Source organism: Centroberyx gerrardi, chromosome 11 (assembly GCF_048128805.1).
Source record: "Centroberyx gerrardi isolate f3 chromosome 11, fCenGer3.hap1.cur.20231027, whole genome shotgun sequence".
NCBI lineage: Eukaryota > Metazoa > Chordata > Actinopteri > Beryciformes > Berycidae > Centroberyx > Centroberyx gerrardi.
In genome coordinates this window covers 10,028,384-10,172,562 of record NC_136007.1, presented here as the reverse complement: position 1 = coordinate 10,172,562, position 144,179 = coordinate 10,028,384, and the positions used below count along the sequence as shown (strand labels likewise).

Below are 144,179 nucleotides of genomic sequence, written 5' to 3'. Positions count from 1 at the left end.
GATTTCTAAAGTGTGATACAGATGGTACAAGCTGCCTTGCTAACACCTACTGTGCATCAAACACCAACACATTTCACAGCCAAAGTCTCACACCTCTTCTGTTGCAAAAAAAAGAAAATTGTGTAATGCTATTAAAGCTTAGCAAAATGCAAATTTTTAATACTTTCAGCCCACATTTCCAGGCATAGAATGAGAGTAGACTTCTATTTCGTTTAACAGCCTACACTGTGACATGTAATTATGCAAGCCCTGAAGAGGACTGCAAAGCAATCAAGCCACCGGATCCCCAAGCCAAAAACACACATGGATACACAGGAGAAAAACACATAATAGTCCCTAACATAACGTCCCCAATATCTTTCAGATTCATGGCCAAAAATCCCATCAGAAATCCCTAGAAATTCCCGTGTTTATAGTAAGGCATAAGAGCATGCTAATTCACAACCAATAACGCAGCAGCAGCAGCAGCAGCAGGGACACCAAAGTTCGAGAGACCGTCCATCAGCCGAAAGTTCAAGCCCCTGTGTCGTTTAGTATCTGAACTGCTTGTGTCCTTAATCAAGACACTGAATCCCTACCAGCTTCGAGGGCGCTGGTCTGTAACCGACCCTGACCTCTGACATCACTGCAGGGGGCCAAATGAAAAGATTTCCCTACATTGATCAATAAAGTATCACATTAATGATACATTTATACTTTCACAGCACAATAGTAGACATACTGATAAAGATTAGATCCAACAAGTTCCTGTACCGCAGGTATGGGCAACCATGTGCCATGGAGGGCCACTGAGGCTGCAGGTTTTCATGCCAGCCAAACAATACACCAGCTGAAAGCAGAATAAGAAAGGAGCGCTTCTTGGATCTGAGGTAGTAGAAGACAGCAAAAAACAGGTGCTCTGTGGTTGGCGGGTACAACAAAGCCTAAAAATATACTAGGGATATTCCTTGCCAGTCACGTAAGGTACGTATGAGGGTTAGTGAAGTAAAGGCATGAATTCCCCAAAGAAAAACCAACGCATATCGACCAAGAACTGGTCTTCGAGTCAGAGTGCTATGAAATAAGTTCTTGGTCGATATGCATTGGTCGCGGTTTTTATTATGTAGCCACTATTATAAATGCTTTTTACATTTTTGTACCTGCAGACAGAGTGCCGTGGTTTTTCATTGGGGGATTCATGCCTTTACTTCACTAAGCCTCATACATACCTTACGTGACTGGCAAGGAATATCCCTAGTATATTTTTAAGTACACCAGCTGATTTTACTAATTAGCACACCTTCAAACAGAGGCTCTTTATCAATATGCATTCTTATGCGTTCTTTTGTCCTCCATGACGTGCTTTTACGTAACCGCCAAAGCAAGATTCCAAAACAATAGAACGAAAGGACAGTGGACGGATAAAAATCCTGGAAGTTTACTTGCTAGTCGAGGATGCATCGGGTGGTGACTTGACCATCGAGAACGAACTGAAAGCCCCAATATTCGTTGCGAGAAGGATGTAGTCTACAGTACAGAGCCGGTTGTAACAGGTGGGAAAATGAACAGCTGTGTGTCTTAATTAATCTACCATGCGATGTGAAGCACACAGCCCATCTCAAACTGTAAGGAAGAATCTCTGTGCTTACTTTCATGAGAAGATCGTTCTCCCCAAGACAACTTGGGAAGAACTTTCTCCACAAGGTCACAAGTATCAACTTGGCATTCTTGGATTTGATAATCAGCTAGAGAGAGAAGAGGGAACTAATCAGTGAAATCAGCTGGTGTAGTGTGTGGTTGGAAGGAAAACCTGAGGTGATTATGAAGTCAAAGCGTGCCAAGCAGGTACCTGTGGAGAACGTTCCTCACAAGCTGTCTTGGAGAGAGTGAATTTCTCAAGAAGCACAAGCACAGAGAAGCATCTTCACAGTTTGAAATGGGCTGTGTGCTTGAGGTCGCGCCATTAATTAAGACACACAGCTGCTCATTTTCCCACCTGTTTCTACCGGCTCTGTACCATAGACCAATGGTTCTCAACCTGGGGGTCGGGTTTCCCCAGGGGGTCATAGGATAATGTCGGGGGGTCGCGAGATGATTTATGGGATAGGAAAAAAACATATCTCTATTATAAAAATGTATTCTCATGTCTATTTTTTCAGATTTTTCTCTCAGTTTTGCTTTTTTCTTGTGAAATACTGAATAGTTTTCAGCCTCTAGGCCTCATCTTATGATTAATCAAATGATACGGAAAAAGAGAAAATCATTCTTTGGTTGAACTGTTCACCACTCTGCGTATGCAGCCTGTGTGAGTGGGCATTGCTTGGTTTTAAGGGGTCACGAGCCAAAATGGTTGTGAACCACTGCCAAAGACTATAGCGTTCGTTGGTCGTGATGCGTCATTCTCGCAATGAATCTTGGGGCTTCCTATTCATTGTCGCCGGCCAAGTCACAATCTGATTCATCCTAGATATTTTGTGGTTGGCAAGTAAACTCAGCATCTTCATCTGTCCCCCGTCCTTGGCATTGTTTTTGTTCTGAAATAGCATTTTGGCCGTAGGATGTTTTCCCAAACGCATCATGGAGGACACATCGAACCGGAATGCATATTGAGAAAGATCTCTGCATACTTTTACACCATACTTTTTTTTTAACAATGTTCAGTCTGTAATAAAGAAGGACCAGAAGCTTCAGTCCATTTCCCCTTTCAGCAATAAAATCATGTACACTTTATAAATTAAGCATCTGCACTCATGGTTCCCCTTTTGGGAATACATCCAATAGTCTCTAAATAAATCAATAGTTCCCTTTCAGAGCTATGGACAACAGTCTGTAGAGTCTATGTAGAGAGCCTTTGCAGGCCCACACAGGTCCAGCATCTCTGGCACCGCTTTAGTCCACAAGATTCCTCCCACAGCGTCTCAAGAAGCTCAGATACAAAGGGAGAGGTTAATAAGGAGTAGGTGCTCCTCACTGACTGGCTGGACCGCTCCTGGCTCTCTCCACTTCCCAACCAATGCTCAATCACCGCCTCGCTTACCACTAACTTCTGTCACAAAACAGATACATGTTCAGATAATTTCTGGAGTGGACCAGAGACAGATAGCGGCATCATGCCCCTACACCTGTGCTTTCTCTCCTTTTGTCTCTTTTTCTCCTTTCTTTGCTCTTCTTTCCACCTCTCCTCTCAATTACTTTGTTATCCTCTTGTCTGAAATGTTTCCCACAGTGCAAGGAGGATAAGAAGGATTCAAGCAAGTGCCACTGCCAGACCAGATAAATATTTCAGTGAACCCATTTGCCACCATAACATAGCACTTGGCTAACGGAGCTGAGCTCTCAAAGTTTCTGTTTTTGAGAATTGGAGACAGAGAATTGTTTTCACTGTAGTTACAAGTTCTATCATTGATCCTCTTTAAAGATTGCATTGTGCTAGTAGAGTGAGAAGCTATATTTTATCTAGGTCACATTTCTCTATAGAAAGTCATCAGATATCAGTATCCAATAACTTTTTTGTAAAGTATCCTTCCTACGCCCTTGTGTGTGTTTGTGTGCACGTTTTAGTGAATGTGTGTGTTTAGCTTATTTACAAGAACACTTGCTAGTTCTGTTGCCATGGTGCTCTGGCTTGTGTGATTACTGTACTTGTCATTTTGCTATTTTCAATGAATCGTTGATTATACCTTAATTGTATTATTATTATAATTAAGAAAATAATATGTTGAGTTTGAGGATATTACTATTGAGTTCTTGTTGAATGGGGAATCCTCTGGAGTAAGCCATGCCAGTTCTCAGAATGGAGCACAACTTCTGTGCAAATCTTGGCAAAACTCAGACTTTTTCACCCATGAAAACAACTTGGCAGAGGCAGTCAAGTGTTCACTTGCAGATAAACAGTCCTTTCTTTTCAGCTTAGAGCTGTGTCCAATGACCAAAGCGCTTTATGACCAGAGCAATAACTGAACTATTGTGCCATTTTCGCTTGCTGATGAACTCTTTATCGTTCATCTTCTATTTCACACTCTTAATATGTCATAGAGCCAGCTGCCATTTTCAAGAAACACAAAATTAATCTGTTTTTAATCAATCTTGTGTAGTGTGTGTTGTTGAAGAGTCAATGCTGTACGCTGATGCAAGAAAGGTGTAAGAGTGTAAGTGTAAGGTCAGGGTTAGGGTTAGGAGCCAACAGAGAGTCCTCCCCTAACAGTCACAGTTGTCAAAATCACCACACTAGGATTTGTGATGAAATTTTGATGTAGTAAATCCTGAAGCCCACATAGGAAAACACAAATACCCAATCGCAAGCACTGACGCTCCTATATTCGCCCAAGGAGCTACTAAATTAGATAGATGTTGTTTTGTGTTGTTGCCTTCCTGGTGTGGAAGGGTGCTTTGGTGTCTTAGTTTCTACAGTTGTTGTTACAGTTTATATTGTTTCATTGGAGCTTTGATTTATATTATTTGGATGCATGCACTGATGCCTAAATAATTTAATAGGGATATTGTTTTATTTTGGTTTGGAGCATGACATAGGATACAGAACCATGGTGAATAAACACTGAATCAAAAGCCCATGAATGCAATTAGATTGGCAGTTACAAAAAAATTGAATTTGATGTTTCCATTTTATATGGCTACATTTACTCACAGTTTGCCTTGATTTTAGCTGTCATGTCAAGGTAGATTCAATATAACAGATTCTTTGTGCATGAATAAAATAAAATGTTATGCATTTAGCTGGCACTATTTATCCAGAACAACTTGACAATGAGTGAATAGGAAGCAGTTCAGTGTTTTGCTGAAGGACACTGACAGGACACGTGGCTGTTGATTCACTCATTGGGTGCTGTTGGGATCGAACCTGTGCCCTTTCTTCTATGGGATAGACTCTCTAACCTGCTAATTGAAGTATTCTGATGTAAAAAAAAAAAATGGATTGGTGGCAGAAGTGGACTAAAAGTTATTCCAGGTTGAAAAAAAGGAAAACAAACTCACTGCATAATGCATCCGTCTGACACTGTCCTCAAGCTGGCAGGTGCGCCTATCAAACAAGGCCAATTTAAACCCTCCGCCGCTGCGACCCTCATCAGGTTGGGTCCGCAGGGAGGATATCTCCCTCCTAGCAGCGCCTAATGCAGAGTGATATCTGAATGACCATTACCAAGACATTAATCTCCATTCAATTGCCTTCTGGGGAGTATACGATGGCAATAAGTTAGGGAAATGACTGGTTTTGCGAGCTGATGGTAATTCACTATGTATGCAGGCTGTCAGATAGATTGGCTGAGGCCCTTGATCAAAGGAGATGAAGGGTTTGGTAGGCAGGGGCTGGTAAGAAGGGGAGGGAGGAGAAGGGTAAGAGAGGTGGAGAGATGCAAGGGCCCCGGGAGTAAACGTGTAGGGGAGGAACGGGAAGAGGAGGGAGAAAAGGGAGAGGGGAGATGTAAAAAAGATGACAGAAGTAAGGAGATGGGAGTGGACAAGGGAGGGAGGGCAGGGAGAGAAAGTGCTGAGTGTTGTTCAAAATGTTTTCACTAATATCACTTCCTTTAAAGCCACAAAATAAGGTTTGTTTTATTCATTGTATTCTGTTTTATCGTTCTGTCCTAGGCAGATATTTGGTATGCAGTGTGTAGTGTCTAGACAAATACACACACATGTGCATGCACACGTCCGTGCACACACACGTTCACACAAATTCAGAAGCACATGCACACACACACACTTGTATAGACAAATGCAGAAAAACACACACACACACACACACACACACACACAAAACAGACACACACTCTTACTAGAAGTGAGCTTCACTTTGTAGATTTTCCTTGGCCTTTGCTGTTTTTCCTATAGCATTTTCATCGTAAGCACAGAGTCCAATTAAAGGTCTGTGGCCTGAATTGCATTACTAGACTGTAATGTTACAGTACTTACTCCTTGAGGAGATGAACTGGACATTCTCCATGCACGCTCACACACATATGCACATGCCACCAACACACACAGAGATACACATACACGAACACGCACACACACTGCTGATCTTGCTGTACACTCTTTTCTCAGACTCAGCTCCGTAACTCCCAAATCATCTCTACAAAGTGAAGTCAAGACAAAATTGCTGGAACTGCCATTTGTCTCTCTACAAAGTGAGTCCTTTAATCCTGTGTGCAAAGGGAAAGGGAAAAAAAGTTACAAAAAAGAAAAAAATACAATCCATAATTTCAAACACACCAAAATGATATAAGCTAGTGGTACCCAAAGTCCAGGAATCCACTGAAAAAAGGGGTTTATTTTGACTAATATAAGCAGTTTTTTAGCAGTAATTTAAGCAGTTCTAAGAAGAAAAATACAACATCAACACATTTAGTATTGATCAGAAGTGTTATTCAACTGGGATATGAATTTCCCAAAAGTGTAGGTGAAGGAGTCATCATGAGGTTAAAGGTGAACCCAGTGGATGAAACATGACCTTCATGGCTCAATGCTTTCGGGAAACCTCTTCCCTAAGAAACAATTTATCGTCATTTTTGTTTTGTCACATACTGTAATTGGCCTTTTGGAGAAATAATGTTTCACCCTTTGGCCTTTGCTCATTATGTCATATTCCCTGTAGTATGTTGGCATCTTAGAAAAAAGCAGAACATCATAGTGGAAGCAGTAGCGCATATCCACACCGCTTTCTGTACTTCTTCAGAAACATTGGGATCGTTGCAGTGTGCCACACGTATGTTTGAAGTCGAAATTGGTCTAACCTCAGCACACAACACGCTGTGCCCCGGCTTGATTTTCTATGGTAGCCTAGTAACAAGGTAGACTGTTTCCTGGCAGCTGCTCCGGCATGGTGGGCCTCACGCTTTCAAAGCCTAAAGTCTGACCACCACCTGAGTATGTGGGCTGTTTTGACCACAGGTTATTTTCTAGACTATACTTTTCTACCTTCTGTAGCAGGGCCAGGTGACAGCTGACATCGCAGAACCACAAACACGTCACCATTTGAAATCTATTTTCCTATACCTTCCTCAGAAAAATTGGCCTCTTCCCGCTCTGGAACGACAATAATATTGGCTTCTGACTTGACAAGGGGTTACAGTAAAAGCGGCTGGCTTTCTCAACCCCCCTGTGTTTTGTATCACAGCGGGGAAAAATCTATAAATATTACCGCCTCTCAGGCAATAAAGCGCAATTAACCGGGGCCGCGGTTTCCTGTGATCTCACTGCGGAGACAACGATGAGGGAGTTGTCAGATGACGGCCACTCCCTTGCCCCCCCCCTCTCTCTCTCTCTCTCTCTCTCTCTCTCTCTCTCTCTCTCTCTCTCTCTCTCTCTCTCTCTCTCTCTCTCTCTCTCTCTCTCTCTCTCTCTCTCTCTCTCTCTCTCTCTCACACACACACACTATTGTTCTCTCAGGTCTTACCATGTTGACATTTGAATGCTCCAGCGGTCAAGGTAATGGGCAAAAGAGCTGCAACACAAACACGTCTTCGGTCAAGAGGTCAGATAAACAGCTTCACACATCTCCAAATAGCAATGAAGAGCTACAACAGGGGAAATATAACACACTCAGGCACTGGGCACAAGCTCACACACACACACACACACACACACACACACATTCAAAGACATAAACACACACACAAATGCCCATTCAGGCCCATAATCTGCACACAATCGCACAATAACAATGGCATGCATGCATTAACACCAAAAGTAAACTTTTCCTTTGAGACTTTGCTTCTCTCTTTTGCATTTTCATTACTACGAGAACCAATTAAGGCAGTGCGGCCTCAATCTATTGCATTATCTAGACGTAATATCACAGTGCACAGGCCCGGAGGAGAATGAATCGGACACTATTAGATATTGTATTTGTTCTGCTAGTTCAGGTAATCTTGGGATAAAACGTAATAACGAGTAATTCGCTTTCCATTTATTCTCTCTGTGAAATTCCATTGCGCAATAGCAGTAGATGAACACATTGTCGTGACAGTATGATAAGAAAATTAAAGGGTATGTAAGTCCTGGAGTTATTATAATACCTTTTCTTTATCAGGGGCCCACTGATTCCAAAAAGGAGTCATCTTGGATAAAAATAATTCATGAACTTTCCCAATCTCCAAGATGACTAGGAATGGCAAATGAGCAATCATTTCAGCGTGCCTCAGATTGCACATGCACACACACATGCGCGCGCGCACGCACGCACACACATACACACCTTGAAAGAGAATCAGTGTATGAGATGAGAGGGACCTTTGAGAGAGGAGGTAGAGATAGAGAGAGGAAGAGAGAGAGAGAGAAAGGGAGAGAGAGAGCAATAACACAACCATGGCTACAGTTACAGTATATGTGTGTACTGTATATGCTTAGCAGAGATGAATCCAATTAGACTTAAATGCAACATAAACAAACTTAATGTTCTGTGCTGCTTTACAAAGTGGACACTTATAAGATTATGAGGACAACAGCGGCGTCATCATGTGGAACAATCAATTTATTCAGATACTGTCATGTCGTTCTGCTGCTCTTCAGGCAATTATGTAAATGGTTGATTAAACTAATAGCATTTGAAATGTTGAATAGATTACGTGTCTGTGGAAAACGGCATGGATTTCCTTTTTTAGGAATCGATTTGATATCTGCAAATGTTTATATTATATATGACACACTCTATTCTCAATTATTCGATTTCTGATGACATTTAATAGGGCATGAGTTTCAACATATGCCATTTTGTTAGTTTTAGAGCTCCACCCTTTGAGTTGCAATATACAGCTTCACTCTGGGATTTTTCTTTTGAACATGCAACTCTGGTTCATTTCTAATGGAAGATTACAAATATGCATTTTCTCAGCCCGTTTCAAGCCGTCTTGTGCTCATCTTCCAGTCTAAGCTTTGAGTATAAATGTTTTAACTTTGAGATTTGGGATTTATCTCAGATTAATCTGCAGAAATGTTTTCAGTGTTAGTACTTAGTTTCAAACTGTGCTTTCTGACTGACTGATGAACTGCTTGGCTTGGCCGGTGCAGATTGTAGGCTACAGTAAAATGCAACTCACACCTGGCAACAAGGCTGATGTTCTGCATCTTGAATATGTTCTCAATGTATGCACCTTTGGCCTTGGCAGAAATACAGATAGACCAAGAAGCAGGCACACACACACACACACACACACACACACACACCTGAACCAAAAACTGGGAAAAGTGAATATATAATGCTCGCTCTCCCTCAAGAACGTCTGTCATGGTGCCCTTGAGGAGGATACTAATGAGGGAAATAAGTAAAGGTTTTTACTGCCCCATAGTACAAAATGACCATGATATGACTTGATCAATACCAATGATTCAACGATTATTTAGCGAGGTGCTGAGATTTCTGCCTTTCACAAATCACTTCTTTTTTTTTACTTACTACATTACTTTAAAAAGCCTCTTTCTCAAGCCAAAAATGTTGGTGTTTTACAGTATTTTGCAATGTGATATATTACCTCTTCACTAGATATTGCTGTTGGATTTCCCCTCTAATTAGCTACATTACGCATATCTGTTGTGAAAATGTGACTTGTTCAGTTCAAGTTCAAGTTCAAGTTTTTATTTAACACTCATATGGCAGTTTTACATCCAGAAAACTGAAATGCATGAGCATTTATAATGCACACGTCAAAATAAAAGCATGGTAATTGAAACTTATTTTATAGTTTTTCATTTAAGAGTCTTATTTAAAAAGGGATGGGTGACTTCCTGTATCTTTCAGTGCGCGTCAATCAGTAATTGTGTGCTTTGTCTGGTCTGTCGGTTGGATATTTGGGCTCTGGTGGGGGGGGAGCCAGTTCCTGAAGGAGGAGTCCACAAGGATCTGTGCAAAGTCCCTACACAGTGTAGTTCTTCTGTCTTGGAGAGTGGGTAGTGAAAGGGAGTGCGTCCTGATAACTGGAATATGCCCTGCCAATAATGATCCGGCAGGCGCGTTTTTGGACGTGTTCTATCTGTTTAGACATAGCCTCTGTTAGATTTCCATGCCACACTGGAGAGGCATACTCCAGTGTAGGGCGGACATATCCAGCATATATTGTTGCTAAGTCTGAGGTGGTAACACCAGACCTCCTTAACCTCCTCAGGAAATGCAGCTTGGAATTGGCTTTCTTGACCATGGCAGCAGTATGATGGTTCCACTGTAAGTCCGACTGTATCAGGACTCCAAGCACTTTCACATTATCACAGGATGGTAGTTGTTGGCCGGACAGGAAGAGAGGAATGGGGGGTGGTGCTTTCTTCATGAAGGTCACAGTCATGGTTTTGCACTTGGATGGATTTAGTGCCATTTGACTGTTGTGAACCCAGCACGCCAGATTGTCCTGCCTGGGGAGATGTTATCTTTTCAGCATGGCAGACATGGACTAGACTTAGATCGTCCACATATTTCCAGCGTTTGTGCTAATTGTTTGTGCTAATTACAGGCCACCACAGATCAAGGGGATGGGAGGCTAGTAATCTATCTGATTTTATCTGTATTTGATCTGTTTTTAGTTGTATCTCTGTTCTCTAGTTGTATCTGTGTATCTCTTGTATTAGCTTTTATTTCTATTATTTATTCATTTATTTATTTATTCTTTTTTAACTTTATTTTATTTAACTGTGGTACTTTTACATTACCGTCTCTTTGTGTTTTATTGTATGTAAAGCACTTTGTAAACATTGTTTTTAGAAAAGTGCCATACAAATAAAGTTATTGTAAGTTCTGCTGATGGTGCTGTAATTCTAACTCTAACCCAACTCAATGCATAAAAGTTTTTTTTTTTTTTTTTACTTTTTAAACACAAACACACACTCAAAAATTCAAATTAAACATGTTCACACAGCACCCATCATGCTCTGTGATGGCAGAATGTTGCCTTTGTTCTGCGCAAGGAAACAAAAACCTGGACATTTTTAGTATTCTGCTCAGCTGTGCCTCTCTCCCAGGGGGGCGAGCTTTGACTCCGCTAGATCGCTGTATCGTTTTCCACCTCTGTCTCTTTTTCGGAGAGATAAAATACGGATTTATTTGAAGAGAAGCAGCTAAACAGTAAATGCAAATTTTGCTCAAAAGAGGACATGGTGTTACTTTGGACACAACAGAGACAAATCATGTAGAACTCAAAACCCCCTCCAGCCAGATGTCATGGGAACCGAATGATTGTGAGAGGTACGCTGGTGCTTTGAACTGATATTGTGGCGTATGGCAGGGTGACGGAGAGAGGGAGGGCAGGAGAGAGAAAGTGTAAGAGAGAGAGAGAGGGAGTCTGGCTAAAAGAATCCCAATAATCTAATATTTCAGATGGGTAGCTTTATTAAAAATCAGACTGATCCAAATGTGATCCTAAGGGGGGGAAAGTTTTCGAAAGAAAGTGATGCCAGAAGAAAGGACGAGGAAACAGATTTGATCAGCCTCTCCACAAAAGACAGGATGCTTATTCATGCTGCGATGGCCACCGAGCACTTTATTAGGAACACCTGTACTCCTGCTTATTCATGCAATTATCCAATCAGACAATCATGTGGCAGCAGTGCAATGCATAAGATCATGCAGATACAGGTCAGCAGCTTCAGGTAATGTTCACATCAAGCATCAGAATGGGGAAAAATGTGATCTCAGTGACTTTGACCGTGGCATGGCTGTTGGTGCCAGACGGGCTGGTTTGAGTAGTTCTGAAACTGCTGATCTCCTGGGATTTTCACCCACAACAGTCTCTAGAGTTTACACAGAATGGTGCGAAAAACAAAAAACATCCAGTGAGCGGCGGTTCTGCGGACGGAAACGCCTTGTTGATGAGAGAGGTCAGAGGAGAATGGCCAAACAAACCGGCTACCAAAGTGACATCCGCCTCCAGGTTGGACGTGTTGTGCATTCTGAGATGCTTTTCTGCTCACCACAGTTGTAAAGAGAGATAACCTCTTTACAACTGTGGTGAGCAGAAAAGCATCTCAGAAAAAAAGAGAGATAACCTCTTTACAACTGTGGTGAGCAGAAAAGCGTCTCAGAATGCACAACACGTCCAACCTGGAGGCGGATGTCACTTTGGTAGCCGGTTGACACTGAGCTGAAAGCTGATACCTACCCAGTATTCGTAAGGTGTTCCTAATAAAGTGCTCGGTGAGTGTATATCTCTTCAACAATCCAGTATGACTTTGCAGTATCTTTGCAGACAGCACCGCAAGTTTCTCAGGCCAAACCGAAGGACGTTTGCATTACAGTGCAGGTCACAACGCCATTCCCCTTTCACTCCATTTTGTGATGTTTCCAGACAAAGTGTCTTCTTGCTCTGAGTCGTGGCTAACCTGACTAATCAAAGCCGACATGAAAGTGTTTGCCCCTTTTGAACCGGAGTCATTAGCAGCGGCAGCCTCAAGGAGTTAATGCCGTCACTAACACTGCGCTTCCTAATCACCGGGCTGACAGCTAGATCCGATCGAAAAATCACCACAAGACTGATAGTTGTGTGAAGTTTTACATTCAAGTTGCCTCGCTGACACTGCCAGCTGGAAGTCTGCCTATCACCTCACACTCAATTTCAACAAGACCGAGCTGCTCTTTTACTGGAAAATCCTGCCCTCTACCCCTCCATCAATATTGACAAGACCGTGGCGACTCCTGCTTAGACTGCCAAAAATCTTAGCATGACTCTAGACAGCCAACTGTCATGCAAGGCCCACACCGCTGCCACAAGCCCCGATCCTGCTGGTTTACACTCTCCAGCATTCATCAGACACTTCCTCACCCGGGAGTCATGCTGCATTCAAGTGCTGTCGGATTTAGGGTCTGAACAAGTTTCCGACGAGGAAGTGCCTTATCGTGTCGGATGATCAAGTCGGGAGAAATCGAGATTGAAGATGCAGCACAAATTGACAAAGTTGTGATGTAATTGTTCTTTCCAACATGGCTGAACAGAGCACAGAGTCATACGTGAACAAGAAATTTCATACAATAAAGCCGAAAGTGAACCACAAGTAAAAAATGTAAATACATTAGATATAGATTTCCTGTGGTATTTACATTCATAATCCCCTTAAATAGCCGAAGATTGCTTGGTAGCTAGGCTATTGCTAGCTTGATTGCTAACGTTAGCCTAGGCTGGCAATGTGTGTAAACTTTCTCCAATTTTCTGACCATAAAACATGTGAAAATAATCCCCCATGTCCCTCCTCCTCTACAACAATAAACATCTACCAGTCAAATATCATATTTCCAGTGTGACTAATGAAGGTTTAAATACAGTTGTTCCACATCAACAAATGTTCATCCACCATAAAACAATAGACAGAGGTTTGTTTCACTATCACTTCTACCCAATTAGTTATGAGGGGTTTGTATAATTTGTTATTATTCCTCTTGCCTTCCCCAGTTATTGGTCATTCAGATGAGAATAATTTCCTGACAATGTGATGACACACCATTTTCACTGGGTCAGTCGAGTTCCTGTAATTATGTAAATCACCGTGGTTTCGCGGGTCAAGGGCTCAGGTTGGGCAGGAGGTTGGAGAGAGGGATCATGGGTACTGCTGCGGGTTCAAGGTACTGTCAATGCCAGCTGTTTGAGTATGCATGTCGGCGTGCATGTGTGTGTGTGTGGGTGTGGGTGGGTGTGTGTGTGTGTTTGTCTGATTTAGTAGAAAATCATATGCCCCATTACCCTCCTGTCAGTGATTCAGTGCAACAAAATACTGTGCAAAACAGAAGTTGGTTCAGAAAAAGACTGGATGCAAGGCCACTCGTTGCATCTTTTGACAGCTAAATAGTTATATATGTATTTTTTTTATTCATATATACATGTTATGCATCTGTCTGACACTCTTATCCACTTGTACAAAAAGTGAGCAGGTATATCTATATATCAATATCTTCAAGGACATTTTGACAGGACAGTGTTGTTGAACCTGTTACTTTTTGGTTATGAGACATTGCTGATATATATTGCTGAAGCGCAAGAGGTAACAGTCAAGTCCAGGATCTTCTCCCAGCTGAAAATGGAGCAAAATAATAATAAAAAAATGAAATAAAAATCAAGAAACTCCCCTTGGAGATCGGGCAATAGTGCAGCTGTAGTGCAGTAAGCGTAGAGTAAAAACTGCTATTTCCTTTATGCACATGAAAATATAATAGCAAGCTAAGAGACACTTGATGGAGGTTATTTCAAATGTGATGGGAGAAAATAATCAGGCAGACCTCTTGGGAAGCATCATAACACTCAGGCTTTGTGATGAACGTCTTGTGAGACAATAAGAGACTATAAATATGTATGAGACCTCATCACGTCTCATGATATCATCCCTATCGCTCTCTTTCTCTCTCTCTTCTCTTTCTCTGTCAGCCCAGCCCGGCATATTAAATTACAGCAACAGTTCTGCGGCGGAGTTTACGAAGGCTATGATCGTTGTGTAACCGTCGTCAGTGACCTTGTCATCTCTGGTCTGGCCCTCCCGCTGTAGCCGATAGGACTACTGAAACCTCCCTCCATCTGTTTTCCGTCTCTGAATATAGGCTGCTTACTTCAGCCAGCTGACATTTGGTCTTGCTCTCTCTCTCTCTCTCTCTCTCTCTCTTTCTGCCTTTCTCTCACACACTCCCTCTCGCTGTCTGTTTTCTCACTCCCACTGTTCAAACATCCCACACCATCTACAGGGCTGATGAAGATGCCCGTAAGGACACACAAGCAATCAGTTTCCCCGTCCCCTCGTCCTAACCTTGGTCATTAGAGTAAAGAGATTGCAAAACCCACTCCAGACCAGCATCTATGGGCTCATACTCACATAAGTTCTGATGTGAGTAAAATAACGGATTTAAGCGTAGCAGCCCAGGTTGAGGTCAACAGCAGCCTTGTTAAAAGAAAGCGACACTAACTTTGCAGCGGTTTGGGACTCGTGCTCCTTTGGCTCCAACTTTAATAGTGTTGAAAGGTTCTGTGGGTAAAAGTCACTACCCAAATGTCATACAATATATAGGAGTCTATATTTAACTTGTGCTGGAATTTGCACAGTATTGGTTGTTAAAGAAGTCGAGTCCACATCTCAACTCCCCATTCAGGAGAGGGTGATGACTACATTATCCATGTTTGGAAAATTGCCTTTCTGTATTTGAATTAACATTAGATTAGATTAGATTAGATTAGATTAGAATACACTTGAATGATCAGCATGTAGTAATAGAAGAATAGGCTATAAATAAGAATAGAGCAAACTGGGGTTATATAAACATACTCAGTTGACAATGAATGTACAAATAAGAGAAAATGACATACAAATAGTTGATGGTAAACAGCTACAAAGGCTCATATCTTTGTGTAACTGAAATTTTAACTGCTAAGGAACAAGTTTAATCAAGGTAAAGAGTCTACGTAGTTGCAAAGTATGGGGATTATTTGTCTAGGTGACATTGGTGCAGAGCCATTTTCAATTTGACATGAGTCTGGGGAAACATACTGTATGGTACCAAGACAACAAAAACCTCAGATACAGTGCAAAGTGACGATTCAAGTCATAGTGTGGGCAGCAGACTTTACATATGACTTTCTGTATATATTTACATACATTCACCATTCTACAGCTGTACAGCGATCAAAAAGGTAGAATTGTAGCACTAAGCCACCTGAAAAATATTTCTTTAGTGCAGTGTGTTTATTGTATTTTTTCCCCGTTATTATAGGTTACGGATCAATGACCGCCCAGCCTCGTTCAGAACGACCGAAGATTAGAGGTTTCTCCTCCTTTCACCACAGCGATGAGCCCGGCATTGTGTGCTTTTCATCTGAATCCTGGAGAGATGAAATGACAACCAGTCTTTTTCCTTCTGCCTGCCTGTCCCACAAACGATTTTCTGCATATTTCACTTGTCAGGGCATTTTTTCTGCATCATTTTCTGCATCATCATGCAAGGCCGGGGAAATCATAATAATCGTTTTGCACGCACACACACACAGACATGCACGCCTGCACACACAAACACACACACACACACACACGGCCATTTTGCTATTTCACAGACTAATAGGTAGGTTAGTCGGTGCAGCAGTGTGCCGGTTGATGTCGGACTTTCCCTTCTACCCACCCACTATCACAGAAGGAAAGACGGGTGAAATCACACAGACCCTTTGTTGCCCTGTTTATTTCAAGCACACTGGTGTAAACATATCTCTTCTGTAGCTTATACACACACTATCCCCCTCATACACACAGAAAGACAGGTCAGAGGTCGTGGGTCAATTCCATTAACTTTACACCAGATTTCCGATTATTGAGGTAGCAGTACTTTCATGTAGAAGGAGGTATAGGGAGGGGGAAGAAGAAAGGAAAAGATGGGGGGGGGGGGGGGGGGGACAAAGAAAACAAGGCAAGGAAATAGAGAGGGAATGACAGAGATGGAAGGAATAAATGAGGAAGAGAAAGATAGAGAGGAGGAGGAAGAGGTGGAGAAAGAAGATAGAGAGGCAAATCAGAGGGGGAATGGCAGAAATGGAAAGAGCGCAGGAGAGGAAAAGGCAGGAAGGGAAGGAAAGAGGGAAATAAAGAGAGAGGACCAGTATAAGACAGGGAAAGAGAGGAGGAGATAAGGGAGGGAAGGAGAGAGAACGATAGAAAGATGGAGTGATGGATAGGAAGAACGAGGGATAGAAAGAGAGGGGGATGGCTGATGGCAGGAGAGAGACAGAGAGGGAGGGGTGTCCCTAATTGAATGTATGGATTTCCCTGGACGAACAGAATACCTTGTCATGTCCTGCCTGTCCCGTGGCCAAAATCAATCAGATCGATAATCCATCATTAGCTGTAGAAATGCCAATCAATACTACTGCAGCTGGTGACCGTGGCTTAAATACACCTAAACTGGAGGAACATCAAGTGATTTTGAGTGAATAGGTTGTACTGAATCCGCAGATAGATTAAAAAAACACACACACAGAGCTTGAGCATTATCCAATGATCCTGAACAAACTGGACCACGTCTCCGTTTTGCTCGACATGGTGGAATACGTACAATGGATTTCACCTAGTTGGCACTAAATGATGTTAAAATGCAATGCTGCTTTTCCGCTGTCCAATATCGCGGAGTGAGTCATCGCATCAAGCTCAGTCAGTAGGAGTGATTATTCACATATTGCTGTAAATAAAGCAAAACAGCGCTCCTGTGCTGTGTCTTCATGGTTTGCTTGTGCTGTGTAAACGACATTGTTGTTCTTTGCTTGATCTTCTGGTGCGATTTCTGAATCTGAAAAAAAAGGCCAAAAATCTCCAAGTTGGGTCATATTGAGAATTTTTTTATTCTACCTACCAATCAGCTTCCTTCATATCTTTATAATTATATGTCAATATATTTCTGTATCGGTGCTCTGACATCAATGGAGCAAGTGTTAATTCAGTGCTTACTAATAGAATGTAATGTTAAGTAACTACACTACCAGTCAAAACTTTAGACACATGCGTTTGTCTTTATTTTTACTATTTTTCACATTTTAGAATAATAGTTAAGAATCCAAACTATGAAATAACACAAATGAAACAATGCAGTGACCAAAAAAAGTGTTAAATAAATCAAAACTATCTTATATTTTAGATTCTTTAAAGCAGCCACCCCTTTGCCTTGATGGAAAGGCAAAGGCTTTGGAAAGAAATTCACACATAGGCATCAACTTCACTATTTATATTTGTTTAAGAAACCAATTTCAAGCATTTAAGCATAAGCCTTTAGATCAAAATGGCTTTAAGATGATGGAAAACATAGTACATTCATTCAGGTGTGTCCAAACTTTTGACTGGTAGACCGCTGTGTAAAATAAAATATCATAAAGAACATCCCCTTGGCTGTTAATTATCCTTATTGAGTTATCTTGCATTTACATTCTATTTGGGAAATGTAATGAAATGTAATCGCGTTCATTAATATTCTGTTTTGTCAGTGCATGTCATTAGATTTAAAACCCGTTGAGATTTCTCATTCTGAACACGGCCAAGACTGCACTGTGAGCCGAGGTGTGAGAGGCGGAGGCGTCTGTGTGCGGAGCGCTGTAACTAGCCTAGCCGGCTTCTAAAAGCAGCTAATTGGAGCTAAGATGAATGCCCAGTGGGGAGCGAGCCAAGGTTAGGCCCCAGCTGGCCCTCTCTCGCCCAGATAACAACTGCAATAGACTTAACTAAAGATAGCCATGACCTACACATACGTCTCCACGGTCAAGTCAATGCAGCGCGTTGTCTTTTTTCATCACAAACAACAATATTCCTTTACTTGGCGGTGGTGGTGTGTACTTTATATATGCAAATACTGTGCATTGGGCTTTGTTACAAGGTCAGTAAGGTTAGGGTTGTTCTTGTTGAGGGTAATTGGATCGCTCTGGTTGCTGTGCTCAAAGGAATGTACATATGTTAAATGTCAGTTTGAACAATGTGTTTGTTCATCTGAAATAATGGTGGAGTGGTACGTTTGCTATTTTGTCTTCATGCTTAATATGGAAACTCATTACCTAGAATGGGACCGTAATGACTTGGAGTAGCCGGACCACGTGCGCAGACGTAATTGTATAATTCTAGACTGAGTGCTTTTACACAGTATGTTTGTGCTACATTCAAATGTCCCATTACTTTCTCATAAAAAGCCTCAGCTTTGAGCTTTGCAAAGATTTGAAAGAGGTCCTCTTTTATCTGAAAATTACAGTGATGCTCTATAAATGCCTGTCAAGCCGGGAGGAGTAAAACGAGACAGGCTGGCCATTTGACTGGCAGCTGGAATAAAGGAGGACATCAAATCACCGAGACAGCGTCCAAGTGACCGTGACAAATTCACAATCTGTAAAACAAGAACAGCGGAGGTTTTTATGGTGGGTGTTCGTACAGGGAGGGTGAAAACACGTCTGTGTTTCTGCCAACAGAGACTTCAGTTCTCACAGAGCCAGATGGCTGGTGCTGGTGCTGCCTTGATATGCCTATCTGGGGCAGCTAAAATAGATAATTGCACACCTTGGTGCCAAAAACTGGATGCCACACATCAGCTTTAGTGAGTGCTACTCTTACACATAGGCAGCAGGCTAAATGAGATATCCAGCTGAAATACAAAGTGCTTTGAGCACTTGGCAACTGATGTGCACAGTAGGCATTCCATCTACCTGTCTACCACAACTATCCATTACTGAAACTGGATTTTGAATAGTAATATTAAAAATAAATAGAGCAGTATCGATCTGTCAATCAATCATTTACATTTTACATTTTATTAATTCATTCAGTTTATTGTATAGCCCACTGTTACGATCTCAAACACCCACCTTTTAACGTGTAGGCATTTGACACAGTGTAGCAGTGAAATAAGTATAAATTCCCAAAATTAAAAAGGTCAAAACCACAGAAGCCACCGTGGCCACCGTAGAGCCAGTTTTTGTTTTCATGTTACAAGGTAGGAGCTGGTATCTACTGTTCGCCCGCATAAATTGGTATTTTAAAATATGTCAAATGCCCATCATTGTTAGCTTTTATATCAAATGGCTGTTACAAATGGTTTTATACAACAGAGCTGATTACTGTTTGAAAATGGAAGTTGGAAAGCTGAATTTGACACTTTGTTGTATTGTACGGTTGAGCTAGCTAAACACAGTATTGGTTAACATGATAAAATGTTAGCAGACTAATTAGGCTATTACTTTGTATGCTATTGATATTTTTTCCATATTAACTGAGCATTTCTTTGAGTGTTTTGTTTATTTTTGTGGTCTCAGAAACTTAGCAGTTCTGTTTTCATGTTACAAGATGACCAGCTGCCTGTATGCTGCGTGTGGTGCTGCAAGAGAGAAAACAAGCTATTAAATGCAGAAAACCCACTCTGCCTCAACCGCCATCAGGACTCCTGTCGCCCTTCTGTAACGCTGTCTCCTCCCACTGTCCACCCCGGAGTCAATATACTTTAAAATTAACACAACGCAGAGACTGTTCAAGGGGTGTAAGTGCTGACAGACAGAAGAACAGGGTTACAGACACATTTGCAATAGCAATCACGTTTCACATCAGATGAGATATGGAAAAAGTCTATTCTAGAAAACGCATGATCTCTCTTATTATTTCTCAATATACAGTGCAGGAGTGGTCCTACCTTGGATATAAAAAAGGGGAAACATTTACAATGTATTGCCCGAGGCAGAAGAAAAAGAGGATTGCGCCACTAAACCCCATGATGCACCACTGCAGGAATAGTCTTCAAATAGAAAACGTGTCTATGTGAGGAAATAACTGTGGTCCCACCTGTTTTTTTTCCTACTACAAAGGGCTCGAGGCATTTTTCTTATTAAACATTGTTCAGCGCAGTGGCAGCAGTTGAGCTATTTTCAGCTCCGCTACTATTCCCCAATCTTTATGCACAGGCTCTGGGAGCTTTAAAGGCAAAAAACTGGGCTGCGGGTCAGAAAGGTGTTTCTCTAATTCTCCCTGTGTGGGAGACAATAGAGCCTAATAAATGACTCGCTGGCTGTGCGCAGCATCTCCGTTACGACTGAACGCATCTCTGACTCTTATTAGGAACGGGGCATGGTGAGCCCATAGAGCCAAAATGAGCTGCGGGTCAGGAGGTGTTTTGCTTACTTTCCCAGTGGGAGACAATACAGAGCCTAATAAATGACTAGTTAACCAGAGGAGGAATCTCATGAACAGCCACAGAGCGAGACAAAGCCCCGGGGTTCGCCACAGTGATGCTACAGAGATCAGGAGGTCTTTGGTTAACTCTCCCAGTGTGGACGCCTAATAAATGAGCTGCTGCTGAGTAAAGGAGGAGGGATAGGCCAGAGGTTAGGCTATTATTTGGGCATTTTGGCAATTGCAGATTACAATAACGGCGTAACAACTTGGCTGTAAGCTAGCAGACACTGTGCACTGGGTTAGGGAAATGAAACACAGCAAATACACTGTGCAGCGAATGCAAAAAGTCCTCTATTCACCAGAATCCAAGGAGTGGGTTTAACAAAGAATGAGCCAAGAGTCGCTTGCACAACTCTCCCCAAGTGGCAGAAAATACATTTCCAAACAAACGACCAGCCAGCTGGATACTCCATCTTTGTTATGACCAATTCTTTTGAACAATAGCACAGGGAGCAGTAGACCAGGGCAAGCCAAAAGGCGACATCAGACTGCAGCCCAGCAACACTACAGGTTAGAGTTTTGTTTCCCTAACACTCGCCCGGTGATACAGCGTCTAACAAATCACCGGTCGACCCCCGGTGCTCCATCTCGGTTATGAGTGTGTCTCGGAGGTGAAGTCATCAGAAGAGGACAAAAGGCTTTCCGGATCGTCCTCGCCGAGACATCTGTCTTGCCAGGTGTGGCTCGTAATGGCTCTTCACAAGGTGCCTCCGAGGAAACATCACAGCTAATTGATAAGGCCTCCGAGTTCAAATGCTTCTCACATTTCAATGGGCTTTGGTATGAGCCCAAGTGCATTTTTAACCCATTAGAGATGTTGGAAAAGCACTGCGGGCAATTATAAATTAAATGCCATGTTAGAAGGTAAGGATATAGTATTTTATTTTGATGTATATGCTTGGCCACAGGCTGTTGAGATGATTACCGACTGTGATGTTAATGTAATTTGATTAAAAAGCGCCATGGACAGGAAATTATAATTATAGCTGTACCTTACATAGAGTTAACATGGATTTCATTTTACCACCGTCCTATCACGATGGTGCCATGGTTCGATGGTGCCATGGTCTTACAGCAGCTAAACAAATGATAGCATGTAGATGGAAACCACCCATATATTGTCCAAGCGGGAATGGCTGCCTTCATTCTTGGATTCTTGTCTCTTGAAGGTTCCATTGCAAGAATGAATGGTGCCAAAATATCCAATATTCATTTCTGGGATGCTGCGTTGACGAAGATCAAATCGTATGTATTGTCATCAACTTGGGTGTGTGTGTGTGTGTGGGTGGGTGGGGGGTGGGGGGGTGGTCAGATAGAAACACTCCCTTTTGCTTGACATTAGCTTTTCTCATGTGTTTGTCTTTTTCTTTAGTCTTGCCTCGCTAATATTTTTTCTGTTTTGTTTAATGTCTGCATATCATGAATGTTGCATACTATTATCTTGAATAATGCTTGAGGCAAGTAATATATGGTGTATATGGGGAAGGTGTAATGTCTCTATAAGGTATACCAAGTAGAAGTGTTCTGTTGATCCTTGTTTTATTCGATGTCATAAATCAATAAAAAACAATTGCTCACAAAAAAAGGGCAAATTCAGGGCGTCCTGGGTTCAAAACGGGCCCACAACCTTTGTTGCATGTCATCTCCCCTCTTCCTCCCAATCCTTCCTGTCTCTCTTCACTTTCAAATGTCTAATAAATACAAAAAAGCCCCAAAAAAGAAGTAAATTCAGGTCAATCAGTTTAAGAGTGAGACCCGTCACTCCTCCATACCATTGTGCTACCAAACTTTGTTACGTGATGTGAGAAAATTTTTTTTTTTTACAAACCATGTCTGTCCTTTATTGAGCAGTATCTAATTAACATCAGGAAGTAAAAGTTTTACTATTGTGAAAATGCAACTTTAACTATGAATTTTCACACCTTAGCTGCAAATTTTCACCCAACTCCCACAGCCCTCTTCTCATATTCAGGCACGACTATACCTCATCGCCAAAAATGCGATGTGGGACTGTACAGAATATGCGCTTGTTTCCTGCAGAGGCAATTCATGAATGTTCCATTATTGTTGCGTCAGTTCTTTCCTGAGCTCTTTATAGATGGTTACCCAGTCGTTCCCATTACAGCTGACAGGTACTGAAGTCCACAGTTTGCTATCATTTGACGCTATCTCCCTCAAGGTAGAATTTGTTTTGTGCGGGAATGAATCGAGAACCGCGCTGTAGACCTGTTCCCCTCTTTCCAAACTTATTGGTGACATTTCTAATTCATGTACCTCGCTGCAGTCTCCCTGAGGACATCTCGCTTTCTCTCTTTTATTGATATTTATGGTGTGATGCTGTCTGGGTGCGGGCACTGTGACAGCTCACTCTCCAAAGCAGCGCTTGGATTGTTTGCTGCTGTGCGCAAAGCAATAATGTATTTGTCATCCACTGCCAAACGCCATACACTCCACCGTTCATCTTTTTGTGTTCCATTTTCTGGACAACAAAGCTAAAATATGTCCTAGTTTTCCATGGCAGGTATTGGAATACATGGGCATCCGATATCGAAAATCTTTGGTAAAACAGCGAGCCATTATTATAGAAACAAATTGCTCAGTATTTTCAGCCATGAAAACTGGGGTTGTGCATTCAGAATGGTGTAAGATGATATTGTAAGAAATAAAAATGACACAAAAGAAAGGTCATATCTGAGATAAAAAGCCTATTAAAGTTTCAAAAATGTAGGAGATATAGTAAAAAAAAAATGTGACAAAATCTACACATGTCCTTCCCGCCCTCTAGATAAATACTCAATATGGAAAGAAACTGCTGTTGTTTATGAAACATCTAGACTTCAACTGCAGCATTCAGTGAAAAGCCAAAGGAAAAGGCTTTTTAACAATGTGGAAACACAGCATGTGGTATCGAGTCATTTCAGCAATCAATATTTAATTGCTACATATCGGCATATTTCTCTCGCTCCTCCAACCGCGAAGGAGGTTTGGCCTAAACGTGACTTCTGTACACTGCATATACAGTACATTCACTTTGTATGTGTCCGTGAGTGTGTGTGTGTGTGTGTGTGTGTGTGTGTGTGTGTCCAAGGGAATGTATGGTGTGCTTTCACGCATGCATGCCATGTGTGGAGTGCCTTTCGCTGCCTCCGACAGAATTCAATTGGTTGGAAGCAGATCTATCTGAAAGAAATCTATGAATTCTTGGATAGATTAAGCAGGGGGCTATTTATAGAGAGCTACTTAAGAAGGGGCTATTCTCCGCGTGGCAGGGTGCATTAGGCTCTAACAATAGCTGAAAGGAGTAGATTTGCTGGAGCAGAAAGATAGGGACTTTTTGCAGGGAGGGCTTGAAATGGAGTGGGAGCCGCGGCGATGATGTCACGGCAGCGAGCCAGCCGTTCAGATAGAGATCATGGGGTTGGGCCTTGTTAGAATATTTCTCTTGTAAAAATGAAGCCCTGTCAACAGAAATGCCCGTCCCATCCACTGCTGCCTCTTTAGGGTGTGGGTCTAATCACTGAATACATTAAATGTGATGTGTTGAATTTTGTGCAGATGCATCTCTCCCCTCTGTAATGACTGAGCCAATTAAAATGGATGGATGAAAGCGAGAGGTCTGCCACAGTATCCCAATAGTCAAAGCTATTATGTCAGATTTGTCACCCAGTGGCAGCAAGAAAGCTTATCACATGTTGGAGGCATCAGGGGGTTGGTTTGTTAGAATAAAATGCTTCCCTTTTTCCGCTAGTCCCTTCGGTGTAATCACCGAATGGAATACACTTAATTGGTGAAACCGAGGGTTGAGTTGTGTAACATTGCAGCAATATAGTCATGTCATATCTGTTTTCCAATGGAAACATGAAGCCATTTTTAATGTCAAAAGCATTAAAATCCTGGCCTGAAGTTGTAGAATGATGGAAGAAAAGGAAATGTGTCTGTTTTATTTCTTTCCTCTATTTCCTTTTCTGTCAAGCAGTGTAAAACTTTAACAAGTCAAACAATTTCAATTTTCATTTCAAAGTTCAAACAACAAAGAGCATTTTCGCTCAAAGCACTTCTTTCCAACCAAATCAAACCTCTTTCATTTTCAATTCCAAGTGTTCTGTGCTTGGGTGACCCTGTGATTTTATGGAGCATTTTACACTTAGAATATTGCATGAAAATGCCCTTTTTCTATTCGGCTATTTCTTTGTTGCCTGGTAATACCTCCCCGCCGCTGAAAGGATTTGACTGCCATCTCAAAGTAATCCTGCCACAGCAATCTGTCCTCTCTCTGCTGTCCGTGTCAGAAGACACACCAGGGTCAAACAGCATTAGCAAACATTTCTTAGTGTTTGTTTTAATCTGGTTGGAGAATTAAATGGGTGAGATTTAAAGAATCAGGACAATGCAGATAGTGGCGGTTGAGCGCATTATACTACATTGACTTTTAAATACTTTTTGATGACTCTTAACCTCTCTGGTGCTAATTTTTCCAATGTGACAAATGCCATCCATCTGGCTAAAGCAAACAGTATGAATTATTTGCAAATGCTATTCTACCCACGTCTGCCAGGATAAACTAATAGGACAGAATACTAAAGCATCTGCTTTGTCATTCAGGTTGAATAAAGCCATCATAGTTACCCCAGATACACCTTAGCTCATTTATGAAGGCCTGGACCGCTGCCTGTGTCAAGGTATTCTGTTCCATTCACTTGATTAAGGTCAAACGTGTAGTGAAATAGAAATCAGCATGCTGAATCAAAAGCCGTCCCCGTCCGTATTCTGTTATTGCTGCTGTGGAGTAGCCACAGATCCACAGAGAGCACAAATGACCTTGTTTCCCTGACATGACAAGCCGATGCTAAAAGATTGGCTAGCTGACTGTGTAGCCCCTTTCACACATGCAGCCTGTTCCATAAATTTAACAGCACAGGGCTCATGTGTGAAAAGGAGCCGGTGTAAAAATGCTGGTTCTGTCAATTTCACTGCTCAAGACGTTGCAACATTACTTCTGTATCAACCGTATGTGTTTGTTTGTTTGTTTATTTATTTATAAGGACAACACACATTAATCAACATTTCTGTAAATGTGCCAGTGGTAGCCAGCTGGCTAATTTTCAACTGCAGTCCTTTGGCGAGATGTTTTAAAACCTATAAAGTGACATGTTGAAACATTAACGGCACGAGCAGCACGTCAGGACGCTCTGTTGTCGAACTGTAGGAGGGAAATAAAAAACACTATACAACAGACTGTAGCTTTACTTTTTTTGACAAAAATGTCGAGTTGGACAGACGTGGAAACAGAAGAGATCCTCAGAGAGGATTAACCCGCCGCGTTTTGCAGTTACAACAGAGGAATTTAACGGTATTGCTAGTATTGTGTGAATGGTAGCATTGCATTTAAAAAGCGGAAAGGCATGTCTTGTGCGATCAAATCAAAACAGCAATTTTACAGGTTTCATGTGTGAGAGGGGCTAATGACTGGTTTCAATGATGGATGGATGGATGGATGGATGGATGGATGGATGGAGCATAAATGCATTGCTGACTGCCTCACTGCAGGATTCACCAGATATCTGTGTTAAATGGTTGACTGGCTGGGGAACAAATTACTGCAATAAATCGCCGGTCAGCTACATGATTGACTGGCTGCATGTACTGTGAGGCAACATGCTGGCATTTCTATCTCAGATTTTTAATTTGACACTAAACACGGGAGCCTGATAATCAGAGGAAATCTACAGTAGGATAAGGCAAATATATTATTAACGGTGTGCTGGAGGGCAGGAGGTATTAGAGATAATATCCTAACAAGGCAAAACCTTTGAAAAACCTCATGCTTGGATTTGAATAAGATTTTAGAAGAATGTGTACTTATGCTTCGAATACCATTTGTAGGAATTTGCGGCGACACGTTGAGGTGGATTTCATAGCGCTGTGTTACAGGTTGGGGGAAGTGCCTGACTAATGAGCTCCACACACGGAAAAGTAACTCATTTGTCTCCTAGCACCTGTCTGCCCTGAGCCGCTGACCCCGGCCTGATGCTTGGGGAGCTGATGGTCTCTTAATCTCAGCAGCGCTCACCTTGCCAACCGAACACAGAACCCCCAACGCTCTACGCAGAGCCACACACTGAGCTCTCAGGCTTCACACACAATAATCACTGGACTGCCATGTCGGCTGGCTCCGCTGTTAAAACCACTAGTGGCCTCCTTGGCAGCAGTTAACAGGTATCAACATAAAGAACAGGCTGTTTCCAGATCTCTGTAGTCAGACTTTCTCTCTCCTCGGTGTCTTTGTTGCCATAACACGTTGGCTTTCAGGCTTCACACTTTGTAATCTCTGGCTAGACTTGAATTCACTGTCGCTGTCACTCTGCCCAGGTGGGGAGATAAGTCGTCTATTTTAGAGTTTTTAGACACGTTGTGCCGTTTCTGGGAGTGGGAGCTGTACAATGTTAGAGTGCAAGCATTACTTATAATGAATGATGAATAGTTTAGTAACGAATATCTTGTTGGTACGTCACAATAGGAAACAAAGCAACAGTAAACCTGTCGTCCCCTAACCCATGATGCAGCCATTGTTTAGACTAATCATGTAAAATGATGTAACCCAATGCTTGTATAGTATAGAGCAATGGTTCTCAACCTTGTATAGCAGAAAAAATGTTTTCCTATTCCATAAATCACCTCATCATCCCTCAAAATTATCTTCCGACTCCCTAAGATGTCCCAACTCACAGTTTGAGAACCACTGGTATAGAGTATGATCTTTGTGCATTAATTTGTGTGCTGTCAGACGTATCTGAGACACCACTGATTGAATTTTGACTAACCTTATGGGAATGATGCATCTCGCTGCTGTGTTTGCCCCTATTAAGCCAATCAGCCAATTTGTAATTATAGCAGGATCAAGTTTCATGTCAGTTGGATTTAAGGTGTAGGAGTTAGGGCCTTTCAAAGTTTGAAAATTTGACCTTTAATTATAGCGCCTCCATCGGCCAATCAGTATTTTTTAAACAACAGAACACAATTCCAAAACACTTGACTTGTTTTCGTCAAACTCTTCACAATCACCAGTGGCATCTAAGATATCATGTTTGAGCTAAAAAATGTGACCTTTACATATAAAGGCAATCAGTGTAATTTATGAATCAGTGTGATTTAAACACTGGAACACAATGGGAAGCTGCCAGCCAACCACATACCACCCCCACCCCCCTCCATTTCATGACATGAGAGAAAATCAAAGATGGATGCTTTGGTGCCCTTTGCCCCCACTTTATGCATGAAGGTAACGCTCACTTCCCTGTTTAGAACAAAGCATAAAAATACATTTTGTAATGCAGACACAACTTAAAAAAAACGTGAAAAATGTCTGCAGTGGGACACTTGCCCTAAAAATAAACAGACAAACCCTACTGAAGTCTCCACTGCATGCTGTGAATAACACCTACTGTTCTGCAATTGAAAGCACCTGCAAATGTTTTGCCTCATCTGTACAAAAACCTGGCTCACACTTGACTACAGATGCAATGTTTTTACCTTTACGCTGCTATTTCTCCTGTCACTGAGTGAATAAAATGTCCTTCTCTTTTCTTCTTCATCTGATCTCTCTTTTTCCCCCCCCTCCATCCTCCTTTTTTCTCTCCTCTGAAAGTGCTCATCGTGTGTGTCAGCAGCTTGTACACTACACTGGAGCATAAACAAGATTCAAGTGCATCTGGGTCACTCTTTGTATATTCAGTCTCTATGTACAGTATATAATCTTGTTTTTTTTGTCTGACATTTTGAGCCCCCCATAGAGACAGATTTTCAATGTTTCTTCGCCAACAAAGTACATCACAGTAGAAACTTTGTTGTCAGATTGTTTTGTGAAGTGGAACAATGATGGTATTTTGAAGGGAGGAATCTCAGTGAGACACACATTAAAGGGGAGAAACTACAAAAACAACGCTTGCTATCACTACAATATGGAGCTAACATGACTGGAAGACAAGACAAGAAGACCATACCGGTGTGTGTGTGTGTGTGTGACTGTGAGATTCTTCATTAGTTTGCCAGCCACTCCATGCATATCACAATTAATTGCTGCGCTCGTATTAATGAGCATCCTCTATTAATCCGACAGGGTGTTATATAAATAGTCACAGCCTACTGGCTCAGCTAAGAGGGCCTGATCACCATGTGTAAAACTAACACCAAATTTATCATACATTAACACATACACAGGCATGGTTACAAGCACACACACACACACACAAACAAAACTCTTGTATTATGCATAGACCTTACCGACTTAAAGATTTAAAGTCGATGACGCATGTGAGATTATATTCCCACAGGGCATTTTAATTAACACTTTAAATATTACAACATGGTGCACTATTAATGTCTCACACATAATGTGAGACCCCCCCCCCCCCCCCCCCCCTCTCTCTCTCAGCATGTGTGTGTGCATGCATGTATGCACTGTATGTGTTTGTGTGTGCGTGTGTATAATATTCACCTCTTTAGGGGATTCCGCTCTTTTTCTTTTTCCCTCATTTGAACTAAAGAGGAGCTGGAAACATATCAATTGCAATTATAGGCAACTGCCAAATAGCGCTTGGGAAAATGGCGGCTGCGTTTTTTATTTCGCTTTGGCACCTTTGAAATTTGGTATCGCGTTTTGGGATGGAACAATGGAAGCTTCTGGAACAGATTCTGTAGAATGGCAATGCGGTTCAATACCCAAAGCCTTCAACCAGCGCTATAATGATATAATGTTTTGCTGACTGAGCTGACATGAGCTGATTGTCTTAGTTGATCAGCGGTACAGATACAGTCTGTTGACAGCAGAGGCAGCCAAATATGTACGAGTCAACATAACTAAAAATACGACAGGTCAACAGTGAGGTAAAAATAGACAGTTTGGACTCTACAAGCGAGGAAACGACTGTGTATTTTCCCACTGGTGTATTTTTCCATCTTAGTCCTGCCTCTCAGGTATATAAGTATTAAACTAAACTTTTAAGATCTCATTTCTTTCATGAGTTCCTACTCAACTTTCAGGAGAATACATTCAACACAATATGTAGAAACCCTGAGTGCCAATATTACACAGCTGGAAAAAAAAACCATTATTAAAGAAAATCAGATCTCTTCTCCTTCCCACAGCAATAGAAACTCAGAGTATCATATGCAGTGCTCGTATGTATGCAAACAGCTTTTCATCAGCTTCTGTGCTTTAGGATTTGCTCTAAATATTGTCTCTCCTAATGTTTTCACTGCACTGAACAAAGCAACTACGTTCTTCTGCGGAAACATCAGAGGAAGCGCACATGCACACGCACACATACACACATGCATGCACGCGTACATGCCCATACAGACATTCAAGAAAGTTGCTGCTTGATTTCTAAGTTATCTATTGATTTCGTCTAAGTTCACAAACTACGAAAAACAACAACAATCCCCCTTATGATGTATTGATAGATAGCCAGATAGAGGAAAGAGAGAGAAAGCTCAAAAGTGAGACAGAATATGCGTCCGTGAGTGAGAGAGGAGGGAACGAGATAAAGAAAGACAGACGCAGAGAGAGAGAAAGAGAGAGAGAGAGAGAGAAAGGGGGCCATAGCATAAGGAGAAGAAAGTGAATGAGATGGGATATTTTTAAAAAGCAGAACAGAATGGTGCAGCTTAACACGTCCCTTACCAGCCAGCTCTGCGGTTTGTATACATGCGTACTCATTATTACTGCTGTGTGTGTGTGTGTGTGTGTGTGTGTGTGCGCCCTCGCCTGTGTGTGTATGTCAGTGGGTATTAGTTTTCTCTTCTTCCCTACAAGGCAGATGGTGGAGACAGACAGAAAGCACAATCTTCAATCCTCCCCACACCAGCATCACATACACCAGAATAACACCTAGTGTAGACCAAGGCTTCATTTATCATGGATCCATGTCACCCTGGTGTTGAAAGGTGCTATATAAATATAGATTTACTTTACTTACTTACTTTACACTCACAAGTAGGAGTGCTGGAGTAGGAACCGCATAACACTCATTTACCAATACACAGGATCTGTATAAGTACAAGTGTGGTAGCGCTTTCTAGTTGCTCAGGTGGGCGGGTATGCATGATTGGACTTTAAAAACTCCACCAGTTAACACCAAAGTGCTATGTTGGCACAGTGTTTTTGTAACTAAGACAATGACTGAGCAATTAAAATATTTAGTTCATGCTTTGACTTAGACACTTTTGTATTCTATGTACCTAGATTTGTGCTTTGTTTTGTTTGTGTGGAGTGTCTTAAGTGTCTTGCTGCTGTAACAATTTGAATTTCCCTCTGGGATTAATAAAGTTCTTATCTATCTATCTATCTATCTATCTATCTATCTATGCTTGTTTGACTTCTGCCATAGTGCATGGTGTACGAGCGCACACTGTATTCCCCTCATGCATCCCCTCATCTCTGCCCGCTCTCATCCAAACCTGCTCGTAAAACCCCCCACTAGTCCATGGCTCACCGGTGTCATCAGAGAGCAACGGGCGGGGCTCAGAGCAGCTGAGAGAAAGTGACGCAAATCCAGAGATCCCACTGACCTCAGTGACTATCAGACTCTCCTATCTGCATTCTCCTCCCATCTAAAAAGTGCCAAGACCACTTATTATCAGGAGAAAATCAGCAGCGCCAAAGACGCTCGGAAATTATTTTCAGCTTTTAACTTGTCAACCCTCCACCACCTCCACCCTCAACTTTGCTCACTGCTGACCTCTTCACATCCTTCTTTACTGATAAGGTTTCTACCATCAGTAATCAGTTCTCTGAGCCTGACCAACTCAGTATTGCACTCTATGCACTGCCTCTATGCATTCTATGCACTCTATGCACTGCCTCGTAGCACCTATGTCCTGTTGGACCAGAACTTAGCTTTATGGCACTTACTCTCGTTGTTCTCTCCTGACTAGAACCTTGCTTGTATTGTATAAAAATCTCATGTGTATGTCGCTTTGGATAAAAGCGTCTGCCAAATGGGAAATTGGAATTGTAAAATTGTAAATGCAGGGCTCTTAATGGTCTGCGCTGTCTGTACAGTGCATACCGTAATTCCTCGAAGCATTGTGCGTTGCTAAAAGCGTTACACACCAACACACAAAGCCTGGCTGTTATAGAGGTGCTCCTCCCTTGCTCTATTAGCCTAGAGTGAGAGCCTGAGCTGCTAGAGGAGAGGTGGGAGGTTATGTTATTGGAGCTATCAAGTTGGCACTTCCCTCATAGATATTTCATTGCATTAAGACCCATTATGCCTGCAGAAGATTTTCTGTTTTCAACAGAAAATTACAGCATCAGAACCACCCATTTATCTTCCCACACTCAGCACCCTTCAGACCTAAACTCATCTTCTCTCTATTTACACTACACCAACACCCACATTTAGCGTACGGTTGGACATCTCACCTCGTAATTTCCACACTCGGTATCCGTCTGAACAACAACAGGCTAATGGACTCGGGTTCTCGCCCTTCCGGCTTGAAATGGCCTCCTCACCATTTGAGATAGTGCATTGTACAAACAGACACTGACTGACTGACCCTGCTGGCTTGAAACGCTGTAATGTGTCAAAATATTTGCAGCAGTATAGGCAGGCAGTTCAAATCAATTTTGTATTTGTATACTTTATTATCCCCGGATGGGTCTGCATTTGACCCATCCTATACACACACTAGGAGCAGTGGGCAGCCGCAGTACATCGCTTCTTTTGCCAGTGCCTTGGTCAGGGGCACTGACAGGAGTTAACCCTAACATACATGTCTTTTGATGGTGGGAGGAAACCGGAGCACCCGGTGGAAACCCACACAAACACGGGGAGAACATGCAAACTCCACACAGAAAGGACCTGGGACGGACCGGGGTTCAAACCCAGGACCTTCTTGCTGTGAGGCAACAGTACTAACCACTGAGCCACCGTGCCGTCCGGTGTGAATGTTCTGCTACCATTGAAAGTATGAAACCTCTCGTCTACAGCTATGAGTGTACACAAAACTCTGGCAGTCTTTAGATAATTGCATTTAAAAACATCACTCATATGAAAATGTAACTTTATCAGACATCTCACATCTGCCACAATGCCCTCAATGCCATCTCAAGCTGATGGTTTAGAATTTTTTCCCCAGATTTATATCTCTTTTTAGAAATTTGAAGAAAACGAATGCTGATTTCTCCCTTGTTATTTGGTGTCAGAGTAATCGTCCGGCCTGCATCACACCACATATTATAGTACAATAATAACGTTCAACATTTATACTAACGAATACAGGGATACTGGAAGCAATTAAATGGTTTTGCTATCTTTTATACAGGTAATAAATCGATATCCCACAATATAAAAGACGCACATGTCACATAAAAGTCAGGGTCAAAACAGTTTCTTAACGATAATGACTGAGATGATCAGTGATTCTAGATGATACACTGAAAAGATGGAGAACTTCTCTGAGTTACTGCAAATCTCCTGCCTCTTTTGCTATTATTGCCATTGTCAACCCTCACCGCGGACCTGTCCATTCAGTTTTTTTAGTACATGTCTGCTATATAATAACAAGCTTGCCATTGCTATTGTGCGACTTTCTTAGCACAGCGAGGGCTGAGGCATTGTTTGGCTCTGTTCGGATCACTGAGGAAAGAGATAACACATTAAATGTCCTTTTACTAATCTTGTTAAGGCGATAGAGGCTACAGAACACAATTGAAGCTGGATCAGCCTATTGTATACAAAGGCTTGTAGTATTTTTTTCGCTGCACAATGCCTGGCTGTGTGCATCATTCAGCTGTGTTGCAGGGAAAATCATCCCGGCTACTGGCAACAATGGAGATACACACGGCTGATCTGATTGCAGTGCAGAAACGCTCGCTTTCATCCGTAATGCTGGAAAACAGATCATGTAGCTGGAGCTCTTATCTTGGAGATGAATGCTGACAGCCAACACAGTCCCCATGTGCCTGTGTTTCTTTTTTTTTTCCCACCCCCCTTTCCCTTTCCGTGCCCCCCCCTTCATACCTCCCATTCCTATTCTCACGGTTCTTTCACTCCTTTCTTTCCTACCTCATTCCTCCACCTGTGTCTTTCTTTCTCATTATTTTGCTCCCGTGCTCCCCCCATCCCTCCCTCCCTGCAAAGTTCCTTTTTGTCTCCATTATTACTGTGACCTCTCTTCCATTACCCCCTTCCCTCCTTCTTTCCTTTCTTCCTGCCATCCCTCCTTCCTTCCCTCCATCTGCCCTGCCTATACCTCCCATGCATCTTTCCCATCCTCCATCCTCCCACCCTCCTCCTGTTTCCTATGCCTCCTTTTTCCCCACCTTCCTTCATCCTTTCCCTCCCTCTACGCTCTTCATTACCCTCTTTACATCCCTACTCCCTATCTTTCCCACCTTGTCCATCCATTTCCTGTTTTATCAGTCTCTTCATCGCCGGCCCAGGCCGGCTCTGAGAGCCACATGCAGTACAGTATCCCAACTGGCTGATCTTGAGGAGATAGCTGATCCCACTGATGCTATTTTCAGCCGTTCACGCGTACTCTCCCTCCTCCTCCTCCTCCTCCTCCTCCCTTCCACAGAGAACTGGCATCCACAAAGAGGGACATGAAACAACATTCTTCCCTCACACTCAGACTTTCTCTACCTGATTTTGACTTTGAAATCAGCACAATTATCTACATTGTCAGGGGACAAGCCTCGCTGACAGAAATAGCACATTCCTGTCAATATGCCATTGCTAAAGATAGATTTTTTTTTCTCCATGATTTAATTGTCCTGAAGTTTTGGGGGGGGGGGGGGTTGGAGCAGTTTGCATAGGTGGAGGACAATGATTTTATGGTTTGTGTGTATGTGTATTCATTGAGAAAAAAAAAAAAAAGACTAATACATGCAAATTCTATACAGTGTCTGGTATTTATCAAGAAGTGATTATACTGGAGGAAGAATGCCTGTGCATCTCCATACCTTCCCCTACTAGCAACCTGAGGTCGGCCCAATGTTTGTTTGGTTGGCAAAGCCATGACAACACTGACCCAACGAAGGGCCAACGTTGTCCAACGGGGACATTTCTAAACAAATGCAAAAGGATAATATATATAATAAATCACAATGGCACTGCCCTCAATCTACCCAGTTGTCGTTATTATTACAAACTTAATAAATACAATATAGATAGATACAGTTACAAACTGTAATACATTATTAAGGTAAGCAAAATTACTATCAGAAGTCTCTTGCAAGAGCAACTACTGTTGCTAGGTTACCAAAACATTCTAAAAAGCAACTGCTATTTTCTGAGCTTAATGTGCTAGCAAAATAACAGAGGAGACACATAAAACTAACTTTGTATTTTGGTTATGAATTCTTTATTAGGCTAGCAAAATAACGTACTGACACAGGAGACAAATAACTAACTTTATATTTTGCCTGTGAATCTATCTAAACCAGTGGATTTAAATCCTGGTCCTCAGGACCCAGAACCCTGCTCATTTTAATTCTAGCCATCTAATCTGGGGCTATCACCTGGGATGCCAGGTGAATGCAATTAACTAAGCTGGTATGATAGAAAACAGTACTCCATGTCCCGAGGACCAGGATCGACACCCACTGATCTAACCAAAACCTAAACCTTCAAAAGTTTAAATTCCACACACTGATTTTGCTAGCTATCTGAAGGATAGCCTATGGACTTGAAATTGTTAAACCTACTCATGATAATCTAGGCTAAATAGATTTTCTGTGAGCAGCATTCAATTTTTTCATTGAAAACATTACCTTGTCTGTTTGCTTAACTTTGTGGCCTGCAAGTTTACCTCACAGTTGTAAAACATTGAGGCTAACATTAGATAATGTTAGTTATATTAAAGGTCCCATATTCTACACTTTCCAGTTGTTTATTTTATGTCTTGAGGTCCATTAAAAGCTGTGTGTGTGGTGTCATTTACCAAAAAAACTCTCAAACCATTTTCCAGCAGCTCTCTGAGCCTTACCAAGAAAAGGCTGTTTCTGTTGCTGTGCCTTTAAGGCTCATTAATATTAACGACCCCTCTGTTCTGATTGGCTAACCGTTTCAAGAGTGACACGTGAGACTCCACAGAGCCGGCAGCTGCAGACAGCAAGAGGCAGGGAAAACTCTCCAGTAATAAACAATGACAACCGCTTTGAAAAAAACACTTTGTTCAACTATTATTTCTAACAAAAATGATAATGAGCGTATCTTTGTGACGCCACAAAGTTACGGAAGTCCAAACGGCTCGTTTAGAGGCTCGGTTTTCTAATATGGATTGTGTGGATTTCGTTTTTTTTGTTTTGATACTTTCACGATGTTTAGATAACACATCCAACTCCTTTATAATCAAAGAAGCAAGGGAAATCCTGTTTTACACGATATGGGACCTTTAACAGAACCTAGCTATAGAAATCTGGTTGTTAGTCAACAACAGTGACAAGCAACACTAGCCTAGCTAGCAATCCATGGTAATACTGTGCATGGGAGCGCAGTGATCATCAGACCTCTTTCAATTAGACAAGCAAGTGGAGCAGACCAGCATCAGCTGTGTTAATGCTTGGGGATTCAACACATTAACACTGTTGGTCAGAAAATGTCTCTAGATTTATCGCTAGGGCAACAGACCAGAACAAACTCTCACCTGACATTATTGTTGTTACCCACCTCTAATACAAGGCATATAATTAATGGTGACATTTATGACTCAATGTTATTTGGTATCCATGATGATGAATTATACTGTATTGACTAAAAGATTTAGGAAAAGCTGAGGTGTTAATGAGTGCTGTTAATGAACTTCACTCTGAAAAGTTTTTTTCTGTAATGATACTGCTGACAGTGACAGTGTACAGAGCTACTGAACAATTCAGATGTTAAATTATAAGCCTGAAAATAGATTTGCTGTCCACCTTAGGTCAATATTTTCTCTTTTCTCTCTCAGCAGGTGCAGTGAGATTTATCAGAAGCTGAGAAGAAAAACTCCAATTCCAACAGTGTTACCTGTCATATCTCTTGTGGTATAGTGTAATATTGTACACAGACCTTGCATATTTGTTACAAAGAAAAAGTTAATATTGATTGTGTAAATGGAACAGCTTGGTCCAACGTGGGCAAAAGCAGATGATCATCTACTTTGAGACTGGGACACGTTTTTGAAGCAACCGATTTAGCAACAATTTGAGATCGGGCAGAGTCGATGGTAGTCGCATTGTTTAGTCGCACCAGTAGTCGTTATGTGTGTGGAAGTGAAAGACTCAAATCGCTCTCCTATGATCCCCAATCGGCAACGTCACGATTAGATCAAACATGTTTGATTTTATCGGGGGTTAATTTTGCATGATCATGTGGTTTGCGATCAAACCACACAATCAAACATATTATTTCTCCGCCTCCACTAGCCACACACACACACACACACACACACACACACACACACACACACACACACACCCTCCTCTCACTAGTAGCAGTCAGCTGGGTTGTTGCCTCAGTCAGCAAACAATGCTACAGAGTGGTGCCGACAAAGGGGGGTAACACGTCAAACTTGGCGAAGCACCTTAAGGACCGACACGTCAGTCTATATAAAGAATTTCGAGAGGTTAGCGAAAGCTCCCGTTTCAACATCACTAAAGCATTAAACATTTATCATAAACGTTAACGTACCCTGCACATCATCCGTTTTAGTTTAGCAAGCAAACCAAACGTTAGCTGCAGAGCTAGCTAACGTTATCAAGTAGGTTTGCCAGATACCCGGTTTTCAACCGGACTGTCCGGTTTTCAGATGCATTGTCCGGGCCCGGTCAGAAGGCTCGACCGGACGTTGAAATGTCCGATTCAAATCATTCTGTCAATAATAATCCACTAACTCTAGCCCTGCTGATTTTTCCCTATCATTGGTGGGTATCTGTTGCTTCAACAAGCTAAAAGTGTTCTGATAGGCTGATGACTAGAGCTGGGGTAATCTGCTGTGTAAGTGCAAAGTTTTGAATGAGTTTTATCGGGCCTACGTTATGGAGAAGCGTGCGTCTGTCTGTGTGTCCGGCCATCTGTCTCGTTTGCACCGGGATTTCCCCCTGCGTTGTCTGATATTAAGGGACTAGTTTGGGTCTGTGTCTGTGTTTTTTGCTTAGTTGCTTACAGTCTATGCTGCAGAGGCCAGGAGGCAATATGATGTTTCACATGCTTGTGCAGTATAAGCTCACTCCCCTCAATAAAAAAGAGCAAATCATGACGGCGATCGACACCTGTCAATCAAAAATGTGTTGTTTGATCTCAGACAACTTTAAAATATTGTTTTCATGTTAAAATTATATTTTAACATGAAAACAATATTTTAAAAAAAAGATTGAAAATTCATTTTTTTCCCCCTGTGGTATCGAAAATGGTATCGCATATCGATATTTTCCTGGGTATTGTATCAAAGTTAGAAATTCTAGTATCGTGACAACCCTAGTCTGTACATCTCCAAACTACAGACATGACGTGATGTGACATCAGGCACATTAGAGATCGATTTAGACCCATTTCTTTACACTGAGCAACTTTTAATTTTGTGCCTCTGTATGGGAAACACTGCATCTCACGGTCAAAAACGCCCTCTAGAGGCCATCTGACGAAGCGCATCATCTCACTAAGCGTTACCTGACTGACTGACTGACCGACCGCTGGACTACCTGACCTGAATTTGCCTCGTGATGCCCTCGGCTGCGCCATTGGAAAAAATAATATTCTCGCAAGAGAACTGCGGCTGTCTCAGTCTTCTCTGTTTTGATTTGTGCTCCTCATACAGCCGTTGTGTGTGTGCATCACAAGAGACTTGAAATCTGCAAATTTCAGTTGTTAAATGTGCGCTACTCAATCTTTTCATTGTCGTTTATGATTGGAAAAATCTTTTAATGTGTCCCAGGCTTTAGACCAGGTACTTACTACACGACTTTTAGCCTGTGTAGCAGCACTCCTTCAGTGTTTCAAAATGTGCAACTACTGGGTAAAGTCCATGCAATAAGCAATGAGTCTGACGCGAATAAATCTCGAGAGACCATAACTCCATTTAGAACGTTTAGTGGAAAAACAAAACAGTTACAGACTAACAAGATTCGTCAATTGGCAATCATTTTCTCTCGGTCAAAAAACTGTGTTGCTCCGTGGACTTTCTCACTCCAATTGAGTCTAATGACGGTGACATCAATGTAAAGGAGCATTTCAACTACTTAGAATCTATTAGGCTATAGGCCTACATAGGAAAACTATAGGAAATCTAATGTTCTATAATAATCAACAAATATGACTATAGTACAAATTAACTATTCAATATCACTAGTATTTCAATTAACATTATTAGCTATCAACATCATCTCAAATATACAAATTACAAATATATCAAAATATCTTTTCCCCTAGAATGGCTCTTACAGCCTGATTGTAGACCTGATTTTGTTGACCTGACTACATTTCAAGATACAGGAAAATTGACACTGATGGTTGGCATAGACAATCTTGTAGTGTGAGCAGGCTTAAGGACTCAGACTCTTTAATTCTAGTCAAGTTACAGACAAGTCAGAGCCGACAGACCTGATTGATTTCCAAGACTGAAACCAAATCTGGGCTAATATGAATGAACTTCTGTAGTGTGAGATGGATAATGATACTTGACAAAGACTGGCATTAGCCAATGAGAACTGAGCTTGAGATGGGGGGGAAAAAACAAAGCAGGCCCTGGGTTGCTGTCTGCCCAAGTTTGGAGTTGGACTATCTTGGCCGCTAGGAGCCCCGTCCACAGCTCCATCTGCCAGGAGGGCGTGAGTAATGATGCACAAATGATGTGTAGAGTATAATGGTCAAAAGTGGGATCCCTATCTGACATGCTTTCCATTTTCAAAGTCTGTTAAGATTTGAAAAGTCATACAATCTGCAAATTGCATTACATCGACTATATATTCCTCATGCTTGCCTGATCTCTCATCATCATTGCCAATACAAATATAGCACTCAAGTAACAACACAGTCTCAATCATCAAATTTTGTGAAATGAGCATGAACTCTGTCTCTAACCCTAACACAAATTACTTGTTGTGGACACAAATTATATGAAAATAAGTTCCTCTACCACGAAAGTTGCGAACACGTATTTCTCTCACTTTTTGAGCACAGAGCAGGTATTTGCATTTTAAGACATCGTGCTCATTTCATGACATTTCGGAAGAGAGTGAGGTGCAATGGAGGTAAATATGATCAGTCGTGGAGTATTCATCCCAGATTCAAGACTTAACAGACTTCCGAATAAGTTGGGAATAAACACAACTCGCAGGTCATTGTACAGAATGTCTTGTTTATTGGTTGTACGCATACATTTTCAAAATTACTATATGCTTGGTATCTAAAGACTCTCAGATGAAGTGGTACTGTCTCTAAAGGCAGACTTAGTAACAGGACGTCACACCTGGAACACAGGGCAACTCTCACCACAGACGTTTTTTAAGAAACCAAGGAAGTGACATCCAGGGCTCAATCAATTCTGGAAGTAAATTTCAATACAATTTAAAGATTAGACAACTTTGATACACAGTTATCCCCATTACAATATTCAATTAATTTCCATTTAGTTATTCAATTCATGTTTTTTGAATGATTGATAATGAAACAATGCATGTAAACGACTATGAGCAGCTTCAAAAATTGAATGTCTTTTTTTGGAGGGGATTTTTTTTTTTTGCAAAATATCCCTGGTGAGTATCGCTCTGCTTTGCAGGAGCTCGGTCACATTGCTGAGTCGACTTTTAATTTCATAACGCTATACACCTGTGGAGGAACAGCAGACACTATCAACACGTTTGTGCTTATCTTTTTTTTTTTTTGCGAGTTTTGTTTTTTTGGTAAATATTATCAGTTTTTGACATTACCTTTTTTTTTTTTTCACAAGAAACAGACTAGGTTAAATCTGTAATAATTTTTGTATACCAACATGCTCACAATGTTTCTGAACCTTTTTTTTTTTTTGCATCAAAACAACATACACCAAAACAGACACCCTCTTTGTTTCGAACAGTATGTGCTGGGTCTACCGTGTTCGTATCAGTCTAGCGTGATTTTCTTTGTGGTTCACAGATTCATAAAAGGCAATGTAATAAGAGGAAAATGAGAGGGCCTGCATTCATGTACAAGGGCTTCAGTCGCTGGGCACAATAACTACTTCAGAAAAGAAAATCACAGACTCTAATCAGGCACTCCAAATGACATGTAAAATGGCAAATGTTCATCTGTTTACATAGTCTCTCTTTCTTGCCTTAGCACACATTTGATTTTAAAACACATTTGCAGTCATACTCTACTATCTAATTCATTCAGTTTAACGTCAACTTTGATTCTCTTCAGCTCAAAGAACCGAATATTAGAATATCTCATTTGCTCCGAAGACAAAAACGGGTCAGCTCACTTATCTACAATACAAATAAAAAATCTTTCTCTCTGATGACATACAGCAGGATCTATTATCTGTGGCTGTGTTGTGCACGTGAGGTGGTGATTATTAACATATTCATCTTTTATTCAAATACTTTCTCGTTTGTGTTTCTTTGTTAACTTTGTACATTGTGCAAAAACAGCTGCGGTCTACTCTAGAAGGCCACCGTGTGTCTTGGTATTCAACTTCGCTCTTTTTCTCTTCAGCAGGCTTTCTCACCACATTACATGACAAAATTGTATTTGAAAAATCCTCCCAGATAGTTTTCCGTGACTGATTGACCTTGGTTGTTTGGTACCATAGGGAAAACAGAATCATGTCAAAGTAAGCAAACCCAACACATTTTGAAACGGCAGGCAGAGTGTAGCAGACAAACAAGTATCTGAGAGGATTCCTAATATGATTTTGCTAAGGTCTGTTTCTCACTAAGACTGACTGACTGTTCTAATTGGATGAGGTGATTATGAACGAGCGTTAAGACTAACTGGATGATTCTGTCTTGACAATCGCTGACTTGTAAGTTTGGGCGCATTCACATCAAGCATGTTTGGAACGATTTATTCAATTCAAACTCTGGATTGTTTACTCCTTTAGTGCAGATTTCAAGCGAAAAGTGGATTTCCAGTCCTCTTCCAAGCGAACTGCGGTGCGGTTCATTGGAAGTGAGAACGAAATCCAAACCAACTACAGGAAACGAACCCAAAACGTGCTCAACGTGTAACGTGTTTTACAGGTATAAGGAGACAGATGTTGACATCTGATTGCCAGCCGATTCTCATGCTTGGAAAGCCTGGCATAACAAAACGAACTGAGGGAAAACCATACTCTGGTCTGATGCTCAAATTCAGCTATTTCTTCATGCGTTCTTAACTGGTATGAACACCAGAGAAGGTAAATTACGGCAAAGAGTGCAGACAAGTCCATCATGCTTAGCTAAAATTACAGGGGCTGGAATTGGATTTGTTTTGACTCCTTCCTGCCACCAAAATCTCAAACCTCACAAAATCACAGTTTACCAAAAGCTACTTGTTAGTCCATGTGACATCTGTTCACAAGCCCTGGTTCGCTTGTAATTGGGCAGTGTGTGAACCTAAACAAACCAAATGCAAAAATACAACGAAGTAAACTTTTCAACTTTGGTTCGGACCAAAGAACACCAACTGTAGGTGTGATCGCACCCTAAAATGTAGAGCATCAACATATAAGATAATAATAGCTCCATAGTTACAGTTGAACAGGCTGTACTTTTGCTTTTGAGTTTTCAACAAACCCTTCCATCAGTCACTGTATGTGATGGAAAACTTTGGGGCTGTTTTTGAGACCTTTTAATCTATTGCACAATTGCTGTAGTACTGACTGCAACAACTACAACGACTGTTTCTGTGGCACCGTCAGACAAATGTGCCGACAAACCATTTGTGACACTGTTGTCTCGAAGAACAACCGCCTTATCATTTGTTATAGTTGTGTATATGTTATATGTGCTGTAGGTGTATATTACTTTTTCCCTTAGCCCTATTGACCCAACACTCTCGATGATAAAAACATGAATAGCTGTATTACATTAGCGTCAGTCTACTGCATCACTAAGAAACAGAGTAGCAGCCACGCCTGTGTGGATTTGCATGTTCTGTTATATACATATAGTAGAGTATAATACATTATTCGGGTTATGTACTGTATGATTTATGGCGTTTATTTACACATGATATGTAGTCTGGCTTAACATATTTCAACTTCAACTGATAAGATAAATGACTTTAAAATGAAAATGTAATATTCCAGCAATGTAGAAAAATAAATCATATTCACTGTATTGACAAGAGGGAAATGGTTCATTTGTATCTAGCACCTATTGCAACTGTATTACCGTATACTATAATGAACAATAGCAGACATATGGGCACCATTAAATATGTTCAGAAATAAGTTACTACCCATGCTCAATATGTCATTTGCATGAATCGATCCCCTGGCAGGAAATAGATTTTATGGGTAACATAAAGGCATTAGATAATCTCTATTAATTCAAAGGCCTTTAGATAGAAAAATAACTATAATAAAACATTTTTTGTAAACCAACCATTTCTATTAACATATCAGGGATGGTTTTCTAATAAACTGATCTGTGAGTAATCTGATAAATATTTTAATATGCATATTCTATATTTATATGTGTGCTTTTAATTTAACTGTATTATTTGTGCTTTGCAGAAAGCTATGATTGTTTATAAAGCCCGCTCCCCTGCACTTCCATAATCTGCAATAACAAATCTATGAGCAGTTCAGTCAACAGTTTCTCCTTGAAAGTGCTATCCATTTCATCTTCCATTTTACTGTCCATCTACCAAAGACGACATTCTGAACTTTCACATATACCAATCAATTCATCAATATTTATAACCTTATTTACTGTAACTATTCAGCACTTTTACGTATGTCACAGCCCACTGCAAGCGCTCAATAGCTTTCCATCACACTCTTCACGAAATACCTTGAGTTTTAACTGAAGCCATGATTATCAAACACATATCTATCTGTAAACAGTGGATCACCAATGTAAGTTTTAGCAGCTACTTCAGCCCTATATACTGTAACTTAAAAGAAAAATCTCAAGCAGTGATCAAATTTGTCTCAGCAAGCCATATGTACATTGACTATGAGGAAGAGGGTGTGTGGAAGTCTCCTTGTATTGTATTTTTTTTTTTTTTGACAGGATGTGATTTATTTCACAATTCTCATGTTGGTCTTCATCAAAATCTTACCATCATGTCCCTGAAAATAATTATATTTAAGTATATGTGCTTTTGTCGTTTAGTGTGATCATCAATTTCTTTTGCACTGAATGTTCCGTTGCAATTTATTTACTATCAACTGTTTTTTGTTTGTTTTTTTTTAACTCCAAAGAATTTCAAAATCTTTAAGGCAGGGGTGTCAAAGCATGTGCCACGCAGGGCCGAGAGTGCGCAGGTGACACAGAATTTGAATGGATAGAAGGGTCTTTCCCATTCAAATCAATGCTCCTGGATGGTCAGAGCGGCGGCCAATTTTATGTGTACCGTTCGATAATATAAAGCCTCCTCGGTACCGTTGGGCTAGCTTCCGTATAAACCGACTTATGGCAAGTCGCAGAGGTGAGAGGTTTTGCAGCAAGAACCAAGCAGCAGAAAACTGCCGTCTTGCGCTATCTCCGTCGCTTTTTGGACCGATTGGGTTTAATTGCTCTACATTACTGTTGGTAAGTCGTCACATTTTATTCATTCTCTTGTAGTCTTGTAACATTACAAAGCTAACCCACTCATGCTGTGTGGCAGCCAGTGTGACACACTTAATGTCACACTGGCTGCCTTAATGGCCAAACTTCTGTTGTCACCATAGCAACTAAACGTAGACAACATTCTATGGTGTACTAGCCAAAGTACCATAGAAAACAGTGGAAAGACCGTTCTATCCATTCAAATTCTGTGGCAGGTGATTTCACTGATTAGCTCCTCCTCCTCTCTGGTTGAAATTGTGTTAATCAGTGAAATCACCTGGTGTAGTGTTTCGTTGGAAGGAAAAAACCTGCAGACTCTCGGCCCTCCGCGGCACACAGTTTGACACCCACGCTTTAAGGCACTATCATTAGATCCAACTAGCGCCTTGAATAACAATGAAACATCAAATTTCAATCAGTTTCCCATCAGGGAAGAACACGCGGTGTTCTTGAATTTAACTCGCATTCAATAGAGCTGCCTGCCATGTCTGTTTCATTAACCGTGTCGCAATACATCCTACTGACTCTGACAGTCAGTGTCAGCAGTACATAAATGAATACATGAAAGATGGCTGATATTTATTGAATACACGAACAGCACGTCTTTGTCAATAACCCAGGGGCTTCATTAATAATAACTGTAAACACTGGACAAGCACCACATCTATCAGCTCTATCACCGGACCTGATCGTCAATAACTATTGATTACCGCGTCAAGAGGGAGGGCAGAAAGCATCAGTCTGTGACCAGAGGCCGAGCAAACGGAGCTATCCTATCCCATTCTATCTGTATCTATTGTATGTTTCATATCGAGCATGGTTAAAATTAACGTGTGATTGATTACTGTATGTGTGTGTGTGTGCTTGTGGGTGTGCATGTGTCCCTCTTTTTGACTTCTTATAATGTCGGTGATATATCAATTTAATGCTATTCTGTTGATGCACTTATTGCTAAATGCCTAAAACGTGTGCTAAGTGTGTGTGTGTGTGTGCATGTGTGTGTGTGTGTGTGTCAGAGAGAGCACATTTTAATCTATTGAACCTGTTATGCTGTACTCTATTTCCCCATGGTCCCACCATCAAATCAAATCCTCCCGTCCTTCAGTTATCCCTCACAAAGTAACCTGGGCCATTGCTCTACACCCAGCCAACATGGCGAGAATCAATTTAATTCACTGCAGTTTGATCCGCTTGGGGTAAGTTTGCAATAACAGTGATATCAGAGGGAGTAACTTAATTGTGGTGGTGATGAAATCCTAGCTCCTTCCGCCTCAGAAGAGTCCCCCAATGTTGCCAAAAGTGTTGGAATCGACCCAGCTGTTTACACTGCCCTGAGAGAGCTCTGTGTGTATTTATAGCGAGAGCACTGTCGGGACAGCATGAATTATTAATGATGGGTCCTGATACAGATTTATCTGTGACCTCTAGGCCACCTGGGTGCGGACACATACACACACACACACAAACACGCATACTTAATCTGTGTTATCTTTGTGGACTAGAATTGAGGCTTTTTCCATGGTTTTCAGTGTTTGAAATGATGGCAGATGACACTGTGTGCAGTCCAGTAACCATCAGTATGCCCATTAGAAAGCCTTCGGTTGGTTGGTTCATAGAGATATGGTTGATGTCTTTCCCCCACTCTGATTGGTCCTCAGGGATAAATTATTCAGAGTCCAAAGCATTCAGCAAAGTACAGCACATACTTACATACAGTAGGCTACATACACACACATACATACTGTACATACATCAATAAGAGAACAGTCTGCATCTTGCTAGCTTCTGTGTAGACTTTCAACCTACTGGCATCGAGGTGAAGGTTCCCCTAGACACTGGATTCAAATGAGTTTAGTGTTATCTCCCTTTAGTTGCAAAAGTCTGGGTCAAAAAGCATGTAAACTGATCCTTGTCCTCATACTGGGGCGTGATTTCAGTTCCCGTTTACTACTTTCTACCTCCCGTGTCCTGCCTCCTGGCTCAGAGGCGGTACTTTCTGAGCAGGTCGGCCTGCCACATGTACTTCCTCTCGGGGAACCGCTCGGGGATCTTGATCTTGCGGAAGTCTTGAATGCACTTTTCCAGCTCCTCCTCGACGGTCAGCTTCTCTTTCGCCGGCCTCTTCTTGCAGGTGCTGGTGTCGCGCGAGCTCGTCGTTAGCGTGCGCAGCAAGTCGCTCTTCCTCCGCTGTTCGGACTGCTGGAGCATCGCCACGGGGCCTTTCTTCAGCGGCCGGTCCAGCGTCTGGACGTGGGAGTGGGGGTGCGGCTGGCGGCTGACCGGGCCGCAGATGACCGTTCCCTGGGGAGAGCTGGCCTCCGACTGGCTCTCGGAGCTGGAGGTGGAGAGCTCGTTGAAGGAGGTGCCGCTCTCGCCCTCGCCGTCGCCCTTGTGGTTCTTGCAGCAGCAGTCGCACGGAGGGGAGGACCAACGCGACGGACCGCCTGGAGGCAGAGGGAGGGGTGGGGAGAAGCAGAGAGAGAACCAACATCAGACACAAGGCTATTTTTTCCACCATTTTTTTCTCTGTAGCTCATCCAGAACATACTGAGAGAGAGAGAGAGAGAGAAAGAGAGAGAGAGAGAGAGACAAAGAGAGAGAGAGGCAGAAATTACTCAGACAAGAGAAGAAAGCGACGGTAAGAAAGACTAAGGACAGACAAAGAGGAGAAGTCAGCTAATGCCAAATGGCTATCACCTAGAACAAAGTGACATGGCATCAGGGACAACTGGCTTGTGTCCAGTCTAATAATGGAGGTGAGCTGGCTGACTGGCTGACAGCCTGTATTGTTCGGAGAACGATGCTCATGAATCCAGGCTCTCACCATGCAAAGACTGAACCCTTGACTGTACATAACAAATTTGGAAGAGCTAAAAGCAATGATTCATGATTTACAAACACACAGTGGGATGAGGATTTACATATACTTCTTTATTTACAGAAAAAATGGAATACAGTCATAGTTTGACTGGATGAAATAATAGCCATAACAGTGCATAATTTCTGTTATTGCACATGGAGAAGTGATAGCAATATTAGTACAGAACAGTTAGACAGAAATAATGCGGTAAATTAAAGTCACACAGCCACACAGTAAAAATAAGTGCAGCTTGGACTCTTTGCTCTCTGCTGTATCTGAAGCAGACATCTCTCTCACCAGCCAACTGTATAACATACCCAACTACAAACTCAGTCTGACAACACCAACTTTTCCACTGCAGTGCTAAGTGGGAACTACTAAGGCTCAGAAGAACAAAAGTGTTATTACTTCAGTGGAAGTTATTGCTGGAAAATTATCTCAATTGGGAGAAATATCCAAAAATCGTAGATATTATGATTTGTGGGAAACTGAATGAAAACCTGAACGAGTAGGGCTCAGGCTAGCATCGTACTGAAAAACAGATTTTGTACTTGCAACTTTTTCTGTCTCCAAACCTTTTCAAGTGTTCTTCCTCACCCTCGAAAATGTATTCAATCTTATGTAATCATGATGAAATTTTTCTACAAAGGCTGTGCAGTGCCTGGGTTTGGTGTGGTTTGGATTGGATGAGGGTTTCTATGGAGCTGCTGCTTTCCTCTCAAACATTCACCCATTCAGTTCTGGCCCCATTTAAACAATACAACTGATTTCACCTGGCCCTGATGTTACACAGGCCAGATAGCTGCTGCAAAGCAAGTGTGTGTCAAAACAGTTGCAGAGTATTGTGATGTTGATGAGAACGAGGAGGCTGTCAGATAGTTGCGGTCTTGACAGTATCAGAACAAAAGCAGTGATCTGCAATCATTGCTGAAAAAAATCAACCCAACCCTTTTGTCAACTTACAGCACTGTAGGCCCAAAGACTAATGATGGGTCGAATCAATCGTTCACTTGAACGATACTTTAAAGTGAACGAGTCAAATTAAACTGAATCCAGATTTCAAATCAGTGTCTGTGGTTGGACTGCGCTCCGTACACTTCTAAGGGAACTGACACGCTTGTGAACACAAGTGAACACAAGTGTAAAAATCTATTCTAATGCTCAAAGAGATCTCAAAGTTGAGATGTCTATATGTGTATAGGTGTGTACTAAGAATGAGTGTTTAAGGTGAATTATTGATATTTTTTTATTTTTTGGAGCTTGTCTTATTTGTGTGTACCTTCTAGTGGTTGTCCTGTGTATTCTGTAATGTTACATGTTTTGTTCGTTGTATTGCCACAGTGTATTGGTGTATGTTCAATGTATGTGTATGTTTAATGTATATAATAGTGTATGTTCAATGTATGGTTTAGTGGTCATCCTGTCTTCTCTATAATATTATATTCTATTTGGTTGTACGGTCACAATGTATTGTCACAATGTAAAGTGGACCCCAGGAAGAATAGCTGCTGAGATGCAGCAGCTAATGGGGATCCAAATAAACAAAGTGTAGACTCACAAGTGTAGATACAAAGTGAACACAAACTGTACAATTCATTCAGTTCATCAGCAGCTCAGTTCCTAGTGTATGGGTTAGTAGTTTGTGTATCAGACTGAATGAAAGAAACAATACAGACGTGAGTCATTAGTTGGTTCAGCAGTTCAGTTGTTAGTGTTTGGGTTAGTGGCTCACTTGCTGTATCGGACTGAACGAGCCGTTCAGCCGCGCAGGCAGCTCCACCTTTTGGTCAAAAGACACCAAAGGCACCAATGTGAGTGATTTGTTCCTTCACTGGGTTTGCGGTTCACTTAATGAATGAATTCTGTATATCGGTCAGTAAGCGGTTAAACCTTTTCCAGTTTGAGACAATTGAATGGACAAGATAGCAAGTTAGCAATGGTGGCTGAATCTGACAGACCCTGTTTGTCCAAGGTGTCGGGTTTGTACAGCTGTAAATTAGTCCAAATTCATGGCGGTAGAGGCAGAGTCTACCAAATTTATCACTTTTTGAGACTTGCCTAACATTACTTGAAACAGCCTAGGTTCAGTTAACCTCTAATTAGACTATTGGTTATTTGACTTGCGCTTATCTTCAATTGAACTGTTTAAACTGTTTTTTTTTTCGTTTTTTTTGTGATGGCGTAGCTTCTCATGTTGTTTGTGTGGGGTTCAAAATGAACTGTTCCTGAATCGATTCACTACATCCCAAAAGAACTGAGTTAGTTAAAAAAAAATTCAGCTACAAACGACACAGAGGAGCCAGAGGAGCGCCGCACCTCCAACTGCAGGAAGCGGCCATTTATTTTTCATGCTAACCTCTTGAATAATTGAAGGGATATCTATTGCTGATGGATTCCTCTCTGTTTAGTGAGGAGGAAGATCAAAACCGTTGAAGTACACAGGCACAAGCAACTCCCCTCCCAACACCACACACACACACACATACCACACACACACACAAGCACAAACACTGGCGATGGCTCTCCACGCATCTTCTTTTCATCAAGTTCAATAGTACCACTGTTTCTTTTCATGTGCAGCCGAGCATTTCACTTCAAACAGATAATATGCGACTATAAATAACACAGCTTAAAATAAATACCCCTGCTTTTAATTCCGCTTATCCTCAACAGCATATTTAGCTTGTTTATTTCGAGAAAGCGGAACAGAAATCAATTCATCCACCCAATATTTGTTTCTCTGAGTCCCACTCCCGTAAACAGCTGCCACACCACCGCACAATATATTAATATATACAGTAAAATGAATAAATAAATATTTCACGGACAGCTTCGACACTGACTTTTTCCACTGTCGGAGCTGAGTATAAACGGCAGGAGGTATAAAATACAGTACAGAACTACCTTGGAGCACACACACACACACACACACACACACACACACACAGTGCTGCCTGTGTGAAATCACCGTCACCCATCAAAGGCAGTGACAGAAATGGAACACAACGCCCTGTGTCGCCCCTACTAGCTCTGGATCTCTTTAATTACCGGTGGCGTCTACACCTTCCATCAAACACACACACACACACACACACACACTGACAAGGACAGGCAATAGGCAGTACAGCAGCATAGTATATTAGTATCATGCAGGTACACACACACCTCTGCAGACACACACCTGCATGCAGAAATATATGAGAAGAGGCAATAGGTGTACTGTAGCTAAACGGTGAAGGCAACTCCATGACAGGTGCAGTGGTGTCTCTCCCCTGCTTTGTTTAGGAAGGCAGGAATTAATTTGTGTCACTCGGAGTGAACAGGGGACCCTCTGATCGATGAGATGCAGACTCATAATTGGTGTTTTGAAAAATGGCCCGGGCCTCTGCTGAATTGTTAAATCTGCCAGTAGCCAATCTGCCTGTCCAAATAAAATTAACAGGATGGGACGCAGTAAAGCTGCAGTGACAAATGTTGTGTCTTAGAGAGGCTGTGTGTGTGTGTGTGTGTGTGTGTGTGTGTGTGTGTGTGTGTGTGTGTGTGTGTGTGTGTGTGTGAGAGAGAGAGAGGGAGTATTTACAAGGACATCTATACTCATGATATATTAGATTCTGTTGAAACTCCTGTGTTTAGTAATTGTATCCACCTCTGTTTAGCTCTTCACATGTCTTGACAGGGACGTGCTTCTATAATTTACACATATTGTGAATGGCTATTAGCTTCGCTGACAGTCAAGACTACCGAAGAGGGATTTAATCTGCCATTTTCGCCCGGTTGGATTTCCCGTCAAAGCTTAAGCTTTGTGACTAAATGGATGGTAAATAATTCCAACACTATACTTACTACTTAAAATAAGTCATTCTAATTGAGCAGCGTCTCGTTTCTCACCTCCACAGTGATAAGTGCGCTCTCTGTTTAGTGTTCCCAGCGGGACGTATCAGTATGCAGTGTTGACACATCGTAGCACATCAAGCCGTAAAGCCATTATCTCCCGCTAATTGTGGTGAAAAACATAAAATGTGTAGACCTGCGTTTTCTCCTTGGCATTTCTACTGTAAGGTGCTATGGTGTAAATTAAACCATTGTTTAACAGTTATTTCTATTCATTAATTTTTTTTCTCACTTCCTACTAGCCAAGTCACTTCAGGTAAGATAAGAAACAGCTAAGCAACCTGTCCAACAAGTCAGAGAACTGTGTGCCATTTCCATTATTTCAGTTGTGTATTTATGGCGAAATTTGGAGGGATGATGCATGTTGGCACTATGGTCTCGTCTTTAAAAAATTACAGATTTTGATTACTGATTTTGATTGCAAATTACTGATTTTTGATTAAAGTTGGAGGGATGATGCATCTCATTATTGATTGGACCAAGGAATGCTTGCATGGGATGACGTAATTTTGCGTGATTTTCCTCTACTTGAATGATCTCTCTCTCTCTCCTCTCTCTCCCTCCCTCTCTCCCTCTCTCTCTCTCTCTCTCTCTCTCTCTCTCCCACGCCAGCCAAATATCGTTTAAAGTTGTGATGCATTTCCCTGCATCATGCCTCAGCATCCCACCTAATCGGTTAAATATCCAGTCCAGAGTATCTGTGTTGTGCATGATAAAAGGCAACATTCATGTACACATCCTTTGAAAACATTCCTATTGGTTTAGCTCTGTGTAATTTTATCCACAGCTGTCTAATTTGAGCTCAAACAATATCTTTTTCTCTCTCAAAAAACTCTAATTAAAGTCATTGTCACTGTGGCTCTAACACTCCAAATGCCTCTCCTACTACATGCATATTTAAAGGTGTCATGTAATAATGTCAATGTTAATTATTAATAATCAGTTTGAATGTGATAAAATTGTTCTTCATGACAGGTGGACAGATATTCAATAATTATGAGAGAGTTGTACTTCCCTTGACTTGCCCTCTCATAAAATTACCTGAGGCTCACAGTTCATACTAATCAGCAGAATTCCTGGGGAGAGGCCGTCCCCCCTGCCTGTCAATCACGCCTACCTGCCCCCCGCTTCATGTCAGCACATTTTGAAGGATGTAGGACGGGTCACAGGAAGCAGGTGAAGAGAGGGACAGTTAGCAAGGGTGTGCTTTTGAATTTTAACTGAATTCTAATGTCATTTTTTGTAACTTATGGCAGCTTTAACATTTAAAACCTGGGATCCTCCTGTCACCTACTCCATTCATGTCCCAGTCCACAAATGGCTAGGATTTAGATCACTGCATTTCGTAATTGCACACAGAGGAATTAAGAGTTTGTTACTTGAAGAGTTTCGTTCCAAATTGAGATATCCATCATTTTAATAAAGTGACACCCGCTCTTACAAAAGGATTCATAACATGAAATTAAAATAAATTAGGGTACTTTGTAAAGAGGAGTAGGTAACTTAAGTCCACTGGTTGAGAAAATTCAAGCACTTTAAAAGACCAGATGATGAACTTCAGGAAATGATTTTTCTCCCCAAAATTCATACATGTAAATTGGCATGCAAGTCCTCTTATGTCACCCTTAGTCGCATATAATCTCACTGGAGAGGGCAGGGGCAACCAGAGGAGTGTATCCAAGTTCAACTTCAAGATTTTATGGCAGCATGGCTTGCAGCAAGGCATGACACACAGTAAATAGCCTACTCACAAGCCAAATATTCAGAAACATGCACCACACATTAAGATTAGTAGATTGAATGAGAGGGGAACTGGGGGAACAAAGTGGAGAATGAATCAGTGTCTTGTGAGGACACTTCAACAGGAATCCTGGATGTTGCAAACTGTCATGTTGGCCCGAACCAATGACCTGTGATCTTCAGGTCATATATTGATTAGGCTCTGTGCATGAGTGTACGTGCACATCCATGGCTTTGTGTGTGTGTGTGCATGCCTGTATTACCAACTGGGCATGCAGGGCACATGCCCCGGGGCCCCAGACCACCAGGGGCCCCAAAATATTCTGAGTCCCGTGTCCGTGTTCAATGCATTTTGCAACATTTCACTAATTTCAATTGAAATGTGTAGCCAAGTGGGACCCTGACACACTCTTACCTGCCACAGGCCCGTAAGCCACAGTTTAAAATGATTATTGGGGCCAAAGTCACAGCCTCTATTGACATTGGGGGCCCTAAACACGATTTCTTTTGATACAGAGGCCCCAACCACAATTATTAAACTGCCACCTATTGATTGTATGTTTATGGGCAGTACATTTAATGAATATCATCCAACTAGGATACAGAGCACTAATTATATACACAGGTGGAGCAAGGGGGTCTAGGTAAAGACATAGTCAAACCTTTTCAGTAAATTTCAACATTTAACTTTTTTTTGGTGCTTCATTCCCGCCACCTGTCACCTCGTATCCTTAAAGCCACAACCTGCAATCCAAATGTAAACAAAGGGAAACCCCACCACCTACAACTAAAGCTAGCCTTGGGGTTGGACAAATCTTATCACTCTCAACTTGAATGAGCGAGTTCTAGATAGAAGGAATGGCAGTTTGTAATAACTAAACCTGAGTTTCAGTTAACTTTGAATCTGTAAAAGGTTTACCTTTGTATTGTTTGTGAACAGGCTCGTATCTTGAGTTGCGATGTGTGGGTGCGGGGGCGCCCAATAGGACCTGTGTGCCCAGGGGCCCTGTGGTTGGTTAATCCGGCCCTGACTGGCGCTCTCTGTGTGACGCTTCCTATGTGGTATACCTGCGCCTTGTCCTATCTGCTACGCGGCGCGACGCCGCGCTTCTCATCCTGTGTGCAACCCCCTTAGAGTGGATGTTAACTCTCATGTCCATGTTATTTTCTGATATATTAATGTTGACACAATTCTTAGGCAGAACTGAGGCAGCAGAACCACAAGCCACAAGGACAGAGGACCCAGACAGCAATAGTGAGCCGGACAAAAAAGTGCCAGTATTGGTCAAGATAAGTGACATCACCATTCTTCTGTTAACAGTTCTAAAGCCACTGCAGTCTTGAAGGTCCTCATTTTATGCTCATGTCCACACAAGAGGAGAGACCCACATTCACCTTTGTATTTATTACATTTTATTTTGATATTCATGTGCTATATCTTATAATAGGTAACAAACATACAGTGCTTTAAACACAAATTTTTTACTCAGTCTTTATTGCTTGATGGCGAGTAGGATTCGTCTCAAAATGGGGCCTCCACAGAAAATTTTGCCTAGGGCCTCCAGCAGTTTAGAGCCGGCCCTGTCCATGTTTTTGACTCACATAGACACAAAGCTAGATATGACAAATAAAAAATAATAGTTAATATTCAACTAATACTAAATTAATAACCTTACCTGGGTGGACTCTTTCACACTGAAGGTCGACCTATATTTCCCAGGTCACTAATCTGGTGTGAAAGGCTTCACTTTATTAAACAGTCTCATTCTTAAATCGTGGTAATGTGGGCAATACAAAACAAAACGGATCTCATTTTCAATCTCATTCTGTTTGTTTGTGATACGGGACATTAACTATCGAAACCACATATCACATATCATCAGTCACCAAGCATGCCAATCATATCCCAACCTCATCCCAAACTGGACTCTGCCTTGTGTTTGATACCTCTAGCATTTTGACTAGTCATAATGTAATGAGAGATATCTTAAATTAGCATTTTGACTAGTGATAATGTAATGAGAGATACCTTAAATTAGCATTTTGACTAGTCATAATGTAATGAGAGATATCTTAAATTAGCATTTTGACTAGTGATAATGTAATGAGAGATACCTTAAATTAGCATTTTGACTAGTGATAATGTAATGAGAGATATCTTAAATTAGCATTTTGACTAGTCATAATGTAATGAGAGATATCTTAAATTAGCAGTTCGGTTGGTCATAATGTAATGAGAGATATCTTAAATGCTAATTTACAATATCTCTCATTATATTATGACTAGCTAAAATGCTACTGTAACCTGTAATGAGAACTACTGGAACTACCACTGCTAGGCCTATACTGCTGCAGCAGCTGTAGTAGTAGCAGCAGCAGCAGCAGTGTTGTTGCTTGCCACTACTGACTACTACCACCTGGCTTAAAAATACTGCTGCAGCAGCAGCGGCACCCGCCGCATTCCCTGGAGCCCCTGGTAAAGCTCTTACTGTGGACTTTGACAAGGGCCTACAACCCTATAGATAAGATAAGCTAGCCGCCACGCCACCCGGTCCAAACTATCAAAATTAACTAGAATTTTTTTTTTTCTAGTTAATTTTGATAGTTTGGACTGGGTGGCGGGTTTGCATCTCTTTGTACCAACCATCAGCTCTTCTAACCCTAACCTCCCCTCAATCACGACCGCCAGACCTTTTGTAGGCTCCTGGCTGGCAGGCTATCTTCAGCGGGAGGCGAACCGCGTCTGTTCGTACCAACCACCACCTCTTCAACGAACTGCCATCGCTACCTGCCAGACCGCACCTTTGGAGCGGCTGGCAGGTTGGCTTCAGCGGGACGCGAACGGTGCCTCTTTGTACCAACCACCGGCTCTTCAACGAACCGTGTTCGCTAGCCGCCACGCCACCCGGTCCAAACTATCAAAATTAACTAGATTTTTTTTTTTTTCTAGTTAATTTTGATAGTTTGGACTGGGTGGCGGGTTTGCGTCTCTTTGTACCAACCACCAGCTCTTCTAACCCTAACCTCCCCTCATTCGCGACCGCCAGACCACCTTTAGTAGGCTCCTGGCTGGCAGGCTAGCTTCAGCGGGAGGCGAACCGCGTCTGTGTCCAAGCATTAGCTTTACTAGCGCCCAGGGGATACCTTACCGTGGTAAGGTATGAAGCTCAAGACCTCGAGCGGGGCCTTTTATGCTCTTGGCTGCTGTGACCAAACACGTCAGAATTCTGATTGTGATGATTGTGATGTCATCAGTGCAGCTGAGACAGGCTCTGATTGGTAGAGCACAGTCCAGCTCCATCCAATGATGTCATAATCGGTTATAATGGCGAAGCGAAGCCATGTTCTGATTGGTTCCGATTGAATGCCCAAAATGAGTTTGGATTATTTTAAATGATATTTAGCCTATTACGTAGAACTTTATTTCTATTTGGAGTAGGCTTGTAGATGCATGCATTTACAAGTCAAACTTTTCAAGACGAATGGATGTAAAATAAGTAAAAATATATGTGCAATTGGATGTCACATGCTTCTTAGGTAGGTGTGTGTGTGTGTGTGTGTGTGTGTGTGTGTGTGTGTGATATAGGCCTAAATGTTGTCTAACAGCCTTGAAGCATAAACACGCCACCAAGCTTCCAGCCGGTCCAGCTGCACCGGGAGGAAAGCGGCGAACAACTCAAAATTGTGTGGCTGAGTTCAAAAAATCAATAAAAAAATAATACATGTATATGAATAGAGTTAAGCTGTCCAAGTAGTCCCTTTTGTCCAACAATGTCTGTTAGACAATAATTGCAATATTTGTGTGAAGAATTCCCTGTAAGTCTCCTTTTTCTTTATGAGCAGTGCATTTAGTTTGTATCATCCAGCTAAGATGCAGAGCACTAATTATATACTGGTGGGGCAGGGGGGTCTAGGTACAGACAGTCAGACCTTTTCAATAAATTTCAACATTTAACTGTTTTTTTGGTCCTTCATTCTCGCCACCTATCACCTTGCCTCCTTAAAGCCACAACCTGCAATCCAAATGTAAACACCACCTAAAACTAGGAACTAAAGCTTGCCTTGGGGTTGGACAAATGTTATCACTCTCAAATTGAATGAGCGAGCTTTAGATAGAAGGAATGGCAGTTTGTAATAGCTAAATCTGAGTTTCAGATTACTTTGAACCTGTAAAAGGTTTACGTTTGTATTGTTTGTGCTTACCGAGAGGTGGGGGGCCCAATGGGACATGTGTGCCCAGGGGCCCTGTGGTTGGTTAATCCGGCCCTGTGTGTGTGCGTGTGTGTTACATACACTAAAGTATACAGTAGATGTACAGCCAGAGTTGAATATTAAGAGTGGGACCAATTTACAATCCTATGGTCTACGCAAGTGTATGTGTGCCATCCCTACATCTACACTCGTGTGTGTGAGTAAAGACCGTAGGGACATTCTTCCCTTCAGGGTTGAGTGTGTGTGTGTGTGTGTGTGTGTGTGCATGCATCTGTGCACGTATGTAGGTCAATTTGTGTGTGTGTGTGTGTGCGTGCATGCGTGAATTTGTGTGTGTGAATTTCTCAATATATGTGTATATGTGTGGAATATGTGAGTGTGAGTTTATGTGTGTATGTGCAGCCTCCTGGCCACTGCAAACATGTCCGTGTGTGTGTGTGTGTGGTATACACCCACAGTGTGTGTGTGTGTATGCCTGTGGTCATCCCTCAGTGTGTAAGTGACATTGGCCTTGGAAGTATTATCGGTATGCCGCTGGGCAGAGAAAGGGAGGCTGGTGTCAGGTGGGGTTCCCCTCCGTGTCATCAGAGGTGTCAGACTGTCGGCCCTGCCCCTGGCTAGCATCACTCAACACACACACTCCCGCTCTGTGTGTGTGTGTGTGTGTGTGTGTGTGTGTGTGTGTGTGTGTTTGTATGTGCAGGGGTTGATCCATGTGATCTCATGTCGTTCCTCTTCCAGGGAGGTGGGGAGGAGGTCTGACTGAAGTCTAATGACTGTCACATGCTATTACACACACACATACACATGCACTCTCTCTCTCTCTCTCTCTTTCTCTCTCTCTCTCTCTCTCTCTCTCTCTCTCTCTCTCTCACTCACACACACACACACACACACACAGCTCCTTGACAGGTGCTCCAGGCTCTGATGTATTGATCTCAGCAGGGACCTCCACAGCTTCAGTTAGCCCCGGCCAGCAAAGAGACCTGGCTGCCACACACTGCACTCACGCAAACACACACGCACACACAAACACGGACACAAACACACACACACAGACACAAACACACAAACCTCATTATTTATCCGTCTTTCTCATCCCTCCATCATTCCCTCACATTGGCCATAATTTAATTCTGTCATCGTCTGCTCACCCTCATGTCAGTGGAAACACCATTGACAAGACCAAAAGGGCATAAAATGACCATCAAATTTCTCTACTCATGCAGCATGATCCAAGTGTTTTATAGACAATCAATTACATAGTGAGTCCAAAAGAGCTGTATTTAACTAGAGTTATTCTAAATAGAGGAAATGGTAATTTCTTTGTGTAGTGTGGGCAAAACAAGGAAATGGGCTATTCCTGTGTGCAACTCAGAATTTGGGGTGAAATATTCCTTTAACCTTTCTCCTCTCCTCTCCTCTCCTCTCCTCTCCTCTCCTCTCCTCTCCTCTCCTCTCCTCTCAGATTTGATGCAAATTCAGCTCTTGTGACATTTACATCAGTGTATGTCTCTATAACAGAAATGGCAACACAATGTTACATCTTACTTTACCACAAAAAAAGCTATTTATGGAAATGACTACCATCTGCCAAAGTCTCCAATATTCACCTTGCAAATCTAGACACGCCCCCTGGAATTTATAGGGGGAACCCAAGGGGAATGAGCCCCTTAACGCCCATGTAAAATCATCACATTTTAGATGCATGACAGGCCCTTTTAAAACTGCAGCTGACAGTTCTTCAGAACCATTTTAATACATTGTCTGTACTCTCGTCCCACTGCTCACGATCTGCTCATGTTTAAAAATGGCTCAAACCGAACTCACGCCACCCAACGGCGCTGGTACTAGCAATCATTACCACAAACTGTACTGCTAGCATAAGACCTGGGATGGTAATAACAATAGTGCCAAAATGATTAAAAGATATATTTTTATTTAAGTAAATGAGCAAAACAAGCAAAATGTGATAGATTAAAGTCATTTTTAACCATGTACGTCGCTAGTTTTGTTCATCAAACCCTTTAACCTTCTCGTCAGACCCTCCCCCTCTTCTCTTCCCGTCCTGTCCTTTCCCCTCTACTCCTTTCATTTCATCTCTTTTCTTTTCCTCCAGCTGCTACCTCTCCTCTTTTGTCCCCTCGACTCTGCCAGCCATCACCTATCTCCGCCTCTCCCCGGCCGTCCATCCATCTCTCCCTCTCCATCCCTCTCCTATAATGCCTGTATCGATGCGTCGGTGCATCAGTGGCGGTGTATGGACGATTGCCCTCTGATTGATTTCTGTCATACAGCCTCTCAGCACTGGGAGGCCGTTCAACGGAGATAAATGATGTTGGCACAATAAAAGCAAATAAACCTCTACTATCACTCCCTCTCTGTCTGTTTTTTTTTTTCTATCTTTAGCTCAACTCCCCCTTCTCTGTTTCTCTTGCTCCCTCCCCCCTCTCTCTCTCCCTTGCTATGGCCTCTCGTTTGCTCTTCCTCTCTCTTCCTTAGTCTCTCTCATCTCTCTTTCATCTTCAGTCTGTTTTTCTTTCTCTCTCCACCACTCTCCTCTTTCCGTTTCTCTTTTAACCTTTTAACCTCTCTCAGACCGTCTTATCTTTTCTCGAGTCATTCTATCTCCCCCTTTCTCTCCCTCTTTTTTGTCATTTATTTCATTTTGGCATGTCAACAGCCCTGATAAGTGCAAAAGTGGCCCACATCCATAAAACTCGATGGCAGGGTTAACGATGCAGTAGTGGGTAAGACCGTGGCAGTGCATTTTCTCTATTCATGAATGGAGTTTACCGCCTCAGTTTTACCACTTACTGCTATTTTGACACCTCTTTCTGATCATTTGCATGTCCTGTAAGCGATTCATAAAAGCAAACTGCTAAATATGCAACGTTTCTTTTACATATTGATTTTCATTGGCTGTCACCTGGGCCACCTCTGCAGTGGTAGCCACTGCCACAGTAAATTTATGAATCACCGCGCCACAGATTTTGCGCTGCACAATGCTGTTACCACTGAGTTTTATGAATATGGGCCAGTGTGTTTCCTGTGTCAAATTGTAGCGCTGCTTCTCAACCTTTTTAGTGCAGCAGCACAATTCAATGAGACATAAAACAGACAGATATACCCAATCATTGGTTACTGCTTGATGATTATACAAGAGGGCCAGCAAACACCTAGAGCTGCTGGCTCAGTAAGTGAGGAAGAAAACATGATGATAAGCTCACTGATTGAGATGAATTTTAATTAATTCATTTCAGCATTTACTTCACAGTGATTATCATATTATGTCATTATTATTTCAGTAAAATCTTAAAGCAAAAGTCCACCCTCTGATACTCTTACACTTATATCATCAATGTATACTGTATATGTGATGTTTAATACATTCCAGGAGTTATTTTGTGATGAAGTGTTGTAATTTACTTTTTGGTGTACCCACTTTCGCTCAACCTACTTAAGTTAGGCCTACTGTTTTCCTACATTTCCCAGAATTCCCTTCAACAATGCCGGTACACAGAGCGATAGTGATAGCGATAGCATAGTGAGAGCAAGACATCGAGTTTTTCCAGTCGAGAAAAAGCGAGTTGCGCCCCTTACTCAAAACACAACTTGTCTTGTGGCTGCATTGCATTCTGGTCTATTGAGGCTTCTGTCAGTGGAGAAATTGGTCTCTCTGCCTCTTCTACGATGGATTTCTCCCTGCATGATTGTTGAACGTCGGTGAAAAGTGGTGGGTCTAAAGCCCTCGCTCTTTGATCTTTACCATAGATGTTTTAGATAGTTCAAATATTTTCTACTCTTAAACTTCATTATAGCTGCAGTAGAAACTGGCCACATATCCACGGAAATAAGAAAAATAGACCACTAAACAACAAAATGGCCCTGAAAGTACATCGGCAATAACTATTTTTGAACAGCGTTAAAGTGATTTAGGGTGGATTCTCCTTTAAGGCGCACCTGACTCCACTCCACAGCCCACTGGATGAGAGCCACTGGATTATAGTACAGTACATTAGGTCTTTGGCACCATAATAACATAATGCCACAAGGGCAAAGCATAAGCCGTAAGCCTTTCTCCATAAGCCTCAATGTGTATTTTAAATAAGCCTCAAATTGTACACATGGTATCTACAGTATTTTAAAAACAGAAGACAAGTTAGCTTTGAGAAACATCCATGCGCGTGTACAGCATGTATCCACTATTTAAAAGGAATTACTGATGGATCTTGACTCTCAGCTGTTATTATTATGCCCCCTAGGAAAGTTTGGATTATATGAGTGAATGTTCAGTCGACCATAGCCAAAAACAAGAGAGAGAGAGACAGAAACAGAGACGGAGAGAGCGACAGAGACACAAATTGCCCCTCCCTCCCCTGTGCATCAAACCAATGTGCAGCACCATAGAGAATCAATCAGAAAAGAGAGAAAATGAGATGTTTGGCAGTACTCGGGATGATTTTCTGGGCATATGAGTCAATTTTCTGGTTCAGATATCACTACTATGAAATGGAATTTATTTTAGTTCAAAAGCTCATACAAACATTCTACGGCTCTACAAAGTCAGCCTTCTATTCATTAGTAAGTAAGTAAACTTTACTTGCATAGCACCTTTCGAGACGTTACAGTCACAAAGTGCTTCACATTAAGAAACATATGGACACACAACAAGATAGACAATTAACGAAGTACACAGTGACACAGTACGCAGTGACAATCAAAAATAAAAATAAAAAAAATACTCAGTGAGAAGATACAGTGTGAGACAAATTAAGAAAATGCTTGACAGAAAAGATGGGTCTTTAGTAATTTTTTAAAACAATGATAGACTGCCAAGACAGAGTTTGGCAGTCTATCATTTCCGGAGAGATTATTCCAGAATCTTGGGACCAAAACTGCAAAGGCACAAAGACCTGTTAGTTTTTAGATTGGACTTAAATAGCCAGCAGGCCTCTGCTCAGAAGACCTGAGGGGCCGAGCGGAGCTGTAAGGACTCAACAACTCAGTAATGTAAGCCAGAGCCTGACCATGCAGCGCCTTGTACGTGACGAGAAGGATTTTGAAATCAATTCTGTACTTGACTGCGAGCCAGTGAAGAGAGGCCAGTTTCGGGGTGATGTGGGACCAGCGGCTTGTGTTTGTCAAAAGCCTGGCAGCAGCTTTTCTGCACCAACTGGAGCCGGGTCATCGCTGACTGGCTGAGGCAGGGGAACAAGGTGTTACAATAGTCCAGATAAAAGCATGAATGACTCTCTCCAAAATTGTGGAAAGACAGAACTGAATTGATTTTGTCATAATGGAAGAAGCAAGACTGAGCTAAATTCTTAAAGGGATGTTTCTTATTTAGTATCATTCTTCAGTACCATTTTCATCATCCACCAAGATTTGAGCGTTTCTAACATTCAATAACTGTGATAAAATGGAGCTTTTGGGTGTTGCATTTTCTATACAGTTCAAGAGGGCTGCTTGGGTGTTCCCTCTGCCCTTTGGTCGAGCGAGCTTCACTCTACACTGGAGAGAGAGAGAGCGGCGTGTTGAGGTCGTGTTCTGATTGGATTTCCCCCACTCTGCCGTGTGAAAGTATAGTTTTTAACCCGCAGCAAAACTCTTCTTTTGGGCTGCTCCAGAAATCAACTGAAAGTCTTTTCTCAGCGTAGAAAGGACTTCCGTGTTGTTTTTTACACCCAACAATGACAAAAAAAAAAACATGTTAATGAGAAATTGCATATTTTAGTTGGCTATCCCTTTAATATGCTGTACAAAATTCATATACGCCTAGATTCACTGTCGATGGGGCAGCTCCAGGTGCTAGAGTATATCTTTAATGTAATAATGTGATACTTTATTTAGCTCCATAACGAGATTCTCTTTATGCCCCCCCCCCCTCCACAGGGAGGTCAGAGGTCGGGGTAAACTGGTAGGGATTAAATGTCTCCAGCAGGGCGGATGCTTGCCGACACGGGGGCTTGAACCCTGGTGCTCCGGTTGAAGGCCGGTTTTCTCTACTCACTTCTCCACCCTGCTGCTTTATGCCACAGCTATCTGGTTTCTAGGAAGAAGCTTGGTTGGTCAAATATTGATCACACTATCCTTGGCCATGGGAATGAATTCCTAAAACGAACAGTGGACTTCCCTGTAAAACAAAGATGTTAGCTGTCAAATGAATATTCAGCGTATTCAGAATTCACAGGGAGTGTATTCCTAAGCAGATTGTTGGTTTGAGCTATATTTGCATGGTTGGCATAATAGATAACAGGGATGAAGCATTTCTCTCTCTCTCCCACTCCCTTCCTCTCTCTTCTGTCTCTTCTTCTCTCTGTCTTTCTCTTTATGCAGCATAATTAGGCCTTCGCCAGGCAGTGTGAAATGATGTGTTTGACTGTTCAGCTTCTTAAAACAGCTATTTCTTTTATGCCAGCATTTTCTATCCCCTGTATTTAAGTATGTCTCTGTGTGTGAGTGTGTGTGTGCGTGTTTTGTTTTGTGTGCCTGCTGAGTGAAAATGCCTCTTTTTCATACGAGCAGGTGTTATTTCTCTTCAAAAAGTGACACTACTTGGTGACAGGACTTCCCACTTCTAGAAGCACATTTCTCTCTCTCACTCGCACTCATCCTATCTCTCTCTGTCTCTCTATCTCACCTCTCCTCTCTCTCACCCCCACCTCTCTCTATTTATCTATTGATTTCTTCCACTCCTCCTCTCCCTATATTGTAGAGTCTCTGTATATCCTGCTGTCTCTCTTCTGAAACCGCAATTGCTACCACAGTACTGATGACATTATCAATATGTTATCCTTAACGGACAGGAGTTAGCCAATACTTCTTACAGTTTTGTGCTGATTGAACACTATTACTGCTCCAGTATATCTGAAAATGTATATTACACACCACAACTTCCCACAAAATTCACCATGTCGGATTTAAAATTGCTGGAGGTGCTTTGGCAAATTGGCACAACTTCTCAGGAAAAAACGTGATAGATACCACTTGCACTGGCTTTTATGCTGAATTCATTTTGAAAGTGGGGAAGAAAACATGGGACGGTAGTGGAGGTGGAGAATAGGTTTAGAGATTTGAAGAAGTAGTAGCCTGGTTCCAGACTCCTGAATCGTGTCCCGCCCACTCTTCAGATTTTGTCGGGCGATTCAGAGAGTCTGCTGTTGCTCTAGTCAACGGCTTGTTCTCGCTCAGAGAAACAATCGAGCCACTCAGCGCCTTTGCGGGCGGGACTAAAGTTTGAACCAGCAACGTTTTTCATTGACGTTTAGGCAGTTAATTAATACGGCCAGCATCAGTGTGACAGAAAATAACGTCAGAGCGGCCGGATACGTCAGTCACTAGTGATTGGTTAAGGGGAAATTCAACCCCACCACACACAGAAAACAGCTAACGAGGAGGAAATCTCAGGCTGAATAATGGAGTGGGAACGAATTGTCCATTCAGTCTGAATATCAGGTAGATGAGGAGGAAGAAGAAGACAATGAAGAAGAAGAAGAAGAAGAAGAAGAAGAAGAAGAAGAAGAAGAAGAAGAAGAAGAATTTTTAAACTATGGTCGGAAGTTCTGGACATGAAGGAAATGACCAGTTAGTGTCCCACAGTGTCCCGTCCTCACTGAACTACCACTAATTGCAGCGACAGGGACTTGTGTGCCCAGAGTTTGAAACCCCCTCGGAGTAGCTGGGCTGAACCAGGATCACTGAAACTTTCCTCTTGAGGTCCGATCCTAAGAAGCCGGTCCTGCTGATTACTAATCAAGCCTCCTCTCACAGTATTCAAAAAAGTTTCCATGCCAGAGATTTGTGACTGTGAAACTGGCACCAGCCTGTCAGTGTTCGTGTGTGTTCGTGTTCGTGCAAATCATCACAGTACAATCAGTCAAGCACAGTACCTCAACTGGCCTCTTAACCATTCATCACCATGTAGATTAGTATTCCTGTTCGAGAAACCACCGGCTCTGGTCCATCTCTCCTAGTTTACACTGAATGCCAGGCCATCAATGTAAATAAGAATTTGTCTTTAAGAAAATGGCTTTAATTTTCCTGCATATATGAATAAATGTTAGATAATAAATAAATAAATAATGTAGTACTGTAGAGATGATTCAGAAACCTCCTGTCTCTCTCTCTCTCTCTCTCTCTCTCTCTCTCTCTCTTTCTCTCTCTCTCTCTCTCCCCCTTACTGTTTCTCTTTCTCTCACTCTCTCTTGGTCATTCAGAATATATTCTTATGTCACAAGTCAATACACAGTGTGTTGGAGCGATTGCACATACAGGCTCAATTTTCCATTCGATTGCGTGTGCTAAAGTCTATATTGAATATTGACATCATCAGTTATACATTCATGAGTTAGTATTTTGGACCGCTTGTATAATCTCAAATCATGGCTATGCAGAGTCATCCATCGATCCATAGAGCCTTCCTTCCTTCCTTCCTTCCTTCCTTCCTTCCTTCCTTCTTTCCATCTATCTATCCATCATCATTCGTACATCCATCCATACATTAATATCTCCATCCCTCTATACATGTATACTGTACATCCTTGCTTACATACGTACACTCTTAAAGAAGGTGTGTTATTTTCAGCACATCTGTGCATCTAGTTTGGGACAACGCACATTGGTGTTACTTTTCAGCATGTGTAAATAATAGCAAATATTGATGCAGGGAATTTAACAAGGACTCGGGGAAAAAGTGGCCTTCAAAGTTCATAAAATGCCAGTGAAATTAAAAAATGTCAGGGCAAAAAATATCTGTTAACATTTTTCTTGTTGAGCTATCAAATATTCACATGTGAGTGCGACTACTGTCCCCCGTGGGCCACCGTAGGTGATTCATTCGAGTCTATGACCAGCAATTCTTTCCAGTGCATTTTGGGTGATAAAAATTAACCGGTTTTTGATCGGAGCATGGAGCCTGAAGCAGTGCAAAATGTTGGCACCACGCAGCCAGGAGTGGAAAATGCCAAACCCAGACAAACCACTGTGTTAACAAAAAATAAAACAACCAATATTGTGAAAAACTCAACAGTCGAGGGGTGGAAGATAGACTGGTTGGGGACAGAGAGGGGAAAACGGCACCATCCTCTTCTGCAAGGCCTGCTGCAAGTTTCCAGCAGTGGGAATGAAGCGTGGGACGTGTGGTATATTATGATTCAAAATAGAACAAATCTTAGTGGTACAAACTGAGTGTTTGTTTGCCAATATGCAATGCAAGTGCATTATTTGATAGTTAAATAAAATTGTGCCCAAAAAGAACCAGAATGCCCATAAAAAAAACGGATCAAGGGACACAAAAATGCCCTCAGACAAAAAAAAAATTGTTACTCTGGTTGGATGTTAATGTTAAAAACGGCAAACAAGACACAGAAATGACAGATTTTTAACAACATACATACCTAAACACAAACAGCAGATGTGTGCAGACACATGTATGCACACTATTTATGGTTATGTAGGCTATATATTAATACATTGGCGGTAATGAAAGTGCACACTGTGTATTGTCTCTGACAACAGAAATGCTCTGGCACAGTGTCCAGTGATGAATTATCTGCAGATGATGTCAACACAAACAAACAGGCTGTAATCTGCAAACAATAGCATGGCCATTATCACTGCCCAGCAGAGCGCTCACTGCCCACTATCTCTCTCCCTCTGTCACACGCTCCCTCTGTCTCTCTCCCTCTCTCATTATCCATCTGTTACAGACAGAAAGTTGGAAAGGTTACTTTCTAACCGTAATTGGTTACAGATTACTGAATGTCTCCTCAAAACTGCAATCGGTGGTTATCCTGAGATACTGGATTACATTGACTCAGCGATGTAGTATCATGACTTTCAGTTACACCTTTGCCTGCAAAATCTATTGAATCTGAAGTTGAATCGCATTTTATTCCAAAGTGTAATTTTAATATAATTTGCATACACGATCAGCCATTCTTCCAGGTTTTATAAAATGATGTTGGTGTTGCTTTTGATGATGTCATTCAAAAGTAACTGTTTTCATCATTTTTTCATGATTAGCAACACCCAACCTTAGTCACTGACTCTCTCTCATCTTCTCTCCTTTCTCTATTTTTCCATCTGTTCACTATCAATCTCATTCCTCCTCAGTTTCTGCCCGCTTGTCTCATCCGTCCTCATTCAATCTCCTCTCTTTGTCTCTCCATCTGTCATCTAACCCCTCTTACCCCGTTCTGCCAACATAATGGAGTGGCCTTCCTGACTCCTCCCTTCTCTCTCCGCCTCTCGCTCTTTTCTTCACTCTCTGTCTCGCTTTCTCGTTCTTTATCTCTACATCTCTTTCTCACTCTCTCTGTTTGACCATGTTGAAGTCCGGGTCTGTCCCCGATGGAGGATGTTGATGGTGCATTAACGGCTTCCGTTGCTGTGATGCTGGATGCTGTTAGCTTTAATACAGCGATAAGGAATGTGACGTGACTGTCAGCCTTTCCCTGCTACATCCAACATTGTCTCTGGCATGTGATGCAAGACTTACCTACATGAAGAATATTTACATCAATGTATCATTCTCACAATCATTTTGATAACTTATAATCGCTGTAGAAAAATGAGACCACTGCGGTGAAAATTGGTTAATGTGTTGCTCTTTATGTGTTTATTTGTCCAGGTGTACAATTTCCTGCAAAATGTACAGGATTGACTTACGGTACAAAGATAGAGCCTCAACCAAAACAGCAAGAGGACTCACTTTGAATTACTCGTCTTGTTTGTACGCGAACAAATGCACATACAAGTGAAGATGCCGTCCAGTCGCACAGCGCTTAGCTAGGTGTGCAGCATGATGCTGTCGTAGAAGTTACTACAGTCCTGAAATAATCAGCATAACCACATCATTCACCAGTGTATTGTCAAGAAGAACACTGCTACACTCTGGTAGGTGAGCGGTCTTTCAGTATCATAGCAGCCTGTTAGCAAACTTAAATTCCACACCTGTTATGCAAAACTGCTTTGCTAGCTTAATGTAGTCGTAAGTAAAATATTCCCCCCAAAAAACAAAACAAAAACAACGCGAAAAGGTTTTGTCACACATAGATTAGCCACTGCAGTCACAAACACACATTGCGAGACTGTGACAGGGCAAGCGAGCATCACTCAATACGAGGTGAGAGAGTGCTGTTTCGTTAGCATTGGCTAAACCGCAAGCTGCAAAACCAATATTGGCTGGCAAAAAAAAAGCAGTTCCAACACTATGCGAGAGAGTGAGCAAGCATCACTCAATATGAGGTGAGAGAGTGCTGTTTGACTGACTGATCAATGAGAATTTGGCTCCAAATGAACACATCTTGCACCATGGGAAAATAACTTGCCTCCTTACACAAGTTTGTTCTAGTCCCAAGGGATTCAAGGGGTCGCCAAAGTCATCAAGTTTCGGTAGCAGCTATAATCTACATACTAAAACACTGATGCCTTCACCTACTCTCAGTGGCCACTGTAGTAGCTATCTGATACTAGGTAGGACCCTCTATTGCAGGGGTCCCCAAACTTTTTCCTGTGAGGGCCACATAACTTTTCCCTTCTCTGATGGGGGGCCGGGGTCAGTTTGTAAGAGAAAAAGTGTGACGATGGCAGGGGTGCCTAAACGTAAAAATGTATTGTTTTCCAGAAAGCCACACATAACCAAATAACCCTTTCCGGGTTCTTCACAGAAAAAAAAGTCAGGAAATAAATAATAACCAAATAACCCTCTCTGGGTTCTTCACAGAAAAAAAGTCAGGAAATAAATAATAACACTATTAATGAAATAAATAATAACCAAATAACCCTCTCTGGGCTCTTCACAGAAAAAAAGTCCATGGAACATTAACTTTCTGTTGTGCCGTGCACAATCTTAACAGGTAAAAGTTTAGCTTAGTTATCAGAGCAGAATCTCTCACTTAAATGACTCATATGAGCAGTCTCTCAAAGTTCTTGCGACTCACGGCATTAAAGACATCTTTCTTTTCGGGACACACCTCCTCCGCGACAGCATTCATACATGTCTTGACAAACTCTCCATCAGTGAAAGGTTTACCGCTGCTTGCTATCAGTTGAGCAACCCGAAAGCTGGCCCGAACGGATGACTGGTTCAGCTTAGCTTGGCGTACAAATGTATTCTGCTGAGATAACAGTCCACTTTTTAGCTTTGAGAGTTTGTCTGCTCGCATTTGGCCTTGCAAGCTATCATACTTGTCTTTGTGACGGGATTCATAGTGTCGGCGCAGATTGTATTCTTTGAATACCACCACCGCCTCTTGACAGATGAGACAAACAGCCTTTTCTTTGCATTGAACAAAAAAATAATCGTTTGTCCACTGCAGGTTAAATACCCTGCATTCTGAATCAATTTTTCTCTTACCTAACATTTTCGCCATTATACCGTTCTCTCTTTGACAGGGGTCTGCGTCTCTGGTATTGTTCAGGGGTCGGGCCAAATGTGGAGGCGGGCCGTATCCGGCCCGCGGGCCGTAGTTTGGGGACCCCTGCTCTATTGGCTCCAGGACAGCCTGAATACTTCAAGGCAAGGATTCAAAAGGTGCAGGAAACATTCAACAGGGATCTCGGTCGCCTGCTGCTGCAGCCGCTCCGCTTCAAGGTTCCAGCTGTACATTCTGAACATCACTGAGCTGTTATTTGCATACTTATGGCCCGCCTGCTAGCTTGAACAAGTTTTGTCATTTTCCTCTGACCTTTCTCATCTTTGAGGTGTTTTCACCCATAAGACTGCCGCTGACTGGATGTTTTTTTTTTTTTGTTTATTGTGCCATTCTCTGTAAGCTATAGACACTGTGGTGCGCGGAAATCCCAGGATGGCAGACATTTCAGAGCAGTAATGATAATACCATGTTCCAAGTCAATGAATTGACCTGTCTTATCCAGTCTAACGTAACTGAACCTCTCAATACTGTCTGCATGCTTTATATTCTGAGTCACAGCTACGATGCTCACTGGAGGACCAAGCTGTTGCATAAACAGGGAGGTAATTAAAAAGCCACTGACTGTATTGATTAATAGAGAAATAGAGGGTTTTTTCATACTCAATAAAGCACTTTCACTACACTGTATGACTAAACCTAATCAGTTATGTAGATGCAAAGTTGTGCATTAACTTATTGAGGTATTGATACTGAATGTTTTTAAAGTAATTTAGTCACATAGTCAATGTGTAGTTTCAACCAAGCACTCTGATTGGTCAATCAGATGATTGAGTTCTGACTGTGCTGATGGTTCCTATAAAGCACAGCTATCAGTGCTCCATTAGTTGCTATGCAAACTCTTGGTAACCAGGAAATTAGTTGGTTCTTGCTTTTTGTTCTTCTGTATGTGCCCTATACTCTGAAGAAAACTACAGTCATTACACATGCATTTGTAAGCATTGTACAAAAACTTTAATATCTTTGAAGCCGTTATTTACTGTGATTAAGGGGACTTAGGTGCTGCTGATGGCTTGCATCACCCTTGCATCCATAATCATAGCAGGGAACACCGTCTCGGGTATTGCTATGGACATGGAACATTTTGAGAGCACACAACTCCACAGGAGTTCATGAACGGTAAAACACCAAAACCGGCTGCCCCATGTGACCACTTGAAATTCACAATTCATGGGACCGGCAGTGGTTTTCCCCTGAGGAGGCGGCAGCAAGGCAGCTAGAGTGCACAGGCAGCGAGTGTATTGTACGAGGCTCGCCAGTTTGTGGCCCGGATGCCGTTAGCCTGTGCTCACATGTGACTAAAGCAACTGTTTGTAACTGTGAGAAACTGTGAACTGTCAGGAACAATCTAGCCTGAAGACTGAAATATCGTTGGTCCAGACAATAATTAATTCAAGGGAAGGAACTCCAAAGACAGTTACACCAGTCCCGTGAATCGTGAAATTCAAATGCCCATATGGAGAATAAGCAAATAAGAGTTAAAGGCGGAGGCGGAGTCTATGCCAGCGTCCAGGATGGACGGCCGGAGTGATGAAAAGATTGAACGAAGAGTGGAGGATTGAAAAGGTTAAGAGAGGCTTCTGTTGGCTCTAAAAGGTATACAGACTGATAGGTGTCAGATCAATACAACCCTATCAGACTGTTAAGTCCTCTCACATCCTGGCAGGACTCCCTGTACTTGGCCTCTCTATCGCTGTTTCCATCATTCTCTCTCCTTTTCTCTGTCTGTTTCTCTCTTTTTAAGTAGAAGGCTACAAGCTTTAGAATGTTTTTTTCTTTTTGTTGAGAGTAAAAAAAGCTGAGAGAGGAAACAGAAGCGACGACTTACCACTGTGGATCTCTTGCTTTTACTCTTTCTCTCCGTGCATGTACTTGTGAGAGTGTATTAGTGTGTGTGTGTGTGTGTGTGTGTGTGTGTGTGATAGCGTGACGTCTCTTCCCCATGAACACTGCAAAAACAAAAACAAAATACTAAGTGAACTTGAGGACTACTTTCCCTCTTTATTCCCTGCTCCAAGTAGCTCTCCATGTCAGGTGCCTCAGCCTGGAGTGTCATCTGTAAATGGCTCATCAGCGTTGTCACGTCTCACCATGTGTATTCCCCAACAGGGAGAATGTAAAGAAAACAGCATAAGACAGGATCTGCAGGAGAAGCATGGCTGGTGAACCAAAAGGAATAAGCGATTCCCTGAGGGGAAATGACGTACAGTAACATGAACCTGCTGCAAGGCAGTGCATTTTGCTGCTCTCTCTCTCTCTCTCTCTCTCTCTCTCTCTCTCTCTCTCTCTCTCTCTCTCTCTCTCTCTCTCTCTCTCTCTCTCTCTCTCTCTCTCAATTCGATTCGATTCAATTCCGCTTTATTGGCATGACAAAATTAACAATGTGAACAATGCAAACAAGTAAAAAATACTACACTATTATTGCTATTTCTTCAATTCAATTACATACAAACGTCTCTCTCTCTCTCTCTCTCTCTTTCTCTCTCTCACTCTCTCTCTCTCAGACACACACACAGACACTCTCTCTGTTTTAGCTCCTTAGGTAGCACATTCTGTGGCCTCCATCTCATCTCCCTCTCTCTTTTAGTTTCTCACTTAGACGTTCATTTTGCCAATCTCTCTCTCTCTCTCTCTCTCCCTCACTCTTTTTCTCCTTCTCTCTCTCCCTCTCACTCTTTTCTCCCCCCCTCTCTCTCTCTCTCTCTCTCTCCCTCTCTCTGTCCCTGCTTCCCCACTAGACATTTTCTCTCTCCGTTGCTGCTCTGTTTTTAAAGACTCCATCGGTTCACCTCGAGTGACGCTAACGACGAGATGACAGAGAAACGCTGAGCAGTGATGAGAGAAAAAGGAGATGGAAGCAGCTCTGAAACACACCAAATTTGCATCTTGCATGTGTCTCGGCACCCTGTGTATGCATATGTGTTTGCGTGTAACGTGTGCAAGCATGCGAGTGTTAGCTTGGGCAGTCTCTCTGCTTGTGCAACTGTGTGTGTGTGTGAACAAATGGGCGTACGGCACTATTTCAGACATCATCAGGCTCTATAGGGCAACACTGATGAGGGCGGCGATGCTATTGATATCGATGACGACAATAACAACGGCGGCCAGACAGTCTGTTTATTACCAGGCGCGGCAGCTCAAAAGTGGCGCAGCCTTGAAGGCAACGGCTTTGAAACAGAGTTGGAACAGGAGAGGGTTTTGGAGAAATCACAAGCGCTGGACGGCTTCCCAGGGGCCTCATTAAGAACTATGCATGATGGGTAGAAGGAGGAAGTGGGGCACAGCTACCAAACACATAGGCACGACGCAAAAATCGTACATACTGTCGCACACTCTTTCTCTCTTGCACACACACACACACACATACATACAGAGAGAGAGAAGAGAGCCGTAGACCATGGCAGAGCGCTATAGTAATTGGCAGTGTGTCAGGACTGCTGTGTATACTGAGCCTCATGCATATGGCAGAAACAAAGTTTAGACAGATGAGAACACACAAAAAAAGCTTGGCGGTGTCACTTGGAACTTCCTTTACTGCAAAAGCCAAAGGACCTAATTGAAATCTCAGTGTTTATCAGTGTGCTATGTTTGTTTTTTCTCACTTTATTTAATGAATTTATACATAATGTTTGTGTGTGTGTGTGTGTGTGTGTGTGTTTGTGGACATGGCATGCACAGGTGCGTGTGTGTGTGCGGTATATGTCAGTGTGCCTGTGTGTGTCAACGTGTGTGTGTGTGTGTGTGTGTGTGTGTGTGTGTGTGTGTGTGATAAATCTGTGTGTGTGCGAGAGAGAGTCTGTGTGTTGGGTCATTAGCTACAACAGCTTTGGCTCATTGTGACTTTTAGAGCGTCTCTGGAGTTGATCTCACACTGAGTGTCATTAAGCCAGTCAGCTTTTCACACAGCTGGTGTGTGTGTGTGTGTGTGTGTGAGTGTGTGTGTGTGTGTGTGTGTGTGTGTACATTGATGTGCTTGTGCGTGTTTATGTGTTTGTGTCAATCTGTATGTGTGTATGTGTCTCTGTGTGTGTGTGTGTGTCTGTGTGTGTGTGTAGCAGGCACTGGGAGCAGGCTGTGTTCCGACACCCTACATTTAGCTCCTCTACAGCTCACTGACAGAGCTCCATATGGTGTCTCTCAGTTTCTACCTCATACACCCATCACAATGTGTGATTTATGCTTTTTTAATAGGCATTCACACACACACACACACACACACCAAAGCACACATGTTCACACACTCCGGGAAACACAACTTATTACTGCTGCAGTACACGTCCCCCTAAATGTCTTTATTATCTAATTTTCAAGTCACTGTTTTCCTATGGGGATGTTAGAGCGACGACGATGGCTCAAATATGAGAAACGGATAAATAAAAGACAAAAGTCAACATGCATATCGCAGTCTGTCTATATGTAAGTATTACATAAGTACTACATACTTGTATTTCTATATACTGCATAATATTCAATAGTATTTCTATTTAATATTCCACATGGGGTTCTGGTGGCTCAGCAAGCAATGTCAAAGTGTAAATCCGACCCTCAGATTTTGTTGCATGTCATCCCCTCTCTCTTGCCTCTAATCCCTGACACTCCTCACTTTCAGCTAAACTAGCTAAAAGACCAGAAATGTCATGAAAAAATAATCTTTAATAGAATATTTCCATAGACACATGGAGCTCAGTTTATCATTCAGACCGCATGTTGTTTTTCATCAACTCTGTCTTTTTTGTGACTTTTTGGTTATAAAAAAGGTTGACTGAGCTCTTTTTCCAGCAATGGCTCCACATTCACAATTTCAAACACTTAAGTAGTTTCAAATCATAACAATGCACATGTATATACTGTAGACACAAACATCATCAAACATCATCAAACATCATCAAAAGTTAAAAAAACAACAACTATGAAGACTTTCCTGGTAGAGATAGCCACCGTGGTTAAAAGATATTTGGAAAATGGTAACTGTCTGTTATGAACCGTATTTTATTTATTTTAGAGAAATGAACTTCAATTAATGATTTTTTCGGACTTACATATTCTTAAAATGGATATATAGCATTTTGGAATAGACCTCTTCGTGTGTAACTAAAACACAAGTTGGGCAGTAGCGAGATACATAATCTGATTACTAGAATTTGCTAATTTACTTTGAGAACAGATTTGAAAACAGAACAAATAGACTCAAACATAATTTCACATATCTTGAAATAACTGATTATTGTTATAAATGGTATAAATGACCAAGACTGCTCAAATTTCAGTCTGTAAAGTGGAATAATAGTCTTTGTTACTTAATATAGTATCAGGTTTGGAGGCACAGTAATCCAAACATAACTGAAAGTCACCAGACTGTTACTAAATTTGAGCAATCCAGTGAACTGAATTACTGCCTACAAGGGTTTCATTCAAAAATCCCAAATTCCAAAAGGTTATATTTCCATTCTGGGGAAATATGTTACTTAAAGTTCATTCTTCAATATTTCAAAATACATCATCTAAACTGTCAGTAGTTTGTAAGTTAAGCGCCAAACATATCTAATACGATTCAACAGTCAGTTTTACTTTTATGCCAGCAGTCACTTTGTCAGAGTTTTCAAATGGAGGGTGCCTCATTTTGGAATGAAACTTGAATTTCATGCAGATCATCAATAATATCTGAAATAGATTACATTTTGAAATGAAGCTTCCCAGCCCAGGTCTTCCACATGGATGAGCAGACATCTACCAGTCAGCCAAACATTAAATCTGTGCTGATCAAGGGTGATATTTATGTTTGCAGTGCAGTCTGCAAAATGTTCTGCTTTGCGAATGCTTCCAGCCACTCTCTACATATCTTCAACCTAAGCATCTGCTATTGGAGTGAAAGAAAAGCACGGCAACACAACAGCGGTATTTAATGCCTCAAGGCTACTCATCGGGAGGATGTTGTTTCAAATAAATTCTGCAGCATACAAACACAAACACACACACATGCACAGTATGCACTCGAGTATCAATGCAAATACATGCTAATGCACGGGCACAAACACAGTTATTCCTCCCATACGCAGCAATATACACACATTTAGACCTCATCTGCCAGTTTCCCCCAGGTAAACGTCAACTGTCCAATAACAAAATTGTCCTGTAATAAGCCCAGATGGCACAGTAGGAGGGTCTGTACTCCTCTTCTCCCCACCAGGAGTGAAAACATTTATATGATACGACTCCTGGCGGGAGCGGCATATGGGAGGCAATCAAACGAAACAGCCTCTCTGTGCTGTTGTCCAGTGGAAGTTTGGATCACGAAAACTATCTTTAGTTAGTGTTACTCAGAGTGGAATTGAGATTCTGATATATGACTTTGGCTGGACATTTAGCATTCTCTAACTCAATATGCAAGTAATGAACAGTCAAACTTTAGCTGTATGGCTATGCCACCAAAGACAAAAATCACACAAAAACTATCATTTTAGGGGGTTGCGTTGCCATAGTTTGCATCTAAGTTGGACATATAACTTTTTGGACCAACATATAGTACATGTGCCAAGAAAAACATCCTCTCTAGGACTTAAACCGAAGATATCATCAACTTTCTGCATTAATGTACCACTGGACATCATTGCAATATACAGACATTCAGAATTTGACCCTCTTTCAACAACTTTTCTAAGTCCCTCTCTTTCTGACTCCATACTGTCGGTAACATGTCTGATTCCCTCTTTCTAAGACAAATGGTGTCTTGGAGGTTAATAAAAAACCCTGTAATAACTCGTTTCTGTGTCACTACACGTATCACTAGTGAATTTACTGGGGCATGACTGCCCCTCCAGTCGCTTTATGGCTTTCTATATGTGATGGAAAGAAAGTATAAGCCCGCTAAGGCTCGTCAGCGCATCACGGCACGGGTGGTGATTGCAGGAGGCAGATGTTGGCGAGTCGTAAAGGTGTGTGTGTGTGTGTGTGTGTGTGTGTGTGTGTGTGTGCATGTGTGCATGTGTATTTGAAGGATGTCATGTACCAGATGTCACTTTCCTGTAGCAATACTTGTGACTCAGCAGGACAAAACAGGGAATGGAAATCTCTCTGAATCACTCCTGTCTTTCTCTTTTACTCTTATGCTCTGTCAACCATATGTTGCCTTCCATGCTGTATTGAATTTTGAGGACTCTTATTGGCCTCTTTTCTGAACACACACACACACACACACACTTCACTCTCCAGCCATCCAGCTGTCCGCATGAGATAGACCACATCCCTAATCTCCTAATTGGTAAATAGTCTCTGCCATTACCTAAGCGATGACAGGAGGGAATCGATAGAGGCACGATGCTAAACGGTGTGTCCCGCCGTCGCTCTCTCGCTTTCTCTATTTCTCTCTGCCTATTCCTCCGTCTCTGTCCATTGCGCTCCCTCTATCTACCTCTCAGTTTAAACGCATTGTATCCAAGGCAACAGCCATCCAATCTCAGCGAGCCGGTGAAATAAACACGCCTTTAATTTGTCTTTATTACTGCCCTGCTTTTCTTTTCTCCATCCTCTCTCCATATTTCATACTTACTCCGTATGGAGTGAGGGGAGCGAGGTTTTCAAAATGTCTCTCCATGCTCCGTCAGCTTAGAGGTAATCAATGGAAACCTGGTTCTGAATCAATGTCACTAATTAACCCCCCCCCCCCCCCACCACCACCACCACCACCACCACCACCACCACCACCACCACCACCACACACACACACACACACACACACACCCCACCCCGGTCTCAAATGATGCATTATTCACTGGGTGTCACTGCATGACATAGTGCGGCTTGTTTGATGAACAGCCCTTTAATGGACTTTGATGACATGTAAATGGAGGTAAATGGAGAGAACATTGTGCTAGAGAGAGAGAGAGAGAGAGAGAGAGAGAGAGAGAGAGGGGGGAAGAGAGAGAGTCAGATGGTACTTGCCAATTTAGCAAAATGAGAATGGTTCCATTAATGTTTTAACAGCCAGAGACAGAGGAGAGACAGGCAGAGGAGCAGAAAGAAAATTAAAGAAAGAAATCAACTAACTGATGAGAGAAAGAAACGTCTCACAAGATACATAGAAACAAACTGTCATTTTCGGAGTTGCTCCCTATTTTCTCTTTCTCCCATCCTTCTCTTCAGTGGACAAGTGCGTGGAAATCATCATCATCATCATCGTTATCATCATCGTTATCATCATCATCAGGAGTCAGCTTGGTGACATTTAGAGGCAAACGAAATAAATGTTCTTAGAGCGGTCCCTCATTGCGGGTAAACATGCATCTTTTATTTTCCTTTACACACATAATTGAAATAACGACACCTCCGTTCCGAGCTGCATTGTAAGAGAGAATGAATAGAGAGCACTTCATGCACCATTGTCACTTCTGAGCTCCTTGAATATGAGCATGCATATCAAGCAGGAAATGAATAAATTCCCCAAAGAGAATTATGTAGGGTTGAAAATCTTATTTGAAGCCCGGAGTGAGCAATCCCACCAGATTATTCTCCTAAACAGAGCCAGAAAATGGTGAAGATCAGTGATTTCTAGCACCGAGCAGCACAACTTCATAAAGCGCTGTCGTGGTCGACCAAATACCAATAAACAAACAAAAAAAAAGATGATGGATGTTCTCTTTCATGGCAGTAAATGAAAAACACGCGCATGTTCACACAGAGAAAGAGAGAGATAGAAAGAGAGAGAGAGAGAAATTCATGAGGCTGCTTTTAAAAATGCTTTTACCCTGAGTGGTCATGATCTGTCAGTGTCAAAAGGCTTTGACACCTCTTGACACCTTCTGACAACAGTTTGTGGACTGTAACACACCGTGACTTCTGGTGAAATATGCAACGTCAAAGTAGGAATCGCTGTGTGGTTTTCACTTCTGAAACTCCTGTTGTTGTTGATGATGATGATGATGATGATCAAGATGATGATTATTAGTAAAATGGTTGATAATGATAACTGTGACGACAAATGCGATGACTGTGATGACTGTGTGGATGATAATGGTATTGCTGGGGATTCGAGATCATGGTTACTGTGATGATGGTGATGATGATGATGATGATGGTAGTTTGATTTGACACTTTTGATCTTCTCACAGTTCTACCTTACTGATTTGATGTAAATACAACTAAAAAAATGTTTCCTCACCAAGCAAATTAAAATAGATTATTTCACGGACCCCCCATAAACAGTCTTGTGTTTCTACTTTTTTCTTCTTAAATCTGTAAAAGACAGAATCATTTACGTGTCAAAAATGACATGAAAATAAATCGAAGTGGACAAGCAGTGGCGCCTGATCTCAGGAACAAGAAACACAATTTAGTTTCCGCTTTCTATTTACTAAACATCAAATTGTGTCCATCAATCTCTGGGTATGAAACACCGCCAACCCTTCATTACAGATTTGACTCTATATGCTGAGAAAACAAGCCATGTGTGAAAAAATGCACATCACATGGTTGATATAGGTTTGACTTTCCCCGTGGCTTTTTAGACTAGGCATTATAGTGTCATAATTTACATAAACCAATCCAATAATGTAAGGGCAAGACAAATAGAAGGGGAGATCTTGATAAAACACAAGGTGGAAGACTGAGATAAGCAGATTTGGTCTAAGATATTACAGGTTTTGTCTTCTAGAATCTCCTGATATTACATTTAAATTGTGTGGAATACCTTTCCAAACTAAAAATACTGCTCCTTCATTAGGATAAAAATCATGAAGACTATCCTATATGCACAAACTTTCTGTAAGTCATTTGGAACCGGCTGCTGAGCCTCCTGGTTTTATGCTTTTAAATCAGGACGTTCTCAGAGTTTCAGCCCACTAATCTGTGAATATTCCTGAAAAGTCCTCACTATTCTCCAAACCAATTAAAATAGAGCCTACAAAACGGCCTTGAAGGACCCCTGTAGGTAGTCTCGCCTTGTTCCCGCCAGACTTTCTGTCAAAACTTGTCTGAGCGGAGCGGAAGCGGTAGATATTAACATACGGATACAGAGGCGGTAGTTCTGCGTTAAGACTGGCTCTGCGGGGGGGCTTACCTACATGACCAGGTTAATCACAGCTGGATCAGCTCAGACTCGGTGGAGTGTAGCGCTTGTAATCTGCACAAGCCGCTCACTTCGTCTTCAAAGTGATGTCACTTTTAGACAATGATGCACGGGGGGATTTTGTAGCAGAAGCACTTTTGATTTTTATTAGCATCGGTGTTAAGAATACGCAGCAGAAATGTGATGTCTGGTGTTGAAGGCTTATGTTAATTCGGCTCTAATCGCCCTGTCAAAGTCAGCGGTGGGGATGAATTTAGAGGAAAGCCAGGAAGTTGACATGTGCAGTCTACATCCTGCATTCTACGTCTTATTTTGTGCATTCTACTTTCTGCTTTCTGCATCTGACTTTCTACATGTATTCTACATTCTACCCTCCACATTGTATGTTCTACATTCTATATTCTACTTTCTATATCCTACATTCAACTTTCTACTTTCTACGTCCTACATTCAACTTTCTACATTCTACTTTCTATATTCTGCATTCTACACTCTACATTGTACATTGTACATTCTACTTTCTATATTCTGCATTCTACACTCTACATTGTACGTTCTACATTCTATATTCTGCATTCTACACTCTACATTGTACCTTCTACATTCTACTTTCTATATTCTACATTTTACATTCTACTATCTATGTTCTGCATTTTACATTCTACATTCTGCTTTCCATAGTCTAAATTTTACATTCTACATTCAATTTTCTACATTCTAAATTCTACTCTCTACATTGAATTTTCTACATTCTACATCCTACTTTCTACATTCTACACTCTCAATTCCACTTTCTACATTCTAAATTGTACTTTCTACATTCTACTTTCAACATCCTGCTTTCTACGTTGTACACTTCTTCTTACTACATTCTTCACTCTACGCTCTACAGCACATTCTGTTTCCCCTTTTCCAGCACATTCTCATTTGTGATTTGCAAGAAAGAAAATGAGAGAGAAAAGTTATCAGTATTAGCATCCGTAGCAGAAAGTCCTGATCGGGCCCGGGTGTGAGAGCGAGCAGCGGGGGGTTTGGGTGTCACATCTCAGAACAGGTGAGCAGCCTGGGTGCTGCTGCTGGCTGATGGATGAAATGGCTTACAGAGGACACAGACGCTGTGACATTGATGGACAGTCTGATATTGCCTCCCTAATCTTGCCTCCACTCACAGACACACACACACAAACACACACACACTTCTCTGTCTCCCTCTCTTTCTCTCTCGTTGTCCCAAACACTCCTCCCTCTCTCTTGTGTTTTCTCACCTTTTCTCTCTCTTCCGCTCTCATAGTCTCATCTGTTCTCCCTGAATTTGCTCTCGTTTTCTCTTCTATCTGTTTACTATGTTTTTGTCTGGTCTCTCTCTCTCTCTCTCTCTCTATCTCTATCTCTCTCTCCCCCCGCCTCTCTCTCTCTCTCTCCCTCCCTCTCTCTCTCTCTGTCTCTATCTCTCACTTCTCTTTTCTTCCTTTCTCTCTCATGTCCTTATGGTCTCTTATTTCCTCTGCTTTATTTCGTTTTTTTGACTGCCCCCTGCCTCTCTCTCTCTCTCTCTCTCTCTCTCTCTCTCTCTCTCTCTCTCTGTGCCTCTCTCTGCCTCTCTCTGCCTCTCTGTTTGCGCTCACCAACACACACTCACAAATACACAGATTCCTATAATCATTTCACAAGATCAAACAACCAGTGCTTAGTGTGAAGGACACAGGGGAAGGACAGTAGCCAACAAACTAAAAATCGAACAAATACACACACACACACACACACACACACACACACACAAAGTGGCATATTTCTAAGGTGCTATAATGTAATGCAGTATGATTTAACTAACAGTTGTCTGTCTGCACTAAAAAGTCTCATTTCTCTGTCTGCCTTTCTGTCTGTCTTCCTGCCTGTCTGTCTCTCTGTCTGTTTGGCTTCGTTCACACTGCAGCTGAAACTGTTCCAAATCAGTTTGTTTTTTTCCTTCACATGTGACACAGATCCAATGTTTTCTAATCAGAGTGAAAAGTAAAAAAGCTACATGGAGTCACACTTTTTCAATTCCTATCTGTATCAAAATCCGAGGTATGCAACCTACATGGGACTTGTATTTTAATATGTTAGCGTTGCCATGACAACAAGTAAATCTTACGTCATTCACCTGAGACGACTGGCACATACCATAGCCAAAATATGTCAAAAACGAGAGGGAGAAGTGTAGGTACAACAACTGATGTGACGTCTTTTGTTATGGCTACTCTTGTCCTGTTAGGCGCCTTTTCAACACCGCTGTCAGTTCATGTTGGTGTCACATACGGGGTTGCATCCTATAATAGACATGAACAGTCATGCAAAAAAATCAGCCATGAGCAGCAATTTGAATGTGAGCCTGAAGGTCTGCGGTGTGAACGCAGCCTTTGTCTGTCTCTGCTGTGAAGCACCTTGTCTTGTCTGCCTGTCCGTCTTCCTATCTGTTGCCTGTCTTCCAGCTTGTCTTTCTGCCAGCCGATTAACCTGTGTGCTCTCTGTCACTTGTCTTTTCTCATGCCAGAGAATACACAAGGAATATTTTCTCTCTTTAAAAGGGAAAAAAAACAAACCCTGCTGCATTATGCGCCAGAATAAAATAAATAAACAAACAGCAAGGCCCAATCATTTTCACAGTTCACATCTTTTTCCTTTCCTCGCTGTGTCATTTTCTCTGCCACCCACGTATACTCCATCCAAACATATCTTGTCTTTCCTCCTCGTCTTTTTTACAGTGTATTTGGTGTCTTTTCTCCAGCACCGTTGCTGTGTTTTCCTTTTGTTTTCCCTTTTTTTTGCGACCTCATTCACTGTGTGACCTGGTTGTGCAGAAAATGAGAGTCTTCCACCCAGCGTGGGATATTGAATAGAAATGAGTCGGAGAAGTGGAAAATAGCACTGCGCTCCCCATACTACCTGGCTACAGCCTGCTGTTTGATTACAGCAATCAATTGAGAGAGAGAGAGAGGGAGAGAGAGAGATGGGGAGAGAGAGAGAGGGAGAGAGAGAATGTGTGTGTGTCTATATGCATGTGTATGATGTTTCTACGTCTGTGTGTGTGTGGTGTCTATGTTTGTATCTCTGATTGTATGTGTGTGAGCTCACATGAGTGTATGTATGTGTGTGTGTGTGTGTGTGTGTGTGTGTGTGTGTGTGTGTGTGTAGGGGATGTGGGCGAGACAAAGCAGAACAGACAATCATAGAGGACCCTCTCACACACACTCCACCACACTCCTATGTTCATCTAAAGAAGAGGTGGGATGAATATGAAACAGAACATTGGTTTCTCCTGAAGGGCAGATAAAAAAGAAAAAAAGAGAAATACAGAATTTTCCTACCGGACTGCAGTTCATTTCATCGCCTTTCCGCTCTGCCCTGTCTGGGGTCGGGCTGTGTGGGTGGTTTCGGTGAGACGTTAAAATGCTCGAGTGCTCTGTCGACTTATCATTGGTTTCCAGTGATGCATTGCCGGCCCACTCCAATAACAGCTCTAATGTGAAATACAGGTCAAGCAAACCATTTGGGGATTGAATTCATGTCTCATATTGGCAGGCTATGATTGTGAGTTGTTATCATATACAATGTGTTTTTTTTTCCAATAGAACGTATGAATAAATGAATGACTGATGTACACTTCAGAGCGCATAAATATTACGCAGGTCCTATCTGCCTTTCACTTCTCTGCGTGACTCTGTTCCGGCAGTCCAGCTATTAATTTGGATATTACGCAACATTTTCTTCAAAGGCTATCCTTAGAAACCCACGTGGCGAGACAAAAATAAATCAGCAGACTCATTTGAAATGCACTAATGGGAACAAAATGACTTTCGAAAGCAGAATGATGTTCGGAGGTGCGATGAGTTACACACATCTCTTAGAAATAGTCTGTCTGGTAGCAGCAGCAGAATCCGAATGGCTGGATAATGATCTCAGGGACAGAGAGATTGATCCAGTCTCCCATCATTGTAATGAGATGCTAAGACACCCAGCACACTCTGATTGGGCTCCTTGAGAATGCACTGGCAGCAGAGTTTGGGCATTTTCTCATGCCGACTACAAACGTAGAGACTTTTTAAGATCCCAGCAGGCTTTGAAAACAGAGAGCAGGTCCCATTAAACGACAGGTCTTTACATAATTTCTGCACATTCTGTCAGAAAGGTGTGCACAGTTGCTGATGAGGCAGAGGTGTGAGGTGTTTCTCACACCAAATAACTGGATCCACAGGGATGCAAGATACAGCCTCTAAACAACAAGTTTGTTATCACAAAGCGACCGTAAACAGACATAAATGAGCTGGATAGCTAATGATTATTAGGCTAAATTGGCTTAAATAATCAAGGATCACTGAATGATGATGCATTTTATCTGATCACAAGATGTTTCTGTCAAAGCCGACTCACTTGGCATTAAACTTGTTTGTGCAGAACAAATTAGAATGTAAATTTCCTTGTGTTTATACATCTTGACAGGCAAAATAGAGGGTAAAACAGGCTATGGAGATGAGTTAAATAACTCAGTACCCTACTCAACACTGCTATCACCGTTGTTCTTCAATTTTGTTTAGTTTTTTCACTCATTGGCTATGCCCATCTCACACTTCAGATTCTATCCAGATTTGTTTGAAAATAAAGATTGACGTAATCCTGATGGCAGGCCAACGGGTCAGGAGACTGGGTCTTTCTCAATATGCGTTCTTGTGCAGTCGTGTGTCCTCAATGACTCGTTTGACGTCTTATCTAACAGCTGAAGTACAATTCCAAAACAAATGAACACAAGGGCGGAGGACGGATAATGATAAGAAGATAAGATAGATAACCAAAGATGCATCGGATGGTGACTTACATGGCTGACGAGAAGGAATGGGAAGCCCCAAGATGAATTGTGAGAAGGATGCATCATGTCTAAACAGCGCTACAGTTGATAGTACTGAGATGGTTGAAACAGCTGGGAAAATGAACACCTGTGCATCTTAATTTATCGCACAACATCAAGCACATCAGACTGTAAGGAAGCTTCTCTGTGCTCGCATTCTTGGAAGTTTGTTCTCCCCAAATGTTGAAGAATATTCCCCTACAAGGACACAAGTGCCGACTTGGCATTCTCTGATTTGATAATCACCTATTGAGTCTTTAACCGGACTCCATAGTATAAGATTGACAAAGCCCAATCTTGAAATCCTGTGGGGAAGGAGCATTAGGCCTAAAATTGTGTCTGAAATTATGTAGGGAACCCCATCATGTTTTTATACAATTAATATTCCAATTTTACCAATATTATTACCGTTAGCTATCAAAAAACTCACTTCTTTATGACCCCCTCTAAATATAAGATTGATGTTGAATTTTTCAAAAACTATGATTATCACCATTCTCCAATATATTTTCCACATAATTAGTTGACTCCCTCTTTCATTGATGCAGCCACATGCTGAGCCAGCTGATGAAAAGATGGCAGTGAAGTTTGCTGTCTCTACTTCTACTTTGGTTTCATTAAGCAAATCAATGACAGGAACTTTGGACGTCAACGCCATTTGGTTTCCTTGATCATTGACACAGAAGCACACAGCTGAGGTATTTTAATTATGCTGATTATGCCAACTTCAGAGGTGCAAAAGAAAAGTAATTTAATGAGTAGTATAATGATTTACTGTTTCCAGGGAGTAGTAATTGAAGTAATGACATTACTTTTGAAGTGAGTAATAAGTAATAAGTTATCTATTACATTATTTGAGTGGAAATAAGTTTTTGAAACTTTATCTGTTATCCTCGATGATTTTAATTAATGCATGACTGATGGCTGTGCATTATTTTTGATTATCAAACAATCAAACAAACAAACAAAGTTCTTATTCATTCACTGAGAGAAACATGATTAAATGTCCCACAAGCCATTCAAACAGTTGCTACTTAAAGGACTAGTCCAACTTTTTGGGAGTTTGACCCACTGGTCACCTCACCCAATATTCCTAATCTTCATACTTTGGATAATGCTAATTGCCTACGATTACTTAACATTCTGTATGCTAAAGCGTCGGCATGCGCACCGGACAGAACTATCTGTCGGAGACGCAGAGATGATTTTGGTGCCGATCCTCTCGTCAGATATCCAGAGTCAACCTGTGGCTGCTTTTGGGGACATTATACTGCAGTGTTTTGCATTAGCTTGTAAAGTAAATCCTGCATGCTATATTGTGCCTTGTTTGGCCATTACATAAAATATTCTGTTCCATACACCATATCTACAGCATTACTCTGGATTTACTTAAAATGCAAATTGTTGTCTCCTTTTACACGAGTAGCGTTGAGGGGAGAAATTTGACATCAAAGAGATGTCAAAAGCGTTAGAGCCACTCCGTTCACTTCAAAGCCATTCCTTTAACAAGTTAGATTGCATGGGGTAACTTTCCATTTTTTCTCTCATGAAAACTGCCTTTTCATTAAAGTTATTGAGCCGCCACCTCGCTCACCAGAATCCCCCTTTACTCACTACTGTAGCTCCTCCTCCCATCACCTCCTCCACCCCAAACGCCTCTGAACTAGCCAGATGTTCATATGGGTCTCATTTGCATAAATGATTTGCAAACACCCTCATCGCATGCATAATTGATACACAAAGCCCGCACAACCACAACTTTCATAGAGGTAGTGCATAGAGGTAAATCTTGGAATTTGAATTTACAATACACGCACACAAACACAAATATATCAGAAATAAGATTCATTCAACTTTTTGTCCGTAATAAATAAATGTGGGACATAAAAATCCGGTTTATCTATTTAGGTTGATCGCTTCATGATGTATTGAATATAAGATAATCATAATTTTATTTAACCTGTATTTAACCGGGTAAAGTCTTACTGAGATTTAAAACCTGCCAAGACAGCAGCAATTAAACATAAAGTTACAGATAATACAACAAAGAAAACAAAATAGAAACATAAATCTATATCATGTCACAAATCAAATTAAAATGAAGTGCTATAAAATTATTAAGTCCATACTAACTTCACTCTCTTTATATTTTCATTACCTTTTCTTTGCACTCTTTGTGAGGCTCTGTGTCGTTTGTATCTTGAACCAAGCACACGTCAGCAGTGAATAATGTTGTATGTAATTATCAGCTTCAATGAGTGAAATTCCTTGTGCATGCAGTTTATTTGGAAAATATGATTCTGATCCTGACGTGTAAATATCACTCTGTTTTGTTCTCTAGAGCCCCTTCCTGCTCTCACACTTATCCCTTTCTACTTCTCACATTCAACACACTTCCCTCCTCACATTGTTGCCTTTTATGTTCTCCGTCTTTCCTTTTCTTACACCATTTCTACCATTTGTTCCATTTAATTCACCACCTTGGCCGTCTATCCGCCCTCCTCTTTCCTTTCCCCTTCACATTTCATCTGCTCTTCTGCACCACTCAGCCCAACCGACGAACAGTCAGGCTACAGTCATTACTGACATGCAGAACGTCACGCCCGTAGCATGACCTATTTTTTTTTTTAGCATCAAGCATTTTGTAGCTGCCAGAAATTCAAAATAGTGGAGGATATGAAGACTAGCGAGAACATTGGTTGCATGACACTTCCACCCTTTTCCTCCTCTCTTCTCAAGAGCACTGAAAATTTGATTCAGTCCTGTGGCTGAACCAATTCGACTTTAAAGTATTGTTCAAATGAACGAGTTATATGTGAATTGACCCGTCACTACCTCATCTCCTCTCCTGTCTTCTCCGTTCCCCTCCTTCCCGACGTCTTTCTCACCTTGCCTCCTCTCTCTGTTGTACTTCTGGAGAGCAGTGGACTACATGGAACAGGATTACACAAACTGGTGACTGGAATCTATTACATTTACTTTAAAAACTCTAATCAGATTACAGATTTATAAAAAAAACAACAACAAAAAAACAAGCACAGATCCTGTACAGACCCATGGTGCGTGTATTCAATTTTATGCACTGAAACACTGTGACACGGTTAAATTACCTAATTCAACGTTACTTAAATACCACAAGATAATACGTTATATACCTACCGTTAAAGTTTGTAGGGCGGCAGAAGACGTGTTACTGTTTACAAATCTGTTACTAACACAGGCGAGTTTGGAGCAAATTGTGGACGAGACTGTGGATTGAGTACAGTGGTGGTCTGTGCATCTCCAAATGACAAACATGACGTGATGTGACATCGGGCGCATTAGAGATCGATTTAGATCAATTTCTATACATTGACCAACTTTTGATTTTGTGCCTCTGTATGGGAAACACTGCCTCTCACAGTCAAAGACGCCCTCTAGAGGCCGTCTGACGAAGCGACATCATCTAACGAAGCAACAGATGCCTGCCTGCCTGCCTGCCTGACCTGATTTTGCCTCCTGATGCCCTCGGCTGCGCCGTGGGAAAAAACAACAACTGTGGGACACAAACATCATTATGCACAACTTGAAATAATGGCCAGCAAACATTTTGACATTGCAGGCTGCCTGCATTTTTTTGTGAAATAGGAACCTAAATACCTTTCCAGTATCACGTCAAAAGCTGTTTTGAAATTAATTTTTACCATGCCATAATTTCATATTGTAAAAATTGTGTACTAATTTATGATGGTTGTAGATAAATGAATTGTTAGGTTAACTGGTAACACTTTACAATAAGGGTACATTAATTAAGGGTTAGTTAACCCTTAATTAACAGTTAACTAATGTGTCTGGTAATCATTTACTAATGGTGTTCATGTTAACTAAGGTATTAATTTATACATTATTTAATAGTCATCTTTATAAACTATTAAATAATAATAAATTAATACCTTAGTTAACATGAACACCATTAGTAAATTACACATTAGTTAACTGTTAATTAAGGGTTAGTTAATGCTTATTAAGCATTAACTAACCCTTAACTTAGTGTACCCTTATTGTAAAGTGTTACCGGTTAACTTGATATTTTATGGGTTGTGAAGGAAAAGCAATCCAAAAGTCACTGAAAGTAATCCGATTACACTCAGTAAGCAGACAAACTGCATTTTAAAAAGTGACCAAAGCTGCTTGTTACACCTCCCTCTCCTCTCCCTCACCCCATCTTAACCTCCTTTCCTCGCTCTCTTCCATCTCCCCATCCCATCTTCTCTTCCATCCCATTCCTGCTCCTCTCCATCACTCCAGCACCACCGCTTGTCACCTATTCATGACTCTCCGGTTCTGCGAAGGATTATTTATTCAGAGGGAACTCTATAAATCATGTGAACCTGACCGGGATGTGATGCAGCTGAGGGAGAGAGAGAAAATATGAGGGGGTGTGTGTATGTGTGTTTGTGTCTGTGCGTGCTGGCTGTGTGTAGTTGCAACATGACTTTTAAAACACTCGTCTCCAGCTAGACTCTACTCTGCCTTAAGTTTTGCCTCTTCACTGCCACCAGTAAAACGTAACAATGCGCCCTAATGGAAAAAGTGAAAATAGTCCCCACTAAACAAGCAATTAGCTGTGTGGTAAAGTCATGGTAAGAAAAAATGACAATAATCGTGCAATTTAAAATGATGGATTACGTTCGTCAATACAGCAGCATGTCCCTGCAAGCTGTTTTTAATGGATTTTGGAAAACAATGGGAGCCGATGACTTCTGGGAGGCCGGGCAAACCTGCAGGAGAACAGACAGCAGTAGCTTCTGACTGGCAAATACATACATTGGGGGGTTTAGACTCCTCATAGGCCATAGGAAAGTACACTGGTATTATATTTAAGGAATTCAATACCCAGGAATCATCTAATGTGATGTCAGTAAACTGCACACAGCCTGGTCATATTTACTGTCTGTCATCTCTTTATACCAAAGGAATGAGAGAGGAAAAAGATCTAATGTGGTAAGTCCAGTTTTCTCCGGACGGAGCGCTCGCTCTCTGCTGTTTAGGTGACAGCTTGTATTTCACTCTTAAGTTTTGATTCGTCACTTCCTCTGAGCGGAGAAGATTTCTTGCCAGTGACTACACCCGAAACTAGAATTTCATTTGGGCAAAAAGGGCGAATCTACTGTACATCTACATCATCTTAATTAAGGGAGGATGGGACTCTCTTCTTTGTTGCAGCCCCACTTCCTGATTAAGGCTGAGTGTATTTTTACATAAACAATCTTGCCTAGTGCAGCTTTAAAGGCCAACTCCAGTGAAACTATGTAAAACTTTTCACTATGAAATGAAATGGCTGTGACAGGCTGAGAATGTTTATGTCTCCAGAGAACATTTTTATTTTTTTATTTTTTTTTTGAACAAGTACACTGAAGATGTCAAGCGGTGAGCCGGGTGACGGCTGATGACAGCGCAGCTCCATCTGATTGGTGTCACGCACTTGGGGATTTTTGTCAACGGCGGTGTCACTGTGGCTATAGATAGGTGAGCAGAACTGAGATAACTTAGAGCCCTCTCTCCCCTTACCTGCCTGCACAAAACACAGATGGTGAAACAGAGAGAGGGAGAGAGAGAAAGAAAAAGAGATGGAAAGAGGTAGAGAGATAACGTGGCTGTCTTTCAAAGCGAGTTAAAGATAAAAGGAGATGGGAATGAAGAGAGATGGAAAAGGGAGTGACTTTCTGAGCCAAATGAGAGCAGGGCCATATATATAATTGCAGCCATTACCATCATTAGTCTTGTACTCTGATTCACTTGGCTCACACTCTGCCCGCGCTCCTGCCAGCCTGCACAATGCCCCTGAAATAGCCCTGTGTTTTAAATTATGCATAGTGATGGAAATAGACAAATTGCGGCAGGACATCTCCCTTCCTTCTCACTGGCATATGCTGCTTTACAAAGTTGGGCAGAATAGCGGTTGAGTGTGTCCAAAATACATGACAAAACATGGGGAGTGCTTGATTTACCTTATCTTGCAAGTAGTGTTTCTCCCTTTTGAGGCTGTTTAAGTGTTTGTCAACTTAGATCAAGTGCACCTTACAGGATAAATTTGGCCACATGAATTTTAAGCCCATTTTCCAGCATGCCCTCTCTCCCTTATGAATATTAGTGTGGATTTTTGCATCATTGTCAGAGAAGCAGTTATACCTCTAGACGCCATTCGCTTTCATTCAATTCCAAATTATATCACAACCAAATTTCCAAGATCACAAATTAACATAATGCATGGAGGAGACAAAAAACATTGTTTTGTCAATGAGAAGTAGTTCCTTTTCAAATCTTTCTGAACGTTTTTCAATGAATGAATGCACCCATTCAGAAAGCCCTCACTGGGCGGACAAGGAAGTAGGTAAACCGCAACTGTTGCATAATCGGAACAATGTCAGATTCTGACAATAAAAGAAATAAAAAATACCTCTCTAAATCCTAACGTGACTAGCTCAACCAGTTGTATTCATTCATTCATTCATTCGATTCACTTCAAACTGAATGTTGTTTCGGTGTCATGGCACATTCATTCATTCATTCTTTGATGTCTTCAATTTCCTACTCATGCTACAAATTTATCTACAGTGAGTGCAGTTTTACTTTTTTGAGAAAGTTTTTCTTATTAACCAATTATCTTATTGACCAACCAAAACCTTACCTTAACCTTAACCACATTGTTTTAGTTGCATAACCTTAACCATTAGCCAACCTTTTCACATGACCAACCGGATTACATTTAGAAAATGTAGGTAAAATGTAGGACATCCACAAATTCCCTCTAGCTACAGGTTACCACAAAAAAAAAAAAAAACGACATGAATTTCATAAGGGCACTCTGGAAAATGGGCTTACAGTAACACTCACCATGTCTGGAATAATCCTGTAAAATAAGCTTATAGTAGGGAGCTGGCATCACTACAGTGAAATTTTAGAATGTTGTTTCCTACCGAACGTGGTGTATGTTGTCTCCTGTTGTGTATGACTCACATTGTTTTCTTTGCGAGGCTTGAAAACTGAAATTTCCCTCGGGACAGTATGAAAGTTTTGTATCTTGTATCTTGTAAGCCGGTCACATCACTCTGCAGCGCCGTGTAGCTCTGTCTGCCACAGAGAACGGCGATGTTAATGAGGTGTTCGCTGGTTTTAATTCAACGGTAGACAGCAAGATGGACTTGTTGTATGCACTGTAATGGAAATATATGCTATAATTGTGATTATACATTAGGATAAAATCATCCTGCCATTGTCATTCTCTCTCTCTCTCTCTCTCTCTCTCTCTCTCTCTCTCCTCTCCCTCCTCTCAGTTACTCAGAGTGGACTCTGATGAAAAGTGCAGGCTATCTATGTTTTTGTTTATGTTTTTCTTTATATATCTTCTTTTTTTTTATTGCCCCGGCCTGTGCCGTTAGGGCAGAGTGCCTTTCAGAGCGCGCTCATTAAGAATGCAAATAATGTTAGGTTCACTTCACCAGCCGCCCAGAGGCCTTACAGCAAGAGGGAGGGAGCGGGAGAGGAAGAAAGGTTTTATATTCATTCAAAGCAGCGTGTATGAGAGAGAGAGAGAGAGAGAGAGAGAGACAGAGAGAGAGAGAGAGAATGAACAACAGGGAAAGGGAGAGAAACAGGGAGAGAGAGAAAAAAGGATATAGATTATGAGAAGGGAAAGAGATGGGGGGGGGGAGAAAGGCAGTGAGAAAGAAGGAGAGAGAGATAGGGAGAGAGGGAGGGAGAGAGAGAAAATGTACAACAGAGAAAGGGAGAGAAACAGAGGGAGAGATAGAAAAGGATACAGATAATTTGAAGGGAAAGAGAGAGAAAAGAAGTGAGAAAGAGAGAGAGAGGGAGAGAGAGGGAGAGAGATAGGGAGGGAGGGAGAAAGAAATAGAGAGAATGAACAACAGAGAAAGGGAGAGAAACAGAGGGAGAGAGAGAAAAGGATACAGATAATTTGAAGGGAAAGACATAGAGAGAAAAGTGAGAAAGAGAGAGAGGGAGAGAGATAGGGAGGGAGAAAGAAATAGAGAGAATGAACAACAGAGAAAGGGAGAGAAACAGAGGGAGAGAGAGAAAAGGATACAGATAATTTGAAGGGAAAGAGATAGAGAGAAAAGTGAGAAAGAGAGAGAGGGAGAGAGATAGGGAGGGAGAAAGAAATAGAGAGAATGAACAACAGAGAAAGGGAGAGAAACAGAGGGAGAGAGAGAAAAGGATACAGATAATTTGAAGGGAAAGAGATAGAGAGAAAAGTGAGAAAGAGAGAGATGGAGAGAGATAGGTAGGGAGGGAGAGAAATATAGAGAGAATGAACAACAGAGAAAGGGACAGAAACAGAGGGAGAGAGAGAAAAGGATACAGATAATTTGAAGGAAAGAGATAGAGAGAGAAAAGCAGTGAGAAAGAGAGACAGGGAGAGAGATAGGGAGGGAGGGCGAGAAATAGAGAGAGAATGAACAGAGAAAGGGAGAGAAACAGAGGGAGAGAGAGAAAAAAGGATACAGATAATTTGAAGGGAAAGAGATAGAAAGAAAAGAAGTGAGAAAGAGAGAGAGGGAGAGAGATAGGGAGCGAGGGAGAGATAAATAGAGAGAGAATGAACAACAGAGAAAGGGAGAGAAACAGAGGGAGAGAGAGAAAAGGATACAGATAATTTGAAGGGAAAGAGATAGAGAGAGAAAAGCAGCAAGAAAGAGAGAGAGAGGGAGAGAGATAGAGGGAGGGAGAGAAATAAAGAGAGATTGAACAACAGAGAAAGGGAGAGAAACAGAGGGAGAGAGAGAAAAAAGGATACAGATAATTTGAAGGGAAAGAGATAGAGAGAAAAGAAGTGAGAAAGAGAGAGAGGGAGAGAGATAGGTAGGGAGGGAGAGAAATAGAGAGAGAATGAACAACAGAGAAAGGGAGAGAAACAGAGGGAGAGAGAAAAAAGGATACAGATAATGAAATAGGAAAGAGATAGAGAGAGAAAAGCAGTGAGAAAGAGAGAGAGAGGGAGGGAGAGAGAAATAGAAAGAGAATGAACAACAGAGAAAGGGAGAGAAACAGAGGGAGAGAGAGAAAAAAGGATACAGATAATGAGATAGGAAAGAGATAGAGGGAGAGAGAAAAGCAGGGAGAGAGAGAGAGAGAGAGAGAGAGAGAGAGAGAGAGAGCTCTCCACACAGACTTTAACACACCATTGAAATTGCTCATTTACATAGAGGAAGTGGCTCAGAGGCAAAGCACAGATATTATGTTTCTTGAGATAGATCGCTCAAGGTATTTTCCATTTAGATGTATTGTGTGTTCGTGTGCAGCCGCAAAACAGCCAGTTCTGTAACACTGGGATTCAAGCCACAGTCTGCAGTAGAGGACGTTGAGGAACACATACACACATATTCACGCACACACACACACACTTTTACGATGATGATGGCTTTGTTTATTAGTGCCATTGCCAACAGCACTTCACTGCCCACATACTGAACTCCACTCATTGTCGGCACCCAGAAAAGCTTTGGCTGATGTTGACCGCGGTTGTCCCCCCTGTTCTGTCGGCGCCAAGAAGTTGATTGCATCTGAACTTTTTGGGCAACATCAGCAGCCAATTACACACTAGTACTGTTATACAGGGGTGGAAAGAGCACTAAAACATCCAACTCAGGTAGAAGTACTCTTATCTTGCTGAAATTTTCCTCAAGTAGCAGTAAAATTACCTGTATTACTGAGTTACTTTTTAGAAAAGAGAACAGTGTTACATTTGATCTTTTCCATACAATTCTAAAAGGACAAGAGGACAGAGTTCAAACTACATTCTTTTAAGTGGAAAAAATAGAAAATGGAAAATAAAGTGCCCAAACAAAGTAAAGCCAGATTACTCTTCTTTGCTAACTGACCTTTCACTGCAAATGGCTCCGCAATTTGTCGTTGTCCAGTTTCTGTTGCTTATGGAGAGCAACAAAATGTGTACTCTGTAATGCAAAATGTAGTGAAGTACAATATTTGAGCAACTTTTACTTAAGTAAGCTACTCAGTTACAGTAACAGGATTAAATGTAATTAGTTACTTCCACCCTTGCTGTTATTTGTCCCACCAATCACTGCTATAATCATTAATGCCACAGCAACCAATCAACTCGCTCAAACTGGTCAGCAGCACAGCAGTGTGGTTGTTAGGGGTGTGATCAGAGTAATACACTTTTCTGTTCCTTATAGGAAATGGTCTAGTCACACAACACTGAGTTAATGCCTATAATTAACAAACTGGCAAATGGGAATATTAGCGAACTTTTGCATCAAAGTGGTCTTGTCAACAAAATGGTCAAAAGATGTGCAGGAGTGGATACCAAAGTAGTATTTAAAATATGTGCTTGAAAAGATGATTCAGACCCCTTTAACTCCCTTTAAGATATTTATTAAACAAAACTGATGCATTTTGGAGACCAAGCTCCTTCTTCTGGTCTTATTTAATAAACACCTTAAAGGGAGTTGTGGTCTCAATAATATTTTCATGCATATATATATATCTCTGTGCGCTGCCACCCTGCAAGCTAAACAAGTCTTGTTTCAATAAGGAGCGCTGGCACTCCTTATTGAATTAGTATTTAAAATAGTTTTTCACGGTTGAAAATCTATACATGGACTTGTAAGAGGGAATATTTGTGTCAGTTTATTAAAAAAGATTAGCATCTACAGTTGTTTGGGCCTGTCCGCACCGCTAGATGAATGGTGTTCTCAGCTTTAAGACAACTCGGTTGTTTTCGTTACGCCCGACAAGTTCAATCAATCACAGAGTGCTATTTGATGGATCCGCTGGTAGATATGTTTCAACTGCTGATTAGAAAGCACAGTGAAAAGACTAAGGCTATTCTTCAAACAGATGTTTGAGTGAGTAGATATGACATTTTCACCAACGTTGCTGTTGATCCGCTGCCTGGCTGAATTGCTGGCTCCTCCTCCTCATGTTATCTTTTTCTACAGTTGAGAGTATGGTGGTTCCCTAATTTCTGGAAATTGGTGGCACTGTAGTCGTCACCACACAGGGAATCAGCCATATTTTAAAGGTGCTATGTGTAGCATTTTAACATCAATTAATCATTGAGACATTAGTATGAGAAATGGCCGATGGAAAAATTACTTCCAACATGTTTATCTTTGAGCAAAGATCCTCTGTGCAGCAGGACGCAATGGGGTTAATGGGAAATGCGGTCTTAATTTGTTAACGGTAATTATACCAAGATATCACAATTAATTCAACAATGATATATTGATGTTTAAAATGCTACACATAGCACCCTTCACTCTCAGAAACAAAGGACTGGGCTAATGTACAGCGTTAGTCAGGGCGGTGTGTTGTATTCAGTGGCCAAAATAGTCAACCACAAACCACTGATGAATTAATTTGAACATTTCCCTCTATTTTGGTATCATTAAAACAACATCATGGATGATACTTTTACACTAAACCTGTAGTTAAGTAGAAGAAAGAAAGAAAGAAAGAAAGAAAGAAACAAAGAAAGATGAAAGAAACAAAGAAAGACAAAACAGTACTATTGTTCCTTAATTAGAATAGATTTACTTTCAAGGCCTTCTAATGCTAACTATACTACCGGTGCTAGAATACATTGCTAAAACTGCCACATGAGCCAATAAAAGTAATGCACACACAGTAAATGGGACCTCCAGCTGTTATGTGTGTGTGTGTGTGTGTGTGTGTGTGTGTGTGTATGTGTGTGTGTGTGAGCGCGCACACACATCCTACAAGCTTAGGCCATTCATCAGAAAGGAGTCAAGGCTCAGATCAATGACCAGAACATTTAGGAAATGAAATGAACAATTCTTTCCCAAGGCTTCAACATGAAAATTGCTTTGCGTGAAACAAACTACTGCTGGTAATAATGATATTTTCACTGCGGTAAAGAAGTACAGGGAGTGCGTGTGTGTGTGTGTGTGTGTGTGTGTGTGTGCTGTCGGCTAGTGTATGTGGGTAAAGCAGAGTGAGAGAGGCCATCGACTGGCTGCATGACACTGAGTAAACCTGCTGCTGTGATCCCCTCTCCCCTGAGTCTTCTTCTTGCTTACCTCTCCGCAGCCCTGAGCTCCTCTCGAGCCCGGGACTCCTGGGGTTAGACAGCAGACTCAGCCTGCACTGTGGGTACATCATCCTCCGTGACCCCAATACGCTGCTCCTGGGAAGCTATCAGCAGAACCTGGGGAAGGGCGGACGCGGCGATAATGGTAGGTGTTAAGATGTCACACCTGCGGGTTTGGCTGGAGGCAACTAAATGAGCCATGCTGTCCTTTTATATTCCATTTGTGTTTCCCTCTGTATTTTTTTCTCTCTTTCTCCTTTTTTAGCCTATTTGTCAGTATCTTCCTACTTCCTTCTTTCCTTCCCCTGCTCCCTTCCTTCATCCCTCTATCGCTTCCTTCCTTTCCTTCCTTCTCTCCTTGCCTCCATCCATCTCTCCAACCCCCAGATTCAGATGTATAGTTTCTTACCACTGACTTTCCAGTGAGAGGGACTGAATCCGAGGCGTTATTTCGGGAGGCAGTTGACCTTCTTAATTTCCTGTTTTCTGAGGAGGCAATTAGTGAAGAGAGGAATGAAGTAACGGGCTGAGCATAGCAAGAACACCATTCAACCAGCTGCCACTGCAAAACTCACACAGGCCTACATATCACTGTTTATCTAATTAGAACTGTGCGCCTTTGTAATTGGCTTGCTTTTCTCAGAAACTAACAGGGGAATGGGAAAACTGACTAAAATACAAAATGAAAGTAATAGGATGTGTCCATAGTAATCACTTCTGTGCACAAGTGCACACACATGTGTGCATATGCTTTGGCATGTAAACATGTGTACACGCTAGGGATGGGACCATATATCCAAATTCAATATATTGCAATACAAAAAAGTGACAATACGTCTCGTGGGGCAGAAAAATGAATCATGATATAAGCTCCATTTTATTCTGCTGTAGTAATCACATATGAGACGGCTTGTCCATCACAATTTCACAAGCTCTCCATCCAAATTGTATTATTTGGACTTTGTAATTACATTTTTAAATTGTTGTTTACATTCTATCAAGCCAATTCCATCACTAGAAAGATTTGTGACTCCGAAATAAACATAATTCTGCACAGTCATACTTTGTTGTCACTGAACTTTTATTTATTACATCGTATCATTATTGCATCGAATCGTGAACCCCATATTGCACATAAGCATATCGTCCCATCCCTAGTACACGCATAAACACATACAACACTCACACACACAGAAACGCCAATATTTGCATGTTCTGAGCAGGCACACATACAATAAAAAGTGTTTGAAAACCTTAAACAGCACCTACAGTCTACAAGTAGACCTAAATGGGTCAAACAGCATTTGAAAGTTGTGTAGAAATAAACAACATCACCTGGAGCTCTTGCCCTGTGTTGTACTAGCTACCTTAGCTCCCCTCCTGTGCTTCATGCTGGCTCTCTATAGATGAAAGGAGCTGCTGACTCCTTCAGCACACATTAGCATTCAGACATCCACCTTCCACCTTATCTGCTGTCAAAACAGCCACCTCTAGCTTCCATAGAGGAACACTTTGACCACACATCAATGCCAAGCCTCCTTATCAACGGCCTAAACAAGCTCAGATTTACACAGTGCATGTCAAAACCACAGACAGCGGGAGACGGGGAGACGGAGAAAAGCGTGGGGAATGTGGGTCTGCAGTTGTGTGTTTGAGAGAGAGACTGGAAGAGAGAGTGAGAGAAGCAGAGATAGAGAGAGAGCGAGAGAGAGAGAGAGCAGTGAGTGTGTCTGACATTTCTAGCGCTGGTATTTTGCTCTATGAGGAGACCGAGGGGAGTAGAATTGAAGGACCCCCCTGTCCTCCTCCTCCTCCTCCTCCTCCACCTTCCACCCGCACATCTCTCCCTACTCTTTGTTTGGGGCATCTTTGCAGTGACTTGCCTGGGCCAATAAAGCGAGCAGGGGGCTGAAGACTTGTCATACAGTGGCTCAGCGAGCGAGCGAGAAAGAGAAACAAAGAAAGAGTGGGAGAAGGAGGAGGGAAGGGAGAGGCGGAGACGGAGACTGAGACAGCAAAAGTGATGGCAGGACAACTGCGAGGGTCTAAGGGCTCGTCACGACGCAGCGCACATCTTGTGTTCCTGCAGGGGGCGGTCACAGGGCTGTAACATGTCTGCCACTGGTTTACACTGCATGGTGTAGGGGGCAAGGCTGGAGAATTAGTCTGCAAAGTGGACACTGCATTGGGAGGCGATAAGGCCGGGACACTAATCTATGAGGCAGTCACACAGCATTCATATGGGACAGCAATCTTGCTACTGGAGCAAGTCCCACAGCGGTTGATGGCTGTTAGTGACTTTGCTTTCAGGAAGAAGTGGTTGTTTATTCTCCACTGTGTGATCACTGCATTCATTCTGACAACAAAAGGCACTCTTTCAGAAGAACTCATTGAGAGAATATATCCATTATCTCCCAATTACATTCAGATCACAGTTTTACGCCACAATTTTTTCAGACTGTGTCCTTTTTTGTTGCTAAGATTTTGAAATCCTGCTGTGATGTTTTCATGCTGGACAAGTTTAGCTATGCACACAATTAGGAAAGTGCCTTCATTCCCCCAGTGTGTTAGAGTAACACACCAACATCAACTTACAAACCGCATGATGATTGTTCCAAACAGCCATACTGGAAGAAATTCAAGAAACAAGATGAATTTTCCACAAGCAGAGAAACATCAGCCAATTTCAACTACGGTCCCCTCCTTCCTTCACAGCAGAAAAGTTGGCTGAAGCAATATTTTTGGAGTGGGTTGCCCATGAGCAACCATACAAGTGTTTGCTACTGTATATGTCCTGCCTGTCAGTGCCGCACCAATGTCTCTACAGCTACAGTAGCAATCAGCCTGTCCAAATCAGCCACCAGACAGTAACGGTTGCTAGCTGTGTGGACACAGAACAAGGGCGTCCATCTGCTAAGTGAACAAAAGTTTTGTGCCAAACAGAGAGCATCCATGGATTGCTGCTCTCGAACAGGCTGGGCAACAAACACTGAGAGAATTCCAGGACTGGCAAGCTGTACAGCGACATGAGACGGGGCAGGGAGAGCCGGTGTTATCCTCTGGGGAGCCGTAAAGGTCTTCAGCTTGGGATCAAAATTGAATAAATGTACCATTGCCAGGATCATGAAGACATACTAGTGCTGTTATCATGCAGGGACCGAAAACAGACAAGCTCACAGCCCAAGGAACTCCTGCTCCTCTTCTCTGCCACTACATTAACTTCTATCTGTCTGCCTGCCTGCCTGCCTGCCTGCCTGTCTGTCTGTCTATCTATCTGTCCGTCCGTCTGTCTGTCTATCTATCTATCTATTTATCTGTCTGTCTGTCTGTCTATCTATGTATCTATCTAAATTCTAAATCTTTCAGCGGATTAGCGGATTATATAAATGAGTTCAGAGTATTTGTAATGCTTGTGTCGAAAAAGAGATAAGATGCCAGTTACGGGCTACATTGTTCTTAAATGCTCAGCAAATAGCTACAGTAAGTTAGAATTCAATTTATTCCTTGCTAGTTGTTATTAATATTATGAAAGGCAGGCATGTATGCATTTTAATAAAAGATTCAATGCAAGCAATATCCATCTAATTCAAATTCATCTAAATTAGTTTGGAGTGCTTCATGTCAGTTGTGTTGATGCCTGGCTGTCTGACTCTATCACATCAGCAGACTGTTGACAGTGATCAATGGGCAAAGCATGAACTTGCCCTAGCTTATAAGCCCTCGCCTATTAAGTGAACACTCTCTCTCTCTCTCTTCTCTTCATCTCCATCCTCCCTCGCCCTCTCTCTCCATATACGTGTCGTATGAGTAAATATGCCGGCTGTGATTGAGAGTTTAAAGGTCATCTACAGTCCTTGCAGACAGAGCGAGATAGAAAGAGAGGGGGAGGGAAACAAAAACGTCTGAGGGGGTAAATGTCATTCACAGTGCTGGCAGAGCCGTCTGCGCATGGCCGGAGGGGAGGTCGCAAGGTCTGATGAAAACAAATCCATCACTTTGCTGCCTGGCTAACAGGCCAGAGAGTTGAAGGGCTGCGGGGCCGCAGGAGGGCTTTAGGTTACGGAGGCAGAGGGAGGGATGGACGGGGATGAAAGGAGGGTGTGTGTGTGTGTGTGGAGGGAGGAGGGAGGGAGGGAGGGATGCTGAGCAAGGCTGAGTGGGCTGGAGAGGGCAGGAGACTGAGGAGGAGGTTTGAAATGAGGATGAAGGGGGACGGAGATTATCGCAGCCACGCGAGGCCCGTCTGGCTGTGATAATACTTAAAGTCCTTTATAATCCACAGTCTGGAATTGAAAAAACACTGCCAGAAAACACTCTCAAAAACACTGTTCCAACACACATCACACTTTTTTTGTCGTAGTTGTGCTGCAAGAAGCAAGCGTTTGCAAGCTTATAATGTCATAGATGAAAGACTATTATACACGTTCACACAAAATCTACTTTTGCACATGAATGGCCTGTTAATGTTTCAGTATGGGGTCTTCTTTAACAAGCACTGTATATTTGTGGGTCTTGGACCACTGTCTTCACCTTTTGAAAAATCTTAAAGGCATATCTCACACTATCAGTACTCACTACTAGTTTTAGGTGTTTACGAACTGCCAGTGAAAACTGTAATTCTATGTTCTACGTATTTTGTACATTCATTCCTCAGTTAAAATACAACCCACTTCATCATCTGAATCAGTTTCTTTTAATGGCGTCAGATGTGTTTAGGGGTGTCCTGGTGGACCTTTGGGGCAGCAGCGATGCTTAGGGTGCGATCACTCTTTACACAGAGCATTTACACCGGGTTCTTGGTGGATCTGACCTGGGTTTAGTTTCTTTGTAAAGATGCCAAGATGTCAAAATAACCCGGCTCTGACCCACCTCACGACCTAGGAGAAAAGCAGGAGAGAAGCCAGACCTGACCCGGTATTTGTTTTGTGTAAAGCAAAGCCGAAGAAATGCCTGTGCAAATACCATGGTAACCATGGTAACCATCTAACGCCTGTGCGGAAGGTGCGCGTGGAAGTTGAGCTATCAGCGGGAAACTGTGTCAAACAGGTTAATGGAGACTTTGTTTGTTCAAGCAGGCAAAACTACAAATATTAACAGAAACATTTTGAATCTACCGGACGTCTAAGTGGCCTAGTTTTGAAATGATATAACATAATAGTCATCCATTAGATAAAGTTTATTGCTGCGTGAGAGCCAGTGGTTCCTGTGGATCCCTCTCCTGCAGTGTAAAGATGATCATACTGGGTAAAAGGTGGATAAAGAACAATTGTAGAAATGATCATGATTAATTCCATCCTGGCTCAGCTACAGCATTTTTAGCTGTGTCAGCAGTATGAAGACGGCTTTATAGTTCATTTTCCTTGGTCTGAAACAGAGTGGAAAAGTTTACTTTGGTGCAGTTTTGTGCTTGGTTTGTTTAGGTTCACACTGCCCAATCACAAGCAGTCCAGCACTTGTAAACAAAAGTCACATGGACTCACGAGTAGCTTGTTTATTGGACAGAGTTTTGGTAATCTGTCATCCTGCGGGAATGACATGAGCATCAGTCGAGACTGTAGTTTGCCCTCGGTTCATTTTGTTATGCTAGGCCTCCCAAGCATGAGTACTGTAACTGCTGGCTGTGAGATGTCAACATCCCTCTACTTATGCCCATAAAACCGTGTGTTTTTGGGTTGTTTGCTGTAGTTGGATCGGATTACATTTTCATTCCTGCAGTTCACTTAGAAGAGGAATGAGACTCGCATTTTCAGTTATTTGGTGCCAGCCGAGTTTGAATGACCTGCCCAAATGAACCCAACTAGTAAATACTCCAGAGTTCAAATACACCACTCCAAACATAATTAAAGAGACCTGCCGCATATTGTTGGATAAAGCAGAAACGCCATAAAAATATTCATTAAAAGTCTGTATTTCAACAGCAAATGGGTTTGTGTATTTGGATGCAACGGTTCACAGGTTCCACAGCTTTTTCTGGAGGTGTATAAAGGAATATATGATAGACTTGGCATAATATGCTGAATGACAGTTCCATCGAAACACTGATTATGTTTATTATACCTCTGTGCGCTGTGGTTCTGCACCGCCGCATTAAAACCAGTCTTGATGTGAATTAGCATAAGGGCGGCAAGGCCAAATATTACATCGCTTCAGGCAAAGAAACAATGCATATTGCCCCATTAAAAGCAATCTATCCAATATATTCAAACAGGAAACGGCCTGCATAATCCGATCTCGCACGTACCCTTACAATACAGTAACCCCCGATAGCAAACGCTTAGTCATTCTGAAACAAAAAAACAGCTTCATTCCGATATTTGATTGGACAAGAGTGCTGACTCCATCAAGTCCTTAGAAGTTCAGCCAGACAGTGTAATTGCTAATCGTTCAAGCTTGAGACACACCTAACAAGGCGTGCTGGGCCCCTCGCCTTGAGTACACGCCAGTCTCTGTGGCTCTCTGGCTGTAGTGAAAGTGATAGGCTGTCCCCCGAGACTAGAATAATGTACATCTAGCAGCAGCTTCTAATGGGCTAATGGGGTGAGTGTGGAAAGAATGGAGAACAGCTTCCCCTCTTGACTAGAGAGGACAAGGAAAAACTCAGAGAGAGAAAGAAGAGAGAGAAAGTATGGGAGAGAATAGGGGAGAAGAGGAAGAACCAGAGAGAAAGAAATGAAGCGAGAGAGAGAGAGAGAGAGAGAGAGAGAGAGACAAAGTGAGACAGATACAGCGGCGAGAGAGTGAAAGATTCAGAGAGGACGGGGGGGAAAAAAGGACGAAAGAGAGATATACAGCCGCAGAAGAGACAGCGCGGTAATGGTAAGAGAGTGAGCGAGATAAAGACGGCAGGAGAAAGGGAGAGTGATAGAGAGAGTGAAAGGAGAATGGTAATGAGAAAGATAGAAAGAGGGTGAGACGGGCGCGGAGAAAGGGAGAAGGTGAAAGAGACTTTGAGATAGGGCGCTGGGGGAGGGAGGAGCTGTGAGAGAGCTAAGAGGTTGAGCAGAGAAGCAATTTAGAGCTCTAATCAGATTGCTATTGAATGTGCAGGAATTAGAGTCTGGCCCCGAAGCCGTCTTGGCTAGCAGCGGCCACACTCGGCATCCAACACCCGACTACTGCTGAATCTGCCTCAACCAGACAGCACCGGCGCTCAGCAGGCCCAGTGTGTGTGTGTGTGTGTGTGTGTGTGTGTGCATGTGTGTGCGTGACGTTTGTGGGTTGGGTGTGGGATTGGTAGATGTCTGTGTGTCTATGTTTGTTTGTGTGTGTGCATGCCCGTGTGCCTCTGTGTGAGCGTGTCTGTGTATGTGTGTGTGTGCGTGTGTGTGTGTAGGTGTGTGTGTGTGTGTGTGTGTGTGTGTGTGTACGTTTGTGCAGTTTGTGGTTTGGGTGTGGGATTGGTAGATGTCTGTGTATCTATTTGTGTGTGTATGTGCTCGCCTTTGTGCCTCTGTGTGTGTGTGTGTGTGTGTGCGTGTGTGTGTGCGTGCATGCCTGTGTGCCTCTGTGCGTGTGTCTGTGTGTGTGTGTGTGTGTGTGTGTGTGTAGATGAGAATGCTGCTGGGGAGATTAGGGGATTATATAAATGAGTTTAGAGTATTTGTAATGCTTGTGTCGAAAAAGAGATAAGATGCTAGTTACGGGCTACATTGTTCTTAAATGCTCAGCAAATAGCTACAGTCAGTTGGAATTCAATTTATTCCTTGCTTGATGTCATTAATATTACAAAAGGGAGCCATGTATGCATTTTAATAAAAGATTCAATGCAAGCAATATCAATGAATGGAAAGCAGAAATTAATGTTTTATGCGTTTTCTAGCTATTTCCAATAAACAGACATCTTGCATTATATACAGTTAATATAAGGGATTGATTTATACAAGAAAAGCTGTGAATAAGTAATCAGGGAAGATGCTTTGTGGTGTAAATCTCTGGATTGTCAGAAGTAATTGAGCTGCACTGAGTTGAAGAATTTGAGGATGAATGGAAAACAAATGCAAACTGACTTGATCTGAACGACCCGATGGAGCTAGATTACTAATGGTTTAAAGGTTTTTTGTTTTGTGTTTTATATTCTTTTTAGACTCTTATCAGTGTCTGTCAGTGTATTTAGTTGGCTGTGTACTGTGCTGTCTGTGCCTTCCCCTGCCGCACAGCAGCGTCTCGGCTGACGGCCCTGCCCATCATCTCCTATCTGTCTGAACCTCCAGCTCAGGACGGGCCGCGCAGAAACCGGAATTATTTTTGACACAATTCACTGTCAGGGCAAATTGGTGCAGCGGGCTGAACTTGAGCATCGTGGTTTGATAGAGAGGGATAGAGGGTAATGAGGAGAGAGAGAGAGAGAGAGAGAGAGAGAGAGAGAGAGAGAGACAGGCAGAAAGGATGATGGGGTTGCGGGACAGGAGTAGATGGGGAGGGAGACAGGAAGAGAGGAATGGAAGAGAGAAAGGAGTTGCAGCGGAGAGGAGGTGATGGAGAGGCGGGAAGCAAAAAAGAAAGAGAAAAATTAACTGAAGTTGGAAAGCAAATGAGACCAGAGCTCTTCTCGTTTGCAGTGTCGTTGATCCTTGTTATCAGGATTAGCTTGTTTGTCTTGAATCAATGAAGACAGTTGGGGAAGTTGGAATCTGTCTATCTGCCTCTCAGTCACACTTCCTCATACAGAATACTGTTTTTCTCTCTCACTCTCTCTCTCTCTCTCTCTCTCTCTCTCTGTCTCTGTCTCTGTCTCTCTCTCTCCCTCTCTCTCTCTCTCTCTCTCTCTCTCACTTTCCACACTACTGCTGATGGGGTCGCTTACTTTTATGCTGCAAAGTAAATTTTGTTATATGGGGTGTGTGTGTGTGTGTGTGTGTGTGTGTGTGTGTGTGTGCGTGTGTGTGACAGTGGGGGAGTGGATGGTGCAGTATAAAAAGGGCGGTGTGCCGTTCCTCAGCATGTGAGTGAATGTGGAAACCGAATTAAGCCCAACTGATGCGATCTACATCCTCTCTCTCTCTCCCTCTCTCTCTCTCTTTCCATCTCTCTTTCCGTCCATGTGAAACCTGACTACACTTTGATGTGCGAAAGACTCCGAGGAAAAACTTCAGCTCCCACCAAAGGCTTCAAACAGGGGAAGAACCGTTTGAAGAGCCAAGGCAAACTTGCCTAATGGCGTGTGGGCGGCTGGAGGAAAAGGAAAGATACGGCCTATAAAAGTGAAATGATTTTGTGAATTTAGCCTGTAATATAAACGCGCTGAAATCCATGGTATGATTTTATTGCTTACCCTGTACTTTTCTTTTTCAGCGTTAAGATTGAGGTTCAAGATGTTAACTTGTGACAGTAAATGCTTTATAATACTATCCAAATGCATGCACACATGTGTGCGCACACACATACAAAATGACTTATGGCTCAAAATTGACACAAATTAGGTTTTAATGTGCAGTAGCTAGCTCAAGTCCTCGACTGACAAAATGATACCACCTTTACAGACTGGATCATCTATATCTTAGAGTTATGCCCACAATTGAACTCTTTATGTTCAATTGTTTCAATTGTTCAATAGTTCAATTGTACAATTGTTCTCTGTGCTTATTCATGCATAAATCTGAAAGAATTTTTGAAATCGGTTGAAGCGTTTGCTTAAAAAGTGATTTTTCGTAAGTGTACTATATTTAGTACATGGACACAATGGGTAACTTTTTAATAACTTTTCTTTTCAGCAAACATATTGCTCAAAATCTCAGTGATTCCTCAACCGATAATTGTAATTAAACATTTAGCTTAAAGTTCTGTTTGTGCTGCTTATCATCATTGTGGAATTCTTTCAGTAGCTCCAGCCAGTCAAGAATGACTGCTGTTTGAATCAATACTCCACCTGTTATATCCCTATAGGCTTGAATGGGAGGCAAAGCAAAAAGTGATGTTTTTCACATATATTGCTCACAATCTCACTGATTCAACTGATTGTTGTAAGTCAACATTTATATTAAATGATGAACTTCAGGTAACGATTTCTTTCTCCAAAAATGGATATGGATACACCATTTGTAAATGTAGTTGACAACATATAGTAGAGGAACAGGAACAGTGTAATACAGCATTGAGATGATAAATTGCCTCCAACGAAGCAATTGAAATCTCATTGCTTACAGAAACAAGCAGTCCGGTCCTTACATTAATGCTGCATGACCACTGCATTTTCAGTCCAGAAAACAACAGAATCCTCCAGGAAAACTCAGTGATTAAAATGACCCAATTACGAAATTAGTCCTAAAATCATGGCCGAGCTCAGTGGGAAGAGTATGGTACTGGCACTGCTCACATAAGCGGCTTGATTGGCCTGGGAGAAACCCACATGAGAAACTTAAAAGCGCTGTTATAAGTATTTATTACACGGCCATATCTGTATCTACTGTCTACCACAACAATGGATGTTATTCACTCATCCAGTATTATGGGAGCTTCTGTTTGCCTCGTCTCCTTGCTTTCTGCTATGAGTCAGAAATAAATTAACAAGGGAAGATAGCTGCTCAAGGATCGCACTTGAACTCTGGGTGCATCCTCTTCGCCTCTTCAGTCGGTGGCTCGCTAAAATCTTTTCTCTAGTGGATTGGTGCAGCTTCTAGATCTTGTCCCTCTGAGGTACACATGATCCAGTGGTAAGTTTGAGTTTCATGTTTTGCCAGGTCGCATACGTCGAAGTTCATTACGCCCTCATCCTGCACAGGGAACAAGTTAAGGAGCCTGTCCCTCTGGGGAGTTGATGCACTCTCCTCCAGCTCAGTTCAGTTTGGGTCAGCTTAGTATTTCCTGTCTCATCCTCCTGTCCCCTTTGCCTCCCTGGACGTCCACTTGGAGGCAACGTAGCAGAGAGCGCTGAACTGTCACTGAGGGATGCTCTACGTAATCTGCATCCCTGTCGATCAAAACGGGACTCCGGGGCCCTGGCAACCCAACCTGGCAACCCACCCTGGCAACTCACTCTGGCAACTCACTATGGAAACCAACTGTAGACGGAAGAGAACCAGTATCCAGCATCCATCCATAAACATAACATACAGTACATACAAGGAAAGCCTACAGTAGATGTTTCTTTCTTCAGTGAAAACTATCAAAGGAACTGATTCAGGGTCACATATGGTCACTGTTGGGTAAAAACCTTGTAACTCCAACATTGGGGATTTTCATGTTTTAACTTCAATTTAAGTTCTCTACAGGATGATACATTTCTTCAACCCCTGGTCTGATCAAACTCTTTCAAAACCCACTGGATAAACTCTAAAATGCATGGCAGTCTAGCTGAAAACAAGGCTATTTTTCTAAGCTCCTGAAAAGCTAGCATTTTTGAGATACAAGGTTTTCACCTGACAGCAGCAATATGAACCACTTGAACCCCTGGATGCCTAACTTCTCCATCAGCCACTGGCCAATGTGTGAGCCCCCTAGGCATTCACACTTAAACACAGATACTGTAGGTAAATACATAGGTAGACAGGTAGGTAAGTAGCTATCGGCCCCACTGTCTGGCATTGCTTTGTTGGTGCTGTTCCTCAGCGCACGGCTCATTGGCAAATGTGTTGCCGCCACCAGTTTGTTGACACAGGCAAATTCTCACAATGCATAGTGAGGCAGGGAAATGCAGGCTCATTCATCTACACCCTAATCTAGCAAACATTTGACTTCAAAAGTTTCTTCTGTGCATTGAGTACAAAGCAAATAAGTTCTAAGAAGTGATATGCCGTAAGACCATAATAACATTCCATAGCCTCAGAGATTTCTCGCAGTCTTTCAAGGCACAGTCTTTCAAGTCACAGTCTCTCAAGCTTCATAATTTTGAGTTTGCTGTAAACAGGAGTTGGAAACAAAAAAGCTCCATCTTTGCCTGATTGAAAGTGAGGATGGTCTTGTACTGCAGGAGGTGATCCTGTATGGCTCAATGGGTAGAGCAAGGCACTAACACTGCTGGGGTTAGCGGTTCTATTACCACTGGTTCTACTCACACTAAAAATGCCTGCACTCCTGACACTGTGAGGTACTTCAGATTAAAGTCTTCAACAAATGGCATAGGTAAGAATTACAATGATTCATACTTATTCCATTTCAAAAGAAATTTCCAAGAAAATACAATTGGCTTAATTTATTACCACAGAGTTTGTTACACAGTGCTGTTACCGAACATTGTTAAGTGACTGGCGAGCCGGGAGCTAAGGTTGAGTGATTGACTAAGTTCACTCAATAATCATTAAAATATACAAGGGGACGCCCTGAACAAAGAGGGGTATCTTCAAGTACACATGAATAAAGATAAAGATAAGACAAGTTAACACAATAAAGCTCGAAAGCTGGAGCCAGTTGCATAAAGACAGACCTAGTCTTAGGTCTAAGGAAAGGAGGTAGGTAAGGATGGTTTCTCTAGGAAATCCCAGTCGCTCCAACACTTCTTGGCTGCTGGAGATCTCTAATGGGTTGTTTCTGTCTCTAAAGACTCACGCTCTTCTCAAGGCTCTTTCCAAAAACCAAAGATTTGCCATCTTGTATGAAATAGCTACAGTATTTAAACTTCCCACTCTGACAATTAGGCTTACTCATCATAGCAACAGTCCTTAACCCAAACCTAGCCAGTGGAGAGGGTGGCTAACTTTCCTACCTCAAAATAAGTCCAGTCTTAATATTTATGCAATACACAGTCTTAATTAGACCAGTCTAACCTAAGAATGTAAGACCAGTCTAAAGCTTTTTCTTATGCAACTGGCCCCTGATTTCCATTGCGGTCAGTAAAGTTTACATTAATAGCTCATTGTCTAACCACTCTGACAGGACAAAGCCCATATACTTAATGTTCAATGATCCTTCTCGATCATAATTAGGCCCGCAAATTATTTATTTATGATGTGCTTTAATGGGGTGGCTGTAGCCTAAAGGTTAAGACAAGTTGGTTTGTTACGGTCAAGGTGCTGGAGCTGGAGCTGCTCAGTGGCCAGTAGTGGAGAGTGGTTTCTCCCTGGGGACACTGTGTGAATGTAAAGCAGAGTGTTGCTGAAACGAGCATGCATGAGGAAAATTAAGATTAATTTCCTGGATAAATGAAGGTTGGGTGATTATACAGGGACAACAGACTCACTCACTCTTCTCTGTGCTAGAGAGAAGATTCACCCTCCAGTCACAAAGGCTATCAGTGGTATTTGGCTTAAAAGAAAATTGAAATTCTCTCTCTCTCTCTCTCTCTCTCTCTCTCTCTCTCTCTCTCTTCATGTTGAGAGCAGTCTCTAATTAATTAATAGCATGCGACTGGAAAATTGCTTCCACCCAGAGTTCTCTATTGTGTGCAATGCCAAGTTTCTGTCGCAATTATATTTTCTGTGGTATTGTCAAAGAAATGATTGAGCATTAGCCGTATAGTTATTATGTTAACTATTTTCTTTTATGTTTCATAATTCATTTTCAGAACTTATGTGAGTTATGCTAAAATTGTGTGTGTGTGTGTGTGTGTGTGTGTGTGTGTGTGTGTGTGTGTGTGTGTGTGTGTGTGTGCATTTGTGACTACACATATGTGCACGTGAGCTTGCACAGTGCTGGCTCAATTAATTTCCAAAGCAAACACTAATGCATGAAAAGTATTTTAATGGAGCTACATTGAAATCAGCTGAGGGTTCACTTCCTTTGAAATCTGTGTTGTACATAATCGTCCTGACAGGCCAGGAGTCTCACTCTGTCTGCTCTTCTATCACACATCACCACTAACGGGCCTTACTGTCACCATCAGCGCTCATTTCCTCTTTGATGGTCCAAAGGCGATGCTTGGCTATTAGAAGATAAGGCTGCTGGTGTCTGTTAAGAAAAGGTGTTTTGCCTGTATTTGTATGATTTCACTGTATGATTATTCTATGATTATTTATGACTATTGGAATCTCTCTCTCTCTCTTTCTCTCTCTCTCATCAATCACATAAGGATATCTATATGAAACTAGAAAATGATATATTTACATTTCTGTTGTGTTTACTCGGTGTCTATCTTTTATGAAATCCTATTTGTCTCTACTGATGGTGCATGAAAATGCCTCGGTCCCCATCTCTGAAGATCAGTTATGGCTTTCTCCAAGACTGGAATATTAACTTGAGTGACAGCTCCTGATAACTGAAAAGATGCAATGTTAGTCATGGTCCAGTTTTTGATGACAGCAAAGTGACTCTGCAGAAGGAGGAAGGCATGCAGGCAGCAGAGGCCTAAAGGTTAGAAAAGCAGGCTTATGTCCGGAAGGTCGCTGGATGTACTCCCTACAAAAATCTGTGTGGGGGTTTTGAATGGGCGTGGTATAGTACTGTAGAGTAGAGTAGAGTATGGTATAGTTTTCATTATTGCTTCATAATGTGGGTGTTGTGAAGCCCTTTGAGAATGTAACTCTGATTAAGGGCTATACAAATATACTTGATGACTATAGTATGGTATGGTACAGCATAGTGTAGTATAGTGTAGTATGGTATGGTATGGTATGGTATGGTATGGTATGGTATGGTATGGTATGGTATGGTACAGTACAATGTAGTGTAGTATAGGACAGTACAGTATAGTAAAGTATAGCAGTATAGTTATATATTGTATAGTATAAGCATGATATGGTTTAGCATAGGACAGGAGCAAACAGGCCAACATACTGTATATACAGTACTAGTATAGCTTGAGTAGGTATACTTCGTATACTAGTATACCTTGAGTTCAGTTTCCAAGCTTTTATGTATTTAAGCTGCTGAGAATACAATATAAGTATTGATTAAGGATATTTGATCAGGTCCCATGAGCAGAAAAACTTCAGAGGGTAAAATGGCGCCTCTTTCAGTTCTCCTCCCTGCCAACCAGGGAGCCACTATGGGGGATTGTTTTCTCAAGTAACAGCCACTGTTGATGAAGTCTCAAACATGCCATGGTGCCATTTCCCGAAATTAATTAAATCAGCTGACTGAATTAAGCCGTGGACATATTTAATGAAGTAAGTGAGAAAGAAAGAGGAAGAGAAGGAGAGAGAGAGAGAGAGAGAGAGAGAGAGAAGACGAGGATTTTAATTGCAGTTAAATTACTGCTGGCTTGCAGCATAAGTGTTTCATGGTTTGTGTCTTGTGTCGCGGTGCTGGTCACGGTTGGTGAGGAGAGGAGGAGAGGAAAGAAAAGGAAAGGAAAGGAAAGCAAAGGAAAGGAAAGGAAAAGAAAGGAAAGGAAAGGAGTGCAGAAAGGAGAAAAAGAGGAGCAGAATAGAAAAGAACATGGCGCCCATCAGATGCACACTGCTATGTATTCGTAGCAGTAAACTATTCGGAGTAATAACCATTATGCCATACGGTCAAAAGGAAATAAAACAGAACCTTTAGTAAAGATCATGCAAATCTGCCAGTCTGACACAGAGAGCATGCAGCTTTGAGGCAGCTTGAGCTGTAACACATTCTCACTTTTTTCCTCTAAGTCATGGTGACAGGGTGGCAGGGTGTTTAGAGAGACTGTCCCTTAATGGAAATGTCACAGGTTTGACACTCACAACAGCCCTGTGTCCTGTCAAAGTATCCTCCAGCAAGACACCCAGCAACACCTAGCTGCTCACTCATTAGAAACCGCTCCGGACGAGACGTCAGCTAAATGCATAATGTCTCAATCGTTCTGTGTTTTTACTTCGACTAACATTACTCTTTTATCCGTGTTAAAAGTGATGTATTTAATAATCCGCTTCATCGCTTGGGCATAAACATTTCAAAAAAACTGAATCATATGAATGCAGTCTGCACACTGCAAAAACTCACTGTATCTTGTATCCAGACTTATCAAGCTTATTGTAGGATTTTTTTTTTTGTGAAATTATCTTAACTGCACTGGCAGATAATTACCGGCTTCAACAAATTTGACTTTTTTCAGGGTAATGTAACTTGTTTCAGGACATTTACTTGGTAAAAGTGAAATTGTCTTGGAGAAAGTTTCTGGTTTCTTCATTGTTTTATGATGATTTCTTGAAAGGAGTCATATTGGCATGTATTAAGTGACATTTATTGAAATTATATTGAAACTAATTATCTGCCAGTGCAGTGAGATAATTTGACTAAAAATATCATGAAATAAGCTTGATAGGTCTGGATGTAATATTGCATCACAAGCACAGAACTGTCCAATTCAATATCCAGTTTCTCTCTTTCTCTTCCTCAGTCTCTCTCTCTCTCTCTCTCCCTACAGAAAACCGTACAGTCGATGATACAAAACCGCAGCTCAAAATGGGCAAGTCACTGAATTAATTGCAGAATAGGCTTTCCTATTGACAAACAAATTTCATCATATCATATGTCACAGAACATTTGCTGATGCGGAAGTGTTTTTATGGCAAAAGCAATATTTAGCCAAACTATTCCAGAATAACTTTATTCACCAAGTACGATAAATGTGCTGTGGTGCAAAGACGTCATGTCACATCATTTCGTATCAGCCTGGTCTCGTGAAATTTTGTGAAATCAGCATGATGTCCTAAAATGCAAATAACGTACTCTGTGCATGAAAAGTGAGGGAAATACAGTATGTTTCCCCACCACAAAAGGATTTCATGATGGAGACTAGAAACAGGCTGAAGTTTGACATATAAATAGCCTGGTGCAAAGTAAGGGTGTGGAGGTCAGAGTGGCACACTCGCCCTCAACTCCAGTGTTTCAGATTCAATTCCAAACTTGGGAGGAATTTTTATACCGTGAGTGACGTTTTCATTTTCAGCGAAAGTTTTTTCTTCTTCAACCATGACCAAAACCCTAACCTTAACCAAAGTTGTTTTAGTGGCCTAACCTTACACATTACCTAATCGTTTTAAGTGACAAACACCTGTCCAATTCATCCTATTGTCACACAATCTTTTCATAGTGGAGGAACGTAATCTTCACCTAATTCATGTCCACTACACAAAATCTGTGTTTCAGAGTTTGTGCTCATTTCACAACGTTTTTTGAGACCATGTTGTTCATACAACACAGTCTAAACTGACCCACATGGTACAAGGACAATATGATCGTGTGTACTATGCAACGGGACGATGCCGGACATGCAACATACTGTACAGTAGTCTATTCATATCAGTCAAAAGTGAGTCCTTATCTGCATTCAGGCAGCATTGCATAGACAGGGTTATTGGTGAGTGTCTTTATGAGACCAGTGCACCATGATTTTGCAGTGGAATGATCCAATTTTCTCATGCAATACACACGCATAAAACAATCCACAGCTTTATGACAACATTAAAACATCTAAGACGAGATCTATGACAGCCTTCATTGTTATACTGTATATCAAAAGAGCATTGTTGTCAGAGAGAGTGAGAGTAAATTAGCTTGAGATGTAAAATCTGCCTTCAAAGTTGAAATTCTCAACAAATATAAGGAATACTAGCCAGGTATGTAGCATATTTCACCACTATCCAGGTAGCTTCAGTGGTTCAAATACATCTACAGCCTCAGTGACAGTTGTTTTATCAACTACCAGCATGAATCCCCACTGTTAACCTCCTGTAGCAGATGTTCGCGTTGGGGCGCAGGGATTTGTTTACATTTGAAAGCGTTGCATATGCAATGCTGCTTAACCACTCTTTATAACAGCGCTTGGAAATCTCCTTTCTTTCATTTTGATTCTAGGCCCCAAGTTGGGCGCCGCAAAATCAGGATGAAACCTCCATACCATATCTGACTGTTTCGCTGTACGCTGTGAAGCTCGCGGTCCCCAGAGCCGCCGAGACACACGTGAACTGGATTCAACAGAGAATTCCACTTGGGATCAGACGTTTCCTAGAGCCATCAGCGTCGGTATCATAATGTACAAAAGACACCCAGTGTGTTTCAGCCAGAACAATCACAACTTCAAAGGCCCCCGCCCTCAGAGAGCCTGTGGAAAGTCATTTTCAGGCAAACCTCAAGGTCATGTCTCTCAGAAAGGCTCTCGACTGAAGAGTCTCAGACTGCTTTAAAATGAACACTGGTGAAAACAAGACACATCATGTGCTATTTTTATCTTTGATGTTGCCTGCTGCTCTTTCTTTGACAGAAGCTCTCTACAATAGCAACCGATTGTACAAAACCCCCATCATGCACCACCATCCTGCACTTATTCTGCCTTTGCTCCGCCGCAGCCACTGCAGGCTACACTTCATACATTGTTATGAAGTTGAACTGAATAAAAACCAAAGCTCAAACCACTGATTGCCAGATCATTCCTTTCACCTTCTGACAACTGAAAAGGGAACAAAATTTTAAATTTCTGAAGAATCCTTCCTAAGGGCAGTGGGGTGATGAAGCAGTAATTTACTCCATCTGTAACACTGCCGTCTCCTCCTCTCTCTCTCTCTTTCTCTCTCTCTCTCTCTCTCTCTCTCTCTCTCTCTCTCTCTCTCTCTCTCTCTCTCTCTCTCTCCAGACTCCACCACACTCCCAGGAAAACAACTTGCAGCCTCAGATTAGAGGTCACAGTTATAAAGGTTATGTCACTCTGGCTAGCTGGCTATCTCAGGATGCTTCCACATTATGACACACACACACACACACACACACATATACACACGCACGCACACACACACACACACTGAGACACACACTGATTGAGAGAGTCAGGGCTTGCATGATGTTTTAAGGATTACTCTCTCTGAAACAGGTCGATGTGAGGATTTATCTTCCTTGTCTTGACATGGAGACATGAGCATAACTGAGATGGGTATATACACAACACACATACACACACACACACACACACACACACACACATATACCCTCTTCCCTTTACATGCATTAACTGTTTGTAAGTGTGTGTGTGTGTGTGCAGCTACAGAATACTGGTTACTCTCTAAATTACTTACTATTCCATGAGTTGGTCTTTAATGTTTTCATATCTGTATCTGTTTAATCCATCGTCTATTGCCCATTGTGCACAAAACCTGTAGCTTTGACACCAATTACAATATTATCTCTATCTTATATTATAGTGCTGTCCTTCAGGAACAACTCATCCCATCTTCTGTTCGAGTTGACTGTAGGTAACTAAGAAATCTCAATAAAGTCACAGAAGCCAAAAGAGATCAATTGCCTATAATCTTCTAGATACTTAACTTCCTTTCACACCCTCTCAAACCCCAACAGCTGCTCCATCAGTGTCTAATAGACCTTTATATGTTGTGGAAAAGAGATTGGAGAGGGAAGTCAGCTGCATGTGGCTTCTAATTTCCCTGCTTTGTTATAATAAGAAGTTATAATAGGGAGGCTGGGCCTGTATTTTCTATTATTATGTATCCCTTTTTCTTAATTTTAAAAAGTGAATCTTCATATTAATAACATATAATGTAGTCCAAATTGTGAGTGTAATCCTTGGGAAAATAACTACATTCAGGTTCTATACTTTTTTAAAAAGTACCCTCGGCTGATTGGAGTGTATCTCTTCTCTCCATCTGTTTCTGTATAGCTGTTTTATATGTGTGCATCCATGCGTATGCTTGTGTGTGTGTGTGTGTGTGTGTGTGTGTGTGTGTGTGTGTGTGTGTGTGTGTGTGTGTGTGTGTGTGTGCATGTGTGTGTGTGCAGTTTCCTCTGCTGGTGTGAGCTGTGGAGTGGCGGAGGCTTCAGCGGCCCTGCCAGCCAATAGCTTCCCTGTCAGACTCCTGCCTTATCTGATGATCCATGAGCCTGTGAAGCAGCAGAGAAAACCGGCCAAGGAGGGGAAATATGACTCGATAATACCAGATCAGATCTCCCCCTCTTTCATAACACATGACCTTGCAATTTACGGTGCATATAAGGTTGGGGATGCATGAGGGAGACGTCCAGGAGGGATTAAGATTATATAGGCGAACTTGGACTGGGAGGTGAATAAGTAATGCTCTTCCCTGCTGCTGAGAGGCCTTTGAGAGAGCTTTGTAACCCCTAATTGCTCCAGTGGAGAGGCTTTGCTGCAAACAGTAGAAGACTGTTTGTACCCAGCAGCTGATGAAAGGGAAATGCTGAAAAAGAGCTCTTCTCTGGGTTAAATAAAGGCTAAAAACATACAAGCATGTTCTCATCTCGAATGAATCACCTCTCCACTCCCCGACTTGATCATTTGGCCTCTTAAACCAGGGTGAAGGTTTTTGTCAAGCTAAATTTAAGACTTTTCAAGACTGTTTTAGAATAAAATATAAGGCCAAATTTACAAGTAACACTTATAGTAAGACTTTATGCTATATTTAACTGTACTGAAGACATTGTAAGGCCTTGAGTTTATATAATATACTGTAGTATTTCTCAACATCAAGAAACCACAAAATTTTTGAGACCCCTGAAACTGAAACTAAAACTTAAAAAGCTTTATTTAACTGTATTCAAGACCTTTTAAGGCCTTGAGTTTGTATAATTCAAGATATTTTAATATTTTTTGAGGACTTGCAGACCCTGTTAAACGCTCAAAAGTTGTCATTGTGCTGCTTTGGCATGTGGCTTAACATGAGATTTGAGACGCTGCACATCTAGATTTCCAAAAGCCATGTGGCAACACTCCAAAACCTCAAGCACCTCTTGCTAAACAACAACATCCCATCATACACTCGAGTGCCGTTGCTAGGTGACAGCGCTGTAAAGTTGCTGGCCAAGTGGTCGACAGACAATCCGGTGGTCACTTGTATCGCGGGTTGACAGCGGGTCCAGTGGACGACTCAACTGTGCACTTACAACTGAAGAGTCCACTTCAAAACACAAAGCACAACATGGCCATTTTGAAAAACAACCATGACCTGAAATTTATCATTCAGTCTTTTCGAAAATATAAAGGATCCAGTCTGAATTTGATTTAATTTTGTAGTTCAAGTGTCATTTTTCACAAATGGTGGATATCTCATTTTGGAACAAAACTCTTCAATTCCACATATGGTCGCAAAAAACGAGCAAATCAAGTTGTGAAGTGGTTAAGTGGGCAGTTGGAGCCCAACCTGTTGAAATTGGACCTTTCTATCCAATAGGTTCAGTTCACTTTACTGATGATGTTGGAATGAGTGACGGTGTGAAGGATACAGAAGTCTAATGCTGTCAACACTGAAGTACGGTTGAATCCCAGTATGTTTGCCTTCTTAAATTGTTCTAGACTGTAAATTGTTTTGGAACATTGCTCTCTGAAAATGAAATAAACGTAAATGAAATGGACTGAACTTGCTTAAACTTTGAATGGTTTGATAAGAGTAGGGTTTCGTTCCAAAATGCTAAATATACATTCCTGAAATACACATTCCTGAAGCTCATTACTCAATATTTTAAAAATACAACTGTATAAAACACCTGCAATCTCATTAATTTGTAAGCACAGGTCTTACGAAAGCTAATAGCTTTAATATTAATCCCTAGTAAATTTTATATTCATCCCAGCAAGGATTTGGCAGTGGTATGTGTCACTGTTCATGAATCGGTTTTACACATCAGGGATTTCATGTTATAAAGTGTGTAATTATCTTAAAATGGTGCGGGACTCAACGGCCATGAACCCTCCTGATGTCGACATGCGTCAGAGAAATGAATTAACGCCACACCAGCCAATCAGAAACAAGTATTCACCCAAGCGGTATAAAAAGAAAAACATTATATATATGAGGAACTGGCTCTTTAATATGCCAGCCATATGACATATCTCCATAGATGTGAAACAAAATGATAACCGGCTGCCAGTCTGTCAGTTTCAAAACGACTTCCAGCTAAATTCCAAAACAAAGTCATCATATCTCCGCCGCAGAGGCTTCCACCTCCTCGCCTCCCCAAAATGAATTTGCACCGAGTCGCATTCATCACACTGTAACCAAGTTGGTCGCAGGAAGTCCGCCGCTCAACGTGAATGCACAAAGTCATCACTTCAGTCGGCTGGTAGCCGCATATATGAGAGGCATCCATTCACATTAGCACCCCACCCACTCACACCACATCACTCACACTCTCTCCGGGCCACTCCATACTGATAATGGATTCCTGTCTTACCGTAAGCATTAGGACGTGTGTGTGTGTGCATGTGTGTGTGTGTATGTGTGCCTAGTAAACCAGCGTGTGCCCCACCCAGACCTGGCCTGCCCCATCTGGATATTTGGATTGCACTCTAATGTGTTTTGATTTCAAGAACTGGAGGCCACCATGACTCGTACTGTACTCATGCAGTGTCTGACACGCACACACACACACACAGACGCACACACACAGACACACACACACACACACACACAGATGCACACAGAAACATGAGCTAGAGATATTGTGAATAGAAACAGACAGATCTGAAACAGACACATTCTCCAGCCAGTCGTTCAGTGTATGCTACAGACAAACGCACACACACACACACACACACACACACACACACACACACACACACACACACACACAATAAAAGCTGACAATTCATCCTGAGATTGAAAGCGACAATAGGAGGCTTTTTTCCGTCTGTGTTAGTGGAAGGTCAGGAGGAAATCATCGCCACAGAGAAAGAGAGGAACACAGAGAGAGAAAATTCAAATTCTTGTCCTATTGTTGTATTCAAAAGTGACAATACAACCCATGACAAAACAAACGGCTATGCTAAAACCTACACAGCCACTGGGAAAAAATAGAATAAACGATGGGGCACTGAAAGAAAGGCCCCAGCAAGCGCCCGCTCACCCGAACCCATATTTATTTTTATCAGCACGTAATGTACATGACAGAAAAATGAGGAGGAACAGAGAGGGAAAAGGATGGAGCTGCCACAGGAAGTGTCTCTCGGGAAAGAGAGATGTGGAGTGCAGATAAAATATGAAAATGAGGGGAAAAAAAGCTTTATGATTTAAAAATCTATTTATCTATCTATCTATCTATCTATCTATCTATCTATCTATCTATCTCAACAGTGCCATCTCAGGTAGAGGAGTAACAGTGGGGATTTGAACTTGAAGAGGAGTAAGTTGAACCTATTGAGATGCATGCTGGGTCTTCTTGTCTTGTCCCAGTTCTGCAGGCTGTGTGTGTGTGTGTGTGTGTGTGTGTGTGTGTGTGTGTGTGTGTGTATGTGAGAGAGAGAGAGAGAGAGAGAGAGAGAGAGAGAGAGAGAGCATTTGTGTGCATCCATGCTTGCATGTGGAACAACAAGCTGCTTACCTACAACACTGAAGCCAACAGGGACTCGGCATGCCTTATAGGTCAGTATAGACCCAGGACTTTAATAAAGGTCAAAGGGCGAGCCGGGGTCACTAGGCAACAGGGTCAGAGGTCACTCTCTGCCGGTAGAAAATTGCTTTCTATAACAGAAAATCTACTGGGGAAAAGGAAGGATGTTTTGCAGCATAATGAGAATCTTTTTTAGATTTTTAAACTACTTTATTGTACATGCTGGACAGTACCACCAAACACACACACACACACACACACACACACACACACACACACACACACACACATACAGCAGTACCTGTAATTCTGTGAATTGTGTATGTTTATGTCAAACTCCCTGGATGTCTATGGCTGACCGGAACAAAATTAATTTCCACATGTGTGGACGATAAAGGCATTCTATTCTATTCTATTCTATTCTATTCTATTCTATTCTACTACTTCTTATGTTTCCTGGTTACAGGTCGGCTGGGTGTTTACCTACAGCAGTGAAGTCCACAGGGACTCAGCGTGCCTTAGGTCACCATGGCCTAAGCTCTGCGTCAGCCAACGGAGGTCAGAGGTCAGGCAGAAGTCACTAGGCTATAAGGTCAGATGGGTCTCTCTACCATAACAATCGTTTTATACAATAGAAACTCTGGTAGAAGAAGAAGTTTTTCAGTGCAAGGTGCCTACAGCTGCAAATAAGTTAAAATACGAAGAGATGAAACTTTAACGATCCCCGTGGGGGAACTGGGAAATAGTTCAATATGTGACTTTGTTTTTTGCCTTTTTTTAACTTTTCTCTTTTCACACTTGGGCAGTAGTGCCTCCTAATTGAGTACAGAAATACACCTAACAAGGCGCCCAGCCTCACTTACAAATGGCTCCAGCCCCACTCATCCTTCTTGTGCTGACCTTTACGGGGTTATTTTACGGTTTTGTGGAGGACCGGCTTGTATGGTCGGTTGAGCCCAGTATTTATGTTTTATAGGTTTAATGGCAGAGCAGCAACAGCCAAGAAAGTGCCTCTACTGTACTAAGGGCGACTCTCTCTCTCTCACTCTCTCTCTCGCTCTCCCTCTCTCTCTCTCTCTCTCTCTCTCACTTTCTGCCTGTCTGTCTCTCTCACCGTAGCAGTGGGGCCGACAGGAGGAACTAATGAAGAAACAACAGACAAAAGGTAGGGAGAAAAACAGTAGGGAGCAAGAGAGGAGTAAGAAAAGAGAAAGATAAGGACCGGTGTGGCTGCTGTTTTGGCTGCTGCTGTTGTTGATTTCAGTCCACTGTCTGTCACTCTCTTTGGAGAGAAAGAGAGACAGGAAGAGAGTTAAGAGAGAGAGGGGGAGAGAGGAACCTAGCAGTGAAAACAATTGTAACAAGCTTCACAGAAAGGGAGAGATGCAGTGAAAAAACAGCAGCCAAACAACGGCCAACTCCAGCTCATGCAGGGAGAGAATGAGAGAGAGAGAGAGAGAGAGAGAGAGAGAAAGACAGGTAGAGAGATGAAGAGAGAGACAAAGAGAGAGAGAGACAGAGAGAGATACAGAGACAGACAGAAAGATAGAGAGAGACAGATGGAGAGACAGACAGAGAGAAAGAGAGACCGAGAAGCAAATACAGAGACAGAGAGCTAGAAAAAGAGCACCAACCAAACAACAACCAACTCCAGCTGTCACAGTAAGAGAGAGAGAGAGAGAGAGAGAGAGAGAGAGAGAGAGAGAGAAGGAGAATCAGAGAAAGAGCTACAGACTGAGACAGAGGCCTAGAGCAGTGAAAACAACAGCAACCAGAAACATCCGCCAGCAGCGGCTCCGGCACTGGCAGCGAAACCACTCCGTGTGCTCCAGGTGAGGTGTTTGAAATCAGTGAAACAGCAGCCGCAGATTGTTTATGGAAGACAGAAGGCTGAGCTCTCGGCACAACACCTTGATGCTTTAAATGCTCCAGAGAAAAATCGCATAACACCTGATCTGCACAACTGGCACAAAATCAAGTGCTGAAAAGCAGCGGAGCCCACGGATACAAAACTGGAAGGTGAGAGCCGAGCGGGAAAAAAAAAAACCGGAAAAAACATGCTTGTGGGGTACATACTCAACGCCCACTTGTAGATTTCAATCCAAAATATGTATTTTTGTGTTGTTGTGAGCCACATCTAAGCGTCTAGTTTGTATTTTTGCGAGCCTGTTTGTTTTCCATGATGGCTTTCACACATTCAGCGGACTCCACTGCCTATAGGTTTTAAAATGGTAAGAACTGATAACGTTGTAGCGCTAAGAGGCATGAAGATACACCGATAGCACCGCTGGAGAGTTAGCTGTGCCCGACAACACTGGATGGCCTGTGTGTATCTGTAACAGAGTAGTGGGAGGAAGAAATGCTCCTTTCATCTCTTCTTCTCGTCTTTCTCCTCTCCTTTTTGCTCTATTCTGTCCTCACATCACCCTTCCCTGCCTCTGTCTTCTCCCACCACCACCTCCTGTTCTTCTTTCTGCCTCCTCTTTTATATGTATGCTCTTTTACAGCATATAAAATGCCATTTGGTGGTATATAATATATGCCGTTTGGTGGACGCTTTAATCCAAAGCTCCACACAGTTCCCAGAATACCCAGAAGGCCCATGTGGTGCAGCTATCAGCGCAGCATTTTGATGCTCTAAGTGAGAGAGAACACAAAACATCTAATCAGTCGAACTAGACGAGAATCAAACGCCAAACATCGCAAAGCCCGCTTATGCCCCTCGAGGACTGAAGGTATTAACCAATGAGCCAAAAAAACTTTGAAAAGATTTTGAGTTCCAAAGCAAAGTCTCTTTCTAACAAGCCTGCTCTGAATATTTATTCTAAGTCTTCAGTTTTGGCTCATTGGCTGAATAACTTAATACGCATATTTTTCTTTTTCTTTGTTTGTTTCTGAGCCTATTTTTTGCTTTGTTTGCCTGCACAATCTGCCACGTCTTTCCAACCGTACACTCTTTTGTAAGAATAAAACAAGCATAACTAATAGTATATTCATGGAGTGGATTCAGACTGTGGGGGGGGACACGCGTGAAAGAGACGTGGAGCTGGGTGAAGCAGAGAAGGAGACGAGGAGCTTCTCCAAAGGGAAGGCGAGGTTTGAGAGTGGGAGAGCGAAGGGAGAGGCAAAGTGACACTCTTTATTGGGTGTTACATGAAGAGAGAAGAGTGAGAGCTGAAAAGGCCGGTGTCCTCTATTCCACCTCACACACGTACCCACACACACACACACAGACACACACACACACACACACACACACACACACACACACACACCGTACACACAAAGTCCTAATCAGGATGAATGAGATTTGCTCTTCAACGAGGACAGATCATTATATTATGAGACAGCTACATTATTGCTCTGATCCCACTGTTTTAACAGCTTAAAGTGCAGTGCGTGTGTGTGTGTGTGTGTGTGTGTAGTGTGTGTGCATGCGTGTGCGTGCGTGAAAGAGAGACCCATAATGATTAAAGGGGAACATTGCACCCAAATGTCAGCCCATAACAGCGTTAATTGGCTAAAATGAGTTTCTGAGGTGATGGATGTTGATAATTGTCTTGCTCCATTTGCTTGTTCCTCATCCCAGCACACATGAGCATGTGCACATACAAATGAGGCCCACCGCACGCCGAAGATCACATCTAAGCTGGCACGTATTGTATGGGCGGTGCCTGCATGCAGACACAAACAGGCTCCGCAGGTAGGAAGGTAGGTAGGCAGCACACACATCAGGGAATATACACACACGCACGTGCAAGCACTCACATGCAAATGCACACACACATAAATGCATGCATACACACACATATGCAAACACACCGTGCTTACTAATCCCCCTAAAGCTTTGGCCAGGTTGATGCTGTAGTAAACAATTGTGTCTCTAGGCTAGGGCATGCTGTCCAATCTCATCTTCGTGTGTGTGTGCGTGTGTGTGTGTGTATATATGAGACCATGCATATGAGTGTTTATGCCCTGATGCATGTGATGTTGTCCTCAGAACCAATTTACAAACAGACCTCCTGTCTGCAGACCATAATCACACGGCTAACACAGATTCCCGGCCAGCAAATCATTATCTACTCACAGCTAATATCGGCCTACAGTTACCAAGCCATTACACATGTATGTGTGCACAGGACCCCAGGTAGCAAGCCATTACTTTCGCAAACAAACAGCCCGGCCCTCTATACATGGCTGCCAGAGACTGTGCCATACTCCATAAACAGCTCTCAATAATTCATTACAGCGTGAATAGTAAACAGGAGCGTGGGCTAGATGGGATGAAATCGGATGCTCTCGTATTCTATAAATCGTAACTGCTATGAGACAGAAAACACAAAACCCATTAATCACAAACTCCTCAAGCCAACTGGATGTTTGTTTGATCATTCACAACCAAATGAGATGTGTTGTAATGTTATAGACTTCTGGGCATTTCAGCAAAGCAATCTGATTGGTCAAAGATGCGTACCATGCTGCTTACAATCCAAATTTTAGTGGTAACAAGGGAGGCAATTAGCGATCTCTCTTGTTTTTTATTCTTATGTATGTATTACTTTACTCTCCCTGTGGTTACTGCATCACAGTCCCACCCATGATTAATGTACACAACCTCCGCTCAGGTTTTATTGCTATAAAACACAATAGTGTCTGCTCTTTCCAGGAACAGAAGAGGACTGAACAGGTAAATCCAGGTGAAAACAATGATCCCTCTTTGATTTCACCCAGTAAATCCACTTCAGCCGTGAAGGGGAGTTACAGATGAAAGGAAGGAGACAGATTAAAGTAGGAACTTTAGGGCTGTGAGGTGGCTTGAGGTGCAGCTCAATATTAGGTTGGTGCTCCTAATGTTTCCTGCGCTCGGTGTACATCATTTTGCCGTCAAGCCAGTAGCACTAAACATAAAATACTGCTTATCCATCACACTAATATGGGTTGCAACAGTTAAATATCTCTCCCTCCCCCATCTCTCCCTACTCTAGGTTAATAGGCAAAAGCGATTCAACACAACAGCGGGAAATATTGCAGATGTTAAGTAAGTGTGTTTAAGTGAGCGGGCTGATCTATAATCTCTTCCCTAATGAGAGTCATTTTTCATTGGTGAGCTGTTTGCATAAGCAAACTTCCATCGTGTGTGCATGTGTGTGTGCCTTGCATGCTTATGCCTATGGTTTTTTTTTTAATGGACAGAGAGCTTCACAGCCACTTAGGAATGAAATGGCGATGACAGTATGCTCTAGCAAGCAGTTGAGCACTCTGAAATGACACCAAGGGATTACTAATGCGACACAATATTGGAGTTCGAAATGATCCTCTGCAGTGGCATAAGTTCAGGTATACTGTGTGATGTTATGCTAAAGACTATTTAACTATTTTAACATGCTCCCTTTTCTAGTGATCGGGATATGTTATAATGGCTAAGACGCTCTCGTCTGGAACCATATGTACCTGTACTGACCAAAAGTCTAATCCAGGCATCCTAGTTCACCAGGCTAAGATGCTGTTGAGGAAGAAATGGAAACGTACCTATACTAAGCAATACTCCTATATGTAACCTTTGACCCATATTTACACCTCAACTCTGCTTCATCATTATAAGATTAAACTCTAAAAGTAAAATCTTGTGTGTTTCTCATAGAACTGTGAGCCTGGAATGTGCAAATGCCCAAATGTATGTCTGTATTGACATAATCATGAATATTCAACACTATAAAACTCTGTGTAATCACCCAGATTTTGAGTTCCTCGCCTCCCAACCTTCAGATTGAATAAACCTGTCAAACTGCCAGTCTCTCATCCTGAGTTTTCTTCCACAACGCAAACCATGTAACTGCGTGACGTCCTGAGTTCAACCTTTGTCACACGTCATCCCCTACTCTCTCCCATCTTTCCATTCTCTCTCCACTGTGAACTATTAAAGGCAAAAATGCCAAAACAATATCAAAAAATATGTAAATATCAAATCCTGCCAGTACTTTCTCTCTTGTGTCACGTCTATCTGTATCCCTCTCAGCCCCGCTCCCGTCTCAATAATGAAAAAACTAATAATAATAATAATGCGAGTAAGCTAGTCTCCTTTCTGGAAAAGACTACAGACAAGCAATATGGAGCTGTGATATTGTATTTTAATGCACACCCTATCAAGACACATTACTCTTTTATGACAAGTTACAATTGGTGCTCTCTTTGCACACAAGTTAATTTCCTCTGGAGTTGCTATATTACTGTCTCTAGCTTTGTTAATGGACATAAAGACTTCATGGCCACTTACAAATGAAATGCCACTGACATTCTGCCCTAGGAAGCTGTAAAGCACTCTGGGATAAAATTACAGCAGTATGACCATAAGCTCTATCAAGCTGGGGAGCACTGCTGGGTGAATGACACTATGTGATTACTAATGAGGCACAATGGAATTAGGAATGATCCCAAACAGTATCAAACCGTGAAGTTTCATCATGAAGTTTAAGTACTAATAGGGGTTTGAATATTGAGCGACTATTTCATCATGAAAGACTCTTTTCAGCACAGAGTGGAGAAGATAGATGAAGGGTGAGTAGAGGCAGGCTGGCAAGCAGCGGTATGGATATAGATGAGAGGCGGAGCTAAGTGGGGAAAAAGCAAGAATGAAACTTAAATGAGTACAGACCATAGAAATAGAGTACAGAGTATTCAGACTCACCCACCCACCCAAACCCCCATAAATTCCCATACAAAACATGTATTTTTAGATCAGTGGACCAAGTCTAAACATCTATTTTGTGTCTTTGTCAGCCTGTCATGATGGTAGCCATGTTGACTTTTACACATGTGGTTGTTTCTGCTGTTAAGACACTAAATTGGTCAGAATTTAGCAGCAAGGTGGCGTAGAGACCCTACTGAAAGACCCGGGTTCAAGGGCCTCAGTCCACTAGCATCCGCTCTGCCGAAGTGTCTTTGAGCAAAACACGACGACCCACCAGCTCCAGACATGCGGTGATGTAGCTGAACCTCCTGTCCCACCCAACGAAAGGGGACAAGCAGAACAAAGAGAATTTCCCTGCATGATCAATTCTTCAATCAATGTTACTGTATTGTATTTTAATGTTTCTGTACTATTTTCAATCTTAATGTTCCTGTACTTTCTGTTTTAACCCCAAAAGACTAGCCAGGGAGACGGGTTGCAAATTAGCTTTGGCTAGAAACCCGCATGCATAGCATCTATTTTGTATTTTATATATGAAACAATGTTTAATGCATTCGTCCCTGTTAAATAAATGAGTAAATAAAAAAAATGAAGTATTACATTATTTGTAATTCGTACAGGCATAAAGCGAGGCTGCTAGCGTGTTAGCTGTACCTACAAACACCCGGGCGGCTCAAGGGCACTGGCTATGCCTGTCAGTGAAATTCACATTTTGGCTGTTGTAATAAATACTAAATATTGAAAAATAATAGCTCCAAAAGGTTCCGAGTTGAGGGTTTTCAGAGTCTTTCAGAGAGTCTTGAATCTATAACATTTGGGTTCATAGTGATCCCAAATACACAGAAAAAGTTGATTTAAATGTGGGTGGTTATTACTATAAACTTTCTTTTCTTGGCACTATGTATCTTATAATAATAATAATAACTTTATATAATAATCTTAAAAAAAAGAAAAACCTTAATCTAACACACAGCAGGCATTCATCTGAACTTTGACATTCAGTCAATGGAAACATCCACTGGTATGGTAATACGATACGATTACCGATGTGATGGGATTTCTGCGCCCACCCCCCCACCCACCCCCACCCCCCTACCCCCCCCCCCCCCCCCCCACCACCACCACCACCACCACCCCCCACCCCCCTTTGCATTGTGTTTCCAATCAAGCCGGCCTCACACACAGCAAACGCCATTGAGGCTTTGATGCATTGCAGCAGCCAGCCGGTGGGTTGAGTGAGTGAAGAGGCTCTCCAGCTGCTGTCTCTGTCATTATAACAGCGCTCCACACCTCGCCGCACCGCAGAGCACTTATTCCAACACAACAGGGGAAGAGCATCAGCATTATATCAACTGTGCCTACCACAGCAGAGAGAATGGAGTGTCAAGAGTCACAGAGGAGGAGAAAATGGGTTGATAGACGGAGAGGAGAGGAGGGGGACGCTGAGGGCTTATGGGAGCCGGTTGTTGACTCTCCAGTGTTCGCTCTCTCACTATTGTCTTCCTCTCTCTCTCTCTCTCTCTCTCTCTCTCTCTCTCTCTCCACCGCTCTCTCTCCTCAGTGAATTGCAGAAGCTCTATACTTCCCCGTATCCTCCAGAGGCCGGAGATTGTGGGAATCGGAGATGCTACGCTTCCAGAGTAGAAGGTCAAGGGGAGGCCAGACACACTAGAAAGTCTATCTTCTCTCGTTATGACCTACTTGCCCTCCATCCATCCGTACTTCATTCCTTCCGTCCTTGTTGCCTCTCCTTAACTTTCTATATCCTCCTCCCCTCTGTGAACTCTGGCCACTTATCACAATAAGACCAATAACCACCAATGTAAACACAAAAAATATTGTATTTTCAGGTTAGCTTATATTTTATTTTCTTGAAAAGATATTTTCCTGTGACTCAGCGTGATACCGCTCGCTTTAATGTATACTATACATTTTTCTCTACCAGCTTGAAAGGGTGAGTAAACTCTATTTCAGAAATGAAAACGGTGGGCACAGTGAGTTCAGATGTGTTTACCCTCAACTACATTCAGGCTTTCGCTCTCTCCCACTCACTCTTTCTATTGCTTTCACCCCCAGATCCTGTACCTTTTCACCTCTGTCTATCCCTCATCCTCCTGTAACTCATGTGTCATTTTTGATGCTAATTTGAGCTTTGACAAACAGGTTATGGTTGTTGTTCAATCTTGTTTCTTCCGACTGAAGAGTATTTCCCGAGTTAAGCAATTTGTTATCCTTTTGGTAAGGAAAAGGTCATCTATGCTTTCATCTCTTCTCTCTGAGACTACTGCAACTTTCTGTGTTCCTGCCTCAGTCAAAAGTCTCTCTCTCGCCTACAGCTTATCCAGCTGCTAGGATTCTTATTGGAACAAAAAAGACAAGCTCACATGACCCCAATTTTAGCTAGCTATGTTAACTCTTCAAAACAAGGTAACGTTATGAAAGGCAATACCAAAGCAGCAAAAAATACATGATTTGCTTGTGCAAAACTTTGTAGCTGCATGAGACCCCGACGTAGATACAATCGGAGGCTCTCACGCTGCCAATAATCAGTGCGAATAGAGCGACATATCAATAGTGTGAATGAACATTTAAGCTGGCTAAATCTGTATCATTTAAATCACTTGTTAAGACTCATTTTTAAAGCACTAAGTAATTGCTTTTTTCATTAATTGAATTTGACCTCCTTTTTATGGTTCTGGCCTTGCTTTTATATCTCATCTTGCTTTTACTGCTTTTCCTGTTGATTTTATCTGGCTTTGCTTTTTACTCCTTTGCAAAGGGCTTTGTAACTGTGTTTAGAAAATTGCTATATAATTAGTAGTAGTCTTAGTAGTAGTAGTAGTAGTACTAGTAGTAGTGTTTAGTATTAGTAGTAGTAGTATTACTAGTAGTAGCAGTAGCAGTAGTAGTAGTAGCAATTGTAAAAGTAGCCTAGCAGTAGTCAAAGTAGTAATAGTAGTTGTTATAGTTTTGTGTAGCCTAATAGTAGCCTATAGTGGCAGTAGTTGTAGTAATAGTAGTAGTAGCAGTAGTTATAGTTGTAGTAGACTAATAGTAGTAGTAGCAATATTAGAAGTAGCCTAGTAGCAGCAATAGTAATAGTAGTCGTAGTCAAAGTAGTAATAGTAATAGTTAAAGTTGTAGTAACCTAGTAGTACTAGTAGCAATAGCAATAGTAGTAGTAGTCAAGTAGTAATAGTTATAGTTGTAGTAGACTAATAGTAGTAGTAGTAGTAGTAGTAGTAGTAGTAGTAGTAGTAGTACCAATAGTAATAGTAGTAGTCATAGTAGTAGTAATCATATAGTGCTAGTGGTAGCAGTAGTAGTAATAGTAGTAATAGTCGGAGTAGTTCCAGCAGTAGGCTCCTTCTAGTAGTCGTGTTAGTCGCAGTAATAGTATTTTTCTCTCTTTCTGTCCGGTACTCCCTGTTCTCCTCTGTCCTCTCCCTCCTCTCCTTCCTGCCTCCATGTCTCAGTCTGAATAATGCAGAGTGGAGGTGTGTGGTGCTGGAGCCCCTGTGGAGCCGGGGCCAGGGTAGCAGCTGTCCCTATCAAGCCTCTCCTCAGAGCTGTCACGGCCTGTCTGCTCCACGGCTAATCACTTCCTACAGGCCTGCAGCATGGGACCGCCGCTGCTAATGTCGTCACCGGCCGGGCTGCAGAGGCTGCAGGACGAGCGAAATGGCTTGGTATGCTGATGAGTGCTTGTGCGTGTGTGTGTGGGTGTATGTGCGTGGGTGTATGTGCGTGTGGGTTTGGTTGTGTGCAGGTGTGTGCTTAGCTAGCGGCTCAGCGGATGTGCTAATGCCTCAGGAAGTGTAATATGGGTCACGTATACACACACACACACATGCCACACACACGAACACACAGACACACACATACACCATAACCATTACCATAACCCCTTCGTTCCCACCTGCCAGAACACATTTGCCACACAAGGAGTTACTCATCTGTGTGTAACAAGCTAATGGCTAAACGTGTCACACACCAGCACACATGGTTGTATGAAAGTGGCCATTTGCAATGAAACACACTTGACTCTAGCATGTTCAGCTGATGTAAACAGTAAAGCCTGGAGATGTATCCTGAGGCAAAAAATCCTTTCCTCTCAGCGCACTGTGGAAATGTTTGAATTTTTTGTGTCGTGTCGTTGTTGTTTTGATGGTTCTGTTGTGGTCGTCGGCTCCGCCAGGCTCTGCGGTGAATACCGCTGAACCAACTGTCAAAAGAGATGATTAATTATCTGTCACTCCAGCCATGCGACAAATTGGTAAATAAATTTGCCTTCTGGGCTTTCGGAGGCCGGTCCGCACTCGAATAGTCACAAACAGAAAAGACACAGATAGAGACAAGGAGGTAAAAAAGACACATAACAGGAAAAAAGAGGGACGAGAGAGAAAAGGGGTTTTGCTAAGAGAAACGAGCTGAGTGAGTGGAGGCTGGGTCAGTGTTACAGGGGAGTGAATGAGTAACACACTCCCTACCTCAAAAACTACTGCTGTAGTGCCCCTGAGCATGTACAGCACTTAACCCCCAACCACGGAGAACTGGCTGTGTGCAAATAATGGCTAAATCAACCAGGCTAGAAAAAGAGAGATACTGATGTCTTGTGGTGTGGGTGTAGGTCAGTTCAGTTTACTGTTACGAGTAAAAGTGAATCGTCCAGTGAGATGGATTTTTTTTTCCAGATTTAGGTTACTGTGACACAGTAATCTGTCTTGCCTTTCTAAAGTTTAGTCCTGCCTCTACTCCAAAACTCTCTGAGTTGTAGCTTGAGAAGTCAGCTCAGTTAACCTGAATAAACAGCTGGTTTTCGGCTTTGTTAGCCAACTAGCCAGCAGACTAATTTAGCAAAGCAACCAATGTTAATGTTAACAGGAGAAGACTAGCAACTGCTAACATCAGCTTCTACTAGATGTGTTTGCTACCATGTCTGTTCAGTTTTGTTGATGCAACCAAGTTGTACATTAAGACGCACAATCATCTGTTTTAAGTCACTCTTGCCCAAGTGCTGAGGACCTCCAACATGGCTGCCAGAGGGAGCATTACGTCACCTGAAAGCCAACTACTGCTCCAGTGGAACTCAGCAGAAGACTGTGGTAGAAATGGGCAGCTCCCAGGTTTGAACAGAATACGTCTGAAGCAGGGATTTGATGAAAAGAGCATACATGCTCAGCAAATAAAGGTTTAAAAAAAAAGTCTCCAGACAGTCAGAGAGAGAAAAGCATACCATCAGACAGTCAATAAGAGACAGACTCCTTCACAAGGTAGGCCTATAAGACAAACAAAGAGCGAGAGGCAGGTATAATAAGTGGGCGTAGAATCACAGACAGACAGAGATACAGGTGTATAAACAGTCGGGGAGATGGACAGGAAGACAGACAGAGATATGAATAGGCAGTGAGACAGGAGGCGTGACAGTGCAGCGAGGCATATAAAGGCAACTGGTGCCGCCGCGCTGCTCCTTGCCCCCGCGGCGCACAGAGCGAAATGAAGCGGGGGAGAGGGGAGGCGGGAAACGAGAAAAGAGAGAAAGGCCGGGTATGATTGACTAGAGCAAAGATGAGAAGAAGTGAAAGGAGAGGAGGAAGAAAAAAAAAAGAAGAGACGGGGAGACGAGGAAGAGGGTGGATGGAGAGAGTTTAGACTGGGGGAGGGGGAGGGGGGAAGGCTGAGCGTGCCAAAAAGGCGACAGGCAGACAAACAAAAGACTGTCACCGACTACATTTATTCCACCGGGTGACTTCAACCCTTAACAAACTCCCTGCATGATTGTGTGTGTGTATGCGCGCATTTGCCTGTGTGTGTGTGTGTGTACCTTAATGTGTGCGCGAGAGTGCCTGGTTACCTGTGTTTGTGCACACTCTTGCCCGTGTGTGTGTGTGGATGGCTTTGTGCGCCTGTGTGTGTGTTTAGGCATACATACAATATGTATACACAACTGCCAGTGTGTGTGTGTGTGTGTGTGTGTGCGTGTGTGTGCCCTCATCTTTGAGTGTGTGCCCTCTAACAAGCTGAACATTTGTCAACAAAGCCGGGAAGCAGTTGTTGTTTGTCAGTAAGCAAGAAGAGGTCTGCAGAGGGAGCACACAGACACACTGCCAGCTACCGCATAAGCAAGGTGTGTGTGTGTGTCTAAGTGTGTGTGTTTGTGTGTGTGTGTATCAGCACCCCCCACCACCACTTGATTTGGCTTGTTAGCGCTGGAGGCTTCTGGGGGGTTAGCAGAGCCAAGAGTCATCCAGTCATCATAGCTGCTTCATGCAGACGATTAATGCATGGCTCATTTAGCCGGGACCCAGCCCAGTGAATCGCTCATATGCCTTTTCACTCCTTTTTGCTCTTTAACCCTCTGATCATTGGACTTTTGTGATTTATGGGGCTGGCAGTGGGTTTCCCTGGGGCGCTGAATTCACGGCTCAGTGGTTTCTAACCAGCGGTCCTGGCCCCATCCCAGAGTCATAATAAGGAAAGCTTGGAACAAGATGAATAGAAAATGGTATTTAGGATATTAAGTATTTTACAGATATGGCTGCATCTGCAGTGGAATAATTATTGAATGCCATTAAATAGCATTTTCATTGACTTCTAGTCTCCCGACAGACATGTAATGAGCATTTGATGGATGTTTGCACATGGCCCATAACCGCATTTCCATGCCTAACATCTGGATGATAGGAACAGTAATTTTGTCAGAGTGGGTTAGAGCAGAACCACTGGTAGGTTTTACTGTAGATGCCATACAGTTGCCTCTTTCCTTGAACTAAAAATGTTTCCTATACATATGAAACAATGTTCACCTCTATATCACAATTTTAAGATGCCAAACAAAAATCACCTGTCCTGTAATCACAAATTACTTGGCAATGACCATGGAACATGAATGCAGAGCTTCTACATATATATACGGGGATAAAGGTTTGACAAGAAGGTTTGGGACCACGGACAAGGGGGATGTTACAAATACAGTCTACATTCCATATACAAACATAGAGGATATTCACGAAATATGTAAAAACTACACCACAACTATGTCAACATACTGTGTGTGTTTGCCTTTTCAAGTGAGCTGTCACTTTCTTTTCTAGTCGCCTCTTTCTATTGAACACCTGCCAAAAACAGAAGGATTTCAGTGTTACAGCTCTTAGCAGAGAGACAAGCCAGTGTCACTACTCTTTACAGAAGAACTTTCTTCAAACTAAACTTTTTTTTAAAGGCAAAGAAAACATGAAATTTTCACATCGCTGCGCCTGTTAGAGTCAAAACTGTTGCACTACATTATTAGTGCATGTCATGACAGCTGCCTCAACACATTGATCTCAGTGTTGTTGGCAGCTTCTTCAATTACATTTTGAACATTAGGCAGCACATGCTGAGTTGTAGCTCACACTTATGTAATTAGACCTGTTTTCACTTTGTTGTATTTTAACAGTGTGAACCTCCCTGCCACTAAAGTAGTTTTTCACAGCTGTCTATCTTAAAATGGTTTCACTGCAGTCGCTATAGGAAGACTGACTACATTATAGATGGCACAGAGTTCTATAGCTGAATAACAGAGAACCCCTTGTTTTCAATAAGTTTTATAGATGACAAAGCCGTAGCAACCACAAGAGGAACTACCATATTAATAACCAAAACGGGGTTCAATACTATTTGCAAATAATTCTTAAGGTCATGGTATACTTGCTGCAGAAACTAATTTCGTCAGGCTTGTATGGACAAAAGGTCACGTTTGCAGAAGAAAACAAAGCTCTGTATTGTTTTGGACTAGTTTGGCCTTGCTGGACAAACTAGTTAAATTCTTCGCACACCAGCCTCCACTATGCAAGCTTCTGCGATTGGTCTAAAATATCACATAATAGGTTGTGTTGCCTTGTGGAAAAGCATCTCTGTTTCTTTTTACGGTTAACTGCCTCTGTTTACATCTCTGTGCTAACATGTTGTGGTCTTCTCTTTCTCGGCTCGGCTTGCTGAGCTCGTTAGAGGATATCTGCATCTTTGTGATTGAACAAACAGCTTCTAAATCCTCATTTTCCCTCAGCCTCCTTTGTCGCTCATTCACCGCCGCCTTTGTTATTGTTATTCTCATAGTTTTTGGCACTGTTAATTCCAGTTTCCTGAGGTTACGGTTACCTCTTTAATCTTCCTGCACCCCCACTGGCGTGGAGTATAAATAAACGAACAATACGAAGCCACAGCGAATATACAGAACTTTGTGCACTGTGCCGTGCTTCTATTTCTGGCAAAGTTGACTTTGTTGTTAGTATACTGCAGGCTGTAGAGTTTGCTTTAACTATCTTGGAGCACCAGATGGGTTGGATTTGCTGTACTACATCTGGCCAATTTAGGAAGTGTCTGATAAATTGTCAATCACAAAAAAAGTATACTTTCCTCAGACACTGAAAAAGTCTAAAACTTCTGGTACATGTATTTTCCTATGCGACAACACCCCATCCATCTGGTTCTCCATGTAAGTTAAAACAGACACTAAGATTGACTAGCAGGTACAAGTTGACAGACAATACATCAGCAGACCTACAGCTTCACCCTATATGCTTAGCCTGACACTCAAATACAGACTGGAGGTGCATTAGAAAACAAAAAATGACAAAGTGAGGTGCAAAAGGCTCAAAAACTTGCAAAAACTGGAATAATAGCCAGCACATTCCCCCAAAATAGAGTTGTGACGACTTTATTCTAAACATGTTTAAATTGAACATGTTTCAGCTGATAAAGGCAGTATACTGTAGCTAAAACATGTTAAAGATAGTTAATTCACTGTGCTGGCTATCTTTTCAGTGTTAGTCCGACACTTCTGTGCATTTCTAAAGTGGGTGTGGCTAGAGATTCAGATTCTTGTTCCACGCCAGCTAGTGAAAGCCTTTTCTTATAGTATTTCTTATAGCATGCAGATAATATACAGCCACTACGAACTGCAGCATTTTCACAATCTCACTTAAAGTACGTATCTGTCTACCTTATGGCAGTTTCATTGCAGCAGCTGGAGATTGATTATGCACTGTCAGATCAGAGAATATGGAGTGTTTTGTTGCGTCATAAAATATTACGAGAGCCGTTATAAAAGCCATCATCGTCTCTTCGTTACCACTCCTCTTTCACCTGCTTCCTTCCCAGACTCCCTCTGCCTAGAAAGAGAGCGAGAGAGGGGAGGAAAGCAACAGGAACGCCAGAAGGAAACGCAGGAAATTGAAAGCTAGGAAAGGATGAAAGGAGAGGGAAGATGAAGTAGAGAAATGCACCAGATGAGAAATAGCAGGAGTTGGAGCGAGTGGTTCAGCATCTTGGAGGAAGGATGAGGAGGAGACAAGGGAGACAGCAAAGATGAGTGTAAATTTTGTCAAACAGTTGTCTCTCCATGCAAGTGCACTGCATAGCAAATGACTCCTCTCTCTCTCTCTCTCTATCTCTCTCTCTCTCTCTCTCTCTCTCTGCCTCTTCCACTCACTCAACTCTCATTACGATACAAATGCAAGCAGCCATCTCAGAAATGTCTCTAAATGTAGCTGACAAAAACTAAACTAAGACGTCACAAGTTTCTGCTGAGCAAAACGGAATTAAATGAAAAACTAAAGTGAAAACTAAAGTGAGCGGAATTACTAAAATGTGACTAAATCTAATGAAATCTAAAAGAGGGCTGCAGAATGCTGCAACATGCTGTAATAGATTTGAACACAGTGAGATCAAAACATGATCCGGCTTGTCAGATATACGTGTGCGGAGCTGAGGTTGCGTTGCTCCGAGGGAGAGATTACAACACCTTGACTTAGCCCCAATTACCAGGAGTGATCTCTAATTGGGTTTGTTCCACAGGGTTCAGGCAAAACTTCCCATGCTACTGAGCGTGTAAGTTTGACGCTTGTGGTGGTGCAGGACGCCCACAGGTCATGAAATCTGTGGAATAACATGTCATTTTGTGTTGTTTTTTTTCATATAGAGTGTCAGTGAATGTAATAAACTATCTGTCAGTCATGGAAATTTATTCAGTCAGTCACTCAGTCATGGTATTTTTTTTTTTTTTTTTTTACAAATGAGTCACTTACAGAAGAAATAACCATAAACAGGATGTATTTTTCAGCTTTTTTTCCAACACATTCTGCAGCTTATTGCATCATATAGCGCCCACCAGCTGGTTTTACATTCATTCATCCCTTTAAACCCTTTCTCAATCAAAAACCATGGCCAGGAATATGTCAGGAATGTGGGTCATGGAAATGCTAGTCATGCAAACTCATGGAAAAGTAAGGGAGTTTTACACTTGTCTCAGGCTGGAAACCCAACTCTGATTAAACTCTCCAGTCATGCCAAAAAGGATCTGCAGTTGCCATTCAAGTGTTGTCAGGAAGGCCTTCCCCTCTCCATACACCCACACCATTCAAAAGAGGGGTTGTCCTTTCTAGAAACATGAAGGTCCATCCATCCCACAGCCAGATGCAGCTCTCTCTCTCTCTCTCTCTCTCTCTCTCTCTCTCTCTCTCTCTCTCTCTCTCTCTCTCTCTCTCTCTCTCTCTCTCTCTTCCTCTTTCTCTCTCTTTCTCTCTGGTGAAAGAAGAGGACGTGTAAACCAAGTGTGCCTTCTAGCGGCGACTCTGTTTCTTTGCGTGCGTGTGTGTGCGCGTGCGTGCCAGCTTGCTGCAGTAATCCAATGTGCCACTTACGGTAGAACACGTATTCTGTGTAGCTGGACCAGATCTTGTCCTCTGTGTGCTGGTTGACAAACGAGGCAGTGACTGACGAGTTGCAGGCCACCATCTGGAAGCCGCACTCCGACAGCATGTCAAAAGCCCGCTCCAGGTGCTTGAACTTGAGGTAAAACCGGGAGGTGTACCGGTCCGGGGTCCTGTCCGGGTCCCGGCTCTCGTTCAGGGTCTCCCCGAAAACTTCTTTGGCCAGCGCCACCCTCCCGCATATCAGTATCCGAGGTACCCTCCTGAACTTGGCGTCGGTCTGGCTCTCTCGGCCCATGGTGCACGACCCCCGGTACCCCACCGTGATGAAGCCGCTTTTTCTGTCGGCGGGCACGAGGGAGGGCGGCGGGCACACCCGGTGGTCGCTGCCCTGGGAGCCGTCCTCATAGTCGCTGTGGAAGTAGTCGTCCGGGCTGTGCTTGAAATCCTCCGGGGTCAGGAGCTTCACCAGGTCGGGCAGCTGGAAGTACTCCGCCTCTTTCCTGAGCCTGCCTTTCTCCGGGAAGTGGTCGGGCAGGACGACTTGCCTGTCTCGGAGGTAGTCCAACACATAGCGGAATAGAAACCCGTCTCTGTCGATGAAGTAGCGGCCCTTGGGGTCCCTCGCCAAGTCATTAGACGCGTCTTTTTTGGCGGAGAAGATTTTGCCCAGTAATGAATTCGGGGTGCCTACCAGAGTTGAGTGACGCGTGTAATAAACCTGCCCCCCTACGTTTAATTCAACAACATCTGGGAAACTGTTCTGAACTGATCCCTGCTCTTTGGGGTTAGTCCTACAGTTTCCACTCAGCGCCATCGTCTCCGTCATGAACAACTACGAAATACCCCCCTATTCCTATAATAAAAAAACCCAAAAAACGACGGATCAGTGTCCCAAAAGTTGCCCTAAGCTGTGTCCTCGGTTACAGTGCGTAAACGCAGGGCCTCCAGTTCAGCACACATCTCACAATAATATGAATAAGCAATTCTCATCGATCTATGGCCATCACCTACCAGTCTTTAGCTGTCGAAAATTGGGAATAATGGCAGTCCGGGAGTCCCTCTGTAAATGGGAAATAAATAAAAAAAGCCTAAGATGGGTGACTTGGAGGGGAAAACAATCAGTGCTGCGAGAGGAGAGAAATGTACCCGGGCGCATCAAAGGCTTGCATCAGTGACTGTAGGACTCCCATCGCCCCTGGGAAAAGAGCATTACCGAGGGAACCAATGGAGGTTATGAGTAGCCTATTTCACCGGATGAAAAAGAAACTTGTCTGGCTGCCCTATTTGCTTCTCGGAGCAATAGCCAACAAATAGAAAATCCCCTCTGCAAAATGGAAAAATAACAACCAGAAAAATACGCAGCTGAACGCGGGATAAAAAAGAAAAAGTCCACCAACAACTTCTGTTAGGGTATAGTCCAAAGGGAGGAAGGTGCTGATATGGTATTGTCACTTTCGTTTTATCTCCAACTTCCACTCGAACATCAGCCAATTTGCCCGGGCTGGATAGCAGGGGGGAGAATGCCTTTTTCTGTGGCGAGAAACTTCACAGAGATTGCACACGCAAACCCCGGGAGTCCTGTGTCGGTCTGTCTGTAGCCTGTCACTGCGAATACATCGTTTGCTCCGGATTGAATTAAAATAAATCCCCCTCCCAAAAAAATTCTTATCCTCAAGAGGCGTTAAATCTCAATCCTGGGCTTTGCAGAATAGCGGAGGACCGACCCGCAGCTGGCTGGGTTTACCGGGAGCTGTCCGCGGTGCTGAAACGAGCATCTCTCTTTCCCCCCCCCCTCCTCTCCTCTCCTCCCCTCTCCTCCTCTCCTCCCCTCTCCTCCTCTCCTCCCCTCCAGAGCAGGGTGGTGCCGCCGCCGCTGCTGCCTCCCCCACCGCCTGAAACACACGGAAAAATACATGTACTACAGGCGCAAGGGGCGACTCCAGGCTGCAAGAAGTGATGGAGTGGAAAATAAAAAGATGGGTTAATAAGTCCTGTCAGTAATCATCATAAGGAAGCAACCATTAAACAAAAATCAATTATATTTTAGATTACATTGTGACCCTATTATTATATAACTTATATCAGTTTGATGCTAATTACCATCATGTATACTAATGATGCCATAAAGATTTATATCAGCCTAAAAAAAGAGGGTATAGGAAAACTGAGGTTAGGTGGGTTTACCCTCCACTACATCGTTCCCATATGGGAATGTAAAGACTTAATGCTGACTTAATGATCATCTTTAGGCACTCACAGCAAGATGCATACTGGTACATACAAAGAAACTGTGGCAGATGGTGTTTGTATCCAACATTATCTTGATTGGCTAAACACTCAAAATGCCACTATTCGACCCAGAACTTGAATGGGAAATGGAATGGTGGAAAAAAAAAAGTAGAGGAACTGGCATGTGTAGCCCTACCTTACTGCAAAATGTTTGTGCTAATCCACTTCGAGTTAGAAGCCATCATGGAAGAGACCATGCAAACATGCTTTTATCACACCAAAATCATCTAAAATATTCACTAATACTTGTGGATTATGAACCCAGTTTCACATTTTGACTACCAAATAGACATGTCTTTTTATTTCTATTCATTTGTGGCGTTACCCTATCAGGAATAAAGCAAATCCCAGAATCATAATGGCTGGATAACTGCCACTGAGTTGTAACCATTTTTGTGAGATTTCTGTCGTGCAGTTTGTGAATGAGCAACAGCGCCCCCTTCTGTTCATCCTCTTCTTCTGTTCAAGACTGCTCTTTTCAGCACCATGGACAGCTACCCAGACTGCAAGCAAGGTATGTGTGTGTGTGTGTGTGTGTGTGGGGGGGGGGGGGGGGGGGGGGGGGGGGGGGCGTGTGTGTGTGTATTCAACTGCATTTTTGAAGGTTTGTCCTCAAAAAAGAGACATTACTGAAGCCATTATTTTATTTATTTGTTCTTTGTTCTTTATTTTTTACCAGGGAATTTGACTGAACATGTTTGAACTTTTCCAGTGACACCATGCTTCGCATTCACATACACAAAAAAACATTCAACATAAAAAAAAAACAGCAAAAAGTTCATTGAAGCCATGGGACAACAGTGACTCTTGACCTATAAAGTACAAGTAACTCGACTTTAGTTTTGCACAGAATCTTTTGTCAGGAATAGTAAAAACAAGACAACCAGATAATACAATAATAGTGTAAGTTACCTACACACTCATTGATGCAAGCCTACACCACCCTTCACCCCTGGACACACACACACAGACACACACACGCACACACACACACACACACACACACACACACTCATACATGCAGGTCCACATCAGGCCTTGCATTAAATATAAATACAGTAAAATAAGGTATAAAATACACAGTCAGCCGGATCTCATAAATCACTTAAGGCAAGCTCATATCATAAACAGGTTTAAAGACAGAATATTTTTTTATTTCAGCCCTCTGCCTGCCTCTCTGCTTTTTTATTTTCCTTTGGTTTCCATCTGCTGAGCAGCCCACTTTTTCCTATTGACCTTGCCATGAGAAAACCATCAGAAGAAAAGACCCGCATCTCTCTACATTCCTTCACTGTCACTGCTTTTCTGTTTAAATTGAAAAGTATAATTTTGTTAAATGCATCTACACAATAGCTAGAATTATAGTTTTCACAGACAGGGGCATAGAATCAGTCACATGCATTGCATCACAGTATTAAGTTCATGTTGGCTAGCCTTTGGAGCACATTGGTGCATGAATCAATGGGAATTACAGTAGGTGTCGTTGCTCAGAGGCACTTCAGCAGTATTGGATATTATTAAGACTTTGACTCCCTGCCTGTATGTAACTTGGCTCATAAACAGCTCTATATCTGCCAGAGTTATCAGAGTAATAAACATGATCGTCATTATGCTATAAATATTGTGTACTTGCGACAATGTAATAAGTCTTCTGGTTGGTCTCTAAAAGTGCTGGTAAGAGTATCACTCAACTTATCAATTAAAATGTCATTAATCAATTATCAAAATCATCAAAATGAATCCCTGGGTATAAACCTGCCCTAACTTCCAGTCAAACAGCATTAAAACTACCTATTAAACTCTTCTTTACATTATTTAAATTGGATGACTCCTATCTGCCAATCAGTGTCCAATACTCACTCATTCACTGTCTGTGACTGAAATAAATAACATGATTAATGGTCACTTAAAAAAACATGAAGCATATTTTCTAAAGATTCAGTGAAATGCAGGTGAAGCTAAACTGAAATGAATAAAAGTGGGTTTTGATGACAGTGTATTTTTCCATGCCTGTGAGTCTTGATATGACTGCTCACTTATCTCACTTTTCCCATTATAACTAAAGTCGAAGTTTAAGTGCTTTCTGCCCTGCAAACCTTTTACCATAAGAGTAATATTGGCTTCCTTTACTGATCTGGTCAGTCGTGGATTATCAGCTATGATCCATGAACTGAATCAATGCTTTGAAACAAGAATCCCAAAAATGTTGAGAGAGAGAGAGAGAGAAAAAGAGTGGAAAAGAGAGTAGGGAAAGAGACAATGAGAGAGAGACAGAGTGAGACAATGGGAGGGAGACGATAGAGAGAGATAAATAGGGCGAGAGGCTGAGTGAAAAAGACAGTGAGTAAGAGAGAGAGAGAGAGAGAGAGAGAGAGAGAGAGGAGGTGTGCCAGGCTGAGATCTGTGCAGTCACTCAGAAGTAGGCCATGGCGGTAGCTTCATCATAAATACATGTAGCTACAACGCCGCTCCCCGATGTGCTGCTATTTAAAGAGCAGATGATTGACCACCTGTAAGGAGTTAACCTGTTTGGGCTGACACCATTCACTTCAACTCAGCTTTATCTATCTTTATCTATCCCCGATGAGCAGTTGACTTAATGGAGTAAAAGCACGCAAAACACACAACCGCACCGCCGCAAATTCAGACACATTTCCCCCGTGGCTTAATGTTCGTGAGCCACCTGTCAAGCTGTTTATTGTTTGGAGGCCGGTTGCAAGCAGATTTGGGTAAAACTAGTATTTGCAAAATAATTCTTAGCATGTGTTTTAACCTGCGTGGTGTTCAAGATAAATGGGTTTAAAGCATTTACACACATTTCAGATGGTGTCAGGTTTGTCGTCATTCATAGAAAAGGAGACTAGACTTACATTTATACACTTAAGTATGATTGTCTAAACTTATTGGCACTTAGAAATATGGAATGATCAACTGCAGATAAGTGGAATGGGCTATGACATCTAGTCTTTTGCTTAGTTTTCCGTCTCTCATCTTGGGGGACTCATTTCAATTTCATTGTAGTCAATACAAAATATATGATGAAACAATTATTCCATAAGCACAGCAATAACATTCGTTAAAAAACATTTTTCCAATAGGGATAACATATCAGAGAAAGTGAAATCAATAGTAGTCCACTTCCTTCACACAGATCCACTCACAGTCATTTTCTTCCTGCGCAGTGCAGAAAACTATTAAAGGGAGTTTTCAGGCCACAGATGGTTGAAATAAGCAGCATATTCCTTCCATTTCCATCTCTCATTAGAGCTGGACTGAATGATGCCAAGGCTTAAAGATAGATGGGATCTGCAAGTACAGCAGGCAGACATTCAATGCATGACTTCAGTTGATTCAAAGAGGATCAGTGTTTACCAAAATTAGCTCCCAAATAAGCCTCAGTTATGCTTTAGACTTGGATGGGTTTTTTTTTTAAAACTTGGTCTGCTTAGCTTAACTTACAAAAGTTTCAGCAGACAGTAACTTTGAATTTGGGGATAAAGAGTTACTGGGTGATGGGATAAACCATTTGAGGGGAATCGTCTGAAGGCAAGCCATAAGGGGAGTGTGAGTGTGTGTGTGTGTGTGTGTGTGTGTGTGTGTGTGTGTGTGCGCGCGCTGTGTGCATGGGAGCATGTAGAGAGAGGGAGAGAGAGAGAGAGAGAGAGTTTCCGTGCTTAGAGCTGGTTTGCCAGTCAGCCATAAAAAAATTACAAGTGCTATGCAACCATCTGTGTGTTTTATTTGTGATGGAAATTGTACTGTGCTGCAGCAGCTAATACAGCATTGTTATTGTGAGGACCATGAAATCATTCACAATAGTCATCAGTTACCAGTTATACACTTTATATTCAATGTACATCTTTGCCTATTTGTCCTGAGGCGTCTCTGAATACATTTTGTTTCAGTGGATTAAAAACTGTCATTTAGTCTCATATTCAGCCTTCAAATTGTATTTTTCTTAAACCAAAAGAAAAATTCTGCCAGTGAGGTGAGATAACTCCACTTGTTTCCAATGCAGTTTCACTTGTTCAGGAATTTTCAGTATATTGAAAGTCAGAATAAGGCAGATCACTGCACTACTATCAAGAAAATGACACTTGATTATACAAAATTCTTGAAACAAATTTATTTGCATTGGAAGCAAGTGAAATTATCTAAACCCACTGGCCGATTTTTTCAATTATTTTAAGAAAATTACGATTTTAGGACTCAATAATAGACTAAATGGCTTTTTAGTGTACGGAAACATAACAACATTAGACATACAGTGTATACAGTACTCTGACACACCAACATGCATTGAGACAAAAATATCTTGAGCTCAGTTCCCATGGGATCATCTAAGCAGGTAGGTGACGGGACTGAACTCCTGTCCTGCAGAGCAGAAACACTCCACCGCCCCCGGCTAGTATGGAGTGAGTCATCAGTCTTAAACGTGTCTTCAAAGACTGCTTGGGAAGGTTTTCAGCTTATTTCAGAAGTCTGGCGATGAACTCATAATCATTAAGAAATGTCTCGTCTCTGCAATATTGATCTTCAAACATAAATTCCCTGAAGCCTTTTTGAGAATTAGCAACAAGTCCCAGCGCCCCAGTTTTGGTACAAAAACAAGTTATTTTTAGCTGACTCTAGCAAACATAGAGCCTCTTACAACTTGCAGCAACATCTGTTATAGAATTCAGTAGAATTGAGCAAGTAGTATTAGTGTTCATGTAATCATCTTATCTGAAGTGGTAGCATCTATATTATAATTTACAAACAATAGCACTTTCTGGTAGAAGAGATAATCATTCCTTTTGTGGCCCAACACACTGGAAAAATGGTGAGAAATGGGGAGATGGGGGGGGAATGGGGGGAATTTCCCATTGAATATAACTGT

At 42.1% G+C, this 144,179-nt stretch overlaps 1 protein-coding gene across 2 annotated transcripts; it reads right to left on the bottom strand.

Annotated features, from left to right (window-relative positions):
- Positions 1-46,327: 46,327 nt before the first annotated feature.
- kctd16b (potassium channel tetramerization domain containing 16b) lies at positions 46,328-137,837 on the bottom strand. Of its 2 annotated transcripts, XM_071897144.2 has the most exons (4): positions 136,996-137,825; positions 78,270-78,300; positions 59,137-59,169; positions 46,328-46,723 (listed from the first exon to the last, which is right to left on the bottom strand). In XM_071897144.2, exons 1-4 carry the CDS (start codon positions 137,823-137,825, stop codon positions 46,328-46,330), a joined length of 1,290 nt encoding a protein of 429 aa, XP_071753245.2. The 2 variants fall into 2 exon arrangements, with proteins under 2 accessions (XP_071753245.2, XP_071753244.1); XM_071897143.2 differs by lacking the exons at positions 59,137-59,169; positions 78,270-78,300 and having other exon boundaries at positions 46,328-46,791; positions 137,000-137,837.
- Positions 137,838-144,179: the final 6,342 nt, after the last annotated feature.

What these genes read in the sequence shown, in the direction of transcription:
- kctd16b (XM_071897143.2), bottom strand. Translation starts at nt 137,837, where the DNA reads ATGACGGAGACGATGGCGCTGAGTGGAAACTGTAGGACTAACCCCAAA. An exon ending in CACAGAATACGTGTTCTACC is followed by an intron (nt 46,792 to 136,999) that starts GTAAGTGGCACA and finishes CTCTGCCTCCAG; the next exon opens with GCGGTCCGTCGCGTTGGTCC.